At 33.1% G+C, this 135307-nt stretch overlaps 25 protein-coding genes and 2 long non-coding RNA genes across 32 annotated transcripts; 12 read left to right on the top strand and 15 right to left on the bottom strand.

Moving 5' to 3' along the window:
- Positions 1-12009: 12009 nt before the first annotated feature.
- Positions 12010-12724, bottom strand: LOC139097912 (uncharacterized). The gene is made up of 3 exons (XM_070649879.1): positions 12482-12724; positions 12286-12428; positions 12010-12162 (listed from the first exon to the last, which is right to left on the bottom strand). The coding sequence occupies exons 1-3, from the start codon at positions 12507-12509 to the stop codon at positions 12010-12012; spliced, it is 324 nt and encodes a 107-aa protein (XP_070505980.1). The 5' UTR covers positions 12510-12724.
- A 4386-nt stretch (positions 12725-17110) lies between these two features.
- On the bottom strand, positions 17111-18739 carry LOC139097902 (pickpocket protein 28-like). Its single transcript, XM_070649868.1, has 2 exons — positions 17511-18739; positions 17111-17456 (listed from the first exon to the last, which is right to left on the bottom strand). Exons 1-2 carry the CDS (start codon positions 18737-18739, stop codon positions 17111-17113), a joined length of 1575 nt encoding a protein of 524 aa, XP_070505969.1.
- Positions 18740-18893: 154 nt separating this feature from the next.
- LOC139097894 (pickpocket protein 28-like) lies at positions 18894-20847 on the bottom strand. The gene is made up of 2 exons (XM_070649853.1): positions 19610-20847; positions 18894-19308 (listed from the first exon to the last, which is right to left on the bottom strand). The coding sequence occupies exons 1-2, from the start codon at positions 20845-20847 to the stop codon at positions 18894-18896; spliced, it is 1653 nt and encodes a 550-aa protein (XP_070505954.1).
- A 22782-nt stretch (positions 20848-43629) lies between these two features.
- Positions 43630-45660, top strand: LOC139097885 (pickpocket protein 28-like). Its single transcript, XM_070649844.1, has 4 exons — positions 43630-43745; positions 43800-44156; positions 44247-44489; positions 44544-45660. Exons 1-4 carry the CDS (start codon positions 43630-43632, stop codon positions 45658-45660), a joined length of 1833 nt encoding a protein of 610 aa, XP_070505945.1.
- A 6563-nt stretch (positions 45661-52223) lies between these two features.
- Positions 52224-53065, bottom strand: LOC139097061 (peptidyl-prolyl cis-trans isomerase FKBP2). The gene is made up of 3 exons (XM_070648827.1): positions 52902-53065; positions 52691-52835; positions 52224-52509 (listed from the first exon to the last, which is right to left on the bottom strand). The coding sequence occupies exons 1-3, from the start codon at positions 53007-53009 to the stop codon at positions 52343-52345; spliced, it is 420 nt and encodes a 139-aa protein (XP_070504928.1). The 5' UTR covers positions 53010-53065; the 3' UTR covers positions 52224-52342.
- A 143-nt stretch (positions 53066-53208) lies between these two features.
- On the bottom strand, positions 53209-54296 carry Naa40 (N-alpha-acetyltransferase 40). Its single transcript, XM_070648782.1, has 3 exons — positions 54000-54296; positions 53750-53941; positions 53209-53518 (listed from the first exon to the last, which is right to left on the bottom strand). The coding sequence occupies exons 1-3, from the start codon at positions 54170-54172 to the stop codon at positions 53293-53295; spliced, it is 591 nt and encodes a 196-aa protein (XP_070504883.1). The 5' UTR covers positions 54173-54296; the 3' UTR covers positions 53209-53292.
- A 134-nt stretch (positions 54297-54430) lies between these two features.
- LOC139096998 (glutathione S-transferase theta-1-like) lies at positions 54431-55613 on the top strand. The gene is made up of 2 exons (XM_070648761.1): positions 54431-54832; positions 55028-55613. The coding sequence occupies exons 1-2, from the start codon at positions 54621-54623 to the stop codon at positions 55491-55493; spliced, it is 678 nt and encodes a 225-aa protein (XP_070504862.1). The 5' UTR covers positions 54431-54620; the 3' UTR covers positions 55494-55613.
- Positions 55026-57930, bottom strand: LOC139096956 (leucine-rich repeat-containing protein 15-like). Its single transcript, XM_070648718.1, has one exon. It carries the CDS (start codon positions 57867-57869, stop codon positions 55668-55670), a length of 2202 nt encoding a protein of 733 aa, XP_070504819.1. The 5' UTR covers positions 57870-57930; the 3' UTR covers positions 55026-55667.
- Positions 57931-58969: 1039 nt separating this feature from the next.
- On the top strand, positions 58970-60188 carry LOC139097052 (uncharacterized). The gene is made up of 4 exons (XM_070648816.1): positions 58970-59109; positions 59172-59502; positions 59558-59698; positions 59913-60188. The coding sequence occupies exons 1-4, from the start codon at positions 59103-59105 to the stop codon at positions 59920-59922; spliced, it is 489 nt and encodes a 162-aa protein (XP_070504917.1). The 5' UTR covers positions 58970-59102; the 3' UTR covers positions 59923-60188.
- A 1078-nt stretch (positions 60189-61266) lies between these two features.
- On the top strand, positions 61267-62326 carry LOC139097041 (protein psiD-like). Its single transcript, XM_070648804.1, has 4 exons — positions 61267-61403; positions 61465-61795; positions 61914-62066; positions 62136-62326. Exons 1-4 carry the CDS (start codon positions 61397-61399, stop codon positions 62176-62178), a joined length of 534 nt encoding a protein of 177 aa, XP_070504905.1. The 5' UTR covers positions 61267-61396; the 3' UTR covers positions 62179-62326.
- Positions 62327-63035: 709 nt separating this feature from the next.
- Positions 63036-67440, bottom strand: LOC139096237 (uncharacterized). Its single transcript, XR_011544937.1, has 3 exons — positions 67202-67440; positions 66479-66567; positions 63036-63539 (listed from the first exon to the last, which is right to left on the bottom strand). It is a non-coding gene; the product is annotated as an uncharacterized lncRNA (long non-coding RNA).
- LOC139096229 (uncharacterized) lies at positions 64340-65415 on the top strand. Its single transcript, XM_070647930.1, has 4 exons — positions 64340-64454; positions 64514-64844; positions 64906-65070; positions 65142-65415. The coding sequence occupies exons 1-4, from the start codon at positions 64448-64450 to the stop codon at positions 65176-65178; spliced, it is 540 nt and encodes a 179-aa protein (XP_070504031.1). The 5' UTR covers positions 64340-64447; the 3' UTR covers positions 65179-65415.
- A 3154-nt stretch (positions 67441-70594) lies between the features above and the next one.
- On the top strand, positions 70595-72694 carry LOC139097874 (histone H4 transcription factor-like). Its single transcript, XM_070649833.1, has 5 exons — positions 70595-70860; positions 71031-71700; positions 71766-71906; positions 71980-72072; positions 72189-72694. The coding sequence occupies exons 1-5, from the start codon at positions 70609-70611 to the stop codon at positions 72692-72694; spliced, it is 1662 nt and encodes a 553-aa protein (XP_070505934.1). The 5' UTR covers positions 70595-70608.
- Positions 72695-75107: 2413 nt separating this feature from the next.
- Positions 75108-77763, bottom strand: Exo70 (exocyst complex component 7). The gene is made up of 2 exons (XM_070646961.1): positions 77240-77763; positions 75108-77119 (listed from the first exon to the last, which is right to left on the bottom strand). The coding sequence occupies exons 1-2, from the start codon at positions 77672-77674 to the stop codon at positions 75455-75457; spliced, it is 2100 nt and encodes a 699-aa protein (XP_070503062.1). The 5' UTR covers positions 77675-77763; the 3' UTR covers positions 75108-75454.
- A 155-nt stretch (positions 77764-77918) lies between these two features.
- Positions 77919-80148, bottom strand: LOC139096985 (trypsin-1-like). Its single transcript, XM_070648753.1, has 3 exons — positions 78314-80148; positions 78221-78240; positions 77919-78157 (listed from the first exon to the last, which is right to left on the bottom strand). The coding sequence occupies exons 1-3, from the start codon at positions 79179-79181 to the stop codon at positions 77981-77983; spliced, it is 1065 nt and encodes a 354-aa protein (XP_070504854.1). The 5' UTR covers positions 79182-80148; the 3' UTR covers positions 77919-77980.
- On the top strand, positions 79728-81974 carry LOC139097079 (uncharacterized). Its single transcript, XR_011545023.1, has 2 exons — positions 79728-79846; positions 80285-81974. It is a non-coding gene; the product is annotated as an uncharacterized lncRNA (long non-coding RNA).
- Positions 81975-84018: 2044 nt separating this feature from the next.
- LOC139097008 (protein disulfide-isomerase A4-like) lies at positions 84019-84963 on the top strand. The gene is made up of 2 exons (XM_070648774.1): positions 84019-84508; positions 84644-84963. Exons 1-2 carry the CDS (start codon positions 84153-84155, stop codon positions 84897-84899), a joined length of 612 nt encoding a protein of 203 aa, XP_070504875.1. The 5' UTR covers positions 84019-84152; the 3' UTR covers positions 84900-84963.
- Positions 84964-86207: 1244 nt separating this feature from the next.
- Positions 86208-87598, bottom strand: LOC139096976 (uncharacterized). Its single transcript, XM_070648742.1, has one exon. It carries the CDS (start codon positions 87581-87583, stop codon positions 86396-86398), a length of 1188 nt encoding a protein of 395 aa, XP_070504843.1. The 5' UTR covers positions 87584-87598; the 3' UTR covers positions 86208-86395.
- A 702-nt stretch (positions 87599-88300) lies between these two features.
- LOC139096101 (GATA zinc finger domain-containing protein 14-like) lies at positions 88301-89459 on the bottom strand. Its single transcript, XM_070647741.1, has 2 exons — positions 88580-89459; positions 88301-88549 (listed from the first exon to the last, which is right to left on the bottom strand). The coding sequence occupies exons 1-2, from the start codon at positions 89451-89453 to the stop codon at positions 88374-88376; spliced, it is 1050 nt and encodes a 349-aa protein (XP_070503842.1). The 5' UTR covers positions 89454-89459; the 3' UTR covers positions 88301-88373.
- Positions 89460-89767: 308 nt separating this feature from the next.
- Positions 89768-93908, bottom strand: LOC139095886 (prestin-like). 6 transcript variants are annotated; one of them, XM_070647453.1, is made up of 5 exons: positions 93713-93908; positions 92465-92757; positions 91368-91877; positions 90696-91307; positions 89768-90535 (listed from the first exon to the last, which is right to left on the bottom strand). In XM_070647453.1, the coding sequence occupies exons 2-5, from the start codon at positions 92613-92615 to the stop codon at positions 89820-89822; spliced, it is 1989 nt and encodes a 662-aa protein (XP_070503554.1). In that variant the 5' UTR covers positions 92616-92757; positions 93713-93908; the 3' UTR covers positions 89768-89819. The 6 variants fall into 6 exon arrangements, with proteins under 6 accessions (XP_070503554.1, XP_070503539.1, XP_070503546.1 ...); XM_070647438.1 differs by having other exon boundaries at positions 92465-92888; positions 93729-93908; XM_070647445.1 differs by having other exon boundaries at positions 93729-93908.
- A 622-nt stretch (positions 93909-94530) lies between these two features.
- LOC139097863 (uncharacterized) lies at positions 94531-98494 on the top strand. The gene is made up of 4 exons (XM_070649823.1): positions 94531-94652; positions 95453-97044; positions 97105-98416; positions 98487-98494. The coding sequence occupies exons 2-4, from the start codon at positions 95473-95475 to the stop codon at positions 98492-98494; spliced, it is 2892 nt and encodes a 963-aa protein (XP_070505924.1). The 5' UTR covers positions 94531-94652; positions 95453-95472.
- On the top strand, positions 98484-101489 carry LOC139095795 (uncharacterized). Its single transcript, XM_070647268.1, has one exon. It carries the CDS (start codon positions 98523-98525, stop codon positions 99912-99914), a length of 1392 nt encoding a protein of 463 aa, XP_070503369.1. The 5' UTR covers positions 98484-98522; the 3' UTR covers positions 99915-101489.
- A 2177-nt stretch (positions 101490-103666) lies between these two features.
- LOC139095361 (methyltransferase-like protein 25B) lies at positions 103667-105615 on the bottom strand. Its single transcript, XM_070646699.1, has 2 exons — positions 105254-105615; positions 103667-105171 (listed from the first exon to the last, which is right to left on the bottom strand). Exon 2 carries the CDS (start codon positions 105064-105066, stop codon positions 103693-103695), a length of 1374 nt encoding a protein of 457 aa, XP_070502800.1. The 5' UTR covers positions 105067-105171; positions 105254-105615; the 3' UTR covers positions 103667-103692.
- A 299-nt stretch (positions 105616-105914) lies between these two features.
- On the top strand, positions 105915-109544 carry LOC139095350 (zinc finger protein 271-like). Its single transcript, XM_070646689.1, has 5 exons — positions 105915-106059; positions 106159-107331; positions 107528-108847; positions 108908-109190; positions 109251-109544. Exons 2-5 carry the CDS (start codon positions 106517-106519, stop codon positions 109434-109436), a joined length of 2604 nt encoding a protein of 867 aa, XP_070502790.1. The 5' UTR covers positions 105915-106059; positions 106159-106516; the 3' UTR covers positions 109437-109544.
- Positions 109545-109772: 228 nt separating this feature from the next.
- Positions 109773-113438, bottom strand: Arf4 (ADP-ribosylation factor 2). Its single transcript, XM_070646710.1, has 4 exons — positions 113221-113438; positions 112871-112947; positions 110644-111032; positions 109773-110407 (listed from the first exon to the last, which is right to left on the bottom strand). Exons 2-4 carry the CDS (start codon positions 112935-112937, stop codon positions 110321-110323), a joined length of 543 nt encoding a protein of 180 aa, XP_070502811.1. The 5' UTR covers positions 112938-112947; positions 113221-113438; the 3' UTR covers positions 109773-110320.
- Positions 113439-115274: 1836 nt separating this feature from the next.
- LOC139095332 (tubulin alpha-2 chain) lies at positions 115275-128968 on the top strand. The gene is made up of 3 exons (XM_070646666.1): positions 115275-115432; positions 126995-127519; positions 127602-128968. The coding sequence occupies exons 1-3, from the start codon at positions 115430-115432 to the stop codon at positions 128421-128423; spliced, it is 1350 nt and encodes a 449-aa protein (XP_070502767.1). The 5' UTR covers positions 115275-115429; the 3' UTR covers positions 128424-128968.
- Positions 128969-130323, bottom strand: LOC139095341 (queuosine 5'-phosphate N-glycosylase/hydrolase). Its single transcript, XM_070646677.1, has 2 exons — positions 130153-130323; positions 128969-130071 (listed from the first exon to the last, which is right to left on the bottom strand). Exons 1-2 carry the CDS (start codon positions 130246-130248, stop codon positions 129151-129153), a joined length of 1017 nt encoding a protein of 338 aa, XP_070502778.1. The 5' UTR covers positions 130249-130323; the 3' UTR covers positions 128969-129150.
- Between the last annotated feature and the right edge of the window lie 4984 nt (positions 130324-135307).

Below are 135307 nucleotides of genomic sequence, written 5' to 3'. Positions count from 1 at the left end.
AATAAAAACTAAATAAACTTCAATATGTTTGTACACGTACATGCACATGAATCATGAAGAACGATAAAGAGGAGGAATTTTTCTCCATAAAAAAGAACTTCCAATTCAACAGAAATAAAAATATAAAAGAACTAAAAAAGAACTCAACATTTTGAGAGGAAGGGAAAAAGACGAGAGCTGGGTAATTAAAAATTTATGAGTTATGTTCTCGTTGCATAAATGAAAATGTTGAATGTTGCTAAATGTGTGGTTTCCCTAAATAGAATTTCAAGAGAAAACAACAACAAAAAAAGTATAACGAAGTAAAGAAGAAATGAAATATTTAGAAGAGGTTGGCTTATCTTCTATCATTTTTAGTTTCATGATAAATGTCTTTTCTGGATCTTCTCATATCTTTTTTTTCCAACTTTTGTTGTTGCTTTTTTGCTGTTTATTCATGAGAATAATTTTTGGTTGAATTTTTTTTGGGGCAATTTAGAGAATTTTGTTTGGTTTTTTGGTTGGCAGAATGTCCAGAATTGATGTAATTATGTAGTTTTGAAGCTGAGCGTCAATTTTAGTTTTAATTCAAAGCTGTGCGTAATTTTTAAGCTAACAGCACACTACAGGTTAGCGCTGCACCTGACCTAAGCGTTACTCTGAAACTTAGCATTATTCAAGTCAACTGGTCGTCAACCTAAAGCTGAGCATCACTCTAGCCAGAAGAGCACCATTCTAAGTTGAGCTAAGCGTCAATTTATAGCTTCATTTTAAAGCTGGGCATCATTTTTAAGATTAGCAACACTCTAGTCAGCTGAACATCTCTCTAGAATTGAGCATCACTCTGAAGCTGAGTAGCATTCTAGTCAAATGAGCTGCAATCTTAGAGCTGAGCGTGGACCAAAAACTGAGCATCGCTCTATTAAAAAACGTCAATCTAAAGCTAAGTAGCACCCTTGAGCTGAGCATCATTCTAGAGCTGAGCGACAATTTAAAGCTGTACATTAATCTAGAGTTGAATGTCAATCTAAAGCTGAGCATAACTTTAATGATGAATACCAATCTGAAGCTGAGCGTCAATCAAAAGCTGAATAACACTCTAGTCAGTCTATAGCTGGACGTCACCCTAAAGCTGAGCTTCATCTGGTCAACAAAGTGCAATCTAAAGCTGAACATCACTGTAGGCCTGAGCGTCACTCTAAAGCTGACCATCAATCTAAAATTAAAACAGCGTTCCAAAAATTCAAAACTTAATAACTTCCAATTTTAATTTTCGTTATTTTTTTGTTGATATTTAGTTTTTGTGTTTTTGTTATTGTGGATGGGCAATTTATGAGGAAAAAGAAATGAAATAAAAATATTAAGAATTTAATTTTTAATGTGAAAATTATTCACAAAATATTTGCTAGAAGGTGAATTTATTTTTTGGATAAAAAAAGAAGAATTAGAAATTAAAAGAAAAAAAAATAATATTTTTTGGGAGGTAAATTATAAGAATTTTGAAGGTCTTGTGCTTGCTAAAATTGATGTTTGGAACAAAAAAGGTAGAAATTAAAAGAAGATTTATCAATTTTGATATTTGAAGTTATTTTAGTCTTTTAGGGAATAATTAATAGCATTTTTGCTGTTTTGAGCTAGTTTGGAAGCAACAAAGCATCTCAGAATCTATAAAATACCCAACAATCTCCCAAACAATTCCAAAAACAATTAAAAAACTTCATTCCATTCCATAAAAAAACTTTATCGTAATTATCTCAATTTTCATCGCATCATAAAACATCCATAGTCGAGAGTTCATTTACAATTATGAATAATTAGATAAATGCATCACTTCGCAGCAATTCTCGATGTTTATTTACTCACAAAGTCATTCAATATGCTTGACTCTGTTTCTTTATAAATGAGTCATAAATTCTCTCGAAGAATAAATAAGAAATAATTTGAATGAGATGAAAAAGTGTTTGGACGAGCATTGTACTTGAAACGGAAGGGATTGGGGTCGGAGATGCTGTGGGAATTTTGTCAGAATTTATTAAGGTTCAGGCGTCTTTACAATTAGGTTTTAAGATTCAGTTTCCTTTACAATCGAATTTTGAGATTCAGGTGCCTTCACACTAGAGTTTTTGAGGTTCAGGTGCCTTCACACTAGAGTTTTTGAGGTTCAGGTGCCTTCACACTAGAGTTTTTGAGGTTCAGGTGCCTTCACACTAGAGTTTTTGAGGTTCAGGTGCCTTCACACTATTGTTTTGAGGTTCAGATGCATTCACATTAGAGTTTTGAAGTTCAGGTGCCTTCACACTAGAGTTTTGAGGTTCAGGTGCCTTCACACTAGAGTTTTGAGGTTCAGGTGCCTTCACACTAAAGTTTCTGAAGTTTAGGTGCATTCACACCAGAATTTTGAGGTTCAGGTGCCTTCACACTAGAGTTTTGAGGTTCATGTGCCTTCACACTAGAATTTTTGAGGTTCAGGTGCCTTTAGAGTAGTTTTTTTGAGGTTCAGGTGCCTTCACACTAGAGTTTTTAGGTTCAGGTGCCTTCACATTAGAGTTTTTGAGATTCAGATGCCTTCACACTAGAGTTTTTGAGGTTCAGGTGCCTTCACACTTGAGATTTAAGGTTCAGGTGCCTTCACACTAGAGTTTTTGAGGTTCAGTTGCCTTTACATTAGAATTTTAAGGTTCAGGTGGCTTCACACTAGAGTTTTTTACGTTCAGATGCCTTCACACTAGAGTATATAATTCTGACTAAACGTCCGCATGCATATTGAACCAAAACTGCTTATTTATTGTACAATAAAATAAAAAATAAACTCAGAAAATTATCATATGGAAGCAATTCTTTCATTTTCTCTTCTTATGTTCCTCATCTCAGCGCATATTTCATCAACGATTAACAGAATTTCATTCTTTAATGTTTACAAACAATTTCATTTTCACTTCTTCGTCTTCATTTGCCTATTCCGTCTTTCATGTCGTCCATAAATTATGAAATTAATTTTATTTTAACAATAAATTAATGAATGAATGAGAGATTGTTTACAGTTATGATGCAAGTTGATTCAATGGATACAGTTTGTAAGTCAAAATACTCATGACTTATGTCTTTTTTGAAACCGCAAAGTCATGCACATTTTTAGAATTCTTTTGGAACTGTAAACAGTTTTGGCATGTGCGGTTGGGGTCATCTTTGCTTCATTAACTGACTATTCATGTGCAGGTGCCTTCACATCAACAATGTTAATTCAAAACTTGCATCAATCCAGTCAACCAAACCACCAAAATCACCTTGCATGCCTTTGACACTAAAATCTTCAAAATTCATCACACGACATCATCAAAATAATGTAAAAAATAGCACCGCAGGCATTTAATTACATTGCAAAGTCAAAAATATCAATGAGATGTGAATTCTGATGTGACTGACGAGACACAAGCTTAATCGCATGAGCATGCCAAATTGTTGATTAAAAAACACAAATAGCATTTAGTGGCAGCGATTTTATTTCATTTTGTTTGTAAATTATTTGAAGTCACGCAAGCTTAGAGTTGATGTTAATAAAGATTCCATATGCTTAAATGCTTTATCATGAGATGGATGAGTAACGGTTTGGAATGTAGCTAAGATTGACCTTAAAATTGAGGTTTGAATGAACCTGAACCTCAAAACTCTAGGGTAAAGGCACCAGTACCTCAAAAACTCTAATGTGAAGGCACCTGAACCTCAAAAACTCTAGTGTAAAGGCACCTGATCCTAGGAACTCTAGTGTGAAGGCACCTGAACCTCAAAACTCTAGGGTAAAGGCACCAGAACCTCAAAAACTCTAATGTGAAGGCACCTGAATCTCAAAACTCTAGTGTAAAGGCACCTGAATCTCAAAACTCTAGTGTGAAGGAACCTGAACCTCAAAAATCTAGTGTGAAGGCACCTGAACCTCAAAAATCTAGTGTGGAGGCACCTGAACCTCAAAAACTCAAATGTTAAGCCATCTTACCTTAAAAAATCAACATTAACCGATTCATTCCACAATGTGACCCACAAATGATGCAACAACCTTCATCAACATGATTCTCATGTCAATTTATATCCCCCAAATCATAATCATCAAAATTATTGTCAATAATGAAAATAAAATTTAATTCCATCCAGCTCTAAAATGTTCTTTATTCACCTTTAAAAAGGAACATCCGTGTTGCAGGTCAAGAAAAGGTTGCAGTTAAATGTTCGTGTGCATCTTTACAGCCTTAAAAAAATAATAATTTTAAAATTATTATTATGTCATTAGTTGAAACATACTCGAGTTGTTGCTTTTGTCTATTTCTCATGTAAATGGACGTAAAATACAAAAGTTACATTAAAATCATCGGATAATTGATAGGTTTGAGCCAGAATTCATCATCATCTCGTCTGCCTTGTTTTGTAATAATTTAAATGATGAACTTATGGATTAAATGGTCTTGTGTTTTTGTATTTTATAGGAATGGATGTAATTATGGACGTTATTTTTTGGGGGGACTGAGATTAATTTTTAGTAATTTTAAAGATGATTCTTATGGATTTCATTTTGGAATTAGAATTAGATTGAAATTACCTAACAGGCAAATAGCATGCTCTGGAGAGTCCTAGGCTGGAGCACATGAGGGCCCATTGAGAGTGTAGGGAATGTCTAAAGGCAGCTAGTATCACGGAAAGGTTAAACACTTGAGGTTTGGTCAGCTACCGCATCAGATCGACGGCTTTCCAACTTTCTAGATAGACGGTCTACCCAACTACCTCTACTGATATTATGCAATTGGAAATTGTCATAAATCATGTGTTTTAGAACAAAACAAATAAATATCGATAGCCAATCAGATCTCGACAGATGAGGCAAATATAACAATTGGACTATTATTGTCTGAACATTACTTATAAAATGAAGTTAGTGTTCATCAGTTGTTGACAATAGCAACTGATACTTCTGACAGAATGGCAGAAAAAATTGAATTTTTAGTTCTGATTCTGATTTTTTTGACATTTACACAAACTAAAGCTAGAATTATGGGAGTTATTGGTGAAAGTAAGTAAAATTATCACTAAACTACCCAAAATTTCATCCTTAAACCTTCCAGAAATCTACGGATGCAGTGAGATTCCAGCAAACCAGCAAACTGATGCCATTGACTATTCAAATATCAAAATTCATCAAGAAAATGACACGCACACGTATTTAAATGGAAGTTTAAAATTTCAAGTAGGATTTAGTCGACTACCTGGTCGAACCTATCTCGAGCATTATGTTCGTGGAAAATGGGTTCCTCAAATTTATGATCGGACATATATTGACATGTGCATTGCATTTCAAAATCCAGGTGAAATTTTTTACAATCAAACAAAGAATTTTCCTGGATGTCCGATGAAAGCTGGGGTAAGTTGGACTTTTTATTTAGGCATTAACTGCAGCATTCAAATGCTTTATTTCTTTGTAGTCTGAATGGCATTTTGACATGATCCAAATCCGCGGAAGTGATAGATTTCGAGAAAATTTTCCAACATACTTAACTGGATTGTGGCGTTTGACAATGATTATGGAATTTCTAATTGATGGACAGTATAAGAAAAGTTGCAGAAAAGCTAATTGTGATATTTATGAAGTTTGAATTGAATTTTAAGTCATGAAAATTGAGAAATAAAGTTTATTTTGTGGATATTTCGTATGCCACATGAACATTAGGTGTATGTTGATTTTAGTCTGGGGGTATGTACTCAATTAGGGACAATAGTCTCCTAATCCGTATTTAAATCGGGTACCAACTACTCCGTCCTATCTAATCCTCTCGCAGCTGCCTCTACCCATCACCTCCTCCTCCCTTTCTCTCCAATCTCTCCCCTCTGCCTCCTCAGTCTCTCAGTTCCTCTGCTCCTTCACTCTCACTCAATCGCCTTCTCTCCTAAGCCCCAAAAAAATAACACAATCCATCCGTAAACCTCAGTCACTAATAATAAATGAAACATCCATACATCTGTAATGACGTTACTTCCAATTAAATCAATTTAAATCAAATTTCATGTTTTTAAAAATTTTATTGATTTTTTTGATTTGATTTGCGTAATCACTGATTCTGCTGAGTAGCTTATTGAAGCTTAGTTTGAATTTGAAGTTTGAATTATGCACAAATTTTGGTGCTTATTTGTCCTTTACTGCATCTTAACAAGCCTAATTGAAGCCAAAGTCTTGGGAATTGTTGGTGAAAGTGAGTTGAACATAAAATTTGTCAAAATTTCCACCATATAATCATCAAATAAATCCACAGAGATCTACGAATGTGAGGACATACCAAATACTAATAAAATGGAAGTCGTTGACTATTCAAACTTCAAAATTTATCAAGAAAATGACACGCACACGTTCTTTAATGGAAGTATGAAGTTTTTAGAAGGATTTTCAAGCCTACCCGGTCGGATTTACACTGAACATTATGTACGTGGACAATGGATTGTTCAGCTTTTTGATCGACAATATTTCGACATGTGCTTTTCATTCCGTAATCCAGCCGAACCATTCTATAATCAAACTAGTACCTTTCCTAGATGTCCTGTGAAAGCTGGAGTAAGTATTGAGTCAGTCGGACAGACAGACAGTCGAATGGACAGACAATCGGACAAACAGACATACAGACATACAAACATTCAGACAAACAGACAGTCAGACAGTCGTACAAACAGACAGTCGGACAGACATGACAAAAAGACAAGTAGTTGAACTCGATGACCTGACAGCCAGCAAGTTAAAGCTTTAGATCTGAAAAATACTCATTTAAATCATTTTAATGTCCGTAGACTGAATGGAAGTTCAACATGATTCATCTAGTAGGAAGTGACAGCCTTCTGACGACATTTCCAACATCATTAATTGGCTTGTGGCGCATGACAATAATTCTGGACTTTAGGGTCAATGGAAAAGTTGCAAAGCTTTGTAAAAGGATTCATACTGACATTTATGAAGATTAGAAGACACGACACGACACCATTTAACAATTGAATTAAATTGAATTGAAAGTCTTTTTTTGTTCTGTTCTGTCTAAATTTATCTGTTGGCTGCTTCTATTATTTTGAGATTTTAAGCTGAAGAAAAGATGAAAATTGAAAACATTTAATTCAATTTGCTTGAGCTTCTTTATTGTATTTCAGGTTATTTAATAGACGAGTGAGTGTACGAGCATTGAAGCTCATTATTATGAGATTAAAAGGTTAAGATTTAGGTGGAATTTTAGAGAATTGTGGAGAATTTGGAGTCAGTTTGGCTTGGGATTGAAAATTTTGGTTTGTGCGCTATATTCAGGTGGACACATTAAAGTCTTCCCTGAATATCGCGCACGAAAATCGAAAACTTGACAAAAAATCTGACTTGTGCGCTCTTTTTGAGAAACACTTTAAAGTTTGTCCCTAAATATTGAGCACTAAGTCAATTTCCGGTCATATTGACATTAAAATACTATGATTGATCACTTCATGCGCCAAATTCCACCATAAACTGTTAAGTGTCCCCAAAATACACCGCACAACCTCAAACTATCCCCAAAAAGCGCTCCAAACCCCCTTTAACTCCCCAAAATCACTCCCAACTTATCCATCCTATTCTTCCACATTACACATCCATTACCGAACAACACAGCCATGACGCTGATGCCTCAAATGATGATGATGGTGTAAAAAATAATCGAAAGAAATTTAATTAAACGTTTCTTATTCTTGACTCTTTTTTTTTTCTTCAAATCCCAATTGTTATCTATTCAATGCCCAGCACAGTTGTTGTTGCTTTTTGGCTGCTGTACATGAGCGTCTATGCTGCATGATATCGGTGATTATTGCTTCTGTTTTACACAATAGAATTGAAATTTTTTTTGGAGGGAATTGAAATTATTGTTGTCGTGGATTGATAAAGTTTGTAATTAGTTTAATGAGGGATTATGGATTTTTTTGGAGGGAATTTGAGATTGGAATTGAATTTTTGTGCGGTATAATCGGGGAACACTTTAAAGTTTCTGTTTAAAATTGACGCATGTACAATTTTATTCAGTTAAAACTCAATTTTTGTCATGATTTGAAGAACTTTGTGCGTTATGTTTGAGGACACTTTAAAGTGTCTTCCTGAAAATGACGCACAAAGCTAATTTTAAAGTCTTATTCAAAATATAGCGCACAAGCACATCTTTCATTAAAAATCATCCAAAATCAACCAAAACTGAATCCAAATCACACAATTCCTATTCATTACATGCACAAGAATGTCTCTCATTATTCAACAAAACTCAAAACTCTCCGTCCATAGAACAAATGTTTCCATTTTTCTCAAATATCACACGATTAATGCTCACATTTAATTTAATTCACTATTTTTGTGTACATCTTATTCTTTACTATTTATTTAATGTTATTCATGAAAGATAAATTGAAGGAAATTTTTGTGGCTAGATGAACAAAATTTCAATGCCTTAAATGAACAAGACACAACAAGAATTGAAGGAAGACTTTTCGGTAATTAATTTGATAAATTGTTGATAATTTTTAACAATCTTGTGAATATTTTATAAGGATTGAATGGGAATATAATCTGATGATGATATTGGGATGATAAATTTTGTGGATTTGAAGGTTACTTGGATCATGTTTAATATTGAAATTGATGATTTTGATCAGATAAGACACCTTAGACTCATGAGATATGCATTTAAATATGGAAATATAGAGGTGTTAAATGATTTTGAGGTTAGTTTAGTATATGCTCATATTAATAAGGTTTATTAGAGATGTGGCACATATTCAGGGTGTCCATAGAGACAAAAAAGTCAAACAAGACATATTTGACTGTCACGGAACACTATATGGACGTCCTAGAGTGTCTTCGCAGACTAGTTGGGCGTACTTGGATGACATGGACACAGTTTGGACATATTAGGATACTATGACACTCAAGTGAAGCATACAAGTGAGAGGTGGCTCACAGCTTGGACATACTTAGGTGTGGTGGCATTCAAATTGGATGTACATGGGTATCGGGGCACACAAGTTGGACGTAATAGGGTGTCGTTGGTCACAGCTTGGACATACAAGACTGTCGCGGTACACAGGTTGTACAAACAAAAGCACTGATTAGACATACCAGTGAACCACGGCACACAGACTCTACAGACTAGGCTATCGTGAGTAGCACACAGGTTGGACATAATCAAATTTTATGGACAACAGGTTGGACATACTGATATGTCGCGGTACACAGGTTAAGCATGCTAGGATACAAATGCCTTATATAAAAGTGCCATGGATCACAGGTTGAGCTTCTCTGTACTATATCATAGTTCATACTAAACTAAATTATCCAAAATTTCAAATTTTTAGTACCTTAACTGGTCTCGCTGTCCCATGCTCACATCCAGTACCAGTCCTCAAAATCCTCGACTCATCAACTTCATCTCCACAAAAAAAAAAAAAAACAGACAAAAAAGTTAATTTCTTTTCATCATCAACTCGCGCGCCAGTTCAGCCCAAAAAAAAAAAATGAGCCTTTCAAGTCCATCAAAAATTTCTTTCTCAGCTCCGACTGAATATATCTATATATTTTATATAATAGTAGGGCCCGATGCATGAAAACGAGAACTATTAATTACACATCATAAATCTTATAATCTTTCTCCTCCCTCTCATCACATTTCAAACCTCGCTCAAAAGCGATAGCTTGTACCTCTTTCGCATGCCTTCTTTCTATGTGCTGTTGTTGTTGATCGTTTTGAAGGAATTTTTTTTTTTGTGTTGTTTGAATGATGAGAGGAATCGGAATGGATATGAAGAAGATGAAGAATAATTACTTTTTGTGTGTTTGACTATTAATGTGCGTGTGTTGTTCTGGGTTAGGTGTGACAGGGTTGGGATTTTTGGATGGGGTTGGCTAAAATACGCATGGCTGTAGATTTCAACTGTACCTTAATATTGTAGTTCGTCCAAGGATACAGGCCCTACAATTTTGACAATTTTTGGTATAATTTACAGAAATTTTGATGAATTTTTCTGATTTTGGTGCCGAAATACTGAAGCAAAATGAAGAATTTTGTCTAAATTAGAGAAGGGGAGTAGGGGGTTGACCTTAAATATCCATATTAGATTGTTGACCATCATGATGACTTTTTTGGTCTACTTCGATATGGAAAAATGAAATTTACAGTCCAAGCTTCTTGCAAATAATCCTACAATTTATAGGCATAGCATAGGGGGTAAGGGATAAAACCCACAAGCTTAGGGTCGACTTTTGCAATTCCCCACAATGCAAAACACAATCCTTCAAACCCAACTCTGTCTACAAGAAATATATCCATGCGTATTTGTCTGTAGCATCGCGAAAGGTTTAACCTTTCTTTTATTTTTTTATTTTTTACTTTTTTACTATCGCACCTAATAAGTAGATTTGGAATTGAAAAAAATATATAAATGTAATATAATTATTAGGTTCATGATTGTAATTTTAATGATTTTTTTTTGTATTTCTTCTTGGTTCTTTTACTTTTTCTGATAATATTCTAATGTTAGCTAACTATAGAGTTGGATTTGGATTGGAAATTATGGGAAATAGTAAGTTCAGATCTAGATTTTTGTGGGTATCTAAAGAATTTAGGGTTAAGGACATTCCCAGGGACGTATTCAAGGGGGTAAGGGGTTGTTGGTCAACCTTTCTTCCCAATATTGTTAAAATTCTTCTATTCGTCATGAATACATCCTCAAAAACCAGCAAATATTGAACATTTATACCTAAAAATAGTCTATGATACCCAAAAGGTCAATAAACAGATTCGATAAATTATTTAAAATTTCTTGAAGCCACATCCCTTTTCAGAACTGCTTACAGACATAAAATCTAACTTTTTGGGATTAAATCACACAAAAAAGAGAGGATTAATGAATGAAAATTAATTAATTTTGGGTCTAAAATCGGAAATTTATGAGAATCTTTAAGGCACGTGCTTAATTTTTCGGTCTTTGACATTTATGATATTTGTTGACATTTATTGAATAAAATTCCTCAAAAATTCAATGTCACATTCACTAATTGACCTATAAACTATAAAAACACCTCAACAGCATTGAAAAATCAACAAAAGATATGTTTAAAAACAACACAGACAATAAATCACAGACTATAATAAACAGATACAAATTCACTGAGGCATGTCAAGAGTTCAACGTCAACATAACAGCAACAGCAGCAGCAGCAATGATCAAGAGAGGCATTTAATTTTAAAAATCCATTGTGAATGTCATTGAATTAAAATTTTTTTCTATGCTAAATGTGAGCAATTAATTTAAATCAAGTTTGAAGATTTTGAGAGGTTTTTGGGAATTTAAAGCGCATTTTTGGGTCGATTGGCTCCAAAATTTATTGTTTAACCTCAAAATTTTGAATCCTAACCTCAAAGTTCGACAGTCTAACCTCAAAAATTGGCAGTCTAACCTCAAAATTTTGCAGTCTGACTTCATAATTTGGCAGTCTTACCTCAAAATTTGGCAATCTAACCTCAAAATTTGGCAGTCTAACCTCAAAATCATAATATAACCTCAAAATCATCCAATCCCAAACTGTCCAAACATTTCCAAAATCTTCAAAAATTCCCGCTAACATCAATCTAGCAAAAATCTAATCAAATGATGCCAAAGACCTTCCAATGGCACACATTTCTTGTGTTACGTTAAACCGGTGTGTGCCTATCAACATTTTTGATGTTCTCTGTAAAGCATACAGCAACAATGAGCGAACATTCATCAAAAAATGTTGATAAAGAAACTTCTTTTAATTAACATTTTCTTTCTATTTTTTTTCAAATGTTACATAGCGTGACTGTAAGCGTTAGAGATGAATTGCTGAATAAATATTTGACCTTCTCACATCCGTCACATTTAATTAAGTTTCAATAATGTGCTGAATAATTTTTTGTGAATGTATTTAGCTATTTATTTGCTAATTTTCAGTGACTAATATCCAAAAATGATGAAAATTTTATTAAAATATCAAATATTATTGACGAAAGCATAGACTCGATATATAGACACGATTTCAGAATTTAAGTGGAGCTTTATTTCAGCTGCATATTCACCAGATTGAAGTGCCATTCGTGGAAATTTCTCCAAATTTACTTTCGTTCCATGAAATGAATAATTTCCCTAAAAAAGAGGTTCAAATTAGATAAAGGCTGAGTAATTAGGGGTTTTACCCCAAATCCCCCTCAACCCTCCTCCCCCCAAACACTCCTCTGAATACGCCCAATATCACTATGATATTCTTACCGGCACAATAGGACAATTATTGCGAATATCCTCTGGAAAGTCTGAATATTTAGCAATTTCTGGATAGACATAAATATCACTGGTACAGATGTCACAATATGGAGTCAGTGGTGTCCCATACGGCATGTAACGATACTCGCCACCTGTAAAAATCATGGAATTATTTGACAATTTGACTGTCAACTGACTTGCTTACCTTGCTTCTTCAAAAGCTTTGTTTCCATCAGAATATCATTGCCCAGTGGATATCCTAATATCACATATCCAGTAATAATTTTGGTTTTATTTTCTCTGCCAATTTTCAAGTGCCATTCCGATATTCCAGGCTTCTCAAATTCAACTTCGATTCGGTCTAGAATTACTTCAAAGTAGCCAGGTTGCTGGAAATTTGGGAATTTTGGATGGAAAAGTCAGTAAGGTTTAGTTCTGAGACAGGTGATGTCTTCGGGTCTTGGGATTAAACCCTCAGGATCCCTCTGGATGATTCAAATTATCTCAAAAAGTCAAACTTACTAGACTGTCAATAGAAATGATTCCTGGCACTAAGATTGCCAAAATTAGTAAAATTCGATACATTTTAGTAATAAAATGCCAAAGTTTGAACTGTTACTGTTAAAGTCGAACTGAAGCATCATTTTTTATACAAAAAAAGTGTGACATGAAGCTGCCTTTATCTCATCCATATCATCAAGTCATTGCATCATTTAACTACCAATTATTTCAAAAAAATTTAGTGCTGTTTATAATGATAGTCTAGTGCCGTCATCTATGGCAGTGGTGAGCAAACTTTGTTCCTTGACGAAGGCGCACGGGGGCACATTGTCGCATTTAGAATCTGTCGAAAGCTGGATCTGTCTTTTGTTGACTTCTGTCAGTTCCTAATTCCCAGCACTTTTCCGGCAATCCCATAAGCTCTTTGGTGCCGCGACACACAAGTGGGAAACCAAATTTTTTTGGAAATTTCATGAGCTGCATGCCGTATGCGATTAGATCTTGACTAGCAAAATAAAGGCTGCCCAACAACTGATCTAGAATCTTCATCTATCCACAAAATAGAATCAATACAATTACAACAAAAGCATTTTTGTCGTCCATAAATCTCATCGCAGTTACCACACAATAGAATCATCTAAAATTAGACAAACAAAAAAAAAGAATCTTTTCATCTCTCTTTTTATGGACACACTCAGAATTTGCATAAATATTTACCAACTCTACCTTTATTTTCCTTTTTTTTCTATTTTGCTTTTTAACGTCTTTTTTTGTGTCTTTTTCTGTTCATATTTATAGTTAGTGCTAATTCTTTTGAGAGTCAATAAGACAAATGATGATGGGGTCACGAGTGGCAATGATTTTTGTGCTGTATCTTGTGGAATATTTTAAGATTTTTTATTCGTTGTTTGAGGATTTTGAGGATGGATAATCTGTTTTGGGATTGATAATGAAATTTAAAAACAGCTGAAATAGTGAAGTTCAGCTTTGGTCGAGTGACGCTCAGCTTTGGTCTAGTGAAGCTCAGCTTTGGTCAAGTGAAGCTCAGCTTTGGTCAAGTGAAGCTCAGCTTTGATCAAGTGAAGTTCAGCTTTGGTCAAGTGACGCTCAGCTTTGGTCAAGTGAAGCTCAGCTTTGGTCAAGTGAAGCTCAGCTTTGTTCAAGTGAAGCTCAGCTTTGGTCAAGTGACGCTTAGCTTTGGTCAAGTGACGCTTAGCTTTGAGTCTTGTGATACTCAGCTTTCAAACTCTTCTCCAAGTGTCCACACCTGCATAAATCTGCTTTTTAATGCCTTAAAACCTTTTTGTCTCAAAATTTCTATGCTATCGGCACAAAAATGTTTTATTTCACACTCTATAATGATGTCTTTGGCAATTCTCTCATGTGATTATCAGCCGATTAAGTCTGATGAGTTTTTAAATATTTTAAGACTTTAATTCCTTAATTTATGTGAATTTTATTCAATTTTTTGTGACTTAAATTGCAAACTTATATTAGCAAAACTGGAAGGATTTTGAGATTTTTTTGGTGTTTTAATGACCTTTGACAAGACTTTTTGGAATTTACAAAAATTCACGACTTTTATGATTTACTGCAAACATCGACAATTTTATAGCATTTACGAGGTACAGCCACAAATGATGAACGATAAAATTATTCAAAATGAATCAAAAATTTAAATTTTGACATCGAAAATTAAATTTTATTGCAAAAAGTTTTTTAGTCAATTCTGAAGCTACACAAAATGTTTGTTTACTTTTATAGATGTTAGAGTGTTTATTGACTGCTAAACGATGTCTTTGGGTAGACTGGTGATTCGTTAATAGCTTGGATAGATAAATTTGAATATTTATTGGGAAAAAGATGGAAAATTTGAATAGTTTGAGGTTATGTGACCAAATTTTGAGGTTATGTCCAAAGTTTGAGGTTATGTCCAAAGTTTTGAGGTTATGCCATCAAATTTTGAGGTTATGTCATGAAATTTCAATATAACTCAATGTAAGAAGTTTCAAATTTCACACCAACAGAACAAATCTCTAATTCCTTCTTATTCCGTCTCAGTCATGCATAATCAATCCCCAAAAAAGCAGCTTCAAGAAGAAAAATCGAATTTTAAATGTGTGACTTAATACAAGATTTATTTCTTAATCTCTAATCAGTCTCTTCTCATCTCCATTTGATGACGATGTCTAATGTGGTCTGCGTTTCATGGTCAATTTAGCAATTTTTCTAGTTTTTTTTGGAGATGTCTGGATAGACAATGATAAATAAGACTTTATTTAGTTCCACACGAATGCGTGTTGATATGTTTGGAGATTTTTTGTGACTGTTGGTGGTTCTGGAAGTAAGCAACATTATCATTCCAACTTAATGACAGTCCTGAATCATCCAAATTGATTAAATGCTTTTGTTTCTGGCTAACTGACTAGTCATTTGCAAATCTTAGGTTACAAAATGAGTAAATAAGTCTGCAAAATGAGAATTTAACGTAAACAAAAGGAATTCTGATTCTAAATTGCTGGCAATAAACTTAATGACAGGAAATATTTTCGTAATAAAATATCATTGTAAGTGTTTTGAGTAAACAAATTGATACTTAGAATTCAGGTGATTCGTTGGTGTTGTTATATTGAATGTGTGAGGTATATTGGATGTGATCTAATGACATAACCTTAAAATTTGATCACATAACCTCAAAATTTGGTCACATAACCTCAAAATTTTGGACATAACCCCAAAAATTTTGTGACATAACCTCAAAATTTGATCACATAACCTCATAATTTCGGACTTAACCTCAAAAGTTAGCAACATAACCTCGAAATTCCATGACATAACCTCAACAATCCATTACATAACCTCAAAAAAAATTCAAAAATTATTTGCTCAAAAAATTCCCGATCAAGCACTTCAACCAGCTGGAATTCCGATTACAAAACAATTTCTATTCCCATTCCACATTCTCTGTTAATCTCAAATAAAGAAGTGTGTAATGAGTTTCCGAAATGTGATGGAATTATGTGAGGCACAAAATAAAATCGTTTAAAATCATTCAATAATCATGAAATAAAAAATAAAGCTGTACAGCACTAAAGCCAAATTGTAGATAATCTACGAGTAAATGTGTAAGAATAAAAAAAAAGGCTGAACAGGCTGCCAAGAACGACTTGGTTGAAAGAAGATCGATGAGCAGACGGCATACAGAATGATACAAGCATTTTTTTCCTTTTAATTCCTACTTGAGCCTATAATTAAATCTCTTCAAATCTGTTCAGCGCGATTAGCTTCAGAATTTTTTTTTTTTGTTCCTCTTTCTGTGATCTTCTTTGTTGAACTTTATTGCCTACAATTCATCATTTTCTCTCTTTTGCTTCGTGCTTTTCTTGGCTTTCTTAGTCGTCATCGTCTTTTGCATAATTTTACTCTTTTGTTTTGAAACTGTATGAGGTTAGGTTGCTGAATTTTGAGGTTATGTTCGCAAACTTTGAGGTTATGTTGCTGAATTTTGAAATACAATTGCTGAATTTTAAGGTTATGTTAACAAACGTTGAGGTTATGTTGCTGAATTTTGAGATTATATTTCCAAAATTTGAGGTTATGTCATTGCCATCCCAAAGCATCGTCCGCAAAATCTTCCCAACTTCTCATAATTATCTCATTTTTTGAACCTCTTCCAATTTTCCTTCTTTCTATTCCTCTTTCTCTCGACTCTAAGCAGCACTCAATAAATATTTGTCAATTTCATTTAATTTATTTAAAACCAAACTTTACACAAAAAGGATCAAAAATGATACATGATGACCAAGGGTGTGGAACTGATTAAGAATCTTATCGTCTTCGTGCCTGTTCCACGCTTTATACCAACAGACTGTCCTGGTTACGATCCTAAGCAGCACAATGTGGACCACTTCCATACCCAACCAACCATCATACCCATTACCCAAAAATTAACTCAACGTGCATGATGATCCATCAAATGAAAAATAATTGTAACTTCAATCATCCAAAATCCATTTTCTAGTGATACACACGATACATGTGCGTGAGCTGCAAGCCCGACAGGTAAAATTTACTCAAAATCTTTCGTTTTTTTTAAACGTCATTTAAGAAGCTATTTATTGATTTGTATGGCTACGCATGAAATGGAATGAGAAGTGAAAGAGGAATGAGCGTATAGAGCACATATGGATGTAGATGAACATGTAATTACTTATATGAGAACGTTTAAAGTGTTTAGAATTGAAATGGAATTGTAAAAGTTATGTCGAGTGTGTGTGAAGTTGAGAGGAGATGTTTGGGAATGTGGGCTGGAATTTGGATTTTTCGATACTTTTTAATCCTCCAAATCCACAATATGAGGCTCTCGAGTCTCCAATTCTTGATTAAAAATGGTACACATAGATCTGTTTGGTGATACAACTTGTTCCTGAACTCGATTTGTTCTCCTTGATTTGACAGCATTCCTTATCATTTCAGAATAATTTCTGATAATTCTGAATATCCCAAGAAGTAGCTCCAGCACTGACAATATCGAAGATCCCAAAAATAAGCCTATTAAGCCACCAACATCAAATATAAAATTCTCCATTTCATATGTGACATAATTTGATGTCTTTTCGATCTGTGAGTCTGCAAATATGACTTTTATTGATGCATACATGAGAGTGTCATGGATGTATCTAAAAGTAAAGGATTCGGAATCAAATAGCTTACTGCCAAAGCACCATACTTACTCGCTCTTCTTCTCTTTCTTAATAACTTTATACTTGATATCTGTACACGATGGTAGACATCCGCATGGATATTCAGGATAATTCATCATATTCTCTTGATCTTCATAATAACTCCTTGGAAATATTTCAGTGATTGACATTACACAGCTATACTGAATAAAATCACAAACTTTCATATCCTTAGTTCGAGGCATCGAGAACTTGACACATCCACATGATTTATTTACAAAATTAGTCATGCATTCATATTCGCAGTTGGCTTTTGTATAGGATTTAAAGACATTTAATGGTTTCTCATCCTCAAAGTAGCAACCGCGTTTATCAGGTCTAAAAACTTTCAGTGACTCTTCATATTGTGTGACTTTAGCAGATATCAGAATAATATTTTCAATATTCATTGGAATGTCAATCGTCTCATATGAAGTTTGTGGCAATTCATTCGGTAAATTCATTAATAATTTGTAGTTCTTCTCGCGTTCCTCACATAAAGTCTCATTGAGAGCATTAGCAACTCCAATTGATAATGTTTGCATCTTTAAGGCTCTGGCTGGTTGAATATAATTGTCATTGGATGTATATCCCGTTTCGAGACTCCATGCTGATGGTTCCTCATCATCTTCATGACGTGACTCATTCATGACAAATTCAGCATTCCAAGTTGTGGAAATATTTGTACGCTTAAATGTATCAAAATCGGAACTAACATTATGAGTAAACAGTGACTTATGACCGAGCATGTTGAATGTAAAGCATATGCCATATTCAGTCACAGATCTGATAAAAAGCTTATCACAATCCTGATTGTACACCAAATATTTGTTAATTCCGCAATGATAAACAACATCTTTGAAGTTTGGTGCTGATTTAAGCAAGACTTCAACAACATTAAACTCGCTGTCTTGATATGCCATATATAGGTCATGATTTGGGCATGTCTGAATAGATGCACCTCTTAAATCATTAATATTCAGGTTCATTTCCTTCATATATTCAGGATTCCATGCTTCTTGTTTAATTGAAAATGGTGGACAGAATGTCACAGCTGGAAATGGAATTTGACTGCTTTGGATTGAACTTTCCTTTGTGAAGATTTCCGGTTCAATTTTGAGTTTCTTGTAGAGTCGTTGAGTTTGGTATCCGAGACCAATTAGCAGCAGGAAATAGCCAAAAACCTTGAATATTTTAAATAAAATCAACTTTTTTCTACTAAAAGCTGCAGCAAATGACATGTTGAACATGATTGAAGCTCTGCATTTGATTGTGAATGGGCAGGCAATTGTGGATTACATATTCATGAGCTTGATCTTGATAAATTGTGCAAGGTATGAATTAAAACTCTTCATTTAAGTACTAAAAGTCAATGCATTTATGAAATCAATCAATTTAATTTTCTACATCATCAATTTTAAGGTCATCAGCTTGTACAGTCCTTATCAAAAATGGTGAATCGCACATTCCTGTAATCACAAATAATCCTGCATCATGATTGCCATTTGCAGATATCTCAGTCATTGTTTCAAGTTGATTAGCTGATTGAAGTCCCTGTACATTTGTTGAATATCTATTTCCCATCTCCACATCCAGTTGAAACCATTTAAACACCTTAACTGCATGATTTTGGAGTGATTTACAAACAAAAAGTGCCAATACCGAAATTATAGACGATCCCAAAAATAGTCCAATCAAGCCACCAATGTCGAATATAAAGTTCTCAATCTCATATGTCACGTAAATTGATGTCTTTTTGATCTGCGAGTCACCAAATACGATGTGGATGATTGAGTAGAAATGCTTTTCGCTGTAAATTATGGAAAATATTTGAATTAAAAGTGTGTGGTTTATTGGACTTGTAGCAAGACGATCCATAGATCCAACCCAATCCCCATCCACCAAACCCCTCGCAGTACTCAACTGATCAATGAACTTTTAATAAAATTTGATCAATTTTGAATATTCTTGAGCATTATAGTCAGTTACACTCATTGTATACCCTTGCATCCGTTCCTCTAACTACCCCCCTATACCCCTGTACCCCTCCCTCTTCCTACACACATCCACAAACCACAACCAAACCTTAATTCAGAATCAATTTCAAATACCTATGATCATTGTCCTTCTCAATATGCTTAATAACTTTATATTTGATCTCAGTACACGATGGTAGACATCCGCATGGATAATGTGGATATTTCTTCTTATTTTCAGGATCTTCATAGTAGTTTCTCGGAAAGCTAAAAATGATGTTCATATCACATCCACAATGAGCATCACAAACCTTCATTTCATCTGTACGAACCATCGAGAACATTGCACAGCCACACTTTTTGTATGTTAAGTTACTCATGCATTCATATTCGCAATTTCCTTTCGTGTATGCTTTAAAGAACATTAAATGCTTCTCGCCATCAAAATAACAGCCTCGAGTTTCGGGTGGGAATTCCTTTAAGGAATCTTCATTATGTGACACTTCAGCTGATATCAAAATTACTTTTTCTTTTCCAATTGGATAGTCGATAGCATCGTATGAGATTTGCGGGATTTCATTCGGTAAATGTAGAATAATTTTGAAACTTTTTTCACGTCCTTCACATAAAGTCTTATTCTGAAAATGGTTTGTATCTACAACTAGTTTCTGCATTTTAAGAGCTCTTATAGGCTGAATGTTCTCTTGATTACTTATATATCCAGTCTCAGGACTCCATGTTGATGGTTGTGGATCATTCTTATCATCATGATGAGCTTCATTCATTGTGTCATCAAATGTCCACGATTTTGTGACTTTTGTGCGCTTATATATGTCAAAATCGGAACTGATGTCATCGTTGAATATCGATTGATGTCCAATCATGTTTAATGTGTAGCATATGCCTTTATCAGTCATGGATTTAATGAATAATTTGTCACAACCCTGTACATCCGCATAGTATTTGTTAATGCCACAACGTTGAAAAAAATCGCGAAAATCAGGCGATGCCTTCAACATGATGTTAACTAGATTTGAGTCAGAACTTATATATTTTATGCTTATTTCATGATCTCCTTTACATGTCAAAATATGAGCAGCACGTAAGTCATTTTCAGTCAAATTATTAAGCTTCAAATATTCAGGAGTCCATGCTTCTGGCTTGACTGTATATGGTGGACAAATAGTCACAGCTGGAAATGGAATTTGACTGCTTTGGATTGAACTTTCCTTTGTGAAGATTTCCGGTTCAATTTTGAGTTTCTTGTAGAGTCGTTGTGTCTGGTATCCGAGACCAATTAGCAGCAGGAAATAGCCAAAAAACTTGAATATTTTAGCCAACTTTTTTCTATTGAAAGCTGCAGCAAATGACATGTCGAACTTGTTTGAAGCTTTGCATATGATTGTGGATGGGCAGGCAATTGTGGATTACATGTTCATGAGTTAGATCTTGATAAATTGTGAAAGGTAGGAATTAAAACTCTTCATTTAAGGACTGGAAATTAATGTAATTATGCAATCGATATGAATTTGATTGACAAAGTTGAGTCACAAAAGGGGGTTGAGCCTCCATCCAACCTTGGAAGGGGGGTAGGGGTTAATAAGTGAATAACCCAATTGTTGGAATTGGATTTTCCTACTTAGGCTAATCTTTTCTACAAGCAGCAAGATTTAGAGAGCAATTTTTAATGTCTGCATCTGTTGAAGGCCTTTACATCAGACTTTGTGGATGGTAAGAGAGCTCGTGGTAGACCGAAGAACTCCTAGAAGGAGCTGAATGTCCCTTTAGCCGATAGAGACAACATTGCATTTGGTATTGGCAAAAAGCAGGCAAAAGCCGGCGATAGAACCATCTTTAGGCGTCATCTGAGGGATGCCATGGATCACATCGAAGTAAGTATCTGTTAATCCACAGACGGTTCCTTTTGTGATTCAGGATATATCCGAAGACCCAACCGTGAAGCTATATCACTGCTTCAAAGAACTCTCAGATATTCAAATTTCACATTGTCTCAATTTTTTTTCATCTCATGACCATTGAAAATTTGAATCTTTTATAAATCGATCAATCTTATAACAATGCTTAAGGCATCTAAACCCACAATTTCTTATATACATTTTTTTTTATATTTCTTCTTTCATTCTCGATCGCGCTATAGTTCTATAGAATCGTAGATGTATCTCCATAAGTGCCTATTAAATGCTTCTTTATTCAATTGTTCCGCGCATTTATAAAAATGGTTTTTTTTTTGTAGAGAATTTAATTGATATCACAAAAGGAGAATATGAAGAAGAAAAAGGTGGAACCAAAAAGTCATCTATCGAGAGTCACTCTTTTTTTCTTGGATTCTATTATCTAACAATTTGTATGTTCAATTGGTATAGTTTAATGTATAGAAGAAATGTTTAAGTTTAATTTAATTTTTGAAATGATTTGGAGCGGGAAAATGCAGCAGTTGGGGAGTTTGGTGTGATTTTTTGAGGTTTAGAGCGCATTTTTGATGCTTACTTGGGGATTTGTGAACATAGACGCATTATGTGGACGTATTTTATGGTAATCAGTATCAAACAGTCGGAAGTTGCACGGAGCATATGAATCTTGACATAAAGAAGGATCAAATGGTCAAAAATCATCAAATCCATCAAGGATCAAGACACAAACCATCACCAAATGGTCAAAAGTAGCATGCATCACACGGTTATTGATATATTGACTCAAACTAGTTTCATATGAACAATATTTGGATACATTTAGCATCAATCGGTCAAAAAAGGCATGCAGCATACAGATCCCGACCTAAACTAGTGCCAAGTAGTAAAAATTTGAACGCAGCACATCAATACCCAATCTGCCTCACAATTCCTCCAAAACAAGCTCCAAAAAATCTATAGATTGCGATAAATATCTCTTTAGTACTTCCAATGTTAAGAAAAATATAACAATAACCATAATAATAGTAAGAGTCAAGAATCGAGTACAAGAAGAAGAAGTCTTTATACTCAACAATAGAAGCCAAAGACGATGAAGAAGGCGAATAAAATCGAATTCTTTCTAATTTCCTTCTTTCATTTACCATGTACAGCATTCGCGTACACATCATAAGAACAAGAATAATTCTTCACGGTAAAAGTCGCGTCATCTTCGTCTACGCAGGCTAGACAAAAGAGAATCAAAGTGGAGATAACAAAAAGTGAGAAAGAATATAAAGTCATGGATTGTGTTTTGTCTCCGGTACTGTGTTTTTTTAAAAATCATCCAACAAACCAACTGAAACCGACAATCGACTTTTGTACACCTGAAAGAAATGTTTAATTGATTTATCTTTTGAAGAAATTGTTTGGATCGTATGAATGATTCGATGGATGGTGATGTTGTGGAGCGCATTTATGGGAACATATGTTCAGCTTTGAGACGCTCAGCTTTGAGACGCTCAGTTTGAGACGCTCAGCTGAAAAAAACAATCAACTGGAAAAACGCTCAGACAAAACAACGCTCAGAAGAACGCTCAACTGAAAGACACTCAGCTGAAAAGACGCTCAGCTGGAAAAACGCTCAGACACAACGACGCTCAGCTAAGAGTACGCTCAGCTGAAAAGGACGCTCAGCTGAAAGAACGTTCAGCTGGAAGGACGCTCAGCTGAAAGGGACATTCAGCTGCTTAGATTCAGACAATCTGCATAAAATTCCAAAAACATCATTTCCTACAAAAGCAGCTTCTCAAAAGCAAAACTGAATCAAAGAAGCAAGAGAGAATTCAATTAGAAGTTTCATTATATTAGATATAATCATTCTTAGCGGTGCTTAAATTGAATTAGTTATGTGTTGGATTTTGTTGTCGACCACTGCTGTGCATTGTGTCATTCCTCTTACTGCGTAGTGATTTTTTTTTCTCTCTTAATTGTTTCTTTCTTCATGACTTAGAGAAGATTTTGAGATATAATTAGGTATAATCAGTAAGATAAGAAGATTATGCTGTGTTGTTGAGTTGTGGCTGTGGTGGAATGATGATGGGGATTTTGGTGGATGTGATGAATTTTGAGGTTATTTGATTAATGCATCAAATATTGAATGTGTATTTTAAAATTTCTCATTAATTGATGTTGAATGTGAACATTTTCAAATCTGAGCGTCATTAAGGCTGAGCATTTCTACGGCTGAGCGTCCTTAAGGCTGAGCATTACTTAAGCTGAACGTTTTTAAGACTTACCGCTCTTAAAGTTGAGTATTCTTATGGCTATCATTCTTAAGGCTGAGCGTTCTTTAGACCAGGCGTTCTTAAGGTTGAGCATTCTTGTGGCTAACTGTCCTTAAGGCTGAGCGTTCTTTAGGCTGAGCGTACTTAAGGCTGAACTTTCTTATGGGTAAATTTCCACGAGGCTGAGTATTTTTAAGACTGAGTGTCTTTAAGCTGGGCGTCCTTCAATCTGAGCGTCCTTCAATCTGAGCGTCCTTCAGGCTTAGCGTCCTTCAAGCTGAGCGTTCTTAAGGCTGAGCATTCTTAAGACTGTTCGTTATTAAGGCTGTGTGTCCTTTAGACTGTGCGTTCTTAAGGCTAAGAGTTCCTTACGTTCTTTGCTGTTCAATACCTAAAATTTATTCATACTAATGCAGTACAAGTTAATACTTCAATTCCACATACCAGCCATTACTCAATTTCCAAAAGATTATTATTTCTCGCACTCAATTTATTTCAAATTTATCAAATATACTCGAACCAAAATTTGCTACATCAATGACTGTAAAGAGTATTAAGGAATAATAACTTAAACATAATCACAAACTCACACTCAGCAGAAAACATTTAGCCTCACATGAACTATCAATAGGATTATTAAGGCTTCACAATTTTTCATATTCTTATACTTTTACTTCTCTTCATAATCTTTTTTTTTTCTCTCTTTTATGTGCGCTTCCTTTTCGTACAATTGAAATCTTTTGTGTGCCTGCAAAGAAGATTCTGTATTTATATTCGTACAAAGAGCTCAGATGATGCTGTGAATCGCTTATGAAAAGAAGATTTGAGCAAATTTTATGATATTATGAATAAAAATTGTTCAATGCACACACAAAAAAGAATTGAGACTTAAGCTTACATCATGCTGCGATAATTGAAGCTACTTTAAGTGATTCTTTTGTGTGATGAAAATTTAATAATTTTTAGAGTCAATTTGGAATTTTTGAAAAATGTTTAAATGATTTTTAAGTTAATGTTTTGTTGAAGATGCAGCTGCTCAGCTTTAACACGCATGTCCTGAGATTCATGTCGCATACCTTCAAAAGACTCAGCATCATGTTGCATTGGTTTTAGATGCCCAGCTTCAAGGCGAATAGGCTTAAGATGCTCAGCTTCAAAGCTCATTATCTTAAGATGCTTAGCTTCAAGTCTCATAGCTTTAAGATGCTCAGCTTCACGTCTCATAGCTTTAAGATGCTCAGCTTCAAAACTCATAGCTTAAAGATGCTCAGCCTCAAAACTCATAGCTTTAAGATGCTCAGCTTCAAAATGCAAAGCCTTAAGATGCTCAGCTTCAAAACGCAAAGCCTTAAGATGCTCAGCTTCAAAACTCATAGCCTTCAGATGCTCAGCTTCAAGTTGCATACCCTTAAGATGCTCAGTTTCAAGTCTCATAGCCTTAAGATGCTCAGCTTCAAGTCTCATAGCCTTAAGATGCTCAGCTTCAAAACTTATAGCTTTAAAATGCTCAGCTTCAAAACGCAAAGCCTTAAGATGCTCAGTTTCTTGGACCATCTGTATTACATCCCTCATGCTTCATACAACAGCCATCTTAAAACATTCAACTCATCCACAATCTCGTGCAAAATCCACCAACCGTTTCTCAACCAAAATTTTCACACCAAATTAAAATATTTCAATCGAGACACAAAAGACGAGATCATTAACATAATTAATTGAATTAAAATCTTCTTTTAAAGCAAATTTCTTGAACAACAAATGAGCATTATTGAGAATAATTGAATTTAAAGAGCTCCACTGACTTTTCATTCTGTCATTCTTTAACTTCTTTTTTTACTTTGTGTATCGCTTTGTTCCACACATTTACTTACCAATAATAATTTAATTCACATCCCTTTAGTTCTGGTTTGTTGCGTAAAATTGAAGATTTTCTTTCTTTTTTTTTTCAAGCTTCTTTTTGATGTTCGGTCGATGGTAAAAGAAACAAAACAATGAGCATATAGCATGATTTGATTGACATTGAAATGCATTCGAATATTTTTAAATGGTTTGTTAAAGCGAGTAAATGTCAATAAATTTCTTGATTCTTCGCTTTGAATGGATATAATTTCTGGGGATTTTTTGGAATTCAATTGAAGATTTGATTGATTTTGGATGTAGGTTAACAATGAATATTTACTAGGAAGAAGCAGCAATGGACTGAAATAATGTATCATTGGCTTTGCCAATCTTATAATAATAAAGCTTAGTGACGCACAGCCGAAAGGACGCATAGCAAAAAGGACGCTCAGCTGAAAGGATGCACAGCCGGAAGGAAGCAAAACTATAGTAACGCACAGCCGAAATGAATCTCAGCCAAGGTGACCCTCAGTCAAAGTAATGGTCAGTAGTTACACTTATTCATAGCAACGATGATCATTCATAGTTACGCTCAGCCTTAGTAACGCTCGGCCGAAGAAACGCTCAGCCGTAATGACGCTCATTCATAGTAACGATCAGCAATAGTGGCACTCAGCCGTAGTAAAGTTCAGTCGAAATAACGCATAGCCATAGTAACGTTCAGCCGAAAGAATGTTCAACCATAGTAATGCTCAACGCTGAGTTAAAGAAACGTTCAGACGTAGTAACGTTCAGCCGTAAAAACGTTCAGCCGCAGTGAAAATATTAAATCCCATTTAATTTCAAACAATCACTTTATTTCAGTTCTCTTTTAATCTCTAAATTAACATTAAAATTACATGACAAATCTGCTTATTCTTCATGATCTATTCCTTCCATTTAGTCTACACTCTTCATTATTCGCTCCATTTTCACAGCAAAACTTTCCACGTCCTTTCTTGCAACAATCAGGATTTGATGTTCCATTTTGACAACAATATGGTGGATATCCTCCATTTCCGCAAACATTTGCATTCCAAATGTAAGCTTGTCGTGGTATTCTGTAGTTGTTGTGTCCATGAATGATTTGTTCGTATCTATGATCTTCAAATGCCTTAATATTGTAGGATAAAGACATTTTTGCATGAAGGATGACTAAAGCAATAAGAATTAAGGCACTTGGAGACATTTTTGACATTTTTCACATCAAATTCCAATTTGTTATCGCACATCCAAAAAAAATAAATATTTCACACTTTACACAACAGCTTAAAAGCCCTTCAAATGACACCATCCAACAAAATATTAAGCAACTTATCTCAATTAACGTTAATTTCTTGTTAAGCATTACACATCAGTCATGACTGAAAAGTGAAAACTAAAACTGCATCGATGTTGTAGCATCTAATTTATATGATGTTAATTGAAAAAGATTATGTATGTCAGTCTTATGTCATCAGATCTCGAGATGTAAACTTATTATGCTGTATTTAGTTTACTTAGCATTGTCAATTAGTGGAATTTAGCTCATTTTGGAGAGGTTAAGTTGCTGCTTATGGGATGAGTTTGTTTGGTCTTTGGAATTTTGTAATAGAACGTGTTGCTATATGAAATGGGGATTGATGGAATTAGTTTGGATCTGCTTTGAATTGTGGGAGAGATTTGGGTTGGTTTAGAGGATGAGAAGCTTCAGAACTAGAAATATATTGGAAATTCTGGCAGTTTTGGGTCTCACAGTTTGTAAACTCATAAAACACTCATATGCCGTGTAATGATGTCTAGTTATATATCAAGCATGCCTCAGGAGTGGATTTGATCCCAACCCACCTCTCTGCTTCCAAAATTGACAAACTTCCACAATTTTTGTGGGTTTTTTGATACAAAAATCCCAAATTTCCCTGAATTGTTATTGACACTCAAATGAAATGTCGCTTAGCCGTGGTGACGCTCAGCTGCTTTGACGCTCAGCCGTGGTGACATTTGATCATTTCATTATCAACTTATGTTAAGAATGCAATGTTAAGCAAGCAAAATAGCAATTTTCAGTATAGATATCAAGCGTCCATGACCTTCATCGCCACAATATCATAAATCACCTAATTTAACAATAATAATAACAATTTTCTTCAGTACTCATCATCCATAATGCCCATTGTTTCCAACATCTTCAATTTGATAACTTAAAGCTGTAAAGGTTATGTAAAATGTGCTAAAATAGAGACATTAGATAAGAAAACATCAATTTTATGTTAGGCAGAAACAATGAATATTTTTTTTAATATTTGACTACAAAGAAGACACAAAATTTTGGTTTTGTCTCAGTTTTATGTCAATTTTGGATGTTGTCACATATGTTAAGTGATTTTTCTGCTGTAAAGCTCGTAAGGTAGTTCATTCGATTCTATAAACCTCAGTACATCAGACTTACTACACCGTTTGACAGCTCGTAGTGGAGTTAGAACTGCATTTAATCATTATCAAGGTATAACATGAGATTTAGGTAAGATCAAGTGGGTAAAACTGTTAATAGTCATCAAATTGCTGAGTTGGCAAGGCATTGACTCCAAAAAACTCCTTCAACTGATGTCTGGACTTCAATGTACTCAAAAAAAGTGGAATCTAGACTTCAGTGGAGTCGGCTTAACACTGCAGCCCTGCCAACTCTGTCTATAGATCACCTAATGAATTTTCTGTATTTTTCTTTAGATAAACATGCTCAAAATCCTCACATCAATAACAATTTTCCTAACAATTCTTCAACATTCTCAATCAGCACCTTCAGAACCATCACATCATCACAATTCCATCAAAGTTCTCGACTCAATATGCGGAAATAACGCGGCACCACCATTTTGTTGTGAAAATGGTGCCAAAAATGCAGATTGTTGCTTAAATGATGGATTTGGAAAGTATTGTTGTCCAAATGGATCTGATAATGAACTGTGCTGTGAAAATTGGGAAGATGATCCAACATGTGGATGGGATTTGGTTGATTATGTAGTGTAGTGTAGTATGAAATAAAATTAAGATTTATTTAAAATATATTGACTCAAATTCACTGATTATGCCTTATTGTCATAAAAAAAACCTTAATTGAAGCTTAAGTACAAATCTAGAAATTAACGGTCAAAATATTTTCAAATAAAACATTCAAAAAACTTACAAAGCTTGCTGAAGAATTCTTCAAATTCAGCACAATTATTTGAATTTTTTAAAACCGTTAAAAGAATTTCTAATACTAGCTACTCACGCTACTTACTTGTATAGTTCAATATTGATATAGATTGTCAGATGAAGATCAGCATATCAGCTCTAGTCAACCAATTGATAGCACTTTTATTAACATATTTTATAAAATTAATTTATTTACGATGGAACTGCCCCTTGTCATCGTAAATTATCTCGACATCTGACAATAATATTTCAATTTTATTAATTTTTGATAAATCTTCACCAAATGCTTCGTCCATAATTGTTAGTTTAGTGACTTCCTGAATGGAATAATGTATGAATTCCTTATTATGAGCTTTTTTGGGTGACTTTGCATCCAAATTCATTTTTACAACAGGCAACGTCTGACTAATGTCATTTTTATAGTATGAGCTACCCTTAAATGTCAGCAGTTCCATCACAAATACCACAAGTCCAATATAAAGGACATAAAAGCAAATTTGAAAGCCAAAACCAAGATGAGTAAGATTAAGAATTACTTTATCAGACCTAAAGTCTTTTAATGATGATTCCTTAAAAAAATCTGTATATTTTTTCAATAATTGATTGATTATTCCGCCAGTTATAAGACCTTCAACAATCTCCTGAAGTCTCTCATTCCATAAATTTGGATATAAAAATCCAAATGCATAATATGACTTGATAAAGTCATTTATAGGAAATCCCTTTGTCAATGACACATTTAGAAACATTGTGTTCAATTTATGCTCCAAATCGCATGTATAGATGATGCCTTTAAACGTTGGATCCGATAAATTTTGACTATAGACGCTTTCTAATTCTACTTCCGTGACTTGCTTGATTTTGAGACTGAAAGAATAAATTGAAATCGATTAGAAAAATTGGAATAGCTTAGCTATGTAACAGGGATGTAGGGAGTGAATGTCTAAGTCTGACTCTGAAGCAGATCAAGTGCCAAGGATGTACCTTCGAGTGGCATTCGAGCTATGTGCTGGGATAAGGTTTATAACTAATACCAGGTAAACAAAGTGCTTGATATTAGATCCACAGCATGCACTCAGACGTCCTCATTAGCATACCCGACACCTTACTTACCCAGTTGTTCCACTTATAAACTGTATCATTCTGTCAGTATAATAAGAATCTTGTATATAAATTGAAAAATTATTCCTCTTCAATTCCTCTAAAGTTCTTATTTCAGGTCGTCTTACTGCTGTCGTCACCAACTCAAATAATTTTCCTTGATATGCTGTCCGAATCACCAAACACCAGAATGTATAATTAATTAATAGTATTCTCAAAAAATTAATTTTTGACACTTTGGCTTGACCAACTCCAAAAAATATACGAAAAATGTGAAAAGTCACTTCCGATGATGATTTGTCATTTATTATTTTTTTAATTATCAGAGATATTCTTTGACTTATTTGATTAATTATGATTGTTAAAATGAATGTTAATCCAATTCCAAGCCATGTCTCTGTATCAAATGGCAGAACTAGTTTTTCAAATGACGTGTACAGTTCACCGGGTGGAGCAAAGAGTTGTGGACTGAAAATACAAGAACAAAGTTTCAATTTTGGTATGGAGCGGCAGGAAGGTGTAATGGGGTGTCGGTATTCAGGCAGATCTCTTTTTGGGTGAATCATGTAGAATCTGACGCAAATCATGCATGATTGATCGCGTAGGTAAGCCTCAGCCTAAACCACATTCAGACACAAGTGTAAACTATAGTATATAGGTTCTCCATATAGGTACTCCCAATACTCACGTGCATTGAATATTCATCATCACATTACGCCATACATAGTCACGGTCTCTATGGATAGCATAACCATCAAGTGATGGATTACTAACGACATTGTATAAGTAGAGATCTGGATGGATTCTCTCTGTACAGCCAGTAGAATAACAGTAAGTTATAAAGAGCCTAAAATTGAGAATCTCAGATGTTGTCTTTAAAATGTCTCTTATTAATCCATAAGTTAAGGTCTTGTTGACATTATCATAATGAAAATATTTCAATAAATTTGAATATCCATGCGTTCCTAGAACCATCATGCAATTGTGAAAATTTTTATATTTTTTTGAAAAAATTGAACTTTTTGTCCATTTTAATTGATTAATTATAAAGTCATTAATTAAAATAAGTTGTTGACTTTCATGACAAATTTCCAAATCATTACGATTTTCGAAAGTATATAGCTTGATGCTCATGTCATGCTTGTCAATTATTATAAAATAGTAATAAGGTGGAATGACTAAATTAGTTTTGAGACTTGAAATTTCAAATGTTGTGGCATTTTGACAATAAACTAAGAATCTAATTGGATTAATAAACTTCATTTCCATCAAATCTTTGTCATTAAATTCAGATAAATCCACAAAATTATTAAATAATAATATTGATTGATTTTCAAGCTTTTCCATCCAATTATAATGATTTATAATTTTTTTTACAGTCATTGTCATTGAATTATTCAAATTTTCCATAATTTTATCAATTAGGTCACCATTACGTCCACCAAAATCAATAATATCAATACTTTGTGAATATTTTGAATAAAAATTTTTAATTATTTCACAAATTGAGATGCTTAGCACTGTAATATTTTGAGAATTTAATGAATTTGCAGCTACAATTGATGAAAATAGAAATATATAAATATTAATTGACATAAATTAATCCTTATTTAATGAAAGTCCGAATGAAAAATGAATAAAATAGTCACTGTCGTGTCACACAGAGTATGACTTGTAAGCATGTAGGTTATTATCACCTAGATTTAATCAAAAATAATTCCAACACATAGAAATGGATCAAGTGCGCAGCTCCTATATCTATTTAATAAAAACTGGCAAATCCCTTGCAGCAGCATCTGTAAATATTTCTGAAAAAGTGTCTGAAAATTCAAAAAGATAGATTTAAGCTAATAAATTATGTCAAATTATGACTTTATTAATTTAAAATTACAAATGTAATGGCTATAAGTCTATTAAATAATTGCAAATTACTAAAATTATAAAAATATTTTAATTATTGTTATTATTATTGAAAGTAAATACGCACGTGGGTTGATTGTATCCTTCGAGAACAAATGAAAGTGATGCGCAATTCAGGTGTTCATTACCTTTCAGCCTCACCAGCCCAAGCACCTACTCCACCTCCTTATGCTTAACCGTCAAAACGGTGCGGTACTAACGAAAAAGGTTAATTGTGAGTGTGAGACATGGCGAGCTATCCTCTTGAAGTTGTTAATTAAAAACAACCAAATTAGTTAATAATTCCAAATAAATATTTAATTCTGTTTTATAGATAAGAGGTTTTTGCATATATCGCTAACTTGTGTATGTAAATAAAAAGAAGGTCTTCCATCAAACCATTTTGGGGCTTTCATCTGTGCCATTCTTAAATCCACGGAATCAAGTCATTCGCTACAATATTGTAAGTTTTCAGTTGTTCTTCAACCCAAGCAAGATCATCTAAATTGTTATGTGTGTTGTATAAAGAATATTGAAGTATATTTTTGCCATTATATCCTTTCATTTTTAAATATTCAACTTGTTCGTCGTGGGTCAAAAAACTTTTAATTTCATTCCAAGTCAGTTCTACAATTTCTTTTGTGTTCTTTTCAACAGCATGAAAAAGAAGATTGTTTCCATTACTATCAACATATTTTATGAACTGCAAAATTTCTGAATTTTCAAAATATTTTCGGAAAGTTTTCCATAAGGTTTGATGAAGTTCTGGAGATTGATTGAACATTGCTGCTGACTGCAACAAATTTAGATTCCATCTATTCAATTTCTTCAACATTTTCTTGATTTCATCTCGTGATGTAAGTTTTTCAAATTCTTGGATTACTAACTCAAAAAATTCACTTGATGAATGTTCTGCGACAATATGAAGAAAACTTTGATCAGTTTCATCACCTTCCTTGAGCGTTTCCAGAAACTTTCCATCACTTCTACAAAATTCACGGAAAAATTCCCACAAAACTTGACGAATTTTAACAGAATTTGGCTTATATACCCTATATTTATATAAAATCATTTTCCACATTTTGGATTTTAAAATTTCTTGGAATTGAGCTTTAGTGAAGTTTTTTTTTAGAAGTTGGAATGTCCACTCAATTATTACTGGATTTACATTATAAATCGCAAGTTTACAAACAAAATTGTTTCCATATTTATCTTTTTGGAGAATAAAATCCTTCAATTCCTCTCGATCTTCAAACGTTTTGAGCAAAAGTTTCCATAATTCCTTATGCAATTCAATGTTGTCACACCTAGCAGCGGTATAAAGAATATTTTGCTGCTTAAGAAGCTTCTTAAATGTTTGTGGAACTTTTTGATCTGTAAAATATTTTTCTATTTCTGTCCACAAAATTTCGAGATTTTTTTTACTTCCTGATTTAACACAGACTCCTAAAATATTTCTTTCATCATCGTAGCAATTGTTCATTAATTCAATTATTTCAACGACTTTTAAGTATTTATCCAGTATTTGAAGGAATTTTTGAACTTTTTGAGCAGTTAAATTTGAGGATTTACCGAGGAAGTAAAAAATGTTTTCGGAATCACTCAGCATCATCAGTGCTTGTTTGATAAATTCTCGGTCAGTTTTTTCTTCTATTTTTAGCACAAAATTCTCAAAAATTTCTATGTCGAAATTTGATTTAAAGATTTTTAGAACGACTTCGTATTCGATTATAAAATCCTTTATATCATTGACTCGTTTTGAGAAGAAATGCAGCAAAAAATCTTGGAATTTTAAAAATATTTCTACGTTTTGTATGAAATAAGAAATATAATAGGCGTTTTCATTTAAGACAGCTTTAACTTCTCTATAATTTCCGTTTTTCAGCACTTCGAATCCAGACTCGACAAGATTTTCTAGATTTTCAGTGAAAAATAGTTCGAAGCTTTTTGGAGAATAAACAATACTTTTCAGTTGTGTTCCTACTTTTTTCAGCACTTCCTTTTCATTACAGGCATGGACAATGAACTTTTTAATAATTTGGAATTTATACTCAGTCATGATTTCATTTATAGCAATTGAAAGTTCATCGCCTCCTTGCTGATCTTTCAATGCATTTACAATTGCATCAGCAACAAAATATTCACGGATTGTCTCGTGGATGAAATAAACTTTTCCATTTATTATGGTCAGCATGCCACCAGCAATGATTTCTTCAGATTTCCATTCACTTCCGTCATATCCAGGAAATAATACTGCAGCCAATTTCGGAAATAAGCTCAAAATTGCATGAAACTGATGAAATTTGAAGAAGTTTAGTTTAAAACGTTGAGCATTGATATCTGCTTGCTCTCTAATCTGACCTTTACTACGCGAGTATCTTAAGTAAAGAATTTCTATGAATTTGATGTAAATTTTTAATCCTTGCAAGTTGTCAACATTTTCTTCATCCTTGAATCCAGCAGCAATCATTTTGAACAATTGAGGCAGACCGACTGAATTATTTCTTAAAATTAAAGCTTTTTCAATTATTTGGCGAGCTTTTTGTTTATATATTTTATATTTTGGTGATGATTTAACACGACTTTCAAAGTCTTCCTTCGATTTCGGCACAGGTTTTTCCTTAATTAAATCAGCAAGAATCCAGCTTTTTGCTATCAATTCTGTTCCTTCATCCATTGTCATCTTGTTAAGACCATAAGCAGCATCAAGCTTTAGTTTGTCCTTCAAATCAACCTCAAAATAGTCTCGAGTTGCAATCCACAGCTGATTACCGCCATTTTTTAGGAAATTCTGTGTCAATTTTGAGACAAATTCAGCATAATTTGGAGCAATTTCATCAAATCCATCAAAAAGAATGAAAACTTTGCCGTCCTTGTACATTTTTTTGAAGATTTTGGCCTCAAATTGATGTTCTGACTTCAAAATGTTATCGACCATAAAACTTGAAAATTCAGGTTCACCTTTTTGTGCCTTAAACTCGTCAATGAACTGTTTCAAGTCCACATAAGTCACCCAACTTTTTGGATATCTTTTTCGGAGGATATTTGTGAAGTTTTTCATTGCCCAACTTTTGCCATTTCCAGCCTGATCTGAGATTAGGACATACTTCTGGTTTTTGGCTTCCAACATGAGAGTTTCTTGAGAAATTTTTTGTTTTTTGACTTCCACTTTCTTTTTTTTGACAATTTCCTTTTGTTTTAAAACTGCTGTTTTTGGTTTGTTTTTTCTTAAAGCTGTTCGTATTTTTCCAAATAATCCAAGTGGTTTTTCATCTTCAGAGTCAGAATTTTCATAATCAGTTTCGTAAGTCGTCTCTTCTGTCTTTTTAATGAAGCCCCTTGGCTGGAATAGAAACTGAAATTGTTCTTTTGACTTATTGTCATCTTCCTTTGCGTTGACTAGAACTTGATTTTCCAGCAATAAATTCAACAGCTGAACATCAACCAGATCATTTATGACTTCCTTGTCATTATTAACTGCTGTACTTGTTGTTGGTTTTTTAGTTTTCTTGTTCGATATGATCAGTTCCGCTAATGTTGGTTGTGAATTATTTTGAAAATTTATTTTGGTTTTCAGCAACAAGTTTTGACTTTTTTCTGTCAAGTCACTCCAGTTGTAATTCAATTCCAATTCCTGTACATCCTGCATTTTGTGTTCCTTTATTATTTCATTAATTTTATCATGTTGAATCTTATTGGACACAATAAATATGAAATTCAGGTCCTTGTTGACGAAAATATATCTCACTACATCCGGAACTCCACAAGTACAGTCAACAAAAATGTTGAGTTTATGATTGTCAGCACAAATATCTTTAAAATCATCCCAAAGTTGTAGATTATTGAGTTTTTCAGGCTCAACAAAAATATTTTGTGAATCAAATAACATTTCGTCTTTTAATTTTAGATAGTTATGGATATTGATGAACAAAAGCTTCGGAACATTCGTCAGCACTACGACAATCTTGTTCCTGGTTATTTCTTCTATTTTATCCACATTGCACAGTTCATATTGTAGTTCTTGAATAGAAGTAAGTAAACCAATTGTTCTATTTAATCTTATAACATTTATGTCCCGTTTGAGATATTTTGGCAAGTTAGGAACAACATGATTGAACCAGAAATCAAAAAGATCTTTATAAGTTTCCTGTAGACCAGCTAGCAATCCCTCATTATCATCAAATTCTGCCAACATTTGCACTGGTCGAACAATTAATTCTTGATGGAAGTCCTTCGTGTCGTAGTGCTTGTAAACTGATGAAATGATTCCGTTGCACTGATCATCTGGATCTTCTGAATTTCCCTTTGTCCACTTGTCAATTTCCTGAACGATTGCCTCATACATTTCTCTCAAATCATCTTTATGCTCGTAGTAAGGATTAGCGTTATTCTTATATACCAACATCATAACATAATGGCACAACTCGTGAGCCAAAACTCCTTTGATCTTCTGTTCACGCATCATAATCATATTACCATACTGATCTGATAATTTTGCACCAATAAAAATACATTTGCTGACCGGATATGTTGATCCTAAGGCCACTGATTCTGATAGACTTGCATTTTCAACCTTGAATTAATATTTTGAAAAATATAATCAGGATGACTTCCTTAAAATCATTCAATATACTTACATAATCACTTTCGAAATCGAATATTATTTTCAACTGGCCACAAGATGCAGCAACATCAAGCATTAAAGGTGCAACTTTGTGGATATCCGCATACCATTTCATGATTTTTTGACAATATTCAGCTTCTTGTTCCTTACTGATTCGTCTGTTATGGATTGATGACTGCATGCACAATTTATGGACTGATTTGTGGATATTTGGAAGTGACTTGTTCATATTTGATTTCCTTTGATTCACAGCACTTTGTACTGCTTCCTTCTTTTCATCTGGAGTCAGTTCTTTCAGTAAATCAGAACAGCTTTCTCCTTTATATCCAAGTGACTTTAAATAGTAAAAAACTTTGAATTTTTTGTATTGAATTGCATGCGATAGAGCTGATTTATTATTAAGGATGTAAACTAGTCGCAGATTTAAATTTGCATCCATAAATTTGTCAATTTTTTCAAAATCTTCAGCCCTAATAGCAACTTTAAAGATAGTTCTTGCAGCAATTATTTCACACAATCTTGCGTGGTTTACAAAATCAGCATCAAAATCTTCAGGAAATGGAAAGTCTGCAATATTCAGCAAATCACAAAGGACATCAAGTTGTCCTGTTTTAAATGCAGTTGTTGAAATAGTAATTTGATGATCAAATGGAAGGAGTTGAATCAAATGTGACCAATAAGTTATCAAATAGTCGATGACTTCCGTGTTCTTATTTTGAACTGCTCTGAACAGAACTGAATCATCATTTTCTGGATTTTCATCTCCGAATTCAACTGCAATGAAATTTTGTGATCTATTGCTTAACATCCTTCCGTTGCTGTTAAATGGTACATCTAAAGCAGCAAGAAATTCTGATTTGGTGCCATTTTCTGCCATACTCAACACCAAACCTCCATAAAATGCTTTCGACAATGTCAATGCATGTAGAAATTTAAGAATCAATGTACGGTCTTGGATGTCTTCTAAACTGTTTAGGATCTCAATTTCACTTAGATCAAAATTATGACTCAGCATATTGCTTAAGAATGATAAGCTATCACTTTGTTCTTGATGATCATCTCGTATGAATTTAATGGCATTAAACTGGGCTGAATTTTCATCTTTGTATTGAATTTCTTTAACATTTTCATAAACTGATGCAAATTGCGAGATCAATGGTCGATCACTGCCAAATTTTAATAACATCTGCAGCACATTTGCTATTTTTGTTGACGGTCCTTTCTGACCTTCTACATTGAATGCTATATCGATGACAAAAATGAAGAGTTGTGGATAATCTTTTGGATCAAGTCCATCAATTGTCAACAAAACTTCCTCAATATTCCACTCAGATGAGAATTGAAGAACTTTGCAGGAATCTTTTACTTCCTTGGTGACATTTTTGATTCCTTTTTGTATTTTAAAGACGAATTTTTCATCAATTATGACTGAATTTTGACAATTTAGCATATTTGCTGGTCTAAGTTCATAAATCACGCCAACAATTAAAAATGAAATTATTCTAAAATAATAATGAGTCAAATTTTTATATTATTCATAAGCAGCAGTCATTAGTCATGACTTACTCAACTTTAAAAATGTTCTTTATTGAAGATTTTCAGCAAATTTCAAGTTTCTTGATATTTTAGAATATTTTTTATACTTTATCTTTATTAACAGTGAACTTTTAAATCTTTTACAATTATTTAAATAATTTTTCAAAAAAATAAAACAATTTTTCGTAATAAAAAATCCCGACCGTGTGTCTCACATTCCAACACAAACAAAACTGATCGCATAAATTCGACTTACTTGTTATCTTGTTTAGAAATTCATATTTTAAATAGCCAGTAACATTGTATAATTAATTTAAATTATTAAGAATAATTAGACCAATCTGAATAGATAAAAGCATTGATTTGCGCATAGATCGATAGAATGTAAATCAATTGATCAATTCGATGCCGAGGCTTAACCATGTTTTTAACACGAAAAATCCATTTTAACATTTAAAGCTTCACTCAACAGCACTCGATGTCACAGTATTGTCAATTTGTCCACATTCAACCCTCATTCGTCCCTTTTTAAATCTCAAAATCTCACAAATTAACCGCAATGTGAAAAAATAGAAAATTTCAAAAATCGACAAAACAGAAATGCCTGCAAAAAGTCCCAAAAGTCCACCAATGTAACTTAGAAAATCAAAAATTGTTAATTGACGAGTTCGTTGCATGATTGTAAATTCATTATCTTTAAATTTGACAATCAGCACACCTATGTCCAATCGTTTATCTAAGTCATCTACTTGATAATGATTCATTTCAGTGTATTCAAAATGATAATTAATAAAGTTACAAGGTTGTAGGCAGTTACAGTATTTTTGTAATTTTTCTCTATAAATTGTTGAATTTTGAACTTTCTGGACACATGTGTAGTCAGGGATCTCACATACTTTTGTGTCATTAAATCTGATGACGTCAAATGGAATACAATTGCAGATTTTCATTAGTTTTTCAGACAAACATTCAATTTCGCAGTTCCGTTGTGTATAAAATTTGAAAAATTTCAATTTCCTCTCATGCTCTAAATAGCACATTCGTCGATTCAATGGAAGTGATGCAAATTCCTCACTAACAGTCACAATTTCAGGTGTTAATAAAATCTGAACAGTTTTCATCATTTGAACCATTACAATATTCTGATCATCATTACTTATCTGAATTGGATATTCAAATGGTGAGTGGATGTATACAGCTGTACTGCTGACATATCTTTCAAAAGTGTACATCATTAACATGAATGATTCGAGATCAGTGAATCTAGGATGCCAAGGAAATTTTGATTTTTTGGTGCGATTACCTCCTGGGAATATGCTTGTGATGTTGTAGATAAAATCTTGTGAGATGCTAAAATGAAAAGGATTAGTGCTGTGTTCAGATTGTCTGTCTTCGTCAACATAATAAATCTTACCTGTTTTCATCCTGAAACATATCATCAAAAGGTGCAATATTGAAACTATATCCATGTCCCATTCCAGTGAATAAATCAGCAACTGGAACTGCATAATCTTGTTCCCAAAATAGCTTCATATGCATGAGTTTTATTTGCATTCCAAATTTCTTTATAAATGGTACAATTTTGTGTCCATAATTTGTAAAGTTCTTAACGTTCTTTATATTTTCTGGAATAATGTTTTGTGGCTTCTTTTGAGCTGGTATAATAGATTCAACTAGCTTTCTATAAGAATAAAAAAGTTATCATATTTACCAACATTTGACTCGATACTTACATAAAATCTCTACAATATTTTGAAATTCTCTTCATTTTAGGACGTTCTGTATGACATCCAAATTTAGTCAAATCACCCTCAAAATCTTTATCCTTATAACATTTAACCAAATCAAGTTCTACTTTATATCGATTTATATTACATTCAATTGGACTATATTCCATAATTGACACAGCTGGAAATGGAATTTGAGTTACATTGTAGTTTTTATTTTCAGTTGTAATTGACAGCGAGTCGATGGCAAATTTATCTTTCAATTTATGAATCATGAAAGCACAAAATGTAATAGAAATGATGAATGATGTTAACCATGAGATTCTAGGGATTTTAAAGTATTAAAAATAGTAAGTTAAATACTTAAGATAATGAATCACCTTTCAAGCACGCTTAATTTAGTATTGGACATGTAACTGAATCCATGAATTGAACTTTGATCAAAAAATTCCATGACAAAATTTGTTGACCTAATCCTTAATTTCCGGCAACTAATTCTCTCAAATTTCCAAAATCTGACAAATTTCTTCCTAAATAGTCCCTTCCAGATATGAAAAATAATCTCAAAAGCTGACAAAAATGAGAAACCAAAAAATAATCCAAGAATTCCGCCTACAAATGAGAACCAATCGATCATTGTAAAATATTTCCGTTTAATTTGTGGATAGAAGCTGTCGTCAGTGAATTTAGCAATAACTTCCATTTTGATACCAAGATTATCATCTCGAGCATTCATTTCAACCAGCAACATCTTTTGTATCACAAAATCATAGCTAATCTCCTCACATGGTGGGTAGCATCTGCACTTGGCCTCATCAAATTCTTTATATTCGCGATAAAAGCAGTCTAGTTGAGTTGTGCTGCATATCAGTGATGTGTCATTGTCTGAAAATATTTGAAAATTTCATGAAAAAAAATCAATTTTTTTGACTGTTTTGCTTACTGATGTAATAATAAGGCACACAGCCACACTTCTGTAGAATAAATGAACTTTCGCATTCTTTCAAGCAGTTTATGGACGTGTAGGTCTTGAAATATTGAAGAATTCGTTCATCTGACTTGTAACAGCGACGTCTGAAATGGAAATTATCATAAAAATTGATCGGAACTTCAATCATCGTCATACTCGTCAACATCAAGTGACAAAAGTGTCTCATCTGAAATTTTAATCTTCGGCTCAATTGAAATTTTATACAATTTTTCAAAATTCAAAATAAGATGTCGATGTCGTGTATCTGGTAGCTCATTTGATTGATGAATGATAACTTTAGTACTCTCAAAATAAGAACATGGAACATCTGAAATGTGTTCACATTTGATAATCGGGAATTTTTCATTCTGAAGTGTAGCTTGAAATCCTTCATCTTTATTGGATGTGAACATTGGAGACTTGATTATCATGTTTGGAATAGTGATTGGCAATTCTGGGTCAACTGTTGGATTTTGGTAATGAAAATATTCAGCTATAGAATTTTCATGAAACATTTCATCCTCATCCACAATATTAAATGTATGGCACCAGCCATATGGTGACATTGTCAATTTTTCATAAATTTTATGTCTCTTCATCCAAACTGCCTGATGAAAAATCATGTGCTGGGCATAAAATACAAAATTTTGCCAATGAAATTCAGTTGGATATTGACACATTTCCCAAAATGACGTACAAACTTTTAGTGAATTTGGATATGACACATTGTTGGTGATCAAAAGTGATGAGAATATTCCGTAGTTGTCTTCGATCATTGATTCGGCACAAAATGAGATTGCTGGGAATGGAATCTGGAGATAGAATTTAATGAATTTAAGTATATAAGGATCAGGAAGGGAGTCGGTAGGGGCTTAAATTCTCTATTTTTAAACATCTTTGTCACTCTTTTAGTTCCTTTAAAGGCAAAAAAACTTAACTTACATCCTTGATGTGTGTCTTTGATTCGGGCCAAACGACCATAATTGGATTGTTTTGTACTTTCATAATCAACTCATAAAGCAGAATGAAGCAGCAAACAAAAGAGCACAAAACTGATGTGATCCAAAAAATCCTGCAAAATAGTAAAAATTTTGAGTACAAAAAATCAAAAAAAAAATCAATAAATTCTCACTTTTCAATCAAATTTTGGTTTCCAGGAATGTACGAGAAGCCATGAAGTGTTGTGCTTTTAAAATAATTATTTAAATTCTTCATCTTTTACTGTTGTCGAGTCAAAAGACTAACATAATGCTGTATTTTCTAATGCTTGACATAAATTGTGATTTAGATCAATTACAAAAGTTGCGTGACTTTCAAAAAATCAATTAAAGTCCATAAATTTTTCAGCACTTTTAATCACGACAGTTCCATTTTGTATTCAAATTCTGTTAAAATTATTAAAATCATCGGAGTCAAAAAAGAATAAATTGGAACTAAAACTTAATGGAGAAATTAAATTTTTATTTTGACACAACAACACTTCATGGCTTCTCGTACATCCCCAAAGGAAATTGGATTGAAAAGTATGGTTTTTTATCAAACAATTTTTAAAGTTACAGAACTAGAATTAATAATTAATTTCATAACCTTGAAGTCAATTACTTTTTACTTTGCTGGTCGTACAGATTAATTGTGATCCATGACCTCCCACAGGAGTCGCTTGAAGCTGGCTCTATCACTGACTTCCACTTGACAATTTCCGATACCAATTGCAATACTATCTCTATCGACAGCTTCCTACCAAGAGCCTTCATAACCTTGAAATCACAAAACGCCTTTAACGAGTGCCTTTAACCCAGACTTTATTAAATTTGGCCTGTAGCTGGATTTTTAGCCTTTTTTACGCATTTGCTAAATCAAAAACAGAACTTGAATGGAAAAATCGACTTCACTTGACTCGGCTCGACTTCGAGCTCGGATCAAGCTGTTCATCTAATCATAAGCACTTCTAAGCTGTTTATCATTTTCAGAATTTTCTGGATCATATCCATTTTATGCTCAACAATTTGCTGTATACTTTTGTTAATCGAAATCATATCAAAAGTTAGACATAATCCAGTTATCATGTATCAACCTGACAGTGCTGAACATATTGAAAATGTAAGTTTTTGGAATATTGGTTTAATAAGTCAAGAACCACCATGAAATAATGTCTAAATTTTATTGTAGATTCCATTTCCAGCTATATCATTTTGTTCTTTATATTTTGAGTATAACAAATATGAATTATATTTGACACATATTATGAACATATCACAACATCCACCACATCCAGATTGCATAACAAAACCAAAATCAATGAAATGCACCGAATATTTCAGAACAATTGTATTTCCTGATTTTAATGTTCCATTATGGCAATTTTTACGTATTATATGGCAACAAAAGTTTGATTTATCACATGATGCGACTTTTTCAACTTTAGAGTGGTGCAATACATTCAATGTTGTTAGTCAAGACAACATGTATCATCCGAATTCTACAGCATCTTATTTCAATTATCATGATCCACCTAGTTTAGAGTATTTAGCTATAAAAGTAGATTTACCAAGAAGACGAATCAAAAATCATCCACTTTTTACCACAAAAAGTAATGAAGGATTTAATGGAATTTATTATCATCGTGATGGAGCATTTGTTATTGTTCATTCACCTTATGAGTTGCCCGACACAAGACATAGACGAATATCAATGATGGAGTCAAATTATGCTACATTAACAATTGAGCCATTAATTAAAATCACTGATGAGACACTTTTGTCACTTGATGTTGACGAGTATGACGATGATTGAAGTTCCGATCAATTTTTATGATAATTTCCATTTCAGACGTCGCTGTTACAAGTCAGATGAGCGAATTCTTCAATATTTCAAGACCTACACGTCCATAAACTGCTTGAAAGAATGCGAAAGTGTATTTATTCTACAGAAGTGTGGCTGTGTGCCTTATTATTACATCAGTAAGCAAAACAGTCACAAAAATGATTTTTTTCATCAAATTTTCAAATATTTTCAGACAATGACACATCACTGATATGCAGCCTAGCTAAAATGTATAAGTGCTATTTTCAAGAATATGTTAAGTTTGATGATCAAGAGTGCAAGTGCTATCCGCCATGTAACGATATTAGCTATGACTATGTCTATCAAAAGGTTTCATCAGATTCGTAAGTTTGAGGATTAATGGTAAATAACCTAATTAAAAGCATTTGAAATTTCAGTTCTGGTTCGATGAAAAAATTGGAAGTCGTAGCTAAATTCAAGCAGGACAGCTTCTATCCACAAATTCGTCGTAAATATTTCACAATGATCGATTGGTTCTCATTTGTTGGCGGAATTCTTGGACTATTTTTTGGATTCTCATTTTTGTCAGCTTTTGAGATTATTTTTCATGTTCTGCAAGGACTTGCTGGTTTGATCATTAACTGTCGAAAGCAACAAAGCAATCGGCATCAAGTAGATGGAGCAGAATTGAAGACCAGCCGAAAAGTCTTTGAATATTTCAGAAAATTTATGACGGAATCATCAATTCATGGATTTAATTACATTTTTGGAGATGATATGAAGATATATGAAAGGTATGATTTCGTTTCTCGAGTCTAGCTTGAGTCTAGTCGAGTCTAGTCGAGTCTAGCTCGAGTCCACAGCCTAACTTTCTTTAATTTCAGAATCGCATGGATGACATCATTTATCATATCAATCACAGCATGTGGCTTCATGATTCAAGAGCTTAAAGATAAATTGGCAATTGATGCAGTCTCATTGGTATCTCAGAATGATTTTATCAATATCACTGAAATTCCATTTCCAGCTATTACAATTATGAGGATATTCAATATAGAAAGAAATCCTGAAAGTCACGATGACACAGTAAACAATTCTAGGAACAAATTTGTTTATGATGAGGAAGAGTTGAGTGCATGATAGTCTTTAATTCCGTTTAAATTAATTATTATTATTTCCAGTTTTGAAGCAGGAAAAGTACTAATGTCACATCATACTGATTTCGGTTCACAAGGACGTTCATTGGATGAGATTTCAGGTGTTGGAAATTATGGACACAAAATACCGATAATTGCAAAAAGGATATATGGAATAAAAAGTCCAAAGAATGTTCATGTAATATGGAATGATCAGTATAAAGTTCCAACTGCTGAAGTTTTGAATCACAGAATTATTGGACAAACTTTCAATTTAATATCAAATGATGAAATGTTCACAAATTTGATATCTGATGACTTTCGGTACATAAGTGAGCAAAGGTTTAGAGGTGGTGAACGAAATAAATCATTTAGATATCCATTAAGTCCATCTTATGCCAATCATGAATATTTGTCTATTAATTATCTGCATGCAATTGATGGAGATGAATTTATAGTTGATATTCACTCACCATTCGACTATCCAATGCAAATTTCAGAAGATCAAATGAACACATTTTACCTGAATCTGCCAAGGACACTTGACATTCTGATTATTCCTGAAATTCTTAAGACCACAGACAATACAAAGCAAATTCCATTAAGTCAACGGATGTGTTACATGGAAAATGAAAGAAAATTGAAATTTTTCAAAACTTACACGCAACGGAACTGCCAACTTGAGTGTCTGTCGGATAAAATTCGTGAATCATGTGATTGTGTCCCATTTAATATTGTCAGAGACAAAAAGACATTAGTTTGCGAGCATTATGACTACAAATGTATTAACTTAGTCAAAACTAAGCACATCAATGATGAAAATTCTTGCAACTGTCTGCAAAGCTGCAACTTAATATCATACAAATTAGAGACAATTGAAACAACAAATCGTCGGTCTAAAGATGGAGAGATTCATGTTAAGTTTAAAGACAATGAGTTTGTTTATATGCAGCGTGTTCAGCAATTTACAATTTTTGATTTTCTAAGTTACATCGGTGGACTTTTGGGACTTTTTGCAGGCATTTCTGTTTTGTCGATTTTTGAAATTTTCTATTTTTTCACATTGCGATTAATTTGTGAGTTTTTGAGATTTAAAAAGGGACGAATGAGGGTTGAATGTGGACAAATTGACAATACTGTGACACCGAGTGCTGTTGAGTGAAGCTTTAAATGTTAAAATGGATTTTTCGTGTTAAAAACATGGTTAAGCCTCGGCATCGAATTGATCAATTGATTTACATTCTATAGATCTGTTTACAAATCAATGCTTTCATCTATTCAGATTTGTCTAATTATTCTTAATAATTTAAATTAATTATACAATGTTACTGGCTATTTAAAATATGAATTTCTAAACAAGATAACAAGTAAGTCGAATTTATGTGATCAGTTTTGTTTGTGTTGGAATGTGAGACACACGATCGGGATTTTTTATTATAAAAAATTGTTTTAATTTGTGTAAAGTTAATTAAATAATTGTAAAAGATTTAAAAGTTCACTGTTAATAAAGATAAAGTATAAAAAATATTCTAAAATATCAAGAAACTTGAAATTTGCTGAAAATCTTCAATAAAGAACATTTTTAAAGTTGAGTAAGTCATGACTAATGACTGCTGCTTATGAATAATATAAAAATTTGACTCATTATTATTTTAGAATAATTTCATTTTTAATTGCTGGCGTGATTTATGAACTTAGACTAGCAAATATGCTAAATTGTCAAAATTCAATCAAAATTGATGAAAAATTCGTCTTTAAAATACAAAAAGGAATCAAAAATGTCACCAAGGAAGTAAAAGATTCCTGCAAAGTTCTTCAATTCTCATCTGAGTGGAATATTGAGGAAGTTTTGTTGACAATTGATGGACTTGATCCAAAAGATTATCCACAACTCTTCATTTTTGTCATCGATATAGCATTCAATGTAGAAGGTCAGAAAGGACCGTCAACAAAAATAGCAAATGTGCTGCAGATGTTATTAAAATTTGGCAGTGATCGACCATTGATCTCGCAATTTGCATCAGTTTATGAAAATGTTAAAGAAATTCAATACAAAGATGAAAATTCAGCCCAGTTTAATGCCATTAAATTCATACGAGATGACCATCAAGAACAAAGTGATAGCTTATCATTGTTAAGCAATATGCTGAGTCATAATTTTGATCTAAGTGAAATTGAGATCCTAAACAGTTTAGAAGACATCCAAGACCGTACATTGATTCTTAAATTTCTACATGCATTGACATTATCGGAAGCATTTTATGGAGGTTTGGTGTTGAATATGGCAGAAAATGGCACCAAATCAGAATTTCTTGCTGCTTTAGATGTACCATTTAACAGCAACGGAAGGATGTTAAGCAACAGATCACAAAATTTCATTGCAGTTTTATTCGGAGATGAAAATCCAGAAAATGATGATTCAGTTCTGTTCAGAGCAGTTCAAAATAAGAACACTGAAGTCATCGACTATTTGATAACTTATTGGTCACATTTGATCCAGCTCCTTCCATTTAATTATCAACTTAAAATTTCTACAGCTGCATTTGAGACAGATCAACTTGATGTCCTTTGCGATTTGCTGAATATTGCAGACTTTCCATTTCCTGAAGATTTTGATGCTGATTTTGTAAATCACACAAGATTGTGTGAAATAATTGCTGCAAGAACTATCTTTAAAGTTGCTATTAAGGCTGAAGATTTTGAAAAAATTGACAAATTTATGGATGAAAATTTAAATCTGCGGCTAGTTTACATCCTTAATAATAAATCAGCTCTATCGCATGCAATTCAATACAAAAGATTCAAAGTTTTTTACTATTTAAAGTCACTTGGATTTAAGGATGAAAGCTGTTCTGATTTACTGAAAGAACTGACTCCAGATGAAAAGAAGGAAGCAGTACAAAGTGCTGTGAATCAAAGGAAATCAAATATGAACAAGTCACTTCCAAATATCCACAAATCAGTCCATAAATTGTGCATGCAGTCATCAATCCATAACAGACGAATCAGTAAGGAACAAGAAGCTGAATATTGTCAAAAAATCATGAAATGGTATGCGGATATCCACAAAGTTGCACCTTTAATGCTTGATGTTGCTGCATCTTGTGGCCAGTTGAAAATAATATTCGATTTCGAAAGTGATTATGTAAGTATATTGAATGATTTTAAGGAAGTCATCCTGATTATATTTTTCAAAATATTAATTTAAGGTTGAAAATGCAAGTCTATCAGAATCAGTGGCCTTAGGATCAACATATCCGGTCAGCAAATGTATTTTTATTGGTGCAAAATTATCAGATCAGTATGGTAATATGATTATGATGCGTGAACAGAAGATCAAAGGAGTTTTGGCTCACGAGTTGTGCCATTATGTTCTGATGTTGGTATATAAGAATAACGCTAATCCTTACTACGAGCATAAAGAGGATTTGAGAGAAATGTATGAGGCAATCGTTCAGGAAATTGAAAGGTGGAAAAAGGGAGATTCAGAAGATCCAGATGATCAGTGCAACGGAATCATTTCATCAGTTTACAAGCACTACGACAAGAAGGACTTCCATCAAGAATTGATTGTTCGACCGGTGCAAATGTTGGCAGAATTTGATGATAATGAGGAATTGCTAGGTAGTCTTCAGGAAACTTATAAAGAACTTTTTGATTTCTGGTTCAATCATGTTGTTCCTGACTTGCCGAAACATCTCAAACGGGACATAAATGTTATAAGATTAAATAGAACAATTGGTTTACTTCCGTCTATTCAAAAACTCAAATACGAACTGTGTAATGAGGATAAAATAGAAGAAATAACCAGGAACAAGATTGTCGTAGTGCTGACGAATGTTCCGAAGCTTTTGTTCATCAATATCCATAACTATCTAAAATTAAAAGACGAAATTTTATTTGATTCAAAAAATATTTTTGTTGAGCCTGAAAAACTCAATAATCTACAACTTTGGGATGATTTTAAAGATATTTGTGATGACAATCAGAAACTCAACATTTTTGTAGACTGTACTTGTGGAGTTCCGGATGAATTGAGAAATATTTTCGTCAACAAGGACCTGAATTTCATATTTATTGTGTCCAATAAGATTCAACATGATAAAATTAATAAAATAATAAAGGAACACAAAATGCAGGATGTACAGGAATTGGAACTAAATTATAACTGGAATGACTTGACAGAAAAAAGTCAAAAATTGTTGTTGGAAACCAAAATAAATTTTCAAAATAATTCAGAACCAACATTAGCGGAACTGATCATATCTGATCATAAAGCTGAGAAACCATCAAGAAGTACATCAGTTAATAATGACAAAGAAGTCATAGATGGTCTGGTTGATGTTCAGCTCTTGAATTTATTGCTGGAAAATCAAGTTCCAGTCAACACAAAGGAAGATGACAATAAGTCAAAGGAACAATTTCAGTTTCTATTCCAGCCAAGGGACTTCATTAAAAAGACAGAAATGACTTACGAAGAAACTAAATTAGTAACTGACTCTGAAAATTCTGACTCTGAAGATGAAAAACCACGTGGATTATTTGGAAAAATACGAAAAGCTTTAAGAAAAAACAAACCAAAGACAGCAGTTTTAAAACAAAAGAAAATTGTCAAAAGACCGACAGTGGAAGTCAAAAAACAAAAAATTTCTCAAGAAACACTAATTTTGGAAGCCAAAAACCAGAAGTATGTCTTAATCTCAGATCAGGCTGGAAATGGCAAAAGTTGGGCAATGAAAAACTTCACAAATATCATCCGAAAAAGATATCCAAAAAGTTGGGTGACTTATGTGGACTTGAAACAGTTCATTGACGAGTTTAAGGCACAAAAAGGTAAACCAGAATTTTCAAGTTTTATGGTCGATCACATTTTAAAGCCACAACAGCAATTTGAGGCTAAAATCTTCAAAAAAATGTACAAGGACGGCAAAGTTTTCATTCTTTTTGATGGATTTGATGAAATTGCTCCAAATTATGCTGATTTTGTCTCAAAATTGGCACAGAATTTCCAACAAAATGGCGGCAATCAGCTGTGGATTGCAACTCGAGACTATTTTGAGGTCGATTTAAAGGACAAACTCAAACTTGATGTAGCTTATGGTCTTGGTGAGATGACAGAATATAAAGGAACAAAATTGATAGTCAAAAGCTGGATTCTTGCTGATTTAATAAAGGACAAAACTATGCCGAAATCGAAAGAAGACTTTGAAAGTCGTGTCAAGGAGTCACCGAAATATGAAATATATTATCAAAAAGCTCGCCAAATAATTGAAAAAGCTTTAATTTCACGGAATAATTCAGTCGGTCTGCCTCAATTGTTCAAAATGATTGCTGCTGGATTCAAGGATGAAGAAAATGTTGACATCTTGCAAGAATTGAAAATTTACATCAAATTCATAGAAATTCTGTACTTAAGATACTCGCGTAGTAAAGGTCAGATTAGAGAGCAAGCAGATATCAATGCTCAACGAAATTTAAGGCTAAACTTCTTCAAATTTCATCAATTTCATGCAATTTTGAGCTTATTTCCGAAATTGGCTGCAGTATTATTTCCTGGATATGACGGCAGTGAATGGAAATCTGAAGAAATCGTCGCTGGTGGCATGTTGACCATAATAAATGGAAAAGTTTATTTCATCCACGAGACTATCCGTGAATATTTTGTTGCTGAAGCAATTGTAAATGCATTGAAAGATCAGCAAGGAGGCAATAAACTGTCGAGTGCTTTAAATGAAATCATGACGGAGGAAAAATTCGAAATTATTAAAATGTTCATTTTCCATGCCTTTAATGAAAAGGAAGTGCTGGAAAAAGTAGTAAATCTTGTTGAGTCTGGAATAGAAGTGCTGAAAAACGGAAATTATAGAGAAGCTAAAACTTTCTATGATCTAAATGCCTATTATATATCTAATTTCATACAAAACGTAGAAATATTTTTAAAATTCCAAGATTTTTTGCTGGATTTCTTCTCGAAACGAGTCAAGGATTTAAAGGATTTCATAATCAATCACGAAGTCTTTCTAAGAATAATTAGATCAAATTTGAACATAGAAATTTTTGAGAATTTTGTTCTAAAAATAGAAAAAAAAACTGATCGAAAATTTATCAAACAAGCACTGATGGTGAAGAGTAATGAATGGCCGAGCGGAAACATTTTTTACTTCCTCGCTAAATCCTCAAATTTAACTGCTCAAAAAGTTCAAAAAATCCTTGAAATACTGGATAAATACTTTAAAGTCACTGAAATATTTGAATTAATGAGCAAATGCAATGAAGATGAACAAAATAATTTTCAATTCTGTGTTAAATCAGGAAGTAAAAAAAATCTCGAAATTTTGTGGACAGAAATTGAAAAATATTTTACAAATCAAAAAGTTCCACAAACATTTAAGGAATTTGTTAAGCAGAAGAATGAGCTTAAAGAAAATATTCTTCATACTGCTGCTAGGTGTAACGACATTGAAGTGCATCAGACATTATGGAAACTTTTGTTCAAAACATTTGAAGATCGAGAGGAATTGAAGGATTTTATTCTGCATGAAGATAAATATGTAAAAAATTTTGTTCATGAACTTGTGAGACGGAATGTAAATCCAGCAATAATTGAGTGGACATTCGAAATTCTAAAAGAAAACTTCCCTGATACTCAATTCCAAGAATTTTTAATATCCGAAATGTGGGAAATGATTTTATATAAATCTGGGTCATATAAGCCAAATTCTGTTGAAATTCGTCAATGTTTGTGTAAATTTTTCCGTGAGTTTTGTGGAAGTGATGGAAAGTTTCTGGAAACGCTCAAGGAAGGTGATGAAACTGGCGAAAATTTTCTTCATATTGCTGCAGAACATTCATCAAGTGAATTTTTTGAGTTAGTAATCCAAGAATTTGAAAAACTTACATCACGAGATGAAATCAAGAAAATGTTGAAGAAATTTAATGGATGGAATCAAAATTTGTTACAGTCAGCAGCAGCAAGTAATGAATCTCCAGAACTTCATCAAACCTTATGGAAAACTTTCCGAAAATATTTTGAAAATTCAGAAATTTTGAAGTTCATAAAATATGTTGATAATAATGGAAACAATCTTCTTTTTAATGTGGTTAGTTGGAAAAGCAAAGAAATTGTAGAACTGACGTGGAATGAAATTAAAAGTTTTTTGATTCACGACGAACAAGTTGAATATCTAAAAATGAAAGGATATAAAGGCAAAAATTTACTTCAATATTCTTTATACAACAGACATTACAAATTAGAAGTTCATGCTTGGGTTAAAGAACAAATGAAAACTTACAACATTGAAGTGAATGACTTAATTCCGTGGATTTAAGAATGTCACATATAAAAGCCCCAAAATGGTTTGTTAGAAGGCCTTCTTTTTATTTACATACACAAGTTAGCGATATATGCAAAAACCTCTTATCTATAAAACAGAATTAAATATTTATTTGGACTTACTTGTGTGTTTTCATTTATCCTATAATTTAACAAATTTCATAAGCATTTTACGTTTAAATACTTCAAGTAAATGTCTTTACACGATAATAACGACTTCCAGTGTCGCGTGATTTCGTTTTCTAAATTTTTAAAAATAAATTTGTTACGATAACAAAATTTAATTCTATTTCTATGGGAATTCCTTAATGTAAGTGTTGCGTTTTGACTCTTTAATTATGATTTTGAGTCTGCTCTGTTCCTGTCATTTTTACAACAAAACATTTATAAAATCTTTTTTTCATATCGATTGTTTTATTATTAAATTTGAGATTAATATGAAATTTAAGTCTACAATCATATCTATGGAATCATATCAAATCTCAATTGTTTTTGGTAATGGCAAGGCTGTCTACAGATCATCCTTCTTCTTTTCAATTTTCACCAATTCGACCTCAAAAATTAAAACTGAATTTTTCGGAATCTTTCCCATTGCTGCATTTCCATAACCAAGCTCTGGAGGTATCTGAAGCTTCCTGATCTCACCGACACACATTCCAAGAAGTCCTCTTTCCCATCCTGAAAAAGTAAATTTGAATTTAGCTAAAAATCATGGACTGAAACAGGCTAAAAATAGGCAACTGTATGTCTGGGTATAAACTAAGTCAAACCATGATATGCTAAACTTGATGATATGACAACTAGACATCCGAGAGTCTGTTCCAATAGGAAATTTAATTTTAAACAACCAAAAACTCACCAACAATGACTTGACCACTTCCAAGTGAAAATGTCAATGGATTTCTGCCTTCACTGCTATCAAAAACAGTCCCATCAGTCAATGATCCAGTGTAGTTAACATGCAGCAGGTCCCCTTTTCGACTCTTTTGTTCACAATTCTCGACCTAAATTGTGTTTATTTTAATTTGAATTCAATTATTTTAAAATTTACTGATAAATTGACTACTTACTCGTTTTTTAATGCCAATTTTGAGCTTATTATCAGGCTTATCATTGCATTCTATCCAGTTGAATGCTTCAAGCATCAAAAATATTGAGATTAATGAATAAATTTTCATTTTTATGTTAATTAAACCGGTAAAATGAACAGCTGTGTTGTATGTTTATGTTTATGTACAAGGGGATGACAACTAAGTTGATTTTTTTGATGGATTTGAGTCTTGTTGGTAGTTTTTGCTGACAAACTATTCAAGATTAAGTTAAATGAAACTTTTTTTTTTTTGATTTATTTTCCAAAAATTTTATTCATTCTTTCCATTAATTTTCACTTTTTCGACCCAACTTCAAGACAAATAAGCAGAGTCAACGCATGTGTCAAGCCAACTTTAATCAACTTTCAACTTAAACTTCTTTACTAAATATCTGATACGATGGCTCATCATCCGGACTCGTCTCATCAACTGTATATCCAAGTCTCTTATAGAATCTCAATGCACCGTCATTGTTTGTCAATACCGTAAGCACAATTCGTTCCATTTGCCATACTTTTGCCAATTTTTCTAATGTCTTCATAAGATGCTCGCCAAGTCCTTTATTTTGATATTTCTCATCAATTTGAAGCTCGTAACTGGAAGTAGAGATAAATTTTGGTTTTCAGTATGTTAAAATTCTACTTTAAGGACACAATAGATGCAAAAAAGGTTCTAAATGTAATACACAAAAGTCTATATGTGCCAAAATACTTAAATCAAGTTCAGAATACAAAAAAAAATTTAAATTTCTAAGCTACTATTGTCTTTATGACTATCTAAATGACCTAAATCCCATCCAACCTTAGTCTACAGCCTCAAAAACTCACCAATAAATAACAGATCGCCCATAATCCATGTCAAATCTGAACATTGTGTAGCCAGCATTCTCCTTTCCACATTTTGCAATCAAGAATTTCGCCCATGTCTTTGTCATGTCATTTTGTTTAAATTTTGGTTGCCATCCGAGACTACAGGCTTTATAATATGGACCAACATTCTTTTCAGCTAGTTTAAAGCACCTGGAAGTTGTAAAGATGAATTAAAAACAAATAATTGAGACATTTTGAGAATTTTTACCATTTTAAGAGATCTTTGGTCATTTCCTTGTTACTTTTGAATGTTATGTCGATGCTTAGATCATCCTTATTGTATTTTCCATATTCTTCAGCTATTGTGAATGGATTTTTTTGTTGATTTGCTTTTTCAATGTTTTTATGTTGTGCACCGGCAATTTCTCTGTCTGTTGCCATTTCTAGATTGTTGTATCTGTTGTTTAATATTGAATATCAATGAATTTAATACCAAATTAATTCAATAAATGTGAAAAACTTTAAATTATTTCTCAATTCGACCTCGTCTCTTGTAAATTTGTTTACAAACTGTTTTGGCGGGAATCAATTCGAAATAATTTGTACAAAAAGTTTGTTTATGTTTTGATTTGAAATTTTAAAAACCGTTAAGAACATCTGACTTGAAAAGCTTTGGATTATTTTCGAAAATTCGTAATCATCTGTGGCTTATTAGCACACAAAGATTGTGTATATTGATATCAACAGGTTGTTCAAAGTTCATGTAGATTGAAGTGCTTAATTAAGGTGGAAATCATCATTTTAGTTCAGCCTGCAACCTACAGGGCTCTTTGTAAGCCAAACTGTCACTGTCTTCAACTCATCCAGCATACAAATCCAATCAAAAGCCATGAAATTCTACTACAATCCATTATCACAACCATCAAGAGCTCTTTACATCTTCATCAAAATTAACAACATTCCAGCTGAAATCATCAACGTTGCTCTACAAAATGGTGAGCATTTGACCGATGAGTTCAAGGAAATTAACAGATTTCAAAAACTTCCATGTATTGTTGATGATGATGGATGGAAATTGGCGGAAAGTGTCGCTATTTTTAGGTAAGTAATGATTCGCTACTCCAGTGGTGTACAACCTTTTTCATGCCATGACAGACCTTTGTAGTAAGCGATTCATGTCAATTCCAAAAAGGCACACTATTGTGTCGCAACACACTGTTTGACCACCACTGGTCTAGTCAGAAATTGGTTCACCCATGTTACTAATCCTTTTTATGTCATGTCGCTACATTCCAGATACCTAATAACTCAATATCCACAAATATCAACCCACTGGTATCCTTCAAATCCCCGGACCCGAGCATCAATCGACGAATATTTGGAATGGCAACACAACAACACCCGACTTGGTTGTGCAATTTACTTTCAAATTATGAAAAAAATCGGACCATTTGCTAATCAGCCTGATGATGTCTTCCTGCATATTTTTAAATTCCTAATGGAATCGTCCCTTGAAACATTTGAGAATATTTGGCTGAAAAATAAGCAGTTTTTGGCTACGGACGATGAAATATCATTTGCTGATATTCTGGCAGCCTGCGAAATTGAACAACCGAGAATGACTGGATATGATGTCTTTGATGGTCGACCTAAGTTGAAGGAATGGTATGAGCGTGTTAAGGCAGCAACTAAGGACTATTATGATGAAGCTCATGCTGTTGTTAATAAAATTATTGCTAAGAGTCAAATGGCTAAGTTGTGAAGCAAGGTTGAAGCTGATTTTGTCGGACTTGACTCAAATTTGGGTTTGCAGGGTTCCTTTTATAATTTTTGTACAGTTTTACATTGATTTTATTAATAAAATAAAGTTTTTCAATGTTAATTTAAGTGTTTTGAATGTTCAAGTCAACTTGAATGTTCAAGTCATCTAAAATACTCAAGTCAACTTGAAAAATTTTAAAAAATTACAACAAAAAAGTCCAAAAATCATCATAATAATTGAAATTTGAATATTGATTCCACTTGCAGGTGTTGTGGTTGGACTCTGAGTTACAGTAGTGGTCGTTGTTGGCTCACTTGTTGTGATTCCAGGGTCATCTGTTGTTGTAGCTTCCTCAGTTGTTGTGGTTTGTTCCATCTTATCCCAATTATCAAAACATTCCTCAAAATCCACCAAAATGTCATTAATCTTTTCAATTCTTAGGAAATTTCTATTCACACAGTCATTTCCATCAGCATAAAGATTCTTCAGATTTGGAAAATTGTCAAAAAAGTTCCTCTCAATTGCCATTAATCCATTGTCATTGATGAACATTTTCTCGATGTAATTAAGTGTTGTGAATGAGTTTGAGTTCAATTTTGTGATGTTATTTCCACTAAGTTCAAACCATGTGTAGTCATAATTGCCAAGATTTGTTAGAGATGCAAAGATTCCAGGTGGAAAATGACTCAACTTGTTGTTCTGCAGTTCAAGTTGGACTAAATTTGTCAAATTTTTGAAAATATTTTCATGAAGGTCTGGTAAGTCTGCATTATAAATTGCTAAATACTGCAAATTGTGTTGATTTTCGAATGTTTTTTCACCCAAATAAGTCAATGGATTGTCAGACAGGTACAGAACTTCCAACAATGTCAAGCTTCTAAACGGATTAGTGTCAATTGTCACCAAATCATTCCCTTCAAGGAACAAATCTTGTAAATTTTCATTCATCAGGAACAAATCAGCAGGAATTGATGAAATTTTATTCCTTGCGAGGCTCAAAATTTCCAATTTTTTGAGGTTAAAAAATGAATTTTCCTCAATTTCCGATATTTCGTTAAGTTGAAGGTAAAGATTCTTGACTTCCGTGAACTGCTGCATGTATTTTGCCTGAATTTTAGTAAATTCATTGAAACTTAGTGTCAAGTCACGAATTTTCGGACCGCCTAGGTTCTCAGGCAGCTCACTAAGTCGATTTGCATAAAAATCCACAACCTCAAGTTTATCAAGTCCATCAAAAGTTAAAGGATCAAGACTTGTCAGCCAACATGAACCTAGTAAGATTCTATAAACATTTGTCATGTCTCTAAACACAGCCGGACTCAAATATTCCACAGGACTACTGTTCATATATAAGCTGACAAGCTTATACAGCCCAACAAAGGCATCAGGATCAACAAATTCAATCTTATTATCACGAATGTCAATCATAGTCACGTCTGGATTATTAATAAGGAAATTTGCAGGCACAGATGTGAAACGATTCTCATAAAAATTTAAATTTATTAATTTTGGCATCGATGCAAACGTTTCAACCGGAACTTCTGTGATTTGATTATGTTCGAGATTAATTGCAGTTAAATTTGGTAATTTTTTGAACAATTCTTGGTCGATGACCGTCAATCGATTGTTTCTGATGTTGAATGATCTCAAATTTTCAAACCTTGTGACTTTATCATGCTTAATATTTCCATCGGTAAGCATATTGTCAGCTAAATTTAATGTCACAAGACTCATCAGCTTCCCAATTCCATTCAAATCCACAAACTCAAGTTGATTAATGTTCAGCTGTAAATTGGTCAATTTTGGAACTAAATCAAACAAATTTTCATCAATTGATGTCAAATTACTTCTGCGGATCGTCAAAGTTTGAAGATTTTCAAGTCCTTGAAAGGATTTTGTCGTTAAAGTTGTGACTGGATTCCGAAATATTGTCAAACTTGTGATTTTTGTGGAATGTTGAAAGACATTTTCAGGCACTTTTGTGATTGGATTTCCTTCAATTGTCACAGCTATCAATTCTGTACAGGATTCTAGAGAATTTTCAAGAATCTCTTCAAGTTTACTGTCTGAAATCGTCAGCCGTTGAACATTTGGAAATTTAATGCAGATTTCAGGCTTAAAAATTTTGAAATTTTGATTCGTCATCGTCAAAATTGTAACATTTTGGTCTGTATAGTCAGGATTATGGGATGTATTGATTGTTAGATCATCATCTAGTTGATCGATATTAAGGTTAATGAGCTGGCATGTGTAGTCGTTCCCAGATGGAGTGCAGATGGTGTCAGTTGCATAGGATTGCATGAAGGTGGTAACTAGGACGACTAGGTAGATATTTAATCGGTTTCTAGACACAATTCCATAATTTTCTGACTTCATATTTTGTAAAAGCCTTGTTTACTCTTGAACTATTTATAATGTACTGAATTATCTTCAGCAAGTAGCTCAATTATGAGATAATATAGAGATTTATTGGTACTTAAGTTAATCTAATCGCTGTGATTACTTGAATGCAGGGTTGATGCAGCATTCTTGCCAAATTGGACACAGTTTAAGCTGACTAACTTAATTTCAAATCTGATCCTATTCAATACACTAATGCCGATGCACTACAGCCATATTGTAAACATTATTTAATTTGTAAGAATAACATTCAAGGTTAACAAAAATAACTGTTAATAGAATTCCAGGAAAATGTGAGCATAAGCAACTTAATATTGTTATCTAGATGGAAATGTCCAAAACGGCGTGTGCGTGAGTAATACTTAATAAAAATATAATTTTGATTATTGGTTCGGCAAATGCAGAAATCACGAATAGAATCGGGAAAAGACAAGAACAGGCTCGAGTAAAAACGAAGTGTTCCGAGAAGACACGAATGGAATCGAAAAGAGTCTACACTAAATTGTTCGGATTATTGGAAATGAGTTTGACTAAATTGATACAAATGAACATGAATAAGCACTGAGAGATAACATTGGATACGATCAGACACGACAGGACGAACAGATACGAATATAAACGAACAGATACGAATATACCCGAATAGATACGAATATACACGAGCAGGTACGAATGAATTCAAGTAAACACGAAACGGGCTTGAACTGTACATTGATGTACATGAATTGTGCATGAATATACAAGAATGAAAGCAACAGAATCCGAAGGATTATGAATAGATAGAAATAGAAACTACTGGAGTCTAACAGACATTATTGTACCCGATCATGTACGAACGGATCCAAATTGACACAAAAAGGCGTAATCCGAACGAGTGGCCATGAATGAGGATATTCAGATACGACAATATATCAATAGATAAGCTGAGAAGAACGGGAATGACAATCCAAATCTATGGTCTTCAATTCTCAACCAAACTATCCCCTAGTATATGTCAAATTGATAACAAAAATTGAAATTTTGTGTGTCAAATATCAAACTTTCGAAAAAAATACAAGACATATTTATCGCATTGCAATTTCGTCGTGTATTTTGTCATAGTAAACATTGCTTTTTTCATTAATTAAAATTTATTTACTCGATTGACTATAAAAACAGACACAAAATCATCAATGCATTGAGTTGCAGTACTTTGTTAAGAACGAAATCATGAAGGGTGAGTATTATGTGAATAAATAATGCAAAGTTTTGGATATAAAGTATCAATTCCCCAATCAGGTGTAATCATTGCTTTGGCACTCTTTGCCGTATCAGTTTACGCACAAATTGACTGTCCAGATTGCGGACCACCAGTTTTGCCACCATATTGTCAACTTCCAGACTGCAGTATTCCAGCAAATCATCAAAGTAACGCCTTATTTGCACATGAAGATCCAAATTTTTATTGGCAATGTGCACCTCAAGGTGTACCAGCTACATGGGCTCCAATTGCAAGACCATGTGCATGCGGTACTCACTTTAATCCATTCGTTATTCCACCAAGATGTACATTCTGGTTCGAGAGTTCATGGCAGGCAATTTGCAATTGGACAAGACCACCACCGATGAGGTTTGGATTATTTTTGGTATCCGTTGACTTTAATTTATAAATTAAATTATTTTAGACCTTGTGAACCATGGTGTCCAGATTGTAATGGACCACCGGCACAAGTTCCAGTTCCAACTCCAGGTCCAATTACAACACCTGCTCCAATAACACCAGCACCACCAACACCACCACCTTGCAACTGTCCATGCGTTCCTTGGTAAGCTTTTTGTTGACTTTGTTGTCAGTTCATAGAGAGACTATGTGTGATGTCAATGCCGTATAGAGTGACATTCAGGTTAAGTAATTGGTGATTGTATAGCTATTAGGTCATTTTCGGACAGAGATCTTGAATTTAAATTTAAAATTTGAAAAATTTGATTAAAAATTAATTTTTTTTTCTTATTTTTTCCCAAAATAATTCAACAATTTAGCATCTGGTAAGTGATTGACTCAATCTTATGATTATAGGACAATCCATTATAATCTTATTCTTTATTAATTAGGTGGCCATGTGTACCATGCAATCCATGCTCATGCTGATTCCAAGTCCCGAAGTTTAATAACAAAAATTTATTATTTTAAAATAATTTAACAAGCACATCAACAGGCTTTTTTGGATAGATTTTAATTATATATATTGATATTATTTGTCACATAATACTTATAAGCAAATAGGTTAAAAATACAAGATACGATTTTATTGGAAATTTAAGGTATTTTAATCAATTCGCAGAGCTATCTTTGTCCTGACGCCTCAATCCTATCCTTTAATGTTCTAGCTATGCATCTGGTAATATGGATGTTACCAATCACTGATCTAGTTTGCCTATTCTTCATAAAACTAAGTCAATGCCTCTACAAAATATTTTGACAGTCTTTTGCCAATTCCCTCAATAGTGATCAACTTCATTAGTAATTTTGTTCGATCTAACCTCAAAATTTTATCATCTGTTCCTCAATTGTCGTCATAAACTATGCAATTCATTCATCTACAACTTCATCGACATTACTGTCTCAGCATCGACATCTCTAAATTAAACTTGATTATTTTTAAAGTCACTGATGAGACACTTCAATGTTACTTACTATGATTCATCAAATGCACAGATAAGGAAAGTGAAGATGGTAAAAATATAAAGCAATAAATTAGTGAATGAATATTGATAAGGATATATAGATCAGGTCACTATTTAATGGTAAGGTAGCTAGAAATTTGAGGTGCCCAAGGGAATAAGAGGATTTATCTGTTTTTAAAGACAGTGTTGGTCAACTTTTGAGACGTGGATATACTTAAACCAGTGGTGGTTAATCTTTTTTGTGTCATGACACAAACTAAGTCTTGGAAAAATGATCACGGCTTATCAGAGATTTTTCACAACACACCAGTAAGCCGTAGCACACATGTTGCTCACACCACTGACCTAAACTCTCTCAGCACGTGAATTTCAAGGATTTTTGCCTTCACAAATCCCAAAAAATTGAAGAATTTAATCCATAAAGAGGTTTTTACCTTCAAAGTAACCTTAGCGAATGTCACAGAACTGATCTAGTCACAATAACTCTACAATCATAACTAACAAAATTAAATTTCATTTTTAATTTCAATTAATAAAATCTTCAAAGGAATCGGATTTAATCAAATACACGAAATGTTTACCGTACAAAGAACACATAAGGAAATTAAATTACAGTAAAGGTTCAATTTGCAGTCGCCAAACTCACGTCAATCAGCCACATATTTTATACACATTTTGCCAAAATTATTCGTGTGCGGTTATCAAATATAATTACTTAATTGATAACACGCATTTAATTTTGAAAATTGAAAAATTTTCTATCTTAAAAATAGTATAAAAGGTACAAATTTTGGCACTATGAAGTCACATTTCTGTGTTGAGAACAAAATACCATAAACATGAAGGGTAAATTTTAATAATTTCAACACAAATTTGTCAATTTTAATCAGTTTTTTAATCCATTTAGGTGCTTTCATCATTATTTCACTCTTCGTAGTGTCTGCTTATGCACAAATTGATTGTCCTGATTGCGGACCACCAGTCATTCCACCAAATTGTGGAATTCCAGACTGTAGCCTTCCAGTAAATCAACAGAATCGCGCTTTGTTCCCACATCCTGATCCAAATTATTTCTATCAATGTGCACCTGGAAATATTGTTGGAACATGGACTGCAATGACTAGACCTTGTGCATGCGGAACTGTCTTTAATCCATTCGTTAGTCCACCAAGATGTACTTTCTGGTTTGAAAGAACATGGACTCCAATTTGTGGATGGGCAAGACCACCCGTTTTGAGGTGAGTTGGAGGATTTGAGGGGTGTTTTGGGGATATCTATCATATCCGAGTCTCTGAAGTGTAGTCAGAGGCTCTTCCTTCATTTCGGAACAAATTCTTCAATATCTTCTAATTTCAGAGTATGTGATCCATGGTGTCCAGATTGCGGCGGTGATGCTGCTCCTGTTCCACCAGTCACACCACCAGTCACCCCACCAGTCACTCCACCTGTTACCCCACCAGTTACCCCACCAGTTTCCCCACCAGGATGTAATTGCCCATGTACTCCATGGTAAGTTGAATGATTTTGACATACAATTTTGAATATTTTTTTAATTTTTTACGAATTTCTCATATTTAGCATTTGGTGGCCATGCGTACCATGCAATCCATGTGCTTGCTAGTCATATTCAAGGTTAACCTTAACATCAATCCAACTTCAACAGGCAAATTTTGATATTTTAAGTAAATTATAATTTAAAATTCTGTATTAATGTCACAATGTACTGCAAAATATAAAAAATAAATTCAAAAATTAATTTTGTTGAGAAATTTTTAAGGATTTTTAAATTTTCTTTCCATAGCACGTCTCTCATGAACATAGTAAGTTGAGGTTAACACTCGAAATAAGACCCAATTGGTGCCAAAATTCGAATTTTACTTGAATTTTGGATAGAGTCGAATAGACTTTTATAAACAAAATTCGAGTCGACTTCGAGCTCTGACTGTAGAATTATGTATCGTAGTTGTCTAGCTAATAACAAGCTGTTAAGACCAATAATAAGTCAAATGTTCGAGTTGTTGATGAACTCCACAATATTCTGTCAAATTCATTCAAATTGATAAGCTTTACTAGAAAACGGAGGCATAAACCTCCAAGATCCTCTCACCATTTACTCAAAAACATCAAAACAATAAAATTGCTTCGTATCATTAAAATGAAACAATAAAACTCTATCAATGAACATCAATAGCATACATAGTGCGTAATCATCACGTAACGCTTTGAGCAACAACGTGCTAAAAATAAATTCGCATGCATATCTAAAATAATTTACTAATTGATATCATACAAAATCAGATGATAAGGCTTACAATCGTCCATTTCCGAAATCAATGTGTCCAAAAAAAGCAGCTTAATTGTCAACCAAGAGTTGATGGTAATTTAGAGAACTGAAAATAAAATTTTACTCAAAACACACAAAAAATTTCATTATTTTTAGTTTTCATGGCTTGTATTTTAAGTAAATTACTTTATAAATTCTGATAAAAATTCGAATCCTTTTTTTCTATTTACAGAACTAAAAAGTGAGTCTAATGTGAAAATTACAATTGATTCTCTAACTTAATCTACATTATCTTAAGCTTTAAATTAATAAATATCATCAAATTTCAAAATTAATCATCAAAAATCATATCAATATCACACATCTGTCTCCAATAATACTCGTCCATTTGCTTCTATTTGACGTTTCATCACTTGATTCTCATATCCACGTATTTGTACTGGCACAATTGACACTCGTTCGCGATCTTCTTCCTTTTCTTCACACTTTCGATATAATGACTCAATAATTATTGTAAAATAGAATTGAATGATGAAAATAATTGGCGGAATGATGAGGATATCCCATGTGAATTGAATTGTTCTGTTTTTGTACAATTGTCTGATAACGTAGCCAATTTCGACCAAAATTACGACAATTGTAAAGACAGTTATCATGAGCATTATGTTGAGATAATCGACGACTCCGTGTGGGTCAGACTGGAATTAGAAAATGAGATTTTTTTAAATTTTCTTAACTTTCAGATCGATAGATGACTCAATAATTATTGTAGGATGAGAATGAGAGGATGAAAATAATGAGAGGATGAGAGGATGAGAGGATGTGAGGATGAATTGATCTGAGGATGAGAGGATGACGTAGGCCAATGAGAGAATGAGAGGATGTAGAAGATGAGATCATGAGAGGATGTTGAGGATGAGAGGACTCCGAGAGGATGAGAGGAATGAGAGGATGAGAGGAGTTTTGAGAGGATGAGAGGATGAGAGGATGATGAGGATGAGTGGATGAGAGGATGAGTGGATGAGAGGATGAGAGGATATGAGATAATATGAGAGGATATGAGAGAATATGAGAGAATATGAGAGGATATGAGAGGATATGAGAGGATATGAGAGGATATGAGAGGATATGAGAGGATATGAGAGGATATGAGAGGATATGTATAGCCTCCAACAAAACCCTAATAGTCCTTCCAACATTTCCCAACCTCAACCCAAAAAATCATCAAAACAGTAATATTGGTCACGGTTACTATCTTCAAGCTATTCACCTTAAAAACAATAAAATTTCATGAATGAGCGTCAACAAAATACGCAACAATTTATTATCAGTCATTCTTATCATCTTGTAACAATTCTGACAGCACTGTGCAAAAAAGATATTCGCATGCGTATCTAAAACAACGTAATAATTGATAATAGACAATTTTAGTTGATGAGACAAATCAAATTTTAGAAACAAAAAAGTACAAGACATATTTATCTAATCACAGTAATGTCGTGTTTCTTGTTACATTTTCCGTCCACTAAGTATAAAAGTCAGAATATTTTTGGTATTTCATTGAGTTCACATTTATAGCTTTTGTAAACGACATATAGAAATAATTATGAAGGGTAAGTAAGTCATAAAAAAGTCAACTTCTGTGGATCTAAAGTGTCAATTCTTCAATCAGGTGTAATCATTGCTTTGGCACTCTTTGCCGTATCAGCTTACGCACAAATTGACTGTCCAGATTGTGGACCACCAGTCATTCCACCAAATTGTGAAGTTCCAGACTGTAGCATTCCAGCAAATCATCAAAATCACGCCTTATTCCCACATCCAGATCCAAATTACTATTGGCAATGCGCACCCGGTAACATTGTTGGTACATGGGCTGCAATGGCTAGACCATGCGCATGCGGAACTGTTTTCAATCCATTCGTTAGCCCACCAAGATGTACATTCTGGTTCGAAAGCACATGGCAACCAATTTGCAATTGGGTCAGACCACCAGTTTTGAGGTAAGTTGACATAAAAGTTTAATGCATCAAGTGGCTTTATCAATTTTGTGTCCTTAAACAGAGAGTGCACACCATGGTGCCCAGATTGTAATGGAGATGGTAGCGGTGGTCCAGTTACACCATCACCAATCACACCAGCACCACCAGTAACACCAGCTCCACCAGTCACACCAGCACCACCAAACACACCACCTGGTTGCAACTGCCCATGCGTTCCATGCATTTGGTAAGTTTTTGAAATTGTGGAACTTGAGTTCATTAATTTTTAATCCCTTAAATCTCTTTAAATAACTTTAGGTGGCCATGCACTCCATGCAATCCATGCCAATGCTAAACCCAACACTGTATAAAGTCAGTACCATGCAAAAAAAACAAAGAAATATTCTCTGTTAAAGAGTATCTCGACAGGTATCTCAACAAATTAGATATTTTTGATAACTAATGTCTTTTTATAATGAAAAATAACAAATTGTAAATAGTAATTTTATAATGTCACATGATAAGTTATAGAAATAAGTTGATTACAAGAAAAGATTAAATTGGGCAAAATTTTGAGAAAAAAAAATTAAAATTGGACTTTTTAGTTTTTGAATTTCCAGGTAAATGGATACAGACCAAGGGGTGTATTTAAGGAGAAATGACCCCCTTCCCTTCCTTGAAAGTGGAGATCGAGGGTCAATGTCACACACTACGATGAGGGCTTCTCCATCTAGTCATGTTCAATCTTTTTTGTCAGTCAAACTTGTTCATCTTTATAAATTGAATGAAAAGGTTTAAAAGCAGTAGTGAACAACCTAAGTGTCGAGGCACATTAGTGTATCGCCAAAAATGGTTGGAAATGCCATGAACTATGTGCAGTGTGTGATTTCGATTAAGAATAACCACCAAGATGTGCTGCAAAAATCAAAAGGCTGCCTGCCCCTGGGCTAAAGAGATCTTGCTGATCAATCCATGAAATATTGGTTCCTGCCTTGAGAGTTTATCGAAATCTAGACTTTGGGAATCGTAATAACTCTTTCAAGTTCAGATGATGATTGTATTTAAATTTCACATCAAATTTTTGATTTTAGTTGTTTTTGCAAAAATGTATTACTTTATTTATACGAAATGACCTAGAATATAATTCTCATAACTCTAACAATTTGAGAAGATTGCAAAATCTACTTGCTGTCATAAAATCATTCGTAAATTAATTAATAAAGCGAAGCTTGACCTATCCTCGACACTTTCAATGATTTGATGTAAATACGTCCACAATTTGTTTTTAGACTTCTTAACGGGCAAAGAACATACTCTTAAGAGCTATCTTATCCAAACTCACCCACGTAATCATCTTCTGTCCCACCCTATCTCTTCTCTTCCACTCTATCTATTCTCACAAAAAATTCCAAAGTAAGTGCAACATAGAAGCCAATTTTCAAGACACTCTAGCACAATGGTGGGAAATCTGTGTGGCATGTTGGAAATGCACGCCATGTGCGGTTCCGGTAGAAGCTTGTCATCAATATGTACCACGAAAATAAGCCCATACTAGCCCACTGCTCCAATACATCACAGAAAGCATAATTTGATCAGCACTGACTGACGTACACCAAAAAATAATATTTGTAAAGAATTTGATTTGTTTGTCTTACCTTTCGTACGCTCGAGATGAAGAAGATATTCATGAGTGTCCAAAAAAGGGCAACAATTCCAATTAATATGAGTATACTTATGGTGAAAACTGAAAAGAATATCAAGATGAATGTAAATAAAATCAAAAAAATCATCGGCTTTGTTCTTTTTTGAATAATATTATGAAATGTTTCATCATAATGATCGTGCCTCGGCTCATATTCTATCATGTAGTTTATTATTTATTATGGAATTGCTTATTATGAATGAAATTTTCTAATGACCGACACAAGTTTTATCTCACATTTATTGTAAATTGTAAACATAATTTTTTTTTATCAAACTTTAATTTTTTTCTATTTTTAAATGATATTATTTTTGATGTTTTTGGTATTTCCGGCAAAGTTTAAATTAATAAATTCAATTTTTTAATTTTTATTTTTTTTTTTAATTTTTTTTTTAAAAAATTAATTTAAAATTTTTTAAAATTTTTTATTTTCAAAAATAATTTAAAAAGTTTTTAATTTTCAAAATTTAATTCAAATTTATTTTTTTCAAATATTCAAACAAATTCACAAAACTAACATTTATTTAATTTAAAATTTTAAAAATTCAAAATTCACAAAAACTTCAATTCTTTCAAAAACCACAACACATTTCACCTTGCACACGCCTTAAAACAATTCTTTATATCTTTATATGCGCTCAAACACTACAATTAAAAATTCAAAAAACTTTCTTACGTTCATTGTGTAAATAAGAAAATTGCCTCACAGCGACCACACAGCCAGCAATAATTCCAAATAAATTTAAAAATGCAATAATATATCCGCCAAGTTTTAACGACAAACAACACAAAAAAGTCTTTGATCGAAACATATTTTTTTAGTCTAAATTATTGCTAAGAATCTCAAAAAATCTTAAAAGTTCTTATCACTTCAACTCTCATTATGTGACTGACTGACTGACTATGTATGTTTAACATGTAGGCAATACAAGTGAGATGAGCTGTAAGAATGTGTTGAATAATTTCCTTAATATTGTTATGATTCACACGATCAATTCGAATTGAAGAAAAGAGAGAATTTTTGATAACAAGAAGAAGAAGGAGGAGTGAACTGAGAAAATATGTCAAGGGATGGGCATCTTGATGTGAATTATTAAAATATTTGAGGTTATGTTTTTTGAATAAAATTGATTTTTTCAATATTTAAAATCGAATTTTTCAAAACTTTAATTTGAATTTTTTAAAATTTAAAATTGAATAAAAAACCAAATTTTTTTTTTAAAAATTCCAATTCCATGTCCACCCCTTGCATAACAAAACAATACATAACAAAAATTTAAATTTTTTTTCCCAACACAACGAAACAAAAGAAAAAAAAATAAGAAAAAAACTAGTTCTGTAACTTTAAAAGTTGCTCTCAGAACATGCTGTACATGTGGACGACAAAAATGCACACACAATTATGGAGATGATTATATGAACTTAAATAGCCAAAAGACATACATGCTTAGTTCTCTTATTCTTATTTTCTGTTACTTGATCTTTTACTTTCATTCATTTTACATACAAAAAAATCAAGTGCAAATAAATTTTATTTCTTTTCAATTAAAATTGACTTTTTGGAGATTGTTTATAGGAAAAATGTTGATTCAAATTGTCTAGCATGGACGATGCTAGATGCCCGGATACTAAAAATCAGATAATCGATTCAAAACCCGGCAATAAGCCGGCAAAGCTCTGACATGGTACCAGATTTAAATCGAATTCGAATATACTAGTATGGGTCTGATGTAGCCTTAATTGGATCCCGTGGCAGGGGTTTGACTGTAAGGTCAGAGTTTGAATTGAATACAACTGTACAGGGGCGTATTATTGAAGGTTTTGGAGGTCAATTTTGGGGATTTTTGGCAATAATTATTCAATTTGTTATCCTTAGTTATCCTTAAGTTCTTCTAAATGTCGGCAATTAATGCAAGTTCAAATCACTTCCACCCCCATGCTTACACCCCTGAAACAACACATTTGAATTTTTTTTTTTTTTATATATTTCATTTATTTGTATATAACCGTTAGGTTGTTTTACAGAATTCTTACATTTATGTACATCATAGTGTTGTTTTGATTATTATTCTTTTTTTTTTTTTTATTATTACTACTTATTATTATCACAGTAAGTTTCAAAGAAGAAGTATTAAGTCCTATACCTCAATTCTTATAAGACCATTCAACTACAATCTGATCAACATTCACCTGCATTTCTACTGCGCCTTATGCAACCTATAACTCATCCAATCACCAAACTTACTTTTAATTCTGATGATTATTGAGCAATAATAAATTGTAAATATGATAATGAGGCTGAATATGACGACAGGGAATCAAATGACCCATAAAAAATTAATTCATTTAGAATTTCATCTAGATTACTGATAAGAAAAAGTAATAAAGGAAATAAGCTATTAGGATGGGTTGATATTTATGGATTTTTAAGTGTAAGACATTACATGCTGTTGATATTGATGCATGCTGTCGTGATTTCAGAATTTTGAGTCACTAAGCACATCATTACATCATCTAATTATATTTATTCAAGATCATCATTTTACATCACTTCTTCCTTCCTAAACACTTTCCAAAACTCTTATGATTCGGCACTAAATCCTTTCCAGAATCCTTTTCGACAAACTCATTGGCAAATGCCACAAAATTCTCAACATTAACCTCAAATTTCTCGGAATTAAAAATTCCATCTTCGAGTCCATTTTTGTACATTTTTATAGTTGGATAGCTGAATACCCCTTGACTTTCACATTTTGATTTATTTTTGATGCATTCGATCTCTGCAACTTGAATTTTTGATGACTTTAGCTTGGTACCGACATCGAGCCAGATTGGGGCTACTTTTCTGCTAAATGGACATCTGGAAAAATTGGAAAAATTTAGGATATTCTGCAAATTTTAGTGTCCGTCAGTCTAAGTCAGTCTCAGTCAGTCTAAGTCAGTCTCAGTTCAGTCTCAGTCAGTCTCAGTAAGTCTCAGTCAGTTTCAGTCAGTCTCAGTCTCCTCAGTCAGTCTCATTTAGTCTCAGTCAGTCAGTCTAAGTCAGTCTCAGTCAGTCTCAGTCAGTCTCAGTCAGTCTCAGTCAGTCTCAGTCAGTCTCAGTCAGTCTCAGTCAGTCTCAGTCAGTCTCAGTCAGTCTCAGTCAGTCTCAGTCAGTCTCAGTCAGTCTCAGTCAGTCTCAGTCAGTCTCAGTCAGTCTCAGTCAGTCTCAGTCAGCCTCAGTCAGTCTCATTTAGTCTCAGTCAATCAGTCATGACTATATATCCTACTGCATGCCTGTAACTCACTTCTCACTAAAGAATTTCACATAAAGAAACGGATAATTTCTTAAAGAATCGGAAAAATTGTTTGAATTTAATTCCAAAATGTCTGAATCTTGACAATTTCTGCTTCCAAATTGCAGAATTAATAAAAATATTGAAAATTTGATAAACTTTTGCATCATCAATTTGAGTTAAAATGGATTATTTTGATGTATTTACGCAAACGTTCAAGTCGAGACTGCATCTGGACACTCACATGTCATGAAATACTAGAGATGTGCGGCTGTAAATTAATGTAAATTGAACATAATAAGGTAATCATTTCAAAGAACAAGATCAAAAGATTATTTTTATTTTTAGATATTTTATATTATTTTGACAATGTGTGAATGAGTTGTAGCCTTGATATGTGTGTCAGGGGTGTATCCAGGAAGGGATTAAAGAGCATAATTCTTTTATTTTCTAGGAATTTTTGAGGTAATAATCTCAAATGCAGACATAATTATAAAACTGATCTCAATGTTCACAAGCCACTAGCTGTCCACATCCTGATCCAACAGAATTCAAAACAAAATTCCGAAGTTGACCAAATTTGATTCTAAAAGTTCTCAAAATTTCGTCCTAAAATCTCAATTTGGTCCAAAACATTCCCAAACAAAAATCTCAAAATAATCAAAAACATGTCTCATATCAGGTAAAATGCCAGCATATAATCAACATGCAACTTCCTTTTCACTTTAGTACCAATTATTCATTGCCCTTGAAGCAAATAAAGTCCACAAACTTTTCTTATTATTTATAAACAAAAAGCAGTAAAAAAATGCCGCGAAAAAAGCTAAAAGGAAATAAAAAGCGAAATTCTGAAAGAAAATCAGATCAATTAAGCAGTCCAAAGGCATTTGGTGGTCAAGTGCTTAGCGAGTCATCGATAGCACTCAAGAATTGGCTCGAGGATGTTTGTGTTAATATGGAAAATGACGATATGGAGGAATATGATGTTCCTGAAATTGATCAAATGGAAATTGAGGACTTGGAGGATGAGAATAATGAGTGCAATTTGAAGGAACTTGAGGTGAGTTGGATGTTAAGTTTGAGGGACTGTTGAGTCTGGAATTTGTTATGTCAATTTTCAGACAATTTCAGTTATAAAATTGTATAATTTTGGACTTTACAACACTTATATGCCCAAACCTTAACGACTGTATCTAAAATTTCAATATTCCATCATTTTCTTATCCACAGAAGCCCCTAACCTACCTCCTCCGACGACACCCAGACTCTCACATCAAAAAACTCATCAAAATTGAATGTGAATGGGAAAAGTGTCTATACGAGACAATAGACGACAAAGCTTACTTCCTTCATGTCCACAATCACCTGTTGGAAGTAAAAAATTCTCAAATTTGTACCTGCAAGTGGAATCTTTGTCGTTTTGAGACAGACAATCGTGAGGAATTTATTCGACATTTGGACTATCATGCTTATCATACTAAGCTGAAAACATTTGGATTTGCACTTGTTAACATCATTAGTGTGCCTGTATGTCAGGCTGACTCTAAATTTCGCAACGTAATTCCGTCAATTCCTGATAATTATTATTGTCATTGGAATAATTGCCAGGAGACTTATACGACATTTTTGGACTTTATACAGCATGTAAATCATCATATTAATGATGATTTTCAGACGGGATCGACAACATGGAAGTTTTATGATCGTGTTAAGCTTAGGGATATTCCAGTTAATTGTAAATGGAGTGACTGTGAAAATAAGAAATTACCAAATATTTTTGAACTAAAGAGGCACTTAAAGACTCATACGAATGAGAAGATGATTGGATGTTCAAATTGTGGACATTTGTTTGCTAATAAGCAGCTATTTATTAATCATTGTATGAGGCAGGTTGTTGGACGTGAGTATTGAAGTCTTGTTAATTACAGACTAGATTAACAAAATTTAAACATTCTTCATCCACAGAGCGAACCTTTAAATGCACAGAATGTATCAAATTCTATCCATCAGAGAAGCTATTAAAGGACCATGCCAGAAGTCACGTTAACAAGTATCAATGCTCAATATGTGGACTGAGCTGTCAAAAGCAGTCTGTTTTGGCAAGACGTAAGTAGTCACGATGAAGTTGTGGTTCTCAATTTTCATATATTAATCAACCTTGTTCCTGTTCCTTATTTAGATATTCGATACCGTCATGTGAACAACAAGCCATTTGCTTGCAAAAAATGCAGCTATAAAGGAACAACGAAACGTGATTTGGACTCGCATGCAAGTAAGTATTGTTTTATTTATATACACAAATTGGGGGAGGAAGTAGACCCCAAACCATCCATTCCTATCCCCATACCAAAATTCAACAAATTTACTAATCACACTTCCATCCAACAGACAGCCATAAAACAGGAGATTTCTTCAAATGTGACGTCTTTCAATGCAACTACTCATGCCGAACATTAATGGCCCTAAAGCGACATGATGCACGCGAACATTTAGGACAGCCAGCATTTTACATCTGTCATATTTATGGATGCAATAAAAAGTTTCTACGCGGATATTTACTGACGAAGCACTTAAAAGCTGATCATGATTTTATCAGTCCACCAGGACATTCAAGGTTCATTTATAAACAGGATGAAGATGGATTTTATCGGCTACAGACGAAAAGAGTTGAAAATTTAAAGGAGACAAAGGTTACTGTTGGATCTGTGAGTGGATTTAGTGGCGCAAAAATTACATATGAAATTGCCAGCATAAATAATATGACGGATAGTGTTAATATAGATGTAAGGGAAATTCCTAATGATCCTGATGAGGAAATGACTGACGCTGATAAGAAGGACATCAATGATTTTGCAATTGTTAAGAATTATAATAAATTAATAAATAAAAATTAGAAAAAAATCAGCAATTTCTTCAGAATCCCATAAACTTTATATATAGCTATAATTTGGTATGGTTTCAGAACCATAACTGTTACTTGGATATGCAGCATAATCATTATTATTGGTTACAATGTCATAATTAAGTCCATAATTTGCTCCATAATTATAGTTGTTGTTGTTGTTATTTATTGGATAGTTATAATTAAAATTTGGATATCTAGGCTGACCAAATCCAAAATAACTGTATCCATTTTGTAGTCTACGTCTTGGGCTTTGAAAGTTAAAATATCCAAATCGATTGTTGTTGTTGTTTCTGTTGTAATAGCCACTTCCAAAATTGAATCCATTACGTCTGTTTGAATTGTTTCTGTTTTTGCCATTTCTACGATTATTGCTGTTGCTGTTTTGATTTCCATATCCAAAAAAGTCATATGAACTTCTTGATCGATGTAGTTTTGTAGAGTCAAGAAGGAAGATCAAAAGAAGTATTTGGATAAGCAGAATCTGAAAGGAAAGCTAAGATTTACTCGACTAGACTCGACTAGACTCGACTAGACTCGATTAAAATAAATTACATTAAATTTATCCATGTTGCCTGAAATTTGAATCACTCAATTTTTGTATCATCAGCACTGTTTAAGCCTTACTTGCTAAACATTACCAATAGAACTGAAATAATTGTAGCAGAAAATTCCATTTTTATTAAAATTTGATCAATTAAATCAGCATTAATGTGATAATAGATTTTTGATATATTGTTAATGACTTTGGCATTGCTGAGCTTATATGTGATTCAAATGGCTAGAATCAAGTCATTCAAACATAAATTGAGCTTCTTGTGTACCAATAACTCTGATATTACAATAAACTTGGGCACTTCAATTAAATTCAGTATTCAAGGAGTTTTGGAGAGAATGTATCCATATTGAGAACTCCAAAGATGCTAGTGAGATGAAAATTTGCTCAAGCAGCACAATGCATTCACTGGGGCACCGACACATCGTCGTATCAACGGTAAAACGCGAAATTACCCTGATGACACAGTGACGGATGAGTTTACCCTATTTTAAAGGTCAAAAAGTGACCATTCGTATTACTCAGGGAAATGTGCTACTCAAGGAAGCAAGGAACCAGACTGTTAACAGATAAAACATCATGAAAACCCCAAAAATTTAGTATTTTAATAGTTTTTTATTAATTATTCTTAAAAATCTTACAAATAAAGCATTAAATCATCCAAAATAATAATTTGGAGATTCAGATGATCCATAATTATTATTTATGTTTCCAACATAGTCATAATTGTAGTTTGATCCATAATTCGATCCATAATTACTAGATCCATAGCTAGTCCCATAATTAGATCCATAATTGTTGTAATTATTGTTGTTGCTGTTATTTGGACTGCTTACTGGACGAAAAAAGCCAAAAAAGTTGAGTCCGGTCGAAAGTTTTTGCCTCGCATTTCGAATGTTGAAGTAACTTAGTCCAAAATTGTTGCTGTTCCTGTTTGGATTGTAATTGCTGCTGAAATATCCACCCCAATTGTTGAATCCATTTGGACGATTTATGTTGTATCTGTTATTCCATCCATTATTGTAGTTGTTGTTGCCATTTCTTCTATTATTGTTGTTATTATTGTTGCTGTACCTATTTGAGTTTCCAAGTCTTCCAAATCCAAAGAATTCCAAAATATTTCTTGAAAATGACAAATGAAACAAACAAATCAAAATGAAGATTTGAATGATCAGGAACTGCAATTTAGGGAGAAAATTATGAATTGTAATGAAATGTAGAAACTGTAGACCAGAGTTGGAAGGGATCCTAGAGTCTTGCCAACTCTTCTCAAAGTCAACTCCAATTTTACATTGAAAATCAACTCAAGTCAACTTGACTCTAAATAAAATCAAGTCAACTTGATTCAGAAAAGTCAACTCGACTCAATCAAGTCAATTTGACTTAATCAAGTAAACTCAATTCAATCAAGTCAACTTGACCTAAAAAAAGTCAAGTTGACTTCGAGTTGTTTTGAAATTCATCTCAAACCACTCTCAAATTAGAAAATATGGTTTCAAAATACATACCCTTGCTAACCTCATAATCCTTAGTTTGTGTATATTCTAAATCCAAATTAGTTTAAAGCTTTCATCCAAAATGATTTTGATAGACTAAAATAAATTTTTGATTGTCGCTTTAATTTATAAAAATTTCTCCAATGGATAAAAAAGTTCATTAACATTTTGAAAATTTGATTTAATTTAAATTACTCAATATTAAATTTATGCTATTAAAAAGCAATTTATTTTGGATATTCAAGTACAAAACTGAGTCATAATTTGTTTGGCCAATTTTACATCAGAAGAGGGGGTCAACCCAAACCAGCAGATCCTCATCACCCAGCATTTTTTGGAGTATAGTTCATTAATTATAGTTTAATTTGATAAATATTGAATTTTTATTGCAATTTAATACATATTAAGCATTTTAATAATTATAAAGTCCACCTGGAAGTCCTCAGAGCAGAGTTGGGACGGTTCCATTTTGGAGTTCAACTCGAAAAGTCCTGCCTACTCTGAGTCTCTTAAGAAATGCAAAATTTTTACAATTTCTTAATTATTGTATCAAAAACTTGAACATTTTTTAAGAATTTTACAATTTTCAGCCAAAATCCATGACTTGATGCCATAACTCATGCTTTCCAGGACCACATATAAGTCATATAACAATAATAGAGCATTAAAGCTAATACATGATTACAAAATTAACATAAATCTATACTCGGTCATCAAACAAATTATTCAGCAACGTTGACAAGTGATGTGCTGTATACTTTACATATTTCTCTCTATTTTTAGCAAAGTCACAATCAGAATACATGTCATAAAAGGCATTATAATGTGGAACAATAGCCTCAAGATTATCACGTTTTAGTCCTTCTCTCAGCAATAAGTCCGGTATGGAAATTCCACGCTGATTCTTGACACAATCGTCAAATTCTTTATTGAAATTTGAAAACTTTTCCTTTACAATAGCTCGATCCTTGTCCTTTAATTTCCCATTAACTGGTCTCGGACAGTCATCAAGTGGTGTGATATGAATGAGAAGCTTTTGCCATGTTGCTTGATATGCCTGCTTAAGATCATCAATCATCTTTAAATATCTCTTCTCACAATCCACTTCCGTGAACTTGACAACATCCAAAAGATTATTACGTTGAAGACTTTTAAGGATGTAGTAAATGTTGTTGAGCTTGAATAGCTGCTTGGTCGCATCATTATTGTAAATTTGATCAGCTTTTGTGATTATTGTGAAATTTAATTCCGTTAGAACTTTTCGGTAATAAATTCCAATTAAGGCACGATTCTTTTGATCTTCTTGACTCAGTGACTTAATTGTGGATATTTGCTGTAATGGCTGTGAGTAGACGGTATCTTGTCCTAAAATTGGACCAACAATCTCATAATATGGAAATAGATGTTCAAGGAACCATAAAGTATCTGATGTTAATTGATGGACAGTCGCGTCTTTTGGAAAGTTACTCGATCCAGTCAATTGCACCTGACTAAGTCCTTCATTCTTAACAGACTCAATAAATTGATCTAATGCAGCCTTTCCAGTCAAATGGAATCGATTCATGACTCCACTTAGCTGATTCTTTTGTTCCTGATTGCAAATCTTCTCAATGTCTGGTTGAAGGACTGTCACATGCTTCATAGCACTAAATACAGCTAATGCTGCTGACCATTCCTTCTTTTGAATCGACTTTATTACTCGACTTGTTATCTGCTCGGCATCCTTAACAATCATCTCAATACTGGCAGTTCCAACGCGTGAAAAAACGTCATTTTGCTTTGATGGCGGAACTATGTCATTAAGGACCTGTCGCTCGACCACTAAAAGCTTTTGCAGTGCCAATAGTAGAACTAAATACTTTTCAAGTTCCATGTCATTATTTTCACCGTACATGTCGTCATTAAGGAAGTTATCATTACTAAGGTTCAATTGCTTCTTCAGCAGTCCACCTGATGCCTTTGTCAACATTTTGTTGGCCTTCCTCTCAAAAATACTTTGCAACTTCTTCTTTCCGCTGTCTGACAGCCTTCCAAATGTCTTAATCTTCATTCCTGCATCATTACCAAGACTTGATGACTTTTGATGATCCTTCAACATTATTAATGATCTGTAAATGATGTCGGACCTCTCGTCACTGTAAATTGTCATATATTCTCGACGTAAATTCTCATCAAGCCACTCGGCAATCGTTCTAAGTTCCTTTCTTGTGTCTTGTGGAAATTGACGGATTGATGATGATCCAGAGAATTCCTCATTTGTTGATGTTGATGTGTCATCTTCCATGTAGATCAAGTCAATAAGATCGACTGGCTTGATTGGAGTGCTGTGACGTCTGATGGATTGTTTGAAGTATGTGTTCATTGCCTGGAATTGAAATTGATGGAATTTTGAGGATTTTTAATGAATTTTGGGGTCAGGGATGCATAAGTGGTATGTAACTAGCTCTTGATATTCAAATATTCATTATACTGTGCAATAACTTACATCACATCCATTATTAAACAGCAAAGTCACATTCTGTAGCTCAACACTTCCTTGATTCGTTGATATAAAGTATTCCTTAGCTCTCTTCAATTTATTCAGTGCTTCCAGGAAATATTCAACATTTTCCGAATCAATTCCCATATTAATAAAGTTAGCAAGCTCCTGACTGCAGCTGTAATGCTCCAAAACATTATCGAGCTTCTTAATGACAAGATCGAGATTCTTTTGCTGACATTCGAGTGACTTTGTGACTTTATAGAGTGGAAGTACATTTTCCTCAACTTTCAGGAGTCGACTTTCAAATGTTTTAAGGATTTTACTAGCTTGATTTGTTAAATCGTTGTATTTGTTCAGGTTCTGCTCGAGCATTGCGATATTTGTACGCTCACGCTCTAGCTTTGCTTCTATTTGAAGCGTTGACAGTCCTTCTTCCATTTTTATGGACTTGTGAAATTTAAATTGGAATGAAAATTGAAGATTTTTTTTTTTGTTTTGATTAAATTTGTAAATATTTGAATTTCGAATTTTCGAACATTTTCGAAAACTGTTTTGTACTAAATTGTTTGGATTTTTGAATTCAGGTAGACTTATGAATGAATTATTCAGGCTGAAAAATCAAAAAATTCAATGGAAAAATCAGAAAAAAACCCAAAAATTCAATGAATTTTAAAAATTTCAATGATATTGTGATTTAATCTAAATTTATTTTATGACTTTTTGAACATAAGATCAAATCCTGAGTCATGACGATCCCCAAACCTTCTGCTCAATCCAGTCAACATACTCCGACACTCTTGTATACACTCCAGGAGAGTTGGGTCCTCCACAGTATGCAGCTCCGTAGCTTGTTACTCCAATTATGAGATATATGCATTTGTTCTTCTGAGAAACAATCTGTAGTGGACCTCCTGAGTCTCCCTAAAAATTCAAAAAAATGGAATCAAAAATAGAAATTTATGATGTTGTAAAATGAGGACTTACCCGACATGTATCCTTGCCACCTGAAATGGAAAAGAATCACATTTATTAAGCACAATCAAGCCATGCTCTACATAATCATCACATATCAATCACCTTTCAAATCTCCTGCACACAATTGCGTATTAAAAATATTATGACCCTCATAATGTGCACTACATTCATCATTGCTGATTAAACTCAGTTCCACTTTTTGCAAAATTTCCGATGTGTCACCATAATATGGATTTGTTAATCCCCATCCAGTTGCGATTATTTTACTGTCCTGTATTCTTTCCGTTGAAGTCATTAGACATGCAGGTCGAATAAATTTTGACAATCTGACTTTTTTTGAGAGCTTTATGACTGCAATGTCATTTTCACTCAGATTTGGATTATAATTTTCATGAACAATAAATGATTTAATTCGAGCCTCAAATTCATGTGAATCATAGTCTTTAATCTTCAAATTCCAAACACCAAGACGCACCAATGTCGGTTTACCACCTCCACCATATCTACAATGTGCTGCAGTCAGCACAAACTCATCAGAAATCAAAGAACCACCGCAAATGAATATAAATACATTATCTATGTTCATATATCCAAGTGCAGCCATGTGTGGAAATTCATCCTTTTTTGCATTTTCACCGCCAACTATTAAGCCTTGTGAGCTATCGCAGCTATCATCGCTTATGTTCTGAACGACAGGATAGAGCGATAATGAACCAACTGCTATAACTGTTCGACTTCTCTTCCAATATTCTTCACATTTTTGTTCACTTAGTCGGCTTGGCTGAGAATTATTGTTGACTATAACTGGATCTGATGGATAATAGATGTCTGATTGTGGTGGATTTTGTTGAGAAATTGGAATATTATTAAGAAATGGATTTTGTGGATTAAAAGTATTATATTGTGGCTTTGCACATCCAACTAACAGTACACAAAATACGGAAATAAGCCTGAATACTACAATTTCCATAATTTTTTGGCTCAAGTCTGATAAGACACCTCAATCCACTACGACTATTTAAAATTGACTGAACTGGCATACACAAAATAGTCATTAAGTTGCATTTAACATGGGTATTACCAGTTAGACAAGAATTATAGAAGAAATAACAAAGAAAAGAAACAGCCGGTAAGCAATTAAATGGTGCTAAACATTTAACAAGAAATTACTATACCGGTTCTTAAATTGAAACATGAAGATTTGTTGTAGACATAATTATGATGATTCATTATGTAAGTAATGGTCATCCATGCGTCATTCTTATTACTGTTCAATACTCCCTAGCCCTACCATACCCCCCACCTACTCTGTCCTTCTTTATACCAAAATACTCAAAAATTATTCTCAGCAAAATGATTTTGCCCGGAATTTTACAGACATAATCGGGTTACCCTACCCAAGTGTAAACATATAAATGACAACGTATGATAAGATAATAGATTATTTCAATTGCTTGTAATTAAAAAGTTCTCTTCATTATTTTTATATTTTTTTGAGAATATTTTTTATTCAGCTTGAGTTAGTCATTGTTGATTATTTATTGAGTATTGAGGTGAATTTTAGTTATTTTAAATTAATTTTAGCACCATTAGTTTAGCTTCTGTTTCGTCAATTTACACCTTTTAGTTTTTAAAGTAAGTCCTCAAATAAGTCTTTGAATTCAGTAAGTTTTGAATTATATCAGGAAGGATAAAAATGGGTCATATTTCAGTCAGGACAGTGGCGTAGCTAAGATCTGAGGCGTATTCAGAGAGGGAGGGGGTTAAGGGTCAACCCAACCTACTCTGAATCTGCCTCTGTGAGATGTTTTACGGCTTAGTGGAATTTACACGAATAAACCCTAAGCTAAGACGACCTTAGCTACCTTCCTTAACTTGCCAACTTTCACTACCATTTCCTACCATTCCCTGCCATTCCCTACCATTCCCTACCATTCCCTACATTCCCTACCTTCCCTACTTCCCTACCTTCCTACTTCCCTACCTTCCCTACCTTCCCTTTCTTACCATTCCCTACTTCCCTCTATCTAGCTTAACCTTCCTAATTTATAAAATCTTCTTAATCCTCCCTAGAATCATGCTCGTAATTACCTTTATATATGTGCTCATCCTCACTCCATCATTATCAGCTTTAAAATGTAATTTTCACATTGATAGCAATAAAAATTATATTTGCGACTTATCAAACGCCGCACCTAACGAACAATACTTTATTCACACAATTGATGGATATGATGATGGAAGTGTGACTGTAATATCATCAATAATTGACGAAAATTCAACTTTAACTGTTCTTGATGACATTTTGATGAGAAAATTCTTGAATTTGAGGAAAATTGAAATTTCATTTTTTCATATAAAGGAGGTTGCAGCTAATGCATTTGAAGTTTGTGATTATATTGAGGAAATTTCATTAAATCGCAATGATTTGTCGGAATTGTCGCGTGGGATTTTTAGGAATTGTAAAAATTTAAAGATTTTAAAATTGGCTTCAAATTTATTCACAAAAGTTCCTGTTGAAGGTTTTGAGGGACTTGACGGTCTGGAAGGTCTAAAAATTGATAATAATCCTTTAGTTGAGGTTATGTCCGATGACCTTAAGTACCTGACAGGATTGAAAGAATTATTCATTTCCGGTACTGGAATTACCAAGTTTAATGTCGGTAATTTTGAGGTTATTGACCTTAGAAATAACAATTTTGACTATTTTGAGGTTAGGGACGCTCCAAATCTTCGAAGCTTGAATTTATCGAGGAATTCGCTGACGTCAGTGCTGTTTACTGGTCCATCAAATTTAACAGAACTTGACATATCAATGAATTCTTTAGTTGACCTTCCAAATGACATTTTTAAAGCCCTAAGCAGCCTCAAAACCTTAAAACTTAGTTGGAATCCACAAATTTTCAGAAATTATTCACGCGGGGTTTTTGAAGGTTTGACAAATTTAGAAATATTGGAACTAAAATCATGCGAAATTAGTGGATTTTCTGGATATTCCTTTTATATGCTGGATAATTTACTGGAACTTGACTTGAGTCACAACAACATTCGTGAACTTCCGTACATTTTTTCATACAGAAATTTAGTAAATTTAAAAATTTTGAAAATGTCCTCAAATTCACTCGAATCCATCAAGTCAACGACATTTATGAAGCTGACATCCTTAACATCCTTAGATCTTAGTCACAATTCGATCAAAAAAATCAGCAAAAATTCATTCAAATTCCTTAAAAATCTACAAAAATTGAATCTTGGATCGAATAGGATTGAAATTTTGGAAGTCAACATGTTCCCGGAAGGCAATTTCAAATTTTTAGAGCTTGACTTGTCATACAATTTGATAAAGTTTATTGAACCTGGATTTGATGCTAAATTCTTGAAGATTATTGGAACTGAAAATCCATGCGTCGATGAAAGTCAGACTAAAACTTTGGACATATGTTACGATAATTATAAGGACATGAAGGATGATTCAGCCACAACAGAAGCAGCAGCAGAATCTACAACAGAAGAAATTGATGAAAAATTGGAATTTTCACTAAAAGATTTATTATTTACTTTAATTTGTATCCTTTTTATAGCTATCTTGTTGATTATTGCTGTGTTTTATATTGATGGATTTTTGAATTTATGCGGGATTCATGAAAAGCCTGTTGTTAAGGATGACAATCCCAGTAGTGTATCTTATCAAAAATTCTAAGTTAAATGTCAAACATTAAGTACTGAAGTGCCAATAAATTGTTCATTTTATGACCATACTCAATTATTTTGGGATTATTCACTTATTAAGCTATGCAAAAAATGAATTTTCAGACCATCCAAATCCCCTTTTCCCCACCCTCGCATTACAAAACTCCTAATATGCAAAAAAAGTCGCTAATCAAGTTCAAGTGTTAATTTGCCAAGTCATCATACGTTCTACGACATGTCCAAGGGTACCCAGGTGTACCATGAAGCATATTTTAGAAAGAACAGCCTTTCTGGAAGGTATACAGCATTAAATAAAGCGATTTTGTGGCTTAAGCCAAATATCTCTCTGACATGGAGTGTTATTGTCACCAAATCCAGCCCCACACTAAAGTTACAGCAACCTCCAATCATTCTCATCACCTATTCTATGCCGTCCATCCCAAACCTTACTTAATTCCTTGAAAATTTCATTGAACCGTCTATGATGTGATCCACTTATTCACATCTAACAACATTCTATATTTTGACATATTTTTTTCACAAAGTTGTACGAAAATATTTACACAGTTGTCCCTGAAACACATCCACATCCAATTTCAGAAATTCAAAATTATTTCACATCCAATTTCATCATCATTTAAGCTAGAAACTTGTTTAAGACAAGACATAAAATAAGATGAAAGTTTTCATAATCTTTTCTGTATTAATAATTGGAGCTTTGGCACGTCCTCAAGATCCAGCAGCAGCACAAGCAGCAACAACAGCTGCACCAGCTCCAGCACAGCCAGCACCATTAAATCCATTAGGAAGTTTAGGATTATCGACATTTGGTGGTGCTGCACAAGGTGGAAATTTACTTGGACAAGCTTTAGGTAACGTTGGAACTGGACTTGGACAAACTACTGGAATTCTTGGTGGATCGGCTGTTGGAATCGGAAGTGGATTATTTGACACTGTCTTTAAGTCTAAAATGTTGGGATTTTTGTTTTAAATTTGTTGATTTTTTGTAAAAATTAAGATTAAAATTTAATAAAAAAAAATTGTTTTTTGTTTCTATCCAGCCTTAATATATTTGGCATTAAGGCTCAATTAATAGTTGTGTCTGGTATTTAGGCACAATCAACGGTTCTGTCTGGTATTCTCAGTCCGCACTTACAGTTCATGAACATAAAAATTCAAATCCATCGCAAATTACACTAAAATGACGAACATTCCTAATTTTAACAGAGGATTTACCCAATTTCTGACAAATTTTCACACAAATTATGATGCTAATAAGAAATGAATATTAACGAATATTTGATAAATATAAATATTCATAAGAAATTAATTAATTTGTTGTTGTAATTCATTTTATGGATGCTGTAAATATCAATTGATAATAGAGCCGCACGATCGGATCATTATCATAAAATTATCTTCATTCATGGATTTTTTTCTTAAATGTTAACAGGTAATTCAAGATTATTTTAACGTATTTTTTTTGGGAATATTTATAATGACAAGGAATAAAGTTCTGGACAGTTTGACTTGTCGGACTGAATTTTGGGGATGTGTAAATGGAGTCTTTTAGTTGGTGAAATAGAGGAGAGGATTCAGAGGTGGGGAGAGGGGATGTCATGCTGTCTCTTCTTTTTGGACAATTTCTCTAATTTATTCGAGATTTTTATGCCAAAATTCCAATTTCTGGCTATTCTACATTCTAAAAGGATCCGGTCAGGTCAGTAAACATGTCTGGACCATGGACACGTTCCTCGACCCCCTTCCCATCCCCTGAAGTCGAGTCGATTTTTTATACAACATTCGAGTCAACTTAAAGCTATACCTTCAATTAAGACACATTTAAAGAATCGAGACATGCTTTGAACATCTCAAGGACCCATACGTTCTATCTAAGTTCACAATTTACCTCTAAAATACCTCAAATATCCCTTTTAACCCAAAAAGCTCATCAACATTTTAATCACCAACTCAACATTTCCTTACTTACTTCTTCGTATCAATCAATTCAGGTTCCAAAATTATTTAATCTTCCATTTCACACTCTCTATTTACATAATTATTGATTGAGAAGAACAAGAAAAAAAAATGTTATAAAATCTTAAGCAAGTCAACGACGATGATCAGTATCAATTTAAAATTCTATCACAGCTGTTTGAGTTGATTTGTTTAATATATTCGGGATTCGTGAAAGTGGATCAAGACTGGTTAAAAGAAGCATTTTTGCATCCAAAAAGATATAAAGATTGCAATGAGGATGTTCAATAGGTCAAATGCTATCTTTAACGTTATATTCTTAACAATTTTGCTGACAAATGTCGTATCATCACAAGATAATCAGCCACAAGTTCATGATTATGCTGCACAACCATCTAAAGGCCTGCTAGACACAATTCTCGGATATCTTAATGATTCACCAAATGCCAGTGTCAGAATTCAAAGGATGTCATCGACAACAGAGTCAGTTACAGGCGAATCAGTTGAAGAATCCAAAATTGAATTAAGCAATCCTGTTTATCGCTATCCAGTCGTTGTCTTGACTGATGCTAATTTTACACAATTTGCTAGTCAACATGAATGGATTTATGTCAAGTTTTTCACAGATTGGTGAGTTTTTTTGGCTTGGTTTGTAATGACTATTATGCAGGCAGACGCAAAGCTGAATGCCCAGCATTGTAGGGAAAGGTTGGCATGAACTCATTAACACACAGCTGATTCCTATACATTTCAATCTCCCAACAGGTGTCCACACAGTGCAGCAGTCATTCCAGCCTGGCACGATGTCTCATATCGTCTCTCATCAACACCAATTGCCGTCGCTGAGATTCAATGTGAAGTGGATGGCAGCACATTATGTGAAAAGTTTAAAGTCAAGGCATATCCATCATTTAAATTAATCAGAAAAGGTGAGATCCGACAAAATTTAATTGGAGAAATTAAGGATGCCAGTAGACTTGTTGATGAAGCATGGAGAGTGTACTTGAGAGAGTCTAAATGATGATGGATAGGAGATTGAATGATTTGTGAATGAAAATTTCTAATAAAATTCAAAACAAGTAAAATTTGTATTATTATTTGCGTAGTATTGTCTATAAATAGGAAATTTATATTCAGCAGTCATGTGAAAATTATGAGACATGAAAGGTATAATTTTGGTAAATTTAAAATCACTACTTTTGATCATCTACAGCCAAAACCTGAACGTCAATTAATGTCTATTAATAAAATAAATATTTTGAATATTTTCATTCACATTTGTACTAATAGAACAGTCACATCTGTCAATATTCACAATTTTATCTAAATTTTATTAAAAGTGCAGCTCAAATCAGAACCAAATTCAGCAAAATTACTTCAAACTCATTAACAGCACATTCCAAAAAAGTGATGAAATTTGTTCAAATTTTTCTCACAATTTTCTTCATAAAATCGTCAATTTCGATTCCAATCCGGAACTCACCACGACCCGCAAGATTACTTCCATCACTAAATTCAATTTTCCTCATCAAATCTGAGTCAATTAAAGTCGATGAAGTCGAGGAAGTGACAACAATTCCAGACGAAGAAGAATCAATTTGGGATAAAGTTGTAAAGGATTTTGGAAAGTTGGCAAATGGAGCTGCTGACTTGGCAAATGATTTTAAGGAATTTTCGTCCGTTGTGATGAGAAAATGACTAAGTCAGCATGAATCAAAGTCAGCATGACTAAGTCAGCAGTCAAAGTGGCTAAAAATGTATAATTTGATAATATAAAATGTATAATTAATTAAATGATTTGTTTTAAATTTGATTGAAAATTTTGTAATCGACCTTAGTGACTCAAATGTAGTAAAGACAGTCATTCGCACTTTATCTAGAATCTTAATCATCCTAGAACGTGTGTGGCTATCAATTGACTCCCATCTAGACAAGTAAAGTCAATCTTTAGGAATCTCCAAGCAGTCCATTTATACTTAAATTTGACCTCCAATTGGAAGACTTTCCAAATTTTTCCATAAGCGATATGTGACGCGGCGGCCGGTCGCCATTGACTCCCAAGACAATAAACTATAAGAAGTATCCGTTTTAGCCAGAAAAAGGAACCAGTTCATCTGATTTATTAACGCTCAGTGGATCAAAAGAGTTCCTTTGAGATCCACTTGAAGTTCATAGTTGAGATGCTGCAGCGATTCAATGGATTTGGGCAATTTTTATGAGTGATTGTTTAGGGATTCCATATGCAAAGCTCAGACACTTGTCTGGACATTTTCAAATGAGAATCCGAGCCTTGTCTTATCCTTCCTATGTGTCGCTGATTAAAAAAACATTTCATATTAATTTTGGGTTGAATTTTTGCATTTATTATTAGAATTTTTGAACATCTATTTTTGGGTATTTTAAAATTTACATCCGGAACTAAAATTTAGTTTTATTAACAATGATTTTCTGTTGAAAAATATCAATTATCCTGTTTTAATGTTAATTGGTTGCACTATTGTCAGATTATGTCATGTCTTAATATCCTCTACCACCTTTGCCGCCTTTGCTGCCTCCTTGGTTACCACCATAGCCTCCTTGACCACCTTGATTACCTCCATAGCCTCCTTGACCACCTTGATTGCCTCCATATCCTCCTTGATTGCCTCCATAACCTCCTTGATTGCCTCCAAAACCTCCTTGACCACCTCCATAGCCACTCTGACCACCTCCATAGCCACTCTGACCACCTGGACTTTTAGTTCCACCACCTGTTTTACCACCTTTATTTCCTCCTTGTTGATATCCTCCATTTTGTCCCGTTTGACCACCATTCGGACCAGGTTGACCTCCGTAACCCAAACTTGGAGTGTTTTGACCGCCATTTTGACCAGATGGACTTCCATAACCTCCATTCTGGCTGGTAGGTGCTCCGTATCCACCATTTTGACCAGGTTGGTTAGCTGGACCGTTTTGAGCGCTTTGTCCACCATTTTGTCCATTCGTTGGACTGGATTGACCATTTGATGGAATATTTTGACCGGTTTGTGGTCCATATCCATTGTATTGATTATTTTGTCCATAACTTTGACTGTTTCCACCAAATAGTCCACCATTCGGACTTCCATATCCAACATTTTGACTTCCATATCCACTATTTTGACTGCCGTATCCGCCATTCTGACTGCCGTATCCTCCATTTTGACCGCCAAATCCACTATTTTGACTGCCGTACCCGCCATTCTGACTGCCGAATCCGCCATATTGGCTGCCATATCCATTTTGACTTCCTTGTCCACTTTGACTTCCTTGACCATATCCTCCAAACATTCCACCACCATATTGAGGCTGTCCATATTGTCCATTACTTTGACTACTTTGGGCATTATATCCATTACCTTGACTACTTTGTGGATTATATCCATTACTTTGACCATAAGAACTACCAAACATACCACCACTTCCATATCCACCATTATTCTGTCCATAACCTCCATTACTGCTGTCCATGTATCCACTGCTTGAACCAAAACCTCCATTACCATTCATTTGTCCATTTTGTGCTGCATTTGAAGGAGGTTGAGGCGCAGAACTATTAAATGAAGCGACATTTGGAATTCCATTTCCAGTAAATGTCGTGCTGTTGTCACCAGCAACTGATAAAGCTGAAAACCATATCAAAGCCAATACAATCAGACAATTTCGTAATTTTGTTCCAGACTTCATTTTAAACTGTGACTTTTAATTCCAAACTTAATAAAGCTTTCGATTTGTAGCTGCTTATATAGTAAGCTTCATGGATGAATAGATAATAATTAATATGATTTAGAATATCGTAGTAGCTTCAACCGTGACATTGAGATAATTGATAGTTGTAATCACGTTTTTGGACTTTCCAGGAATGAAAAGTGGGTGTGTTGCGGTCGATAAGGTGTGCATTAGATAAATTTATGATTATATACGATTAGATTGTAAACAATTTTTTGTCTTTTGGTTGTTTGTCTATAGATTTTTTAGAAACTTGAGCTGTTTTTGGATGTTGAATTAATTTGAGCATTTAAGGACCATCCGAATCGAAAATCGACTTTTTGACATAGTATAGTACAAGTTGACTTATTAGACCCCACAATAGCCCCACCATACTGCTTTGTAACCACATCATGAGCTCCCCTCCTTACCCGAGTAGACAAGAATATGCAATCACTAGTGAATGGCAAGTTAATGTTCAGTTGATGTCTAGTTCTGTCCTGTGTGAATGTTCACTCTAGTCATTCCTAAACCCAAGAAAATTGAAGAACTAGATCCGAAAGTTGAGGTTAACCACAATCCATGCTAAGATGGGAAGACATCGTCGCTTACTATGTAACGAATTTAGATAGAGTGTCTAAGTGAAATTATCAACTGGAAGTGATTTATATGACAATCATAGTTAAAAGAATTAAATTCAATTTTAAGTGTCTTTATTTCTGAATTTCAAATATCCAAAAAATATTGAATACCAAGCACAAAATGTTCATTAATAATCATAATTTTGATAGTTGGTCGGTCCATTATTTACATTTTGTGCATTATTCTGTGGCTGATTTCGATACATTCCACCCATCATGCCACCACCTTGTTGCGGTCCACTTCCATATGGTCCATTACTGTTACTATAGCTTTGCTGGTTGCCATATCCATTAGACATGAAGCCTCCTTGTCCATATCCATTAGACATGAAGCCTCCTTGTCCATATCCATTAGAATTTCCGTTATAACCTGACATAAATCCACTTCCTTGAGATCCATATGGATTTTGATTTCTATAATTTTGCTGATTTCCCATATATCCACCTTGTGGCTGTTGATACTGATTGTTATATCCATTCTTTGGCTTCTTTTGTGGATATTTACCGCTATTTTTGCCATAATTTTTCTGCTGATACTGTTGCTGCTGATATTGATTGCCATTATATTGCTGAGGATTTCCAAAAAGTCCACCATATTGATCGCTGTTTTGTTGTTGATACTGCTGCTGACTTCCGAACAATCCGCCATATTGACCATTGTTTTGTTGCTGATATTGCTGTTGACCTCCAAATAAGCCACCATATTGTCCGTTGTTCTGATTATTGTTTGACTGGTAGCCATATCCACCTTGATTATAGCCATAATCATAACTATTTTGATAGCTGTTATATCCCTGATTGTTGTTGTTGTATTGTGGATATCCATTGCTATTTTGTTGATATTGAGAATTTTGAGGATTCTGTGGTGGCTGCTGGGGTTGTTGATATTGAGAGTTCTGTGGTGGCTGTTGATATTGAGAAGCTTGCTGTAACTGCTGTCCTTGAGATGATAGTTGTAAATTTGAAGGAACTTGACTTTGAGGACCAGATGGATTTTGACCAACTTGAGGGACTTGCTGCATATTTTGATTATTTTGCTGATTTTGAGATCCAGAATTTCCATTTGAATATTGCATAGATTGATCTTGTGACTGTCCTTGAGATCCTGGCTGATTATAATTATTGAAGTCATTTGAATCATGATCAGCAAAACAGACCGAAATAAGTAAATTGGCAATTAAAATTGCTAAAATTTTGTGCAGCTTCATTTCTCTCAAATTTTTGACTTTTGAAGATTTTGTGGATGAATGTCAGTTTATATAGTCTGTCAATCACGAGACCAATGTCATGAACAAACGGATGTGAAAATGGTAATTTTGATATTTCAAATTGCAGAGGTGTGATTGAGGCGTGCAACTAAAATTGACTGTTGTGATGAGATCAGGGATGAATAATCTCAATGTTAGGTCCCCGAGTACTGAATAATTGATTGAATTTCAATCCCTGGCTGAAATTTTAAGCATTTTTGCAGTGGAATTTCCCAAATTTGAATGATATTTTGAGGTTAAAAGAGAAATTTTAATAAAAATTATTTCATTTATTTTTAAAATTCTTAAAATCTACAAAAAAAATGTTCATTTTGACTTCTTAATGTACAGCACAGCATCATGAACAGTTGGAAAAATTTCAAATTCCAACTCTCCCAAACGTACAGCTTTATTTATAGAGTCATAAACGACATCACTAGTTACAGCTAGAAACACTTGCAACTGCATAAGCTTCAATTCCTTTTTTATTTCCGCAAGCTTTTTGTACCCTTTAATATCAAGATGTGAAACGCCTTGAAGGTCGACAACCACATATTCCATGCCATTATTGTGTTCCTTAATTTTTTCAATTGTACATTTTTCAGCATTTCTGATGCATCTAAGGTCAATTGAAAGATTACTGTATAAGTCTTGCTTAAATCCTGAACAGGTCGCAAAATTTATGGAACCAAAAAATCTGAAAATCTTAATTTTTTGATCTTGAAGGACATTTTTGTGGATTTTTGTATCAACATAGATGTCAGTTCCGGGCACTTGTCCCAAATTGCATGAATAACTCTTGAATCCTTTCATGTAAAATACAAAAACTGAGACAATAAAGCCAATAAGTAGCCCCATGTCAATCTCAATCAGTACAACAGCTAAGAATGTCACAATCCAAACCAATGCATCAAGATTGCTCTCTGTGTAAAATCGCTTGACGTCTCTAAATTGCCAAATCATTCCTTTGAGTGACACGACGATAATACCAGATAGAACTGCTCTTGGTAGCGTTTCAAAGAGTGGTCCTAGCCATAAAAGTACTGAAATATTAAAATTTGATTAGAATCTACTTGAATATAGTCAACTTGACTTGAATCTACTTGAGTAAAGTCAACTTGACTTGAATCTACTTGACTATGATATATAACTTAACAAGATCAAGCCCTATAAACTGAATATTTTAATGATTCCATAACTTACATGTCAATATCAACGTTGCCGAAATCACTGACACAACCTGAGTCTTTCCGCCAGTTTGATGCTGTATAATTGACCGCGATAAAGCACAACTTAGTGGAATACATGAGAAACAACTTCCAATAATATTACTAACTCCAACCGCCAACAACTCTTGATTAGCTCTAACTTCATATTTGTCCTTTTGTGCAAACAGCAGTGCCATGCTAATCATAATTGAGTATGAAACAATGGCTGTAGCCAATGAATCAAGCGCAACTAATTGAACAATTTTCATCGATGGAAATTCAAATGGTGGCAAGCCACGTGGAATTTGACCGACAGTCGCGACACCATGTTTTGGTCCAAGTTCCATAAAATATGAAATTATTGTAAATCCAACAACAGTCATTAGTTCCGCTGGGATTGGAAATCTGCACTTTTTTGATACAATTGGTTTAATGACTTCGTTCATTAATATCATGAAGGTAATGCAGCTTATCGAGACGTAAAGAGTTGGCAAATGAGTATTTGGTATTTGTAGGATTGTACGCCACAAAGGAGTTATGACTCCAGTACTTCGTGGTATTTTGACACCTAAAAGATCTCTCATTTGGATGACGATAACCTGAATGGCTGAAAATAGACAAGAAAATCAAATTTTGCTCATTAATTTGACAATTTTCACATTTTTACCAGCTCCAGTCGTAAATCCACTAACCAATGCTTCCGACAAAAGTGCAGCTGCAGTTCCCATCCTTAACACAAACATTATCAGCTGTATAAATGCACAAGACAACGTCACAGCTGTTGCAACCTGATAATTACTATAACTCGGATCAAGACGATCAGGATGTGTTGGATCTCCATAATGTGGATCTGAATATTTTAAGACAATTGTTGCGACCATCACAGATGCAATTGAAAATGTCCCCGTGCTGACATGTCGAGATGTTCCAAATGCAAAGTACACAAGTGTTGGAAAGAAGGCCATATAAAGTCCAACAATTGGATCTAATCCAGCTAATAGACCGTAAGCCATACCTTGTGGAATATGAAGGACAGCTACAGTTAATCCAGATACTAAATCTCCAGGTAGATATTCCTTTATTCGGTATTTCGGTAGCCATCCAAAGACTGGTATAAGACTGTAGACTACTGAGAAGAATGTGAGGGATTTAAAGCAGGCCTTGACTTTTGTTAGGACTGAAAAGTATAAAATGTTGTTAATGTTAAGATACTAAGGCAGCGACAATGCTAAATTTTGATGTCGATTGTCAATATGATTAACCCCAATCTCTTCATTCTTAAGAACAAACCCCAAAAATGACAAATAATAATAAACCAAAGACATTAATCCATAAATGTACTCCACTTCAATTAAAGGCTTTGTGTTTACCGATAAGACATAGGTGAAGTGACATGTGGCTTGACTTATCTCTTATTCACCTTTTAACTTATCAGATGATAACAAATAGTAATACTAGACAAACCTTTGACTTGTATTAGGACACGCAAAATATTAGAATATTATGAAATTATTGGAAATGGACATTAGGATGTGAATGAGCCACCAACCAACATCACCCCCTGAATAAGCCTTGTCAGGAACCGTCAATATTGATCACATTAACTCACAATGAAGTAAGTGAAGTACAACTCATGAATCAGTTTCAAATGGACATTGACGTGCCTCTAACTATTGTCCTACGCATGCCTGTGTCCACTCGGGAGTCAAATATCATCAATTTACAACAAATAGCATCAAAAATATCACTTAAAATTCAACTTACTTCCATCTTTCTCACGATAATATCCGGATATATTTTCTAATTCATTTTGTTTAATTACACTACGATTTACATTATATGGAATAGTTGATGACAATGCTGGAACTTTGCCATTTGACTCTACACCATCAATAGTCACTTCGTCGTTATTCATGTTACAATTTAATATGTACACTGATTATCAATCTTTGTTGTTGTTTTTATTCTGATTTGATTTTATCCTAAAAGTTTCGAATTTTTCATCAAGTTTTTGAATCAAACGGAACTGATGTGACAATTCATAAATGACAACTGAGCTTGAATAGATTTTAATAAATTTTTTAGTCACAATTTAATTGAAATTAATTGAGAATGAAGCTGCATGTTTAAATAATATTCAGAATCAGACACTATACACTTGGCAGGCACTAACACCTCATTAAAAACCCTGAAATATTCACAATAGCGTCTTATTCTTAATTATTATAAATTTACAATATTTCATAAAGGTTCATTGACTGTAGCAGTGGTGGGCAACCTTTTATATATCGCGGCACACCTTGATGATAAGCCTCGACCGAAGCTACTTAATGCATACGGTTCATGGCATTTTCAATAATTTATGTCGCGACAAGCAGGTTGCTCACCACTGAACTGTAGTAATTCCAGCAAATATCAAACAAAAATTAATAATCACAACTTGATACGGCAAAGTTTCACAACCTTTTGTGCCTATTGTGAGTGATGAACGAGAAAATAATACAATTTTTGTTTATCTTTTTGAACTTTTGTTCCTATATAGTCTATGTAAGATTAGATAAATTGTTGTTAAGTCTACAAAATCTCATAATTGTTAACTTGACTTTGTTTAGATCAGCGACGGCCAACCTTTTTTCAAGGCACGACATAGTTTGTCTTTTTTTTTTTGGCCATAAATCTTAGCGATCTTCAACGCAAACTTGTATGACATGACACATGTAATTATTTAATTTGATTACAGATGCAATGGATCGTTCACTTATTATGTGACACATTAAGAGGGGTTGAGCTGGGTCATAGCTCGCCTAAATCGAAATTTTCAACAATTTTTGTCGGTACACTAATGTACTGCGGCACACAGGCTGTCCGGTACTGTCAATAAGTCAATAAACCGTTCCAAATTTTTATGGAAAAGTCAACTAATGTCCACTCGATTCCATATAAAATCCGAGTCGACTTTGAGCTCTGGATAGAATTATTATTGCAAACAATTGAATTATCTTAGTTTATTACAGATAGACGTCCTTACAATTCACTATCTAGGTTTATTACTTCTTCAAGTTTGTTTAACGACTCATTGCTGATCAGTCTGGATGAGAGGTGATTAAAATTTATTGCATTTTGTGCAGTTTTTTAATTCATAAATTTAATGAATTTTTCAATTTATTATACAGATCTTTAATAAAATAGAGCAAAACTTCCGAATATCGCGACGCGTACAGCAATACTAATAAATTCATTATCTCAATAATCCCTTATCAGTTTATTACTTAGGCTTATTATAGAAGTTTTATATGAAAACCGCGGGTTTTCTAGCTGAATTCTGTCGACTCTCGTTCCTTAGTTCGCAATGCACCCTCAACTATCAGAAACTTTATACATAGGAAAGCTTCTACTTTGCTAAAGCCAGTAATTGGCAACTGGTGTGACGCAGAAATGTCATGAACCGTTTACCATGTGCTGTTTTGTACGAGCCTTACTATCAAGGTATGCTGAAAAGAGTTGTTCACCTCTGCTACAAGCCAAAATACAGAACGGACATTAATTGTGAGATACTCATGTGAAAGAATCGCTGGATAGGTCACACACTTAGAAATCGCAATGCAGCTGATAGTGTCAATGCGGGGAAAGAAACACGGAATGGAATGCTCAGGGAAAAAGACTTTCTGGAGCTTCAAAAGCAAATACTTCGTCATTTTCTGTTAAATATAAAGAATTCTTCACAAGATTTTCGAATTTACCGCACTTTCAAAATATTTCATATAACATTATTAACATGTTATCTATATCAATTTGATGAGATGCGGAGTCAGTTTTGAAAATAGTTTTGTGTTGAATATCATCAGACGCAGTTGATAAAATTTTGAATAAAATTTTTAAATCATAAAAATTTGTGAATTTTGATGAAATTTTGCAATTAAAAATATCAAATTAGTGTAATCATTACAGCAGTGTAAGCATTTTTTGTATTCTGAATTAAATTAGATAAGTAATTGAATTTTTCGGGTGAAAAAACGAGTTTGGGGCCGTTCACTTATTACGTCACAGAAATGTAAACTTTTTAAAAACGAAAAATTTAAATATTAATTATTTAAACTACGAAATTTATAAAATTTATCATTTCCTCATCCCCTTCCCCCACTTTTAAAAGAGGAGACGTAATAACTGAACGACCCCAAATCATGACGAAATCTTTCATGTGTTATAAAAACTGAACGGTAAAAAATCAAGATAAGCATAAAAGGTCCAGGGGCGTAGCCAGGGAGGCTATGGGGGTACCCCTCCGAGAATTGAAAAACAGTTTAATTTGTAACGTTTTTTTTATTTTTAAATTTTTATTGGTTTTTTTTAATGTAAAATGTTCTAGAGCTACGTCCCTGGCTTAGTTCATGCTATGGAAATTTCGAAATTTCCGTTAGTTTTGCTGTTAAAATAATTGTAATAAAATATGCTTGTGCATTTAAAAATCGTCTTAAAAGTCATCACTGAAATGTCCGTAGCATGATTTCGTCATTGTTCCTTGACATTTTCTTATGATGAGAGAATTTAGTTTATTTTTTATTATTATGGCGTGTTGTCTAATTTCAAGGCTCAAATATCCATTCTCAAATGTTATAATTAAATAAGTTATTAATTACAAAGTGGTCTAAATTGTAGAGGGTCCCATCAAGAATTATAGTTATATACTCTACATCTGTCCTTCACCTAATCCACATCTAGTTTCAAAAATTGTTTTGTTTCATTTTTTTTTAGAGTAAATCAAAATCTGAACAATGTCTGAACAAGGTATTAGTTCCAGATCTGATGGGGTCAATGAGTCTCAAAGATCAGCACCAAATATTCTAAATAATACAAATTCAGTTAAAATTGATGAAAAATTCATCCTTAAAATACAAAAAGGTACCAAAAATGTCACCAAGGAAGTGAAAGATTCCTGCAAAGTTCTTCATTTCTCATCTGAGTGGGATTTTGAGGAAGTGTTGAAGACAATTGGTGGACTTGATCCAAAAGATTATCCACAACTCTTCATTTTTGTGATTTATAAATCAGATAATTATGTCCAAGGAGCAAAAGATGAGCCACCAAATGAAAAAGTTAGATTAGGACATGAAATTGATCAGTTAAAAGAACATCTTCAAACATTTAGTGAATTACGTCCAGTGATCTTACAATTGACATCAGAAAATGAAAATACTTCACAAATATACTACAAAGATGATCCATCAAGTCAATATAATGTCATTGATCAGCAACATGATGACATCAAAGAAATTGAAAATTTTTCCTCATTTTTGTGCCTGTTTTTAAATAACAAAATCAATAATTTTAAGGAACAGATGATCAAGGTCATTAATGAAGCTGAAAATACAATATTACTTCTGAGATTCTTAAGAACTTTAAATCTCGGAGATAATTTCTTTGAAGACATAACTTTGGAAATAGCAAAAAAGAGGAGTGCAGCTGAATTTTTGGCTATTTTGGATGCTCCATTCAGTGATTGTGGTGGATGGTTAAGCAGCCATGCTCAAAAGTATATAACTGACATTGTATGCATCAGACAATCAGGAGGAATACAAGAACGATCAGAACAGAAACAACAAATTGATAAATTATGCTCCTCAGTCCTACTGACAGCCGTTCAAAACCAGAATGCAGAATTGATTGACTATTTGATATTTGTCCTTAGTCATTTGATCCAACATCTTCCATTCGATCATCAAGTTAAGATTTCAACAACTGCATTTGAGACAGGCCAACTTGATGTTCTCTGTAATTTGGTGGGCATTGCTGACTTTCCATTTCCTATTAATTTTGAATCAGAATCAACCAACCATGAGAGCCTTCAGACAATTATTAATGAACGTGCAGAGCTGGAAGATTCAATTAAATCTACAAATATGGACCACTTCTTAAATGCACTAGACCAACTCGCAAATTCAGACTTGAAAGTAGTCTACAGCATCAATAACAAGTCAGCATTAAAGATAGCTATGGAATCAAAAAACTTTGTAGCTTATAATTATTTACATCTGCGTGGATTCCATACAACAAATTCAAATGAAATATTTGATAAATTTGAAGAAGAAGTTCGCAATTTTGTAGCACAACAGAGGAAGCAAAATGTAAAGGAAGCTCTTCTAGATGAACAATGGTCTGTAAATATGCTCTGCAATAGATCATTAATCCACAACAAAAGAATCAGTAAGGTACAAGAGAAAGAGTATCGAAAGAAGATTAGGAACTGGTATGAAGACATCAACAAGATTAGAAATGGTAAACAGTTCCTTGATGTTGCAGCTTCATGCACAAGACTGAAGATAATCTTCGATTTCGAGAATGACACAGTAAGTCTAGTGCTGAATATTTCATAGAATTTGTGTACTTAACTTTAACTTTCTTTTAAGGTCGAAAATGCAAGCTTATCAGGACCTTCTTCTCTTGGTTCCATGTATCCAGTATCCAAATGGATTTTCATTGGTGCTAAACTGTCTGATAAAGACAAGAATTCTGCTAAACAGCGCGAACAGCAAATCAAAGGAGTTTTGGCACACGAATTGTGTCATTATGTCATGAAGTTAGTTTATGAGAACAATGAGAATCCTTACTTCGAGGATAAAGAAGATTTAAGGAAAATGTTTGAGGATATCGTTCAGAAAATCGACAAATGGTCAATGGTAGATGGTGACGGTCCTAAGGATAAGTGCAACGGAATTATTTTATCTGTTTATAAGCTTTACGATCGCGATGAATTCCATCAAGAATTAATTGTTCGACCTGTGCAAATGTTAGCAGAATTTGATGATAATGAGCGATTGCTAGGTAGTCTTCAGAATACTTATAAAGATCTTTTTGATTTCTGGTTCAATCATGTTGTTCCTGACTTGCCGAAACATCTCAAACGGGACATAAATGTTATAAGATTAAATAGAACAATTGGTTTACTTCCTTCTATTCAAGAGCTCAAATATGAACTGTGCAATGAGGATAAAATAGAAGAAATAACCAGGAACAAGATTGTCGTAGTGCAGACGAATGTTCCGAAGCTTTTGTTCATCAATATCCTTAACTATCTAAAATTAAAAGACGAAATTTTATTTGATTCAAAAAATATTTTTGTTGAGCCTGAAAAACTCAATAATCTACAACTTTGGGATGATTTTAAAAATATTTGTGATGACAATCAGAAACTCAACATTTTTGTAGACTGTACTTGTGGAGTTCCGGATGAATTGGAAAATATTTTCGTCAACAAGGAACTGAATTTCATATTTATTATGTCCAATAGGATTCAACATGATCAAATTAAAAAAATCATTAAGGAACAGAAGATGCAGGATGTACAGGAATTGGAATTGAATTACAACTGGAGTGACTTGACAGAAATAAGTCAAAAATTGTTGCTGAAAACCAAAATAAATTTTCAAAATAATTCAGAACCAACATTAGCGGAACTGATCATATCTGATCATAAAACTAAGAAACCATCAACAAGTACATCAGTTAATAATGACAAAGAAGTCATAAATGATCTGGTTGATGTTCAGCTCTTGAATTTATTGCTGGAAAATCAGCCATTTTCAGTCAACACAAAAGAAGATGAGAATAAGTCAAAGGAAGAATTTCAGTTTTTATTCCAGCCAAGGGGCTTCATTAAAAAGACAAAAATTAAGACAGAAACTGACTCTGAAAATTCTGACTCTGAAGATGAAAAACCACGTGGATTATTTGGAAAAATACGAAAACTTTTAAGAAAAAACAAACCAAAAACAGCAGTTTTAAACAAAAGGAAATTGAAGAACAAACAATTTCTCAAGAAACACTCATGTTGGAAGCCAAAAACCAGAAGTATGTCTTAATCTCAGATCAGGCTGGAAATGGCAAAAGTTGGGCAAAGAAAAACTTCACAAATGTCATCCGAAAAAGATATCCAAAAAGTTGGGTGACTTATGTGGACTTGAAACAGTTCATTGACGAGTTTAAGGCACAAAAAGGTGAACCGGAATTTTCAAGTTTTATGGTCGATAACATTTTGAAGCCAGAACAGCAATTTGAGGCCAAAATCTTCAAAAAAATGTACAAGGACGGCAAAGTTTTCATTCTTTTTGATGGATTTGATGAAATTGCTCCAAATTATGCTGAATTGGTCTCAAAATTGGCACAGAATTTCCAACAAAATGGCGGCAATCAATTCTGGATTGCAACTCGAGACTATTTTGAGGTCAATTTGAAGGACAAACTAAAGCTTGATGTAGCTTATGGTCTTGATGAGATGACAGAGGATGAAGGAACAGAATTGATAGCAAAAAGCTGGATTCTTGGTGATTTAATAAAGGACAAAATTGTGCCGAAATCGAAAGAAGTCTTTGAAAGTCGTGTTAAGGCATCACCAAAATATGAAATATATAAACAAAAAGCTCGCCAAATAATTGAAAAAGCTTTACTTTCACGAAATAATTCAGTCGGTCTGCCTCAATTGTTCAAAATGATTGCTACTGGATTCAAGGATGAAGAAAATGTTGTCAACTTGCAAGAATTAAAAATTTACATCAAATTCATAGAAATTCTGTACTTAAGATACTCGCGTTGTAAAGGTCAGATTAGAGAGCAAGCAGATATCAATGCTCAACGAAATTTAAGGCTAAACTTCTTCAAATTTCATCAGTTTCATGCAATTTTAAGCTTATTTCCAAAATTGGCTGCAGTATTATTTCCTGGATATGACGGCAGTGAATGGAAATCTGAAGAAATCATCGCTGGTGGCATGTTGACCATAATAAATGGAAAAGTTTATTTCATCCACGAGACTATCCGTGAATATTTTGTTGCTGATGCAATTGTAAATGCATTGAAAGATCAGCTAGCATGCAATGAACTTTCAGGTGCTTTAAATAAAATCATGACTGAGTATAAATTCGAAATTATTAAAACATTCATTTTCCATGCCTGTAATGAAAAGGAAGTGCTGGAAAAAGTAGGAACACAACTGAAAAGTTTCACTTATTCCAAAAGAAACTTTGGACTATTTTTCACTGAAAATCTAGAAAATCTTATTGAGTTTGGAATCGAAGTGCTGAAAAATGGAAGTTATAAAAAAGCTAAAGCTGTCTTAAATCAAAATGCTGAGGCTATCTTTCGTGGCACAAAAAACGTAGAAATATTTTTAAAATTCCTAGATTTTTTACTGCATTTCTTCTCGAAACGAGTCAAGGATTAAAAGGATTTCATAATCAAATACCAAGTCTTTCTAATAATCTTTATATCAAATTTGAACATAGAAATTTTTGAGAATTTTGTTCTAAAAATAGAAAAAAAAACTGATCGAGAATTTATCAAACAAACACTGATGATGAGGAGTGATGATTGGCCGGAAGGAAACATTTTTTACTTCCTCGCTAAATCCTCACATTTAACTGCTCAAAATGTTCAAAAATTCCTTGAAATAATGGATAAATACTTTACAGTCACTGAAATATTTGAATTAATGAACAACTGTAACAAATATGAACAAAATATTTTAGATGTCTGTGTTAAATCAGAAAGTAAAAAAAATCTCGAAATTTTGTGGACAGAAATTGAAAAATATTTTACAAATCAAAAAGTTCCACAAACATTTAAGGAATTTGTTTGGCAGCAGGGTTTTTTAGAAGAAAAAAATATTCTTTATACTGCTGCTACGTGGGACAACATTGAAGTGTATCAGGAATTATGGAAACTTTTGTTCAAATTATTTGAAGATCGAGAGGAATTGAAGGATTTTATTCTGCAAAAAGATAACTTTGGAAACAATTCTGTTCATCATCTTGTGAGTGGAAATAAAAATCCAGCAATAATTGAGTTGACATTCCAAATTCTAAAAGAAAACTTCTCTGATGCTCAATTACAAGAAATTATAAAATCAAAAGGTTGGCGGGAAATGAATTTACTTCAATCAGCTGCAAATCGGTTATTTGCTTCAAATCCTGTTGAAGTTCATCAATTCTTGTGGACATTTTTCCGTGAATTTTGTGGAAGTGATGAAAAGTTTTTGGAAATGGTCAAGGAAGTTGATGAAACTGGACGTAATATTCTTCATATTGCTGCAGAATGGTCATCAAGTGAAGTTTTTGAGTTTATGGTCCAAGAATTAGAAAAACTTACATCACGAGATGAAATCAAGGAAATGTTAAAGAAATTGAATAGATGGAATCATAATTTGTTGCAGTTAGCAGCTGAAAGGAATAAATCTTCAGAACTTCACCAAACTTTATGGAAAACTTTAGGAAACTATCTTGATAATTCAGAAATTTTGAAGTTCATAAAACATGTTGATTATGATCAAAATAATCTTCTTTTTAATGCTGTTGGATGGAACACAGAAGAAATTGTAGAACTGACGTGGAATGAAATTAAAATATTTTTGACCCACGACGAACAAGTTGAATATTTAAAAATTAAGGGAGAAGATGGCAAAAATTTACTTCAATGTTCTTTATACAACAAACATAACAATTTAGATGCTCTTGCTTGGGTTGAAGAACAATTGAAAAATTACAAAATTGTATATTAATCCTAATTTAATGAATTTATATATTTTTAAAATAAAAGTAATAATATTAAATATTATATGCAATGCAAATTAAGATTTTGATCAAAATTATAATTTTATATTTCCTATTTCAACTGAAAAAAGTCATATTGGTTTTGACCATCACCAACAGTCAATACCATTACTAATCGAACAAATCTAATTAAATTTCACATTGTCAGTACATTTATGTTGTCATTAAAATTTCTTATTTTTATTATCAAATGTTTATCGAGTTTTATTTTTATTTTATGTAAATATTTCCTAAAGTGTGACTCTTATCAACATGTAGTAAAATAAGTTGAATGAAAATATTTTTCAGAGTGTATAAAAATTGTGAAAAATGAGAAAAAGTCAACTCAGTTGATATAAATAGTCCAAAGAAGTCAGTCAAAAATTACAAAAAAAAAAAGTTCAAAAATGATGAAGTTCTTGATGTTTCTGCTTTTGGTGCTCATTGCATTGCTAAGTAAGTATAAAAAGATATTGTGGCTGTAGATAATTTCAAAGTGGTGGAACTAGTTTGTTTATGAGGATTAATGGATGTGAATTTTCAAGTTATCACTCAAATAAAATGGTATCAGTGGTCTAAATTGTAGAGCGTTGAACTTCCATGCCAAATATCCTGGTTTCAATTCCAAAAGTTCCATTTCCATTCAACCGTGTGCTGAGTGCAGTTTTGAGGTCGTTGGTACTTAATGTGCCTCCACTGCTTGGTATACAAGGATATACTAGAATCTGGATGATTTCCATTACTTTGTCTTGCGTACACGAATTGTAACTCGGTAGATTGCAGGATACATCAGGTGTTATGATGTCCATATATCTTTGCATTGTGCAAAGCTTTCAAGTGTTTCGGATTCCACTATAAATTCTAGATCAAAAGGGTGTGGTACAACAGATTATTGATCGCAGTACCTCTAGCTCATAAGGCTGGGCTCTTCAAGCTTTATACATATGTCCTTTAATTTTTTTTTTTTTTTTTTTTCATAAAAAAAACTAATCACAATTCATTCCAGTGTTCTCTGACACAGCAGATGCATGCACACAAGCGCAGGTTTACTCATGCTTAAGACGAGGTGGAAGTCTCAATTATGCAACATGTGCTTGTTCATAATTGACATTTGATTATGATTCAATACATCAGATATGGAGCTTAAAACATCCAAAATTGCTTTTATTTTTTGACATAAATAAGATACAAAAATTAAATTTTATTACTGCATATTATCTAGTGGATAGACTATTGTATGTCTAGTTTTAAGAACAGCTAATAGGATTGTGATGGAATTTGTCGTTTCTAGAACTTAACATACAACTTGATTACCCTACTAGACTACCAAATTGTGTATAGATTTATGCCTTAAATAATTATTTTTTATATTTGATAAATAAAAAAAACATGAAAAATTTTAAATTAATTTAAAAAATCTTAAAAAAGACTGTTTTTTTGCAAAAAAATAAGCCACAATCCACACACAGAATAAAAATTAAAGTCAACAACAACAAAGTGAAAAATAAAATCATAAAAAAATCTTTATAAGTTTGCAAATATTATGAACATCACACGATGAGGATGAATAGCTAGTCTTACATGAAGCTATAAAAAGTTGATGCTAAAAATATTTACATTATGAATTTGCACAGCAGGTTGATGACAAGCTGCGTAGTTTATGATATTTACCATGAGTTCTTATCAAAATTTGTAAGGTTTAATGGCTTTATTGCTTGATTTGGAGCTCCTAAAATGTTGATAACCATGACGATGAAGGTCATTGTCAAAATTTTAAACTATTTTGTGATTAATGCCTGCAAAAATGTTTAACCTTACAACTCAGCAACAGCAAAACTCGAAGTCAATTCCGATTTAATTACTCCATGCAAAATTCGAGTAGACTTCGAGTTTTGAGGTCGATTTCTGTAGTATTGGTTCGGTACGGTATTGTACAACTAGTATGACAAAGTGTCTTTCTATCCCGTACCAATTGTGTACCATCATCGAAGAAATTGGTCCCTAAGTAAGAGATCCTTCAGATGGAGAGTAAGAAGTGGATGGAATTTTGATATTTTTTTGAATAATTCACTTGAACTCATTTCTGTGATGATATAAGACTGCATATTAAGTAATTTAGATAAAATGTGTTTGGAATAGCAATTTTCTAGTTCACTGCGATAAGGAACTCATTTTGATAATATTGAATGTTATTAAAAAGGCAAACAGATCCAATTTGTGTCAAAAAACTTAAAAATTCAGCATTTGGCTTAATATTGTGCTACATTTGTGACATATTTCTGAGACAATTTTGGCTTTTTGATGTCATGACTTTAACAAAAATCTTGGCAATGATGTCAGCCTTTCTGAAAATCAAGCAACATCCAAAATATTCAAAAATCAATTTGCTTCTTTTAAAATAAAAACTTTTATTCGTCAACTTTTTTCAACAATTAAAATCAAGCATCTTGGTGACAATTTCTCGTTCTGGAGCTTCTTAATCGACACTTTAAGGTTCAAATTTAAAATCTTCATTTGCTCATAAATGTAAAAGATACGATCCATAATCACAAGATTTTCACAGGAATTTTGTACAGCTGTTTGTAGGCAGAACAAATTTTCGCTCATTTCCTCACCTTTTGGATGTAAATTTCGAATTTTGTTGAATTTTTCTTCATGCTCGTCTGTCCATTGCTTTGGAGCTGATGTTGATTTGTCCAAAAGTTGATATTTGACTTTTATGTCCTCAAACTTGAGTCTTCCTTCACTAAATGTTGTATTATTGATCCGTTTGGATGTCTCATTGTCCATTAATATAGCCTCAACTACACCTCTTTCAAACATGTTCTTTCCATGGACAAAGTGCTCAATTTCTGTCATTTCCTTAAATTTTATCGGTGATTGTTGTCCAGCGAGTCTCAAAAATGGTCTTAAAAATGGATTTGTTGGATATTTTGATTCCAGTTCCTTTACAGTTTGACTCAATGGATAATAATTGAACTCTGTATAATCAGTATCCTTTCCACTCATTTTATGATAGCAGCAGGGACTAAAGATGAGCTTTTTGACGCGATCAATGTTGAGGAACAGCTTGATGCAAACAATTGAGAGGTCACCGCATGGATGAAGTCCAAAAAGTGCTACTTTCGGAGGTTTAATGTCAGAAGTAGACGAATTAGACAATTTCTCACTTAGTTCTTCAACTTTATTGACATCATCGACTTCATTCAGTATAAAATCTCCAGAATCCATGGTAATAAAATGATGGACATGCTTAACCTTCCCAATTGACTCGGCATAATATTTTTCTTGTCTTTTAACAGCTTGTTCCTGATTCTTAGCACTTCCCTCAAGTCCAATGATCTTATATCCATAATTTGTATGCAGATACTCATCCAAATATCCCAATCCGGATCCTAAATCCACCAAAGTTGTGACATCATCCTTACAAATTTCATTAATTAATTTACTCATATTTTCAATTTCATACAACTTTTTTGGACTCATTCGCTTTTGCTGATTGTTGCACTTCCATGACTCGGTGTTGATTATGTCAAAGTTGATTCTGAAGTAGTTGACATTTTCAATTAATTTTTGGAGTTCCAATGGATGATGATTTTGTGGTTCGGTTGCATTCACAAAGTCATTCAAGTCAATGTGCTCCAAAAGTGATAAAAATTGGCGATTTTCATCCAAAACATTTTCCTTGACGTATTGTGTGTTGAGGACTTTGTACATCCATGCGATTGAGTATAGGAAGTCAACGAGTTTTTCGAGGTAATCTTGGTTGATGTCGGTGAAGTTGAACATTGTTTTTGAGGATTTGATGAGAATTTCGGTCAGATTTTTTGGAGTATTTCAGGATATTGAATGCTTTTTTGATGAGATTTAAGGTTCGGACTGATGATTTGTGTTCTAGAATGACGAAAAAGCTGGTTTGTAGTAAGTTGCAATGAATTTGTTGTGTTTTTGATGAATTTTAATCAATTTTTGATACCTTTGAATTGAAAATGTTTCCAATTTGTAAATTTTTTAATGATTATGAAGTTAATGACATCCAAGTCCTCAATTCTCAGATGAATACTCAAGGATTATGCAACACTGACTCAATTTGAAGGCACGGTACTCAATTAAACTATTAATTACTTTAAAACTAATTTTCTTGATTCTTTTATCGAGTTTTTTGTTAAATTTTAATGTGATTTACTTTAAAATTTGATTAACTAACAGCAATCACTTATAGCTTCAATGACTTCTTACACAATGGCTTGATATTACCTTAATTCACATAATTAATTACAAATTAAGTTTAAAAACTTGCTAGAAATTCTAAAAAATGATTGAAAAACTTTTAAAATTCTCAAAAACAGCTGGTTGAGAATGACTAAATTTGTAAACAAAAAATCGTGGCATGTGCCGCTCTCTCTCTCTGTGGTACTCTCTTTATTCTCACGTCTCTCACAAAATGTCAATAGAAAATGACAGAATGAGGGGATTGATTGTAAATGATGTGAAACTTGCAGGATAGTCTGAAAAGATTGTTTTTACGGTTTTTTGATAGAAATTTAAATGACTGGAACTCATGGGCTCACCCCAAAATTTGATTGACACCATTTATGAATGATCCCATTAGAATTGCATCCTCTCGGTATTTGTTTATGTTATAGAAAAGGAAAAGAAAAAAAATAATTTTTTGAGAGTCAAATTTGAGAAAAATTAAAGTTTTGATGCTTCATAGGACTATAATCTGCAATTTTTCCAACTTAACGGCCAATTAAAAGATCAAGACTCGTCAAAATTGAGGTAAATATGAATAAAACCACTTAAAATATTGAAATTTTATGAATTTTCCAATCAAACAAGATATTTTACATTAACTTTTATATAATTTTTGTATTTTAGGTAGAATTTTTGATTTAATCTTGGAAAACTCCTTAAAAGCTTGGCAGTAATCAGAGATCTGTTCATAATCAACCAAAATATGAATTAAAAATCAAAAATATCAATTAATTTACTCAAAAAATTCCAAAAAATCTACATTTTTATTTAAAAAATTCCGGATTTTTATGTCATTTGAGTGATTTTGAGGCAATAACTATCTCAAAATGCCGATGAGCCATCAACAAAAGATGACATTTGTGAGCAGCCATGTTCAAAATCACAAAATAAATTGAAATAACAGACTGTAAAATTCCCAAAAGTAATCTAAATATCCTCTCATATCCATAAAATTAACTAAATTCACCTGTTGAACTCAAAAATGGACGACCTCTGCAGGATCTGTCGCAAGGATTGCTTCCACAATGCCACACAAATTCAATCAAAACATGACGGAGTTCCAATATCAGAAATGCTCACCAAAACCTGTCCAATTAACATCACATTTGACGATCCAATCAGTCAACTTCTCCCCAAGTCCATCTGTAATGACTGCCTTGAAGTCATCTCGGCAGCATACAATCTTCAGCGAGTCTGCATCGAAAGTGATCAGTATTTCCGTTCGATGATTACAAATGATCAAATTGTCGTTAAAAATGAGTTTGAGATTAAGGAGGAACAATTTGCAGTTCCGGATGATGTTGAGATTATCAGTGATGGTGAATATGATGAGCAAGAGACGGAGCATGTGACATATTTAGTTCCAGTGACAAAAAAGAGAAAAATTGTTGCAACAACGTTCAATCCAAGACTGGTACAGGCCACTGGAAGGCGATCAGATTCACATTATGAATGTAATTTTTGCCTCATTCAGACAAAACCACGACAAGCAATGATTAAGCACATGAGACAGGAACATGATCCAGCTTTTTTGCCATACGGATGTGACTTTTGTGCTGCAAGATTTAAAAATGAAGATAAAAAATATTTACATGAAAATGTGAGACACTCAGGTGAGCTTCCAGAGGCTGTTATCTGTGAGATTTGTGGAATTAATGGAATCAGTGAAGAAGGAATGAAGCATCATGTGATGGACGATCACAAAATATTCAGACCCAGCAAAATAAAGAGAGATGAAGAGGCTGAGGATGAAAAGACTACAATTTTTAATCCTAGACCACTTAATAGGGGTGCCAAGTAAGTTACACGTTTGCGTATACTGTATACGCTATTGAGTATGGTGTATACGCTATTGAGTATGCTACAAACTGTGTTTAATAGTGTTCAGTGCAAAGTGCGTAGTATACTAAGTTGAGTATACACTATACGATTTATAGTATACTATGCCCAAACAACCTCCCATCAACATACTTAACCTAAATCTATTTTTTAGATACGATGATGTCTACTACTCCTGCAACTTCTGCGACATCAAACAGAAACCCCGCAAGAACCTCCTTCGTCACATGCACACTAAACATGATCCCATCACCCATCCATTCTACTGCAACTACTGTACACTACGCTTTAAAGACGAGTCAAGACAATCTTCACATGAAAATACTCACGATCCAAATGAACCGAAAATATTCATTTGTGAGGTATGTACAGCAACTGGAGATAGAGAAGTTGGAATGTTGCAGCATCAGATGGATGATCATGGTATGATTGTTAATATTCCAGAGATATTTGAGACTTTTGAGTCTGAAGACATTCCAAAAGGAAAGAAGAAGTCAGACGGAAATTTTCATCCACGACCACTTCCAGGAAGTGAATCTATGGAATATGAAGACGTCTGGTATACATGCAACTTCTGTGATAAAAAAATCAAGCCTAAAAAGAGCATGTTGAGGCACATGAGGAAGCACAGTGCAGCTGCATATCCATTTGGATGTGAATATTGCATTGAAAGGTTTGAAGACAAAGTCGAGTTTGAAGCACATTACAAGTATGTTCATGAAAATGATGTGGACATGCTGATCTACTTCTGTGACATATGCGGTGCATCGGGTGACAACAAAGAAGGTATGGAGAATCACATGACTGACGATCACTTAATGATGGAACACAAACTTAAGCCGACAAAAAAACGTGAAATTTTCAAATGTTCAATTTGCTATGCCAAGTTCCTGCACAAACGTGGACTCGACAATCATTTGCTGTCTAAACACAAAGAGACTACAAAGTGTGACAAATGTGATGCCGAATTTAGTGATAAACGGGAAATGAATCATCACATAATGATGATCCATAGTAAATTGTATCGACAGGTAGAGCCTCATGAGGTTGAAGTCAGCTACAAGTGTTGTAAATGTGAACAGGATCATCAGTCAGAAGCGGAACTAGATCAGCATTTAGAATTTCACCGAAACTCCTTCAAAACTGAAAAGACTAAATGTCATTTTTGTCCTAAAAATTTGAAACATTTTAATGAATTTTTCGAGCATGCCAAGTATCACGCACAGCCACAGACACACGAGTGCTTGACATGCAAGAAGAGACTTCCATTTGATGATAAACTGCTCAATCATGTCAAGAATCACAAGAGATATGATTGTTATAAGGTTGAATGTAAGAAGTGTACACAAAAGTTCAGATCAGCTAAGGATTTAGAGATACATGATAAGGTTAAGCACAATAAGGAGACGCTGTTCATTTGTCCAATTTGTGCAAAATCATTGAGCTCTGCTAATGGATTGGATCAGCATATAAGGTAAGCATATTGGGTGCTTCAAACACCATTAATCTAGACTAACCTTAAACTTATTTCCAGATATGTCCACAACAAAGAACAAGAAAAGAAATTCCAATGTAAATTCTGTCCAATGAAGTTCATCCTGAAAACTAAGCTCACAAGACACGAAGCAGTCCACAGCACCGAACGTCCTCATGTCTGTGAAAAATGTGGTAGTTCGTTCAAGCACAATGAGGGATTGTCATTGCATATGAAGAGACATAATGGAACGTTGGAGAGAAAGCATGAATGCTCACAGTGTAGTCATAAGTTTACAACGAAACATCGACTGGATCAGCATATGATGACACATACAGGACTAGTAAGGATCATAAAATTATAAAAATTATGTCCATGACTAAAAATTTCAATTTATTTTTAGAAACCCCACGAGTGTAAATTCTGTGATCGAGCTTATGCATCGAAGGGAGACTTAGTGAAGCACATGCAGAAGCTTCATGTTGGTGATGCAATTTATCAGTGCGATAAATGTCCAAAAGCATTCCGAGTTATTGTGGAGCTAAGGGAGCATCAGCATGAACATGGAGGAAATCAGTACTTAGGTTAAAGTGAATCTATGGATTAGAAATTAAGAATTTGAGTAGACATTTGTAAAATATTGTAAATTTAAGGAAGGTTCCTGACATAAGAATCACTAATAAACACTTAAATTGAATATTTGCATTGGTGTTAAGAAGTAAATTCTAGTGTAAAGGCACCTGAACCTAGGAACTCTAGTGTGAAGACGCCTCAATCTAGGAACTCTAGTGTGAAGGCAACAGAACCTTAGAATTCTAGTGTGAAGGCACCTGACCCTAGCAACTATAGTGTGAAGGCACCTGAACCTAGGAAATCTAGTGTGAAGAAGGCACCTGAACCTCAAAATTCATTGAAAAATGTTGAATTATTTTAATTTTTTGAGTTTTTATTTTCAATTTTATTCTTTATGATATTTAAATTATACATTTTAACAGATAAATTGCTATGCAGGTATGTTGAATACAAAATAATAAAAATAATATAATAAGAAGGACTTAAACAGAATTTCAAAGTGAGAAAAAATTTGGAAAATTTTTGTACAAAATTTTTACTTTTGCCACTACTGGCCATCAGCTCTGCCATTTTTCGACCTTTATGTCTTTTTTTTTTTTTTTTTGGGAAATTTTCTTTACGGATAGGAAAAATTTTGACAAAAAAATTTCTCACATTTGAGATGAGCTTTTTTTTCTCACGAACAAAATATGCAAAAAATAATTTTTTTTTTTTGAAAATTCAAAACTAGAAATTTTTAAATTTTTATGAAGAATTTATCGAGGATGGATAATTAGAGCATAAAAATGACGAGCAGGAAGGATTTTTACGAGGGAAAAATTTTACAAAAAAAATTCATTTCTTATCACTGCAGTCATTTCTTGTTATACTTTTGCTGTTTGCTGCTTACTGATGCGGTTATTATTTTTTCTCTAATTCTTTGGACAACCAGTCAAGGCCTTCGTACAATCCGTTACCCTGCGTTGCGCATGTTGCTTGGATGTACCACTAAAAATAGAAAATATGAAGATTTGGTTAGTAATGTGATGGATTCAGGTGCCTTTACACTAGAGTTCCTAGGTTCAGGTGTCTTAACACTAGAGCTCATAGGTTCAGGTGCCTTCACACTAGAGTTCTAAGGTTCAGCTGTCTTCACACTAGAGCTCATAGGTTCAGGTGTCTTCACACTAGAGTTCATATGTTCAGGTGCCTTCACACTACCCCTCAAAATATCAAATACTCACACTTCTATTATGCAGCGAATTCAATCTCAACTTCTCGGTCAATTCTGATGCACTCATAGCATTTGGCAAATCCTGTTTATTAGCAAACACCAAAATCACAGCATCACGTAATTCATCCTCATTTAACATATTGTGTAGCTCACGTTCCGCCTCAACAACACGCTCACGATCATTTGAATCAACTACAAAAATTAATCCTTGCGTATTTTGGAAGTAATGACGCCATAATGGACGAATTTTATCTTGACCGCCAACATCCCACACCGTAAAGCAAATGTTTTTGTATTCTACAGTCTCAACATTAAATCCGATTGTTGGAATGGTTGTGACAATCTCGCCGAGTTTTAATTTATAGAGGATTGTTGTTTTACCGGCAGCATCGAGACCGACTGAAATGTGAAAAGAGAGAAATTTAATATATGATGTATAAATAGCATGTGGAACTGTGAATGTGATAAGATGATTGATTTTGAATCGCAATTGATAAAATAATGTAGATAAAAAAATGTATGAAAAATTGTGTATCTAGGTCGAAGTTTGATAAATGACGTTCTTGTGTCTTATTCTACTTGACAGTCAATGGTGGGGGGAAAGGAGGTATTGTGGAGGATTCAATATCTTGAGGGGTGGATTCGGATCTGTTTTGGAGTACTCTGATTAATTTTTGAGGTGTTTGATTGATCCATGAGAGATCGGATCACTTGAAATAGGAATTTGATCCACTTCAGAGCATTTTGATCAATTAAAGAGAGGTTCCATGTGTATTGATAAGTCAAATCACATGAGAAGTGAGTTCTATCCATTTTAGACAATCAAATAACTCAAAAGAAGTGATTAATCTATGATCGAGGGCTCAAATCATTCTAACAAAGGTGGTGCAATTGGTTCATAATTCTAGAGAGGATATACGAGTGAAGGGATAGAAGGAAAGAGGGCGGGAAGTTGCTGTCAGATCACTTTACGAAAGTCAGTCCAAGCTATGCTTGGTCATAATTTCTCATTTTTCTCATAATTTTTTTTAAGTAGATTCTTAATTTTCCTCACTAAAATTCAACCAAGAACTAGTTCCTAGATTCTATTAGTTACTGATTATCCAGGTATTGGTAAAATAAGGTGTACATATACCACTCTACCATATCATCCCCATAGCTACCCAAAACCTATTTTAAACCATTCCCTATACAACTCAAATCTACTTGCCAACTAGTCAAATTACCTTAAATGACTTAAAAAACTAATTTACAACTAATAGTAAAAATAATTCTATTGTCTATGTCGGTAAACGATGCATATAAATGGTGTTGTGAAAATAGGTTGATTGAAATATGCAAATTTTGACCTATTAAAGTCTCGTGGCTATTTTTGCTATATCTTATTGAGTCAGAATAAATCTGAGAAAAATTCTTAATTGAAATTACAAACATAGAAATAGAAAAGTTGTTGATTAATTGGCGAGTAATCCACTTAAAAATGATATTTCCGAGTGAATTTCACAAGAATGCTGGATTGGATTCAAGTTATTGAAAATTAATCATATTATTTGAGCAGACAAGAAGGTTCATGCTTGACAAAATTGAGTATGCTCAATTATATCGAATGGATCTAGATTGAACCTTGAGGTCAATCACCTCTTTACCTAATGTCTGTATGGATCGCAAGAATTTGGGGATATTCATGGATTATTTCATGAAAATCAACAGAAAATTGAAGAATTTTTCAAAAATTTAAGATTGTTGTTTCAGAATCAAACCCTAAATATGGATGCGACCATACAATTGGGCCTCAGCACTCGATTATTCTTATTTAAGCTCCACTGCCCAATTTAACTGAACCAATTATATTGACAAATTAGTCCAAATGAAATTCATTAACATGGAACTAAATGAGAAGATTTGAACTACTGTCACCTTAGAATTGATATAAGCTTAACAATGGATGTAAATTATGACTCATATCATAGCCAGCTTATTCTAAAGCAATAGTTGATTCTATTTATAGAACCTCTAAATGTCAATAACTCTGGACGATTCACGACTATGAAAATCAAGTTTTTATCCATTTTCTATCTCAAATTAATCTTGCTAGACACACAAAAAATCTCACTGGAACCAGCAAATCATAAATTTTTTGTTCTTCTTTTTCGCACAGAACAAATTTTTTTTGTAAATATTTTTGGCCTTCAATTACCAAAAAAATCAAAAAAATCTTAAAATAATGCTCAACTTACCCATCAAGATTCTCATTTGCTTTTTGCCAAAGAGTCGATTGAGGACACTTGAAATTGTGAGACCCATTTCGAATGCACTACAAAAAAAAAATTTGATAAAAAAATTCTTATTTTGAATATTTACTGCCACGTAATTTCTAATCCAATCCTTAATATTGATGTCTATTTTCTAATCTGATGGATTTTTTTGGATTTGAAATTTTGGATTTTAATGAAATATTTGAATCACTTGAGATGACATCATGCCTTATTTACATCTTAATTAAGACCTTATAGCATAACTAATTTCATGTCTTTTTTTTTTGTCGGCGTCACAAAGTGCATTTGTAGTTGTGAAAATTTTTTCATACCTTAAAAAATGTTGTTTTTTGAGAATAAAATGCTAGAATTTATATTAGATTCGACCAAATCTACAAGATTTGTCTGTTTGGTCCTTTAAATGCCCGTCCAAAGGAAGCTACAAATTTAATTAATTTGACTTTTTTTTTTGTCGTGGAATTTTTTCGAAGTTTTTTTTTTTCTCTGTTCTTTTCAACTACACAAAAAAATAATCTTTTTTTATGAGCAGTACAAATGTCGATGTGAACAGTATAAAAGTTTATTATGGGTGTAGAATGTTTGTTGATAGGGGAAGGGATGATTAAGTGAAGAGGCTGAGAAGTTTGAATATTTTTTGGCAAATTATTTATTGGGCTTAAATTTGCCATGTTTTGCAGATTTTCAAATAGAATCTGAATTGATATTTTGGTCTTGATCTAGGAGAACTTGGTGGTCCCAAAGTCACCCAGACCGATGTGAAATTTCTAAAAAAATTCTAAAATTTATGAATTTTAAAAGTGAGGAATTCTTCGTCTGCATGCCATTGCATGAATTCTCAATTCAATGACGAATAAATTGAGATAAATTACACAAAAAACATTTAATTTATCAAAGAACAAAAGTTAAAAATGTAAATAAACAACCGTAATAACATAAGTAGCTGCTTAATTTCCCGGAATAAAACAAAAAAATCGAGCCACAAAATGCCAATTGACAAATTAATGACTCTGGGGATTAAAGTGGAAGTATTTAGAACTTTATATTAGTGTTACAATGATCAGCTGAGATTTGTGAAAATTCTAAATAGTAAGATATTCTCCAAAATATATTCAAAGACGTCAACAAATCTTTTATTATTACACGTTCTTTTATTTGACTTGCTCTGTCTGTCCTTCTGTCTTTCTGTCTTTCTGTCACGTTCAAAATTTGTGACCCATTTTTCGACCACTTCTAATCAATCATGCTGATTTTTTTATACGTGTGTATTCCGGAGGGCAATTTGATATTTTGCCATCATTAAATCGCTAACTCGCTTCCTTATATTTTAATTAATTATTTAAATTTTTATATGGGAAAAAATATGAAAAAAATCCATTGTCAATTATGTGTATTTTTAATTTTCATTAACCAGACTGTATATCGAACCGGAAATTAATTCAAATTCTGTTCAGGATATTTAAGTAAGACAAAAAATCAAGTGATTTTCTCGCGGATATTCTTAGCAAAAATTTGAATTTATATTCAAATGATGTTACTGGATCTTCTTAAACTATATAAATATGGTCCTGGATGTTACTGGATCTTGATAAACTGTACTAAACTGTCTGGATGTTACTGGATCTTGACATACTATGTAAATATGGTCCTGGATGTTACATCTTAATTTACTGTATAAATATGACTGGATCTTAATATACTGTATAAATATGGTCCAAGTTTGAACTTAAATTTGTCAGTCCTGTAGTCGGATTTTGGAGTCCAGTGGAATTCTGGAGTTTGTATTTAGAGTACAATTGGTGTCCAATTGAGTTCGACTCCCAGAGTCTTGTCAACTCTGGTTGAACTGTTCACTAAAATCAAACCTTAAAGTCGACTCGAATTTTGTATGAAAAAGTCAATTCAAGTCGACTTTGAGCTCTGATTCTCAAGACATCTAACTCTTCTATTCATTGATCCTCGTCTGCATGCCATTGCACCTTTCTCTGAATTCCAAATTCAATATCAATATTCTCTCACCAAAAATCACTTCACGGTGAATAAATTGAGAAAAATTACACGAAAAACATTTAATTTATCAAAGAACAAAAGTCATAAAAATGTAAATAAACAACCGTAATAACATAAGTAGCTATAATAGCTTAAACATAACAAATTCCCGATCATCAAAAAAAAAGCAATCAAAGAACATTTTCAAGCACAATAATCCACAAATACATAAAACAAAAAAATCGAGCCACAAAATGCACAAAAACAACGATCGAAAATGCCGACGAGCATCAAACTCGGCTGAATTCGTAACGCATGCTTTCCAAGCCGGCCGATGTTATTTTATTGTTGTTGTGGAATTATAAAAGGCAGCGCAAACATCTTGAATGACTTCATAAGTTGTTCATCATTTGTTCCATCGCTGACAAATTAATTGGACAAAAAAGTTCTCGCTAGTGATTAGTGCTGAATTTGAGGAAAATTTGAAAGTTTTTTTTTATATTTCTTGTGGAAATTTTTTGAAATAAATTAAAAATGGTGAGTTGATCTTTGAGGGGATTATAGTGATGATTTGAGGGGATTTTTTGGGGTAGATGAGTTAATTGGGGACTTAAAAGTCAGGGTATATGGCTTAGGATGTCGATTTGTAGTGCGTCGAGTATTTAGGATTATATTTTAGTGTTATATTGAGGGTACTCAACTTGGGGTCCAAGAAGTTTGTGGAAAATGTGAGATATTCTCCAAAATATATTCAAAGACGTTTTAAATAAAAATTCAACAATTTTAAAAATTCGTCAATTTTTCTTCGATTTTCTTCAATCTCAAAAAATACGAAAAAATTCAAAATTATGAAGAAAAATTCTATAAAAAATTCAAAAACTCACCAAGAAAACCCATTCAAAAATTTTCCACATTAATCATGGAAAATTCTCATTAAATTCTGAAATAATTCTAAATTTAAAATAAGAAAAGTGACGGAAAAGAGTTCTTATGGCTCTCAATGCATTACTCATCATCATATTAAAGACGACAAGCAGGCAGTCATGCGTCTGCAGACATATGTGCACATTAAACAAATTAAACAAAATCTTAAAATGATTCATAAAAAAAATTGTTTATTTTTGTTTTGTAAATAAATATAAATTAATAATTTTTTTTTAAAATAATTTTATTGAATTTTAAAATTTTCAAATTTTTATTTTTTTTATTTTTAAAATTTTTTTTTAATCTTTAATAATAAAAAATTAAATTTTTTAAAAATAATTAAAAAAATGAATTTTTTAAAAGTAATAAATTGATTTTTAATCAAGAAATTTCTCGACTATCTTTTTACACATTCTATACATGCCTGTATTTCCTCTACCTCAACAAATCTCATAATTCTGCAATTAAAGTAAAATGAGCACCGTTAACATGAAATTCACTCTAGGAGGGTTAATTGCTGCATTATAATTGAAAATAATTTAAATTGAACGAATTTTTTAGAGTGAAATTTTTAGATGAAAATGATATGTGAGATATTTAACACATTTTGAGTCTATTATTTGGTCATTACACTTTGTGATGGATTAGGTATGAGTTGGAATTTTAATTAATTTTGTTGAATTTATTGAATTGAAAATTATATTTTAAAATTCAAATAAAAATCCAAAAATTCAAAATAAATTTCAAAAATTCATTTTTACAGTTCATCAAACATACAAACCTCCCAAAACCCCAATAAAAATTTCAAAATTCACACTTTTTACTTTTAAAATTATCAAATTTTTAAAACAATAAAAAAAAACCAATTCGCGACTTTTTCAACGACGTCAGTCATTCATCAACCGACTTAACAATTTCCTCCGAAAAAAAGTTATTTTTTTTGTTCCACATGCAGCAGTAAAACATTTCACAGCAATATCAATGAACTTTTTATTGCCACAATTTTCATAATTTGAATGACATCAGTTGGCATATTTGTGTGTGTTTCAAAGTCAAGATCAATTGATAGAAAGGCATGGATTGAGGATTTGCTTGAGTTTTGTAGATTTTTTGGAGTTGGATCAAGTTGTGATTGCTGTCAAATGACAGTTGGGTCAATAACAGGCTGACTTAAGTTGATCTAGCATTTTTAGGTCAATTTTGGGAAAACTCGATTTAATGTTGATTTAAAGCTGATTTGTAGCAAAGGTCTAGAACCTAATTCGAGACAATTAGAGTACCACATACAGTAACAACTGTCTACAGTATTATTATCGATACCAACCCATACTCTGTACTCTTAACAAGAACTAAACTCAAAAATCTCACAAAGCTTCCAATTTTTCACTAAAAATTCTGACATAATTTATGAACAAATCCCAACTAGATCTTGTGGAGGCACAAAAAAAATGTGCTATTTTTATGTTCTTTTTTTTTGCCTTATTTGATAGACTTGTGAATAAGAAATTCTTTATAAAATTTATTAATCGGTTGAACAACTCTTTGTGATGTTTTCTTCTGATTTGTTGAATAATTTTGGAATTTTAGATTGGAATCTATGTGTGAGGTACTTGAGAAATTGGAATGTATCTTAAGAAATCTAAAATAAGTGAGTGGAACTGATTCCAAAATTCATACAAAGTAGATAGAACAACGATCTTTCAGAGGGGAAGTGGGGGAAGGGGTCTCTCCCCAAACGTAATAACTGAACGATTCCCCAAAACAGGAATTGAACTATTTTTGGCAACTGCTGTTGACCTCAACAAATTAATCACTGTTATAAGCATCATTCTTGACCTACCTAAACTGTACCAAATCTGCTCTTCACCTCGCAATCAACATCATAAACACAGCACAAATCCAGCACAAACAAGAATAATTTGATTGGAAATTTAGCATTTTTTTTGTAGCTTTTTGACTAGTCATGGGAATTAAATAAGATGTTAAAAAATTGCTTTATTCTTTCACTTTGAGTGTCGAGGGGTTCGTTTACCTATTAAGTAACGCTCATAGGAAAGGGAAGAGAAGGACGTGAAGTTGAAATTTTGTTGCTCCTCAAGAAATCTGAGACGTTGCTACAGAATGGTTGGGATGGTCAAAAAGTTCAATTCTTCCCGTTATATCATAACTAAACAATCCCTAGATACATTGCGTTTAATGAGAATAAGACGAAGAATGTGGAATGTATGCGATATGGAATAAACGATAATTCATTAGTACTCAGTTCATTGCATATTACTGTAATTGATCGCTGCTTGCTTGCTTGAGATTTTGAGATGAAGAAAGATAAAAATGGTTTCGTGGTAAATGGGATTTGGAATTGATTGTAATGGGGTTGAGTTGAAGGAATTAAGTCACAGCTGTGCTTTTATAGTGTTGTTTTGAGATCGCTAACTAGTTCGAGTCAAACGGTTTCTTAGTCAATCTTGTCAAGTTTGTAACTAATTGAAATACCACAAATCGATTAATTGATCCAAAATTCAGCCCGAAGCTAACCTGACTCTGACTTAAAGCTGATTTTAGTTCTGTCGGACTTTGGATCAATTAACTGACTTGTGGTATTCGGGCCGATGTCATTTAGTCCGTTATTTAGAGTTTATTCAACTGACAATCACACAACAATTAAATAAGGATTAAAACTGAATTTAATACCTTCCGACACAGCTGCAATTTCCTCCAAAATTCACATCACATTCGGTACATTTACTTTGTTTACATAAAGAGACTTAAACTGTCTTACTGAACTGAACATAAATTACGATTTGTAAAGAAATTGTTCTCAGAATTGCAATCAACCTTAATTTACATTCGAAAGAGTCTGTGGCTTACAATGTATTAATGTTTGAGAAGTTTGATGACCTTCGGAATGAATAAATTTTGCGAAGATCGAGAGGAATGTGATGAATGTTTATGGACAGTCTTAACACTAGAAATAAAAGCTATAAAATTTTAATAAACTTGTCTCAAATTTCTAGCGCCGCTTGTCAAATTATTAAGTTCTAAAGTATCTTAATGATGTGTTTGGTTCACTACCCGAGGGGTAAGGGGAACTTGACTGATCATCACGTATTCTAGCATGAACGATCTCCAAGAAATACCTGCTACCTTAAATCTCAACATCCTTAAAAATTGACTCCAATAACAATATTTACTACAAACACTTCAAACTGCCATGGATATAACTGCAAATAAAAAAATCAATAACCTTAGTAAGGCAAAAAAAAAACTGAAATTTATGTTAGGGTAGAAATTAGGGCAGTAGAGAGGAAATGCATTTGTGTTAATTGATTTTTGCAGGCATTTTTTTAAAGGACATGAAAATAACTTTTTTTGGCATTTGTACAATTATCAAGCTATGGCAATAGCACGTCTAATTATCAGTTAAAATTCTGATTTGTATTTAAACATTAAAGTCATGTCTTCCATTAGCTTAATTGCAATTTAGCATGTACTGAATTATAAAAAATTAAATTTTACTCTACGGTCAATAGACTTTGATTGTTGTGCTGCTGTTATCAGCTGTGCATCGTAAATAAATGGTTAAAGATCATGAATGATAGCGTGTGAATAAGCTCCGCTTTTTTGGATTTATAGACATTGAACCTGAACAACATTATGCTGGATTTAAGCTAAATTCGGCACCAAGTCAGAATCGCATCAACCTGTTGTCAGATTTAGGATCGATTGACCAACTTGTGCTTTACGAGAACGTTTCAGTCTGAAAATTGAGACATGAGAAAAATCTCAAACCTTTCCGGCATTAAGTCACTAAATCTTTATAGTTGTGTCACTTTCAAGTGGCATTCTTAATCTTATCAAGGTCAATTCGACTTTATTAGTACCGGCACCTTTATTTCATGAGCATTTCTTTATTGCCTCAGATAAGAATGGCTATAAAATGTAATTTTATTTGCAGCTTAAAGGAACATTTGGAAATTATGTCACCTTCTACCCTATATGGCCCAGAAGCTGACTCTATCTTCCAATTTCCAATACCAAGTGCAATGCTGTAATGAGTTCATTAGTTCTAAATTTAAAAGCATGAATAAATCGTATAATTCATCAGAATTCCAGCACTAATTATTCAATCTCAGCTCTTGATTATTAAATTAGCAAAAATTTTCTTCTTTTCGCCAAATTCTTCTTTAGATTCGTTAATCAAGTAATTTTTTTTAAATTTTATTTTCTTGATGCCTGATGTATCTGAAAATGTCTAAATTTGTGGCTAAGAAGAGTAAGCTCGCTAATTGATTCGTTATAATTTATTCTGTTGTTAATGATGAATTATAGGTTGTGAAAGCTTATCGTAAATTTAGTGGGATTTATTCTTGATTTTTTGGGTAATCACTAGATTGTTAAGAATTTGATTTGTGGGGTTATGAATATTGAATATGGCGGTTTTGTGATGTTTTTTAGATCATCGGGTCTTGAAGGAATACGGTGTAGAAATGACCGAAAATCTGGTCAAAGGGTGACTTTACTCTGAGGTCAGACATGGAAGCCTTTCATCGTCCTTAGATCTTAGCAAAACTTGGGCTGAAATTCGATTTTTTCATGCAAAATTGACGATGACAAACTCATTTTCAGTGAAATTTATCAATATTTCCAATGTTATTCCTCGTTCTTCACTACGCTGTGAAATTTTTCATTAACAATATATTATTGCTTCATACTGCTTCATTCCTTCTTTTTTTCAACTATCAAGAATCATTTCTCATATATACATTGACGTTAGCAACATTAAAAGCAGCAAAATGTTCAAGAAGAAAGCCTCGAAGCACGTTTGAAGGAGAATAAAAGAATAAAAGAATATTTTTAATTGTTTAAAGTGCAAAACCGTTATTTTATAATTGATACAAAATAGAAAATAAGAAAAAGTTAGTTCTTTAATTGATTTTTATGACTGCTTCGTTGGATTAATGCTGATGAATTTCTGAATAATTGTAGAGAATTTGGCAGAAGTAGAAGAATTTTTCGATTTTATTAGAAGTAGAATAGGTTGAATAGGTTGAACCATGAGTGGGGTGGTGGATGTCGAGGTGCTGTACAGAAAGATCGATCGATCTGGGTAGCCAAAGTACCCCTCTTTTTGGATGAATCATTCATTCTGCTGAAGTTTTCAATGCAAAAATCCAAAAATATTCTTACAATTTTTAAATTCGACACCTACCCTCTACCTCCTCCCTACTATATCTTGTGATTCTGTAGACATATGCACAGCTATGCTAGAAAATATTTTGACTCAATTCTCGTGTCTATTTCACACCTTTCATCACTTTTAAAGTTGCTATCGTGTCAAATTTCATTACTAATTTTCATACATCATGCATGTCTTTTTGTGTCTTTTTTCTCTTATTTTTCTCATTTGTTAAAGAGTTCTAAGAAGAAAATTTAAGTTAATTAGAATGAATTTTGGTTGCTTTATCTTTCTGTTTTGTTGATTCTTGCTTTGTTAGCTGTGTCTTTTGTCATAATTAGTCTTATTTCAAATGAATCTTATCATTAAAATGCAAATTATCAGAAAAATTTAATTAAAAAAAATTCATAAAATTCTTAAATCTCTCATCCATAACTTAAATCACTTCTTCACACCCCAATACCCACCAATCATCCGGATCAATGACTATACAAACTCAAAAAACTGCAAATGTTACTAAAATATCATGTGCTACTGCACTTAGCTTATTGTTTCTCTATTATATCGTCCATATAAAGGCGTAAATGCGTTCAACAGAACTAAAATGCCTACAGTGGATCATTAAGAAGACAAACTTGCGTCGGAAGTTGTTAAAAAGAAGATAGACTTAAATTGAACTTAGTTTGCTCATTATGTCAACTTCCAACGCGTACTTCTGTGATGGTATTTGATGTCAATGGAAGATCAGATGATCTGTTAATTATAAAATAGCAATGGAATAAGCCAAATAGCTTGTTATAATTGATGATAATTGGATTTATTGATCGACTTTTACTTCTGAACTGTTGACCCGATCGATATGTATTAAAGAATTGATCATATGGTGGACAGTGGCTTTGATAGAAAGTTACCGAAGCTTAGTGGTGGTTAATAAGTGACTGCTATGGGGACAGCTTGCCGGTTAAGTGTGTGCAATGTGAATGTACAGAATAAGTTGAATTGTAGCTTGTAAATATGCTCCAAATTCAATCCTATCCCAATTTTCTCATAAACTATAAAATAAAGCTTCTTCTTACAGCCCCAAAAATCCACTCATTCACATCCAAAACACCGCTATATCCATAAATTCGCATGTAGAAAATTCATAATTCATAGAAGAAATTTCGCTTATCTTTACGTGCTCCTCACAATTCCGAGAGATTCGTGGGCTGAGCACATTTTAAGCTATAAGAAATTAAATTCATTAATGGCCATATATGCATGAATTCATTCACTTTAAACATGAACAAGTTAGTCCAATTAAGACTAATTTTCGTATTATTTAATTTAATTTCTGACATGTTGGCAGTTCCATTTTTGGAGAATTTTTTATCATTTTTTTTGTGAACTAATTTGTTGTACGACGACGCATTAATTACGATCTATGATGACAGAAGAACAATAGATAATTGTGACTATATCTGTGGATTTATATCGAGCATATGGAACGTTCCACTTGATGTTATTTTATGTAATTTGATATTCAATTTTGTATTTCATTGGAAAATAATTTGAGTATATTATGGAGTGGATTGGCAGTTATTGGTATAGAGTATAGTTGTGGAATTGGATGCGGATTGTCTGGCTGGGATGAAGATTGACTTTTCACAAAATTTTCTAATTTTATGCTCATTTCAAAATCCATCAAATTCTATTAAATGCGCTCTAATCCCTCTCATAGCTTTCCATGCCTTCCATACCACCTCGCCTTCTTATTCCATAACAATACACAATTTTCTATTCTGAATAATAAGAATCATCGATACACTCATTGAAAGTATATCGAAACGGCTTCAATTCTTCATTCAACGATGCGCAACGGAAATTTGTAATTTTAGATTTTTGCCTCGTTGTTGTCAATTGTACCTTGTGTACATGATACACACGAAATTTGCTTCATTTTTCGACAGGAACTGAAGACTGTGAAATGAAATTTTAGTGAGTCATACTTTTTTTGGACATGTCATTACGGGTCGATGGTCTAGAAAGGGCTTTAAGTGTGCAAATTACAGGCTTTAAATCTGATTATTTTTCTGGCTGTGCCGATCCCTTTAGTCAACTCCTCATCTTCCAGCCACACCAATCCCATAAAAATCCGTCGCGACTTCCACATTATTACAATCAACATAAGCACTTTTGCATCCAAAAAGGCAATTCTTTTTTCGCATCATCAAGTTTCATTTCTCATTTCGCGAGACGAGATTGTTAAAAGCAAATCATGCGTGATAAATGTAAATATATAATTTGTATATATATTTTTTTTGTTTAAATTGAAATGAAATGCAAAAGAATTAAGTGCATTTATTAGCGTATTAATATGAGTCATGGATACATTTGTGGATTTTAATGGGTATTGAGGGTATGAAAGAAGTGCTACGATGTAGGGGTGAACTCAATTGGGGGGTCAAACCAATGATTTCACTTCGCTGGATGTGCAGTTTGATTTTGTGCCATGATTAATAAGAGATCGGTCCCTAAATCCACGATTGTCTGTAGTTTATAAGATTCTTCCAAAATTGCAGACATGCTGACACTAAACATAGGCCCTGGTGCCATGGACGAATCCAAAACTGCAGGCATACGCCTCTAAAATGCAGGACTGTGGTTGTTGACTGAACCCTAATATTTTATCAGCAAGCATCAGCATCAATGCTGTATTTAGTCAACTTGATAGCGGCTCGGGTAATTTATTGTTGGTGCTACAATATGATTAATTACTCAATCTCTGTATCTGTCAATGGATTGCAATGAATGAGACTCTACATAATGTAAACTTGACTAAAACACAAGTCACTGTTTAAAAAGTATGAAAAAATTTGTTACTTTATGAATGATTTGCACTTCATAAACCATAAGCTATGAAATTCTGGGTCATTTGCTTGTCAATCAATCATAGATTTAATCTTAAATAAACCTTTACAGTTCAGTGACTCATCGTGCATTTCTTCCTATTGATTTACATAATAAGGTGTAATAAATTGAATCCATGACTAATTGAAAATTTTTTGTAGCCATTTCGTGACTTCTTCACTTATTTAGTATAGACAAGCGTCATTCTATTGTCAACACAAATTTTATGGATCACGTGAGGATGAGGAAGAAGACAGAAATCAATTTTATTGAGGAATAAGAAGCTATGGGTCATTATAGTTAATTCTGATGCTTATCTGCGTACAGTAAAATTGTGATTTATAGTGTGTCTTATATAATTATTAGTTTCCAATTTTTGGAAGTGGGAGGCTTAAGGGGGTTCGTTTCTCGGATGCATGTTAGGTTAAGCTATAGTCGGAACAATATCATTCACTCTGTAGAGCTTGTCTGAGCCTAAACTAGGATTATACACAATGAGATTGACCTTCTAAAATACGTCACACAACTGCAACCCCACTCGCCTGCTAACCAAGTCAGAAAGCTATAAAAAACATGCAACTAGTTACCAAGCAAATTAAATCATTCAAAAAAATGAATTTCAGTTCCAATATTCCCTTAACAAATTCACGAAATGAAAACTCCAAAGAAGAAAATCAACACAAAAAAAAAAATAATTAATTCGATGATGACACACGATGGCACAGCCATTTCTAGGTTGAATTTCATATTTTAGACTTAGTCCTTCACATTTAGCGTGAAAATTCATTAAATTATTAATCACATAAAGTCTGTGCCTACATTTTCGTGTCCCATAAAATAAAAGAATATTTTATGGAAATTTCCATCTATTTTTTTGAATAGTAAAGCACACGTTCGTGGTCATATAGTCATTTTGGAACCATGAAATGGAAACGGAACACGCCTATGTTTTAGTAATCATAAGCAACTGTTATTATGCTATAAATTTGGTGAAAAATGATGGAAATTAAAGAACTTTTCGTTTGTTTTTCTGACAATTACGAGCATTTACTTCCATTTTTGACCAAAATGCCAAATCTATATCTACATTAACCTAATTTGATCTGATACATATCCATTGATCTTTGAACTAATTTCACTACTCGATATGGTCACTTGAGAGCCAATGCAGTATCCACTTGTTCTTGGTCTTCCATCACTAAAAACTATTGTAATTGGAATTTTAGTTTCATTTCCAGCATCACAACTTTCTGATGATGGATCGACTCCGTCTCTTAAAACTTCAGTACAGGTTTTGCATGCTGACGGTGTGAATGATGGACCTCCAGCAAATGTTTGGTAGATCAAACAGCTGATGATGATGATTTGCAGTTGATTCATTATCACTTGATTATTTGGAGTTGGAAAATTGACTGTGGAATTGAATGAATTTTGGGATGTATTTATATACAAATGAAACTATTAAAAATTGAGAATATTAATGTCCATGCACGATGTTTGTGTCAATAATAATGATGAATTCACGACTGAATCATGACGGAGATTCAGACACGATTGTGAAGTGTTTATAGTCAGTCAAAGTGACACTTTGAATTTAATTAAGTCCTTCGGTCATGGGTCTGTTTACCTATTTGATGTGATCTCGGGAACAATATCGAAATCTGGAAGATTTTCGATGAAATCTCAAGCTTTGCCTAAATTTTGTTATCACGAACTTTAATGTTCACATCCGCACCTACAAAACATTTAATTTCTATTGTTTGTCTTCTAAATTAAACCTTTATTTATGACATGCAAGGATTAATTTCTTTGAATTTCTAATTGCATGCTGCATTCTATATTCAACAGTCTATATTTCAATTTCCATTCCAAAATTCCTCATTTGCTCGCAATTAGTCAAACAATTCAAAGCAATTCAGCATAAAAATAACAATTTTAATTTACATAAATGAAGTCATTTAAATAATGAATCAACGCCATTCAGTGCGATTGCATCAAGTGTACAATGGTAATAAAGACTTCTATTTAGGACATAAATTCTTATATTTAAATAAGGTTCATTGCACTTTCAAGTTAGAAAAAGAAAACAACAGGAAGAAAATAGAAAGTAGATCAAAAATTGAGGAAGTCTGATATAATTTTCGTGCAGGAACTGAAAAAAAAATTACTCAAAAAATTCTTGTAGGAAGGAAATCAAGTTTGATGGATTTTTGTAGTCACGATGGGGTCATAAATGGTTGATTTTGTAGATTTGTCATGGAATGGTGAAGGATGTTGAGGAAATGAGGTAAAATTGTGATATTTGTGGACAATTTTTGGTAATTTTTGTGATTTGTGATTAGGTTCTTAAGTTATGGCAAGTCTAGTGACATTAGTCATGCTCTAGCTAGCCTAAAATATTCTTTGGCACACTTATTGGTTCTCTTTCAGCTTTAGATGGTTCTGGGTAGCTTCCAATTGACCAATGGTGTACCTATACCGTATTATCATCAGTTCCAGCGACATCTTACAAGACGCAACCGTTCTGCAACCACCAAATACCCCAAAAATGTCATTCAACATCCCAAGTCACACCTCATTCAATAAACCGTTCCAGTCAGCATGTAAATTCCAAGACCTTGACTTGTAGCATGCGCAAAATAAATCAAAAAACAGGTTGAATTTCATTAAAATCGATTCAGTTCATTGTCCTATATTTATGTTAATGTAATAAGTATATTCGAATATGTTGAAATACCAAAGCGGTTATTTTGACGCAAAAGCAAACATTTTTCTACGGAATTGAAATTAAAAAAATCTCAAAATGTGGGTGTATCAACATTTGCGTGCATGAAAATAAAGTCCAAAAAAAGGACACGCGATTGTTATTGACGTATGTACGGCTTATTGTACAGGAACTTATGCATGCTAAATGGTGAACTTTAATAGAGCAAATTATAGTAATTACTGATATTTGAGACGGTCTGGTGACCTCCTTTAATGTTGTGTTAATGGAAATTAAGGGTTTTGGGGTGGACTTTTTGATGATTTTTGAGGTTCAAAATTTTTGAACATAACCTAAAAAAATCCCAATAAATTTACTAATCCATCAATTCCTTCATCTCTTTCAGCGTGAATGTATCTCAGTTCATATTGGTCAAGCCGGTGTCCAAATCGGTAATGCCTGTTGGGAGCTCTACTGTCTTGAACATGGAATTCAGCCAGACGGTCAAATGCCATCGGATAAGACCATTGGCGGTGGAGATGATTCATTCAATACATTTTTCTCTGAAACTGGAAGTGGTAAACATGTTCCACGTGCTGTCTTTGTTGATTTGGAACCAACTGTCGTTGATGAAGTTCGTACTGGAACTTATCGTCAACTTTTTCATCCTGAACAATTGATTACTGGCAAGGAAGATGCAGCTAATAATTATGCACGTGGACATTATACAATTGGAAAGGAGATTGTTGATATTGTTTTGGATCGCATCCGTAAATTGGCTGATCAATGTACTGGATTGCAAGGATTCTTGGTTTTCCATTCATTTGGTGGTGGAACTGGATCTGGTTTTACTAGCTTGTTGATGGAAAGATTATCAGTTGATTATGGAAAGAAGTCAAAGTTGGAATTTTCAATTTATCCAGCTCCTCAGGTAAAGTATTGAGCCTAACCTAATAATCCCGAATCCTATAAAAACAATTCTAACCTCAAATTTTTTTTATCATTTTTTTCAGGTATCAACAGCCGTTGTCGAACCCTACAACTCAATCTTAACCACCCATACAACACTCGAACACTCTGATTGTGCTTTTATGGTTGACAATGAAGCCATCTATGACATTTGTCGTCGTAACTTGGACATTGAACGTCCAACATACACAAACTTGAATCGTCTTATTGGACAAATTGTCTCGTCCATCACAGCATCACTTCGTTTTGACGGTGCCTTAAATGTTGACTTGACGGAATTCCAGACAAATCTTGTGCCTTATCCACGTATTCATTTCCCATTGGCAACATATGCACCAGTCATATCCGCTGAAAAAGCATATCATGAACAATTGACAGTTGCTGAGATTACAAATGCATGCTTCGAGCCAGCCAATCAGATGGTCAAATGTGATCCACGTCATGGTAAATACATGGCATGTTGTATGTTGTATCGTGGTGATGTCGTTCCAAAGGATGTCAATGCAGCCATTGCAACAATCAAGACAAAACGTTCAATTCAATTTGTTGATTGGTGTCCAACTGGATTTAAGGTCGGTATTAATTATCAACCACCAACAGTCGTTCCAGGCGGTGATTTAGCCAAGGTTCAACGTGCCGTCTGCATGTTGTCAAATACAACAGCTATTGCTGAAGCATGGGCTCGTTTGGATCATAAATTTGACTTGATGTATGCAAAACGTGCTTTTGTTCACTGGTATGTCGGTGAAGGTATGGAAGAAGGTGAATTCTCAGAAGCTCGCGAGGACTTGGCTGCTTTGGAGAAGGATTATGAGGAAGTTGGTGTCGATTCAACTGAAGAAGTCGGCGAAGGAGATGAATATTAAAAAAAAATTTAATAATCTTTTTCTTACAAAAACTCACACAAATAAACATGAAATATTTATAGATCCACAGACATAAAGAAACTAATTTCACAAAGACATTGTTGCTTATACACTGATTGATGCTTTTTTAAATGTTGAGGGGTTGGAGTGTCATGGGGAAAAGGGTATTTATCTCCTTTATTGGCAAATGTCTTCATATTGCCAGTGGTTTTTCGAGACAAAAATCTTAAAGTTCATCCAAAATTCTGATTCAGACGTTACATCCCCGAGGGCGCAATCTGGTGCTTCTGAATCCTCTTTTTTTGATCATTTTTAGTGATTTATGATCACTTTATAACTAATTTGATCATTTTAAATCCAAAACATCATTTTGGACCACCTTAATCCTTCCCCATACCCCTCATTGTCACCCCCAACAACAATAAATTCCTTTATAACATTTTACTTACTATGTAAAACCATAAATGGAGATCGATGAAGATGAACAGAAGTAATAAATTAATAAAAATAAATAAGAAAAATTGCATTTAATTAACACACAGAAATTGAGTTTTATGAATTTATTAATGCTCATGCAAATTTTATTTGCTTTATTTTCAGAAGTTATTAATACAAAAAAAAAATTTCAGACACGATGGAATGTGCCAATTAATTTTGGAGTTGTTGATGAATTGATGATGATTTATGGCAATTAATAAGAAAATAAGACATTTGTTCCTGAAATGAATTAGTAATAAACACTGTATGTCTTATGGAATGGCACATAAGTCAACATTTCAGCATTTGCACGTCGATAATCCCAAAGAAAGTGATCAATTAAGATTGAATTGACATTTTTTAAAGACATTTCAGGATCTTGTGCCTTTAACATTTGTCTGACAAGATCTTTTGCCTTCTCAACGATGTAAATTGATGCTCCACGAATTTCAACTTCCTTTTCCTCACCATTTATCAATATTTTATCATCCTTTAGTTCCTGCATAAGCTCATCCGAATATGTCAATGATCCAAAGTGGACGAGAACTTGAGGAACTCGATAATCCGCAAACATTGTAATTTCATCATCAATGTCATCAAATTTACCAATTCCTTCACCTCTGTAGCATGCATAGACATCACCGACGAGAATTTGTGCTCGTTTAAGGATCGCAACACGCTTGCCGCAGTAATCAGCTTCATCACGGAAGCATGGAAAGTCCTCAATGATGATATTTAGTAATTTTTTAGCTGATCCTGAAGCTTTAAGGACGACATTCTCAAATTTACCATCATACTTGTCAAGAAGCTTAGTTCCAACATCATGAAGGCACTTGACACGTTCCACAAGCAACGGTGCTTTAGTAACTCCATCATCTGGTCTCAAAATTTCATCCAATTCCTCCAAAGTAATTTTTGAATAATATTTTGGATTTGTGACGTCAATTCCGTCCTTTTGTGCACGATTTATAGCTGCACATAGTGCAAAATATCCAGATTGATTGTCAACTTTCCACTTTTGTGGTTGACTGTCGGGAGTCCAAAAACAAAAGTTGAGTGTGTCAATCAGGAAGATCCAGTTGAGGGCAAAGTCGTCAGTTGATTTTGGATGAAATTTAATTTGTGAGAAGTTGTTGATGCTTAATGTCTTATCAGTGATGGCTGTGACGATCTAAAATTGTTGAAAAAATTTGGAGTTACTTCAGTCAGTTCACATTAAAAGAAAATCTTAAATTTGATTAATTAAACTTACTTGATTCGCAAGGTTCTTAATTCCATCGTCACTGACTGTCAAATGTTTAGCATTTTTGACAATAAATTCGCCAGATTCCTTTGGAGAAAGTGTCATTTTTGTGAAAAATATTTTGGAGATAAAATGCCGATTAGACGAAGATTTAATAAGCTTTGGATCATGTTCTGACTTGTTTTGGGATGTTTTAGAGGGAAAATAAATTTAAATATTTTTTGACCGTTATGAAATTTTTTTTATTTGAATTTTTAAAAATATCTCAGTGCTTCCAATAACTGAATCTTAAATGCATAGCTTATCATATATTGACTTCCAAACATCTATGGATCCAAAACCTTACAAATTCCATCATAAAGCTTAAAATTGATAAAGCAATGACAATTATCCAAATTATAAATCCAAATTCTAAATCATCCATTGTTAAGACTTTTGGCATATTATCCTCATTTATAATTGATGGTCGATTGGATATCCAATTATTAATATCATATAAGTGCTGCATAATCCCCATCGGTATAAATCTTTCGACTACTTTTTCAGTTTGCCTGAATAAAAAGTGATTTCTTAGCAATGAAATTCCATTTTGTAATGTTAGAAGAGATTCTTTAAGAATTTTTGGTTCACATTTACATTTTCTAGCAAATTCGACTAAGGAATCATCAGGAATGAAGAATGCAATTTTTGCAGAACTATTTTGACATTGTCGACTGTAAACTTGACGTAAATGCCATAAATATTTGAATTTAATGATTTTTGGTCTGAAAATAAAGAAAATAATGTTAATTAATTTGTAGGAATTTGATGTGAAGGCACCTGAACATTAAGAATCAAGTGTGAAGGCACTTAAAACTCAAAACATTAATGTAAAGGCACCTGAACATTATGAATAAAGTGTAAAGGCACTCAAACTTCAAAATTCTAGTGTGAAGGCACCTGAAGTACAAAAATTCTAGTGTAAAAGCACTCGAATATTAAAATTCATGTGTGAAGGCACTTGAACTTTAAAAACTGTAATGTGAAGCCACCTGACCCTCAAAATTCCTTACCTTCGTTTCTTTTCAATTAAATGCTCCAAAATTTTCACAATATGATCAAATTCCATCGTATAGATTGTAAAGTTCTGCACATAAAGATCATCAATTGTTTCCGGAGAGGACTTACGCATGTCCGATGTCATAAACTCAAACATTTTACTTTGATAGCATGTTCGAAAAATCAAACAAAATAGAATAAAATTTATAAGTAAAAATCATGCAAACCATTTCATTGGCAATCGCATTTGTCCAATTCCAAAAAATATAAAAATGACATTCAAGGTCGGTGTCTGAACATTTTCACCATAAACTAATTTTTGGACATCCTTTGAGACTCTATTAATGATAAAAATTGACATAAAAGTGAATAAAAATGTAACAATCAGCCATGACCATGTGTCGGTATCAAATGGAAGTAAAATTTTCTCATAACTTGTGTATGGAACAGCTGGTGTGATGACAAATATGAAGCTTAATTGACTGAATGTCATGGTGACATGATTATTGGAATTTAATGTATTTGTTCTAATTTTATAGACAATTTGAAACATTCCATTTCCAGTTTCATCAATGCTGATATCATTTTCATTTAATGTATAGTTGCTGGATGTCATAAAGACTGCTTTAAAGTTGGAATATTGAGCTACAGCTGATGTCAAGTCAACAATGAATCCTTTCGTTTCAAATGTAAATTTATCAATGTAAAATGTTCCTAATAAGTCATACAAATTGCTTGATATTAGAGGACATCCATAAAAATTTTCAAATTTATCGATAATTTGAAGCTTTTTGTGCCATTTTTGGGTATTTTTGTAGATGACATTGATGATATTAAAGTATGGAAAATTACATTCTGAGTCACTAAACCATATTACAGTTCCAAAGACAATTCTGTCATTGTAGTTTAATAAGAAATATGAAAAGTCAAGTAATCGTCCGTAATCATTGACTAAATGTAAATGTGCTTCAAATTTCTCATCAAATCCAAAAGTTTCGTCCAAAATTATCAAAAATTTGAATTCTTTTGGATAAAAATTTGTCAATTTCATTTCCACATTTAATTTGTTTATTGACAAAACATTTCGAACTAAAATCACAGCTGACTTATCAATTTGGTTTAATTTCCTAATATAATTGACTGACATTACTTGATATGGATGGAATCTGGTGCTGGAAGTTCCAATTTTATCGATTAATTCCGATTTTTTACTATCATAAATTATAAAGTCATAATTTAGTGAATTTTTGGTGTAAAATTCATCAATAAAGTCAGTTATTGTTTGTGTGATTATGACGTCATCTTTTCGGGGATGTAATGTGATGCTATATGCTGCACATGAAGCTGTGATGATGAAGAAAATTGATAATTTTAACATTTTTGTTTTTGATGAAATTTTGTTAGTTTTTTAAATAACTTTAATCAAAACTTTAAATTTTCAATAAACTATTTCAAAAAATTCCAAAAAAAACTTTGAGTTTTGATCACAAAAACAATTTTTTCTTATTTCTCAACTTTTGAAGAAAAAAAAAAGTTTAAAAGCTTCCTTCAAATCAACAAACGATCTTCTTATCAACCGCAAATATGTCTTTGCTGAGTGTCACAAATTCAAATCTTTTCTGACCGTTTAAAATTGTTAGTAACAAAATTTTTGTAATTATTTAATACATTTAAGTTGAGATTTTATCGATGAGTGAATTCATAGCTCCTATAGCACAATGGTAGTGCGATCGGAATAACTGTAATTTGAGAATTTTTCTTACTAATTTGAATAAATTTATCCGAGAGGTTGGAGGTTCAAGTCCTTCTAGGGGGCATCCTTTTTGATTTTATTGCTTATCATTCATTTTTAGTTAATTTTTTTTTTTAATTTTCGAATACGTATCATAAAATTGACCAATTTTAAATTTGATTAATTTACTTACTTGATTTGCAACTGGCTCTAAAATTATCACCTAACATCCATTCTAATCAACAGAATTAGCTGTGTCACAACATTTCAGGAATAAATAAAAAAAAAACCATTAACTATTCAGATCTTTGAGATCCAGCAATAGACCTACAGTTTATAGTAGGATCAGAACCACTTCTTTGATGACGCTATTGTCTCTACAAAGGAAGGCTGTGAGCCGCGTTTCCACTACACATGATTCGAAAAAGGACATGTGAAAGATTTCCCATGCCGAGTCTCGCCACCGAGCCATTTCGACTCGGATAAGGAATAAGTATGAGAAAATAAAGGAAATTTAATTTACATTTTTATACTTTTTATTTGATAAATTTATAGATTTTTAACATTCAGTAAGCATCAATCGTCAAACTCAATTTTATATTCTTGCATGACACTTTTAACCCAACGATGAACTTCAACTTTTTTATATGAAGAATATTTAAGTAAATTGTTGCCATCTTTTCTTTTAATTTTTAAATATTCAACTTGTTCGTCGTGGGTCAAAAATCTTTTAATTTCATTCCACGTCAGTTCAACAATTTCTTTGCTTTTCCAATCAATTGCATTAAAAAGAAGATTATTTCCTGTTTTATCAACATGATTTATGAACAGCAAAATTTTTGGTATTTCAAAATATTTTGGTAAAGTATTCCATAAATATTGCAAAAGTTCAAAAGATTTATTTGACTCTGCTTCATTCTCTAATTTATACAAATAACTATATTTCAAATAATTCACGTTCATCAACATTTCCTTGATATTATTTTGTGATGTCAGTTTTTCTAATTCCTGAATCATAAACCCAAAAACTTCAAATGGTAACCTTTCTGCAGCAATTTTAAAAATATTTTGTCCATCTCCATCAAATTCCTTGAGCATTTCCAAAAACTTTTCATCACTTCCACAAAAGTTACGGAAAAATTCCCACAAAAATTGAAGAACTTGAAAAAGATTTGACTCATTTGCAGCAGATTGAAGTAAATTCATTTCCCGCTCACCTTTAGATTTTAAAAATTCTTGGAATTGAGCAGCAGTGAAGTTTGTTTTCAGAATTTCGAATATACACTTTATTATTTCTGGATTTCCATTTTTACTCACAAGTTCATGAACAAAATTGTTTCCATATTTATCTTTTTGCAGAATAAAATCCTTCAATTCCTCTCGATCTTCAAATGTTTTGAGCAAAAGTTTCCATAAAGTCTGATGCATATCAACTGTCATCAAACCAAGGAGCAGTACCAAGAAAATTTTGTTTAACAAATTCCTTAAATGTTTGTGGAACTTTTTTATTTGTAAAATATTTTTCAATTCCTGTCCAAAAAATTTCGAGATTTTCTTCATTTGGTGAATTAAAACAGACTTCTAAAAAATTTCTTTCATCGTCGCAATTGTTCATTAATTCAATTATTTCAGTGACTGTAAAGTATTTATCCATTATTTCAAGGTATTTTTGAACTTTCTGAGCAGATAAATTTGAGAATTCAGCGAGGGAGTAAAAAATGTTTCCTTCCCGCCATTCAAACTCCATCGCCAGTGCATGCCTGACAAATTCTTGATCAGTTTTTTCTTCTATTTTTAGCACAAAATTCTCTAAAATTCCTATGTCAAAATTTGATCTAAAGATTTCTAAAACGACTTCGTATTCAATTATAAAATCCTTTAAATCCTCGACTTGTTTCGAGAAGAAGTCCAGCAAAAAATCTTGAAATTTTAAAAATATTTCTACGTTTTTTGTGTCATCAAAAATAGTCTGGGCATTTTCATCTAAGACAGTTTTAACTTCTTTATAACTTCCGTTTTTCAGCACATTTATTCCAAAATCAAAAAGATTTTCTAGATTTTCAGCGAAAAATAGTCCGAAGCTTCCCGGAGAATAAACTAAACTTTTCATTTGTGTTCCTACTTTTTCCAGCACTTCCTTTTCATTACATGCATGGAAAATGAATGTTTTAATAATTTTGAATTTATCCTCAGTCATGATTTCATTTAAAGCACTTGAAAGTTCATTGCCTCCTTGTTGATCTTTTAATGCATTTGCAATTGCATCAGCAACAAAATATTCACTGAAAGTCTTGTGTATGAAATAAACTTTTCCATTTATTATGATCAATATGCCACCAGCGATGATTTCTTCAGTGGCCATTCACTGCCGTCATATCCAGGAAATAGTACTGC

This window comes from Chironomus tepperi, unplaced genomic scaffold (assembly GCF_022539635.2).
Source record: "Chironomus tepperi strain 1889 unplaced genomic scaffold, CSIRO-AGI_Ctep_v1 contig_34, whole genome shotgun sequence".
NCBI lineage: Eukaryota > Metazoa > Arthropoda > Insecta > Diptera > Chironomidae > Chironomus > Chironomus tepperi.
The sequence above is the reverse complement of the archived record's forward strand: the minus strand, read 5'-3'. Positions and strand labels throughout refer to the sequence as shown.

Bases quoted from the DNA above. Each gene is read 5' to 3' on its own strand.
- LOC139095350 (XM_070646689.1), top strand. From the start codon at position 106,517: ATGGACGACCTCTGCAGGATCTGTCGCAAGGATTGCTTCCACAATGCC. The intron at 108,848-108,907 runs GTAAGCATATTG...ACTTATTTCCAG, and splicing joins GGATTGGATCAGCATATAAG to ATATGTCCACAACAAAGAAC. The intron at 109,191-109,250 runs GTAAGGATCATA...ATTTATTTTTAG, and splicing joins TGATGACACATACAGGACTA to AAACCCCACGAGTGTAAATT.
- LOC139095886 (XM_070647430.1), bottom strand. From the start codon at position 92,615: ATGAATAACGACGAAGTGACTATTGATGGTGTAGAGTCAAATGGCAAA. The intron at 91,878-92,464 runs GTAAGTTGAATT...TATACTTTTCAG, and splicing joins TTATCGTGAGAAAGATGGAA to TCCTAACAAAAGTCAAGGCC. The intron at 90,536-90,695 runs GTAAGTTATGGA...TTAATATTTCAG, and splicing joins GGCAACGTTGATATTGACAT to TACTTTTATGGCTAGGACCA.
- LOC139095361 (XM_070646699.1), bottom strand. From the start codon at position 105,066: ATGTTCAACTTCACCGACATCAACCAAGATTACCTCGAAAAACTCGTT.
- LOC139096998 (XM_070648761.1), top strand. From the start codon at position 54,621: ATGAAATTCTACTACAATCCATTATCACAACCATCAAGAGCTCTTTAC. The intron at 54,833-55,027 runs GTAAGTAATGAT...GCTACATTCCAG, and splicing joins GAAAGTGTCGCTATTTTTAG to ATACCTAATAACTCAATATC.
- Arf4 (XM_070646710.1), bottom strand. From the start codon at position 112,937: ATGGGTCTCACAATTTCAAGTGTCCTCAATCGACTCTTTGGCAAAAAG. The intron at 111,033-112,870 runs GTAAGTTGAGCA...TTCACATTTCAG, and splicing joins GCAAATGAGAATCTTGATGG to TCGGTCTCGATGCTGCCGGT. The intron at 110,408-110,643 runs GTGAGTATTTGA...TTCTATTTTTAG, and splicing joins ATTCGCTGCATAATAGAAGT to TGGTACATCCAAGCAACATG.
- LOC139096985 (XM_070648753.1), bottom strand. From the start codon at position 79,181: ATGGAAATTGTAGTATTCAGGCTTATTTCCGTATTTTGTGTACTGTTA. The intron at 78,241-78,313 runs GTGATTGATATG...TTTCCATTTCAG, and splicing joins GTGTGCAGGAGATTTGAAAG to GTGGCAAGGATACATGTCGG. The intron at 78,158-78,220 runs GTAAGTCCTCAT...TTGAATTTTTAG, and splicing joins GTGGCAAGGATACATGTCGG to GGAGACTCAGGAGGTCCACT.
- LOC139096101 (XM_070647741.1), bottom strand. From the start codon at position 89,453: ATGAAGCTGCACAAAATTTTAGCAATTTTAATTGCCAATTTACTTATT. The intron at 88,550-88,579 runs GCTTCATGTCTA...ATGGACAAGGAG, and splicing joins TAATGGATATGGACAAGGAG to GCTTCATGTCTAATGGATAT.
- LOC139095332 (XM_070646666.1), top strand. The intron at 127,520-127,601 runs GTAAAGTATTGA...CATTTTTTTCAG, and splicing joins CAATTTATCCAGCTCCTCAG to GTATCAACAGCCGTTGTCGA.
- Naa40 (XM_070648782.1), bottom strand. From the start codon at position 54,172: ATGGCAACAGACAGAGAAATTGCCGGTGCACAACATAAAAACATTGAA. The intron at 53,942-53,999 runs GTAAAAATTCTC...TACAACTTCCAG, and splicing joins ACCAAAGATCTCTTAAAATG to GTGCTTTAAACTAGCTGAAA. The intron at 53,519-53,749 runs GTGAGTTTTTGA...CTCTACTTCCAG, and splicing joins GGGCGATCTGTTATTTATTG to TTACGAGCTTCAAATTGATG.
- LOC139096229 (XM_070647930.1), top strand. The intron at 64,845-64,905 runs GTAAGTTGACAT...GTCCTTAAACAG, and splicing joins GTCAGACCACCAGTTTTGAG to AGAGTGCACACCATGGTGCC. The intron at 65,071-65,141 runs GTAAGTTTTTGA...AAATAACTTTAG, and splicing joins CCATGCGTTCCATGCATTTG to GTGGCCATGCACTCCATGCA.
- LOC139097061 (XM_070648827.1), bottom strand. From the start codon at position 53,009: ATGAAAATTTATTCATTAATCTCAATATTTTTGATGCTTGAAGCATTC. The intron at 52,836-52,901 runs GTAAGTAGTCAA...AACACAATTTAG, and splicing joins AAATTGGCATTAAAAAACGA to GTCGAGAATTGTGAACAAAA. The intron at 52,510-52,690 runs GTGAGTTTTTGG...TTACTTTTTCAG, and splicing joins AAGTGGTCAAGTCATTGTTG to GATGGGAAAGAGGACTTCTT.
- LOC139097885 (XM_070649844.1), top strand. From the start codon at position 43,630: ATGTATAAGTGCTATTTTCAAGAATATGTTAAGTTTGATGATCAAGAG. The intron at 43,746-43,799 runs GTAAGTTTGAGG...TTGAAATTTCAG, and splicing joins CAAAAGGTTTCATCAGATTC to TTCTGGTTCGATGAAAAAAT. The intron at 44,157-44,246 runs GTATGATTTCGT...CTTTAATTTCAG, and splicing joins GATATGAAGATATATGAAAG to AATCGCATGGATGACATCAT.
- Exo70 (XM_070646961.1), bottom strand. From the start codon at position 77,674: ATGGAAGAAGGACTGTCAACGCTTCAAATAGAAGCAAAGCTAGAGCGT. The intron at 77,120-77,239 runs GTAAGTTATTGC...TTTCAATTCCAG, and splicing joins TGTTTAATAATGGATGTGAT to GCAATGAACACATACTTCAA.
- LOC139095341 (XM_070646677.1), bottom strand. From the start codon at position 130,248: ATGACACTTTCTCCAAAGGAATCTGGCGAATTTATTGTCAAAAATGCT. The intron at 130,072-130,152 runs GTAAGTTTAATT...CAACAATTTTAG, and splicing joins TTAAGAACCTTGCGAATCAA to ATCGTCACAGCCATCACTGA.
- LOC139097902 (XM_070649868.1), bottom strand. From the start codon at position 18,739: ATGTCATTTGCTGCAGCTTTTAGTAGAAAAAAGTTGATTTTATTTAAA. The intron at 17,457-17,510 runs GTAAGTATGGTG...CTTTACTTTTAG, and splicing joins AAGAAAGAGAAGAAGAGCGA to ATACATCCATGACACTCTCA.
- LOC139096976 (XM_070648742.1), bottom strand. From the start codon at position 87,583: ATGAAGTCTGGAACAAAATTACGAAATTGTCTGATTGTATTGGCTTTG.
- LOC139097874 (XM_070649833.1), top strand. From the start codon at position 70,609: ATGCCGCGAAAAAAGCTAAAAGGAAATAAAAAGCGAAATTCTGAAAGA. The intron at 71,907-71,979 runs GTAAGTAGTCAC...TTCCTTATTTAG, and splicing joins GCAGTCTGTTTTGGCAAGAC to ATATTCGATACCGTCATGTG. The intron at 72,073-72,188 runs GTAAGTATTGTT...TCCATCCAACAG, and splicing joins TGATTTGGACTCGCATGCAA to ACAGCCATAAAACAGGAGAT.
- LOC139097863 (XM_070649823.1), top strand. From the start codon at position 95,473: ATGTCTGAACAAGGTATTAGTTCCAGATCTGATGGGGTCAATGAGTCT. The intron at 97,045-97,104 runs GTAAGTCTAGTG...CTTTCTTTTAAG, and splicing joins TCGATTTCGAGAATGACACA to GTCGAAAATGCAAGCTTATC.
- LOC139097052 (XM_070648816.1), top strand. The intron at 59,503-59,557 runs GTTTGGATTATT...AAATTATTTTAG, and splicing joins ACAAGACCACCACCGATGAG to ACCTTGTGAACCATGGTGTC.
- LOC139097912 (XM_070649879.1), bottom strand. From the start codon at position 12,509: ATGGAAACAAAGCTTTTGAAGAAGCAAG. The intron at 12,429-12,481 runs GTAAGCAAGTCA...TGATTTTTACAG, and splicing joins AAAGCTTTTGAAGAAGCAAG to GTGGCGAGTATCGTTACATG. The intron at 12,163-12,285 runs GTAAGAATATCA...CCTCTTTTTTAG, and splicing joins ATAATTGTCCTATTGTGCCG to GGAAATTATTCATTTCATGG.
- LOC139096956 (XM_070648718.1), bottom strand. From the start codon at position 57,869: ATGAAGTCAGAAAATTATGGAATTGTGTCTAGAAACCGATTAAATATC.
- LOC139097008 (XM_070648774.1), top strand. From the start codon at position 84,153: ATGAGGATGTTCAATAGGTCAAATGCTATCTTTAACGTTATATTCTTA. The intron at 84,509-84,643 runs GTGAGTTTTTTT...ATCTCCCAACAG, and splicing joins GTCAAGTTTTTCACAGATTG to GTGTCCACACAGTGCAGCAG.
- LOC139095795 (XM_070647268.1), top strand. From the start codon at position 98,523: ATGTTGGAAGCCAAAAACCAGAAGTATGTCTTAATCTCAGATCAGGCT.
- LOC139097041 (XM_070648804.1), top strand. The intron at 61,796-61,913 runs GTGAGTTGGAGG...TTCTAATTTCAG, and splicing joins GCAAGACCACCCGTTTTGAG to AGTATGTGATCCATGGTGTC. The intron at 62,067-62,135 runs GTAAGTTGAATG...TCTCATATTTAG, and splicing joins AATTGCCCATGTACTCCATG to CATTTGGTGGCCATGCGTAC.
- LOC139097894 (XM_070649853.1), bottom strand. From the start codon at position 20,847: ATGTCATTTGCTGCAGCTTTCAATAGAAAAAAGTTGGCTAAAATATTC. The intron at 19,309-19,609 runs GTATTTGAAATT...CATAATTTACAG, and splicing joins GAGAAGGACAATGATCATAG to CGAAAAGCATTTCTACTCAA.